The sequence below is a fragment of the Aquarana catesbeiana genome, linkage group LG08 (genome assembly GCF_042186555.1).
Source record: "Aquarana catesbeiana isolate 2022-GZ linkage group LG08, ASM4218655v1, whole genome shotgun sequence".
NCBI lineage: Eukaryota > Metazoa > Chordata > Amphibia > Anura > Ranidae > Aquarana > Aquarana catesbeiana.
The window spans coordinates 164,157,312-164,295,595 of record NC_133331.1 but is presented as its reverse complement, the minus strand read 5'-3'; the positions used below and the strand labels follow the sequence as shown (position 1 = coordinate 164,295,595).

Sequence of the window (138,284 nt, the reverse complement as noted above, 5' to 3'; positions counted from 1 at the left end):
TAGGATCAGACTGGTCTCAGATATAGTAGAGGCGGATTTCTTCCACATCTTCTGGACTTGTCCTGTTATAGCACCCTATTGGGCGACAATTGTCTCTATCATCAGTGAGGCATCTCAGACTCCATTCAACCCCTCCCCGAAAACCTGCCTACTGGGTCTGGTAGAGGACCTCTCCCCCACGACGGCTGGCAGGACTCTTCTTGAATTACTGCTATTCTCTGCCAGAAAAACACCTATGCTCCACTGGAAGAAACCCTCAGCTCCTACCAATGCCTCTTGAAAGTAGCTTGTTAACTGCAACCTGCCACTACATAAAAACACTTCTGCACATAGGAGCTGCCCCCCGCAAATTTTATATTATCTGAACAAAGTGGCTAGAAGATGATACCACAGCGTAGTGTTATATTTCTTTTCCTTTTTCACTCTGGGCAGAGGTTGGGGGGCAGATGTTAGTGATTTTGATGTTTCCTGATATATTGGAGGAGGGGGGGGATCCATGTTGGGTCTATATCTGCTTGAATCTCTGTAGTCTTAGCATGAGCCACGCACACAATTGTATTAAAGTGTTTTGGGGGTTTCTCTCCCCCCCCCTTTCTTTTTTCTTTTCTTCTCTGCACCGTTGGTACAATCTGTACGTTGTCCAGGTGTTCTGTTCCTGCGTGTGATAGACCACCTGTTTCCCCTTGTAACATCGAAAATTCAATAAAACGTTTTCTAAAAAAACACTTGAAAATCAGGTAGCTAAGACAACCTCTCAAAAAAATGAATGGCCCGACTTAGGAGGGCAAATTCTACAGGTCAAGACCCAGAGATTTTCTTACAACTTAAAGGGGTTGTAAACCCTTACATATACCCACTGAAGTGACTAGCCTCACGTGATACACAGAGATGAAACAAACCCTTTATAGCAAGGGGGCATTCTTTGAGGAGAGTGAAATACACATTTTGAAGAGAGGACAACTGACTTTCAAATTGGCATAACAGAGGCCATTTACGTAAAATTGGAACAACCATCACTGACCAGGGGTAGGGCCTTCAACACCATCTGTTTTCCACTTATAATGCTGTTTCATAATCTCTACACTGGAGTGTTGATAACAGTTCATGCCAGTTCAGCAATGTAAATCAAAGGGTTAACATTTTTAAAATAGAAGTATGGACTTTAGAAAAAACATTTATACTCACCTAGGTGAATACAGCATCAATCTGATGCTGCATCTGTCCCCCGCCGGCTCTGCAGTAAGAACTGAGCAATCAAACACCACTGATCACTTAGGTCTCCCCTCCACTCTGAGCAGAGAGCTGTGACTGTCAGTCACCCACTCTCTGCTCTGCCCCTCCAGTGCTCATTTGCGCGCTGGACTGTGGAGGGGACAGGAGTGGCTGGATCAGGCTCTCAGCGGATCTCTGAGAGCCTGAGCCAGGTGTAGGTCCAGGCATTTGGGTGGATCCTGACCATATGGCCGGGATCTATGACCAGATGAGATGGACCAGATGAGTGACATCAGCCAACAGTGGACTTTAGTCTGCTGTTGACTGAAAAATGGGTCACAGGAGTGCAGAACAAACTACAAATAGTTTTGGCCATACTTCTCCTTTAAAACCTTTTTGCCGCCAATGATGGCATTATGTAACTAGTACTGGGTGCTTCCACAATTTTCACATCTATGCTGTCCATAGATAATAACATCTGCCTTTCCATGGTAATTGGATTAAGGTGTTTGTGCTACCTGTCAAACAGTGCATTCAGGCTCGGTTCACATATATGCGAATCGGATGCATTTTGAACCACATCTGATTCATATGACATGTAAACCAGACCAGCTTTCAATGAAGCCGGTTCTCACATATGCAGGACGGTTGGGGTGTGAATTAAAAAAGGTTCCTGTGTCTTTTTTAGTAGGGTTCAGGTGCGATTTTAGTGTCAAATTCGCACCTGAATCCCACCTGAGCTGCTGAAAAGAAACCGCACCGGACTCTGCACCAAAACCGGACCGACGTATATGTGAACCCAGCCTCATAAAGTATTCAGTCCCCCTTCATTTTTTCAATATAGAGAGCTATGTGCTTTTCCAAATCGTGTCGAATCAATTTAATTTACCATAGGTGGACTCCAAACAAGGTGTAGAAATATATTAGCAACGATAAAGAGAAATGGAAGGCACCTGAGCTAAATTTGAAGTGTTGTTGCAAAGGGTTTGAATACTTATACCAATGTGATATTTTTTCCCTTTTTCATACATTTGCAAACATTTCTAAAATTCTGTTTTAACTTTTTCCTTATGAGGTCTAAATGTGGATTCATGAGAAAAAATGAGTTAAAACAACTGTAGTATCAGGCTGCAACATCAAATTGAATAAGTGGTCTGAATACTTTCTGAATGCACTGTAAATGATGGGTTATTTTCCTTCCACTAATTAAAACTGAAGTGGTGGAATGTAATTAACCACTAGATAGTGTAGCTTGTAATTTATCTAAATTAGATATTTTGGGCCTTCTAACATTTCTTGCTTAAGTGCTTTGTCTACTTTTGATGTATGTTAAATTAGGATAAATGTAAATTTCAGATGCTCTTCAACCCAAGTTAGTAGACAGAAGTACGTCCTAAAGATTTAAGCCAGGTACACGCGGGCAGAATGTCAGAAAACAACGGCCGGTTAACAAAAAAAAAAAAAGGCTGACATTTAGGCCATGCTTATATGTCAGGCTGTCCGACAGAAGCCAGCTGTTTGGCCAGCTTCTGTTGGGTGAGCAAGCTGGAAAACCAGCATCCTACAGACTCCCGATTGTGAGTGTGCCTCCCTGTCAGAACACAACAGCCTGCACAAAAATATTTGGGTACCACGTAAACAGAACACTATGTTTGGAGACACATGACCTCACTATAAATGTGTTTAAAATATGGGATACACTATATTGACAAAATTGGGTATACAACTCACCACTAATTGCACTTACTGGAACAAATTTTTTTTGCCCAGGGAAGGGAACACTTTTGGGTGCCAGAATGGGGAATGCACGAGTAAGGGATATTACTAAGCATGGGAAGATTAAAGCACTACTGAAGTTAAAGGAAATAAATGGGTGGAAGATAAGTGATTGGGAATATCTTCAATTATAACACCTGCTAAATACACTACCACAACCAATTAGAAAGAATGGAAAAGAACTTAAACCCATTGGAAAAGCTCTGTGGTGTACAAACTCACCTGAAACGTGATTTGTCCAAAGTGTATGGAATATTGACAGATTTGGAAGGACAAGAGACACCTCCCTACATAGGGAAATGGGAACAAAACTAGAGGATCAACAAGTTGAGAGAATGATAGGAGCATTACATAATTATGCAACAGATATAAACACAATAGAAATGAATTATTAGCTTCTGGTTAGATGGCATCTGACACCTGATAAAATTCATAAATATCCACCAGACAAATCCCCACAGTGTTGGAGGGGATGTGGTCAGAGGGCCACAATGACACATATTTGGTGGGAATGCCCAAAAATTAAAGAATATTGGCAGAAAATCCTGAAATATATAGAAGAGATAACTAGAAAAAAGACAACAAACAGCCTGCAGACGTGTTTATTTCATGACTCAAAAGTTTCAAATAAACAATATGGAAAAACATGAACTCCAATATTGTTGAATGCTGCAAAAGGACTAATTCCAAAGAAGTGGTTAAGCATAGAAAAACCGGATGTAAGGGAATGGTTCGAGAGAATAGAATAGTATAGCAGAATGGAATTCCTATGCAGCAGCGAAAAAGGGCAACCAAGAAGATATAACAGTATTTGGGGAAAATGTTTAAAACCTCGGAGAAATACTTAGAAAAGATGACAGAGGGTGGCAGGACCTGAGTATGGCAATAGCCCGGATATAAGAAGAAAGATCGAGGGCAGATCAAATGAGATGGGGGGGGAAGAGAGATAGATATAAAAAATAGAGTTAGTGAATAAGTCTTTTAAGATTAAATTTAGAAAAATGCAGATAAAATTTTTTTTTTTAAAAAGCGTTGCGAAAATACCACAATGGTGTGAAATCGAGAGAGACAACAAATGAACGTAACGTTGAATAAGTCTCACAATAAATAGTGTATGTTGAAGTGGTTAATAAAAAAATTACAAAACAAAAAAAAAAAGGAACACAAGCTCAGCGGGGGAGATCGCTGTACTAACCTGACAGCGGCTCCGACTGGAGCTGATAGGTTTTTCTCATTCAAGCCGCGAGGTTGAACGAAAGAAAATGAATAGGAATAGTGCTCCATCATTGGTGTCAGTAAGAGAAATATTGCCCCATCGTTGGTATCAATGGGAGGAATAGTGCCCCATCATTGGTGTCAGTGGAAAGAATAGTGCTACATCATTGGTGTCAGTGCCCCATCATTGGTGCCAGTAAGAGGAATATTGCCCCTTCGTTGGTATCAATGGGAGGAATAGTGCCCTATCATTGGTGTCAGTGGAAGGAATAGTGCCCAATCATTGGTGCCAATAGGAGGAATAGGGCCCAATCATTGGTGTCAATGGAAAGAATAGTGCCCCATTATTTGAATTAATGGGAGGTATAGTGCCCCATTATTTGTATTAATGGGACGAGTAGTGCCCCATTATTTGTATACATGGGAGGAATAGAGGCCCCATTGTTAGTATCAGTGGGAGGAATAGTGTGCCATAGTTGGTGTCAGTGGGAAAACCAGTGTACCATTGTTGGTGTCAGTGGCAGGGACCATGCCCCACTGTTGCTGACAGTGGGAGGAATAATGAGGAAAAAAAGAGGCTCCTAGATGGCTGCACACCATAGAAGGCATCTTTATGGATATGAAAAAGTAAAATCCAAATGCAGTCACTTCATGTACAGGGAAAAACAGGAAAAATAGCTAACGTGTTTCACACCCTATTGTGGAGCTTATTTATAGCTGGAATAATGGAATAATGCCCCAAGGGACAGATAAAAGCAAGCAAAGGGCCACATCCGGCTCCTGGGCAGCAGTTTGGAGACCACTGCTCTAGGGTTTTGTAAAACACCAATTTCACACTGGAGGTGTTTTTCAGGCGCTTTAGTGCTAAAAATAGTGCCTGTAAAGTGCCCGAAAAATGCCTCATCTGCAATCCCAGTGTGAAAGCCCAAGTGCTTTCACACTGGGGCGCTACGCTGGCAGGACGTTAAAAAAAGTCCTGCAAACAGCATCTTTGAGGCGCTCCTAAAGCGCCCCTGCCCATTGAAATCGGGCAGCACCTTGACATCGGCACTTTGCGGGCGCTTTTAACCCTTTATTCAGCCACTAGCGGGGGTTAAAAGCGCCCCGTTAGCAGCCCGAAAAGCACCTCTAAAGCGATGGTAAAGCCCCGCTAAAACGGTGCTTTAGCGCCGACGCCCTCGCTCTGTCAGTGTGAAAGTGCCTTAAGTTTACCACACATCGAAACAGATTTGTGAATTCTAACTTTAAAAAAATGCGATTATGCCACAAGTTTTAGAAAATGTATACTGAATTTTTGGTAAGAGGGTTGTGAGAATTGGGGAAAATGGGGTTACCCATTTTTCAAACTAAAAGTAAATCTTCATGCATAATTGTCAGAAATCATCAGTGGGAGCAAACAATACCAGGGAATTAAAAATACCATTGACCGTGCCATAAGGGGATTTTTCTCTACACTGCGATATGCATTGCTAACTGCCTCACTAGCACACATAATTACTTCTATGTATTTTTTTTTTACATTTCTTGCTTGTGATTTAACTTTTGTATTGTCTCAACAATCCATTAGCAACTCTATTAAATGAAAAGCAACTGTGCAAAAATAGATGCATGATATCACAAATTGAAGTGGAAAACCATTTCCACTATAGAGTCACAGGCACATTTTTCTCTGTTAAAATGACCTTCATTGTCCAAAGAATGAACAGAAATTTGTTATTTTGCATTTTACTCTGGGTTAAAGAAATTGCCTGAAATATAGCCATTCTGCAAAGGTTAAATGTCATCAGTTCCATAAGTATGAGTCATTCTCAGTCGTCTGCTACAAAAAGAAAATCTGAAACCCTTTGCTTAACACTTAATTCAATCCCCTAAACATCACAAAAGAGGGCTACTGTTTTAGTCCTTCAGATTCCAAGAGGTTTAAACAGATGCCTGTTTTGATTGCAATGTTTAATATTTTAATCAAGTTCAAATCATTTCAATGACTCATCAATTAAGTATGTTAGGAGAAGTGGCTGTAGGTCATTTATATTGCAGTATTAAAGTTGCGCTTTGGATGGTAAATACAGCTAAATGCACAGCTGAAATACTATATGCAGTATCTCACAAAAGTGCTCTAGAGTGTAACATATGAACGCAAATCACAAGACTACAAATTCTTTAGCAAGTTTACAAAGTCAGTAAATGAATATACAGTATCTCACAAAAGTGAGTACATCCCTCACATTTTTGTAAATATTTTATGTTATCTTTTCATGTGACAACACTGAAGAAATGACACTTTGCTACAATGTAAAGTAGTGAATGTACAGCTTGTATAACAGTATAAATTTGCTGTCCCCTCAAAATAACTCAACACACAGCCATTAATGTCTAAACCTCTGGCAACAAAAGTGAGTACACCTCTAAGTAAAAATGTCCAAATTGGGGCCAAAGTGTCAATATTTTGTGTGGCCACCATTATTTTCCAGCACTCTTGGGCATGGAGTTCACCAGAGCTTCACAGGTTGCCACTGGAGTCCTCTTTCACTCCTCCTTGACGACATCACGGAACTGGTGGATGTTAGAGACCTTGCGCTCCTCCACCTTCCATTTGAGGATGCTTGGCCAGTCCATCACCTTTACCCTCAGCTTCTTTAGCAAGGCAGTGGTTATCTTGGTGCAACTTTAATACTGCAATATAAATGACCTACAGCCACTTCTCCTAACATACTTAATTGATGAGTCATTGAAATGATTGAACTTGATTAAAATATTAAACATTGCAATCAAAACAGGCATCTGTTTAAACCTCTTGGAATCTGAAGGACTAAAACAGGTGTGTTTGGGGTCGTTATCATGTTGGACTACTGCCCTGCGGCCCAGTCTCCGAAGGGAGGGGATCATGCTCTGCTTCAGTATGTCACAGTACATGTTGGCATTCATGGTTCCCTTAATGAACTGTAGCTCCCCAGTGCCGGCAGCACTCATGCTGCCCCAGACCATGACACTCTCACCACCATGCTTGACTGTAGGCAAGACACATTTGTCTTTGTACTCCTCACCTGGTTTCCGCCACACACGCTTGACACCATCTGAACCAAATAAGTTTATCTTGGTCTCATCAGATCCCAGGACATGGCTTCAATAATCCATGTCCTTAGTCTGCTTGTCTTCAGCAAACTGTTTGCATGCTTTCTTGTGCATCATCTTTAGAAGAGGCTTCCTTCTGGGATGACAGCCATGCAGACCAATTTGATGCAGTGTGTGGCGTATGGTCTGAGCACTGACAGGCTGATCCCCCACCCGTTCAACCTTTGCAGCAATGCTGGCAGCACTCATATGTCTATTTCCCAAAGACAACCTCTGGATATGACGCTGAGCATGTGCACTCAACTTCTTTGGTCAACCATGGCGAGGCCTGTTATAAGTGGAACCTCTCCTGTTAAACCGCTGTATGATCTTGGCCACCGTGCTGCAGCTCAGTTTCAGGGTCTTGGCAATCTTCTTATAGCCTAGTCCATCTTTATGTAGAGCAACAATTCTTTTTTTTCAGATCCTCAGAGAGTTCTTTGTCATGAGGTGCCATGTTGAACTTCCAGTGACCAGTATGAGAGATTGAGAGCGATAATACCAAATTTAACACACCTGCTCCCCATTCACACCTGAGACCTTGTAACACTAACGTGTCACATGACACCGGGGAGGGAAAATGGCTAATTGGGCCCAATTTGGACATTTTTACTTGGGGGTGTACTCACTTTTATTGCCAGTGGTTTAGACATCAATGGCTGTGTGTTGCGTTATTTTGAGGGGACCACAAATTTACACTGTTATACAAGCTGTACACTCACTACTTTACATTATAGCAAAGTGTAATTTCTTCAGTGTTGTCACATGAAAAGATAGAATAAAATATTTACAAAAATGTGAGGGGTGTACTCACTTTTGTGAGATACTGTATATTTGTTTACTGACCTTGTAAGCTTGTTAAAGAATTTGTAGTCTTGTGATTTGCGTTCATATGTTACACTCTAGAAACTTTATAAACAAAGGGGGTTATTTACTAAAGGCAAATCCACTTTGCACTACAAGTGCAAACTACAGGTGCAAAGTGCACTTGAAATTGCACTGAAAGTGCACTTGGAAGTGCAGTCGCTGTAAATCTGAGGGGTAGATCTGAAATGAGGGGAAGCTCTGCTGATTTTATCATCCAATCATGTGCATGCTAAAATGCTGTTTTTTATTTTCCTTGCATGTCCCCCTCAGATTTACAGCTGGTTTACTGACCCACAGACTATAGGGGGACCAGAGTGTGGCCAGTGGAAGTAGAAAATGTCAGTGGGAGTAAACATGCCCCATGTATTAGAAGTAGGAATAGTGCCCCATCGTTGGTGTCAGCGGCTGGAATAGTGCACCATTATTGGTGTCAGTGGGGATAACAATATCCCATGGTTTGTGTCAGTGGAAGGAATAATGCTCCATTATTGTTGTCAGTGTGAGGAATAGTACTCCAAGAGCTGGATAAAGGCAAGCAAAGGGCCGTATCTGGCCCCCGGACCACAGCTTGGAGGCCACTGCTTAAGAGCCAGGAGTCTTTATTACCTACTTCTCTTTAGTTTTTTCTTTCTGGACCACCTTCCTGCTATTTTGAGCAAAGTGACACTGATTGCCCAATGAATAGTCTGGGGCCAAAAAGCCAACTTTGGTTGTGGTATTACTGGATTATAAAATAATTATGTCATCTGCCTGGCTGTGCAGTGTGGTAGATGTTTGTAATTCACAAGATCTGACGAACAGAATTGTAAATTCATAAGTGAAAACTGTATACAGTATTTTTTAAACTGTATTTTTAGCAGTTTGCCAAGACTTGCACTTTAGAATGCCTTTTAACCAATGACTATTTTGTTTGGGTTAAGGGTCAATGGTGTTTGTAACTCTGTACGTATATTTATTATATATTGCCTAAAGACATAGTTCACCTTTTGCAAAAATGTAATAAATGCACCCAAATTAATAAAATGTGCATTTAATATTTTTCTGTATTGAAACCTGCAGGGCATTGCAACCAGCTCTGCAGCCATGATTAGTGCATTAGGGGGTGCAATGCAGAGTCCTACATTGTTTACATCCCAGCCCCAGGGTCATATGGAGATTTGTTTACTACAAGTATGGTAATGTCCCTGTATTTGTGCTCCATTGGTATCTGTAAGTCCTTCTGCGGTGTAGATTGGATCTCTGTGTATGGTCGACATGGCTGTGTGGGCTACACTCAGTTAAAATAAATACAGATGACTGCAGGGAGAAGCACCCCACAATTCAGGTAAGTGGAGGGCTGGTCTGAGAATGGGCGTTTGGAAAATGTGACTAATTAATAGCCCTGTAGTTGAGGTCAAGCATTATAAGCTTCCTTTGGCAATATCCTCCCCCCTACTACTATTTTTCTTCATGACAGAAAATGCCCTAAAGTCAGTAGAGCTAATACAGCTGACAGAATATCAGTAGGAAAGGTCATCAGAGAAACATCTACACATCTGTATCATAAAGGTAATGAATAACTTGTAAATCTGGCTTAATCATCCACATCTATGTTAAAATGAATACTTCTAGGCACATGATCTCTTAAATATCCACATGGCACAGCTACAGTATAACTTGTCAATTGCCTGGATTCATAATCCTCTAAAAATAAAATAATAGATTTAGGAGCAGCTATCACTTACTATATCTATACATATTACCCGACTCACTAAATCCCAGTATGAAAAGACCACTCTTATAAACAGGGCCAAGGATAAATCCAAGGAAAAAACCAAGCTTACTTACCAACCAGCCCACAGACAACCAAATCAACCGTCTAACAGTATGAGTTAAAAACGGGTTTAGTCTGCACGCATTTGCCTCCACTGTGGGGTCACTCATTAGTTAGTGATAGGCACTACAGATACCAGGGTGCCTTGGCGAGGCTTTGTAGCTTACGCATGCATTTGCAAATACGTGCAGACTAAACCCGTTTTTAACGCATACTGTTAGGTTGATTCAGTTGTCTGTGGGCTGGTCAGTAAGTAAGCTTGGGCCTGGAGGGTGGGTGAAGCAATACAGGCGCTTCTGGCTAACACCCTCTCTCCACACACTCCCCTGTGGCTCATTCCCACCCTTCCACATTTTTTCACTGTCCCAGACCCACAGGCTTGGAACAAATTTAAAGTTAGTTAACTAGAACACATTGTAGTCAACTCAGACTTGGCCCCTTTTCCTGTTCTCCAGTCCAAATTTAATATACCTGATCATTACTAATTTAGGTACCTACAGGTTGCTCATGCCTTCTGATGTAAATTCTTGGGTCAGCCAGTGTCTCTCTCCTATTCAGAACTAGAATCCACTCTCCGGGTACAGGACTCGGAGAAACCCACCTCTCAGCTCTAGGGCTACTTGACTGTGGCAGCCAGCCCTGAATTGTCTACCCTTCGACAACGATGGCAGGGAGACATTCCAGACCTGGATGATGATGATGATTGGATAGAGATCTTGGAATTTCCCTTTGCTTCCCTGATCTCAGCTAGAGATAGGATGGTCCAATATAAGATTTTGCATAGAGCATATTATACGCTATTCAGACTCCACAAGGTGTTGAATACGTACTCTCTGTTGTGTTGCCCACATCAGACTGGCGACTTCTTCCACATCTTTTGGACCTGTCCAGCTATAAAACAATATTGGCAAGAGGTTCTAGTAGTGATATGTCAGATGACACGGTTATCTGTACCAAATGACGCGAAATACTGTTTACTGGGGTTGGTAGAGCAATTAACAACCACTATGGCAAGAAGAATACTCATTAATCTACTGCTGTTCTCTGCCTGTAAAGCCATTACCATGAACTGAAAGAAAGCGTCTCCTCCTACCATTCTTTGTTGGAAAGGACTGGTAAATGCCAGTTTGCCCTTTTATAAAGCTACATGCGCCAACAGACGGTGCCCTCGTAAATTCCAAAAGATATGGTCATGCTGGCTAAATGATACCTCTACAGCAAGCACAGGAACCAATGATCCACTTAACACAAGGCCTTGACTCTAAGCCCCGACACAGTAAAGATGTTTGTGTCTTCTATGCTCATCAACCAGCTTGAGCCTGGACACACCTAAGTTGAACCCACTCTCCTCTCTTTGGGTTGTAGATTAGGAGGTTATCTGTTTTTTTTTTTTTTTTGTTTTGTTTTTTCTATTCTATGTATGTTGTATGACTGAGACCTGCTGGTTTTGCCCTTGCAATGGCTAATGTTGTATGTGTTACCTACCAAGAAAACCAATAAAAAAAGATAAAGAAAAAAAGAATGAAAGGTGGGAGAAAAGAATGTGGAAGGAGAGAAAAGGGAATGGGAAGGAAGGTATAAAAGATGCCCCACTACCGCATGAACTCTTGGTTAGGTGAATAAGTACTACAGAGAGAGCTGGGTGATCGTATGTGTTCCACGGGTCCCAAATCTTGAGGAATACTGTGTGGCTGTTGGTGAGGATACTAGTCAATTATTCATTAATAACAAAAACATCAAGTTAGGTTTCAACCTCGGAAATACAAGTGAACTGCTTTTTCCTATGTCTGGTAATTGTCAGTTTGGCAGCTTGGAGAACAAAGTGTGCCAGTTAAAATTGTCTATTGGCGATGTCCAGGGGTTTGAAATGTAAAAGAGCTAGCCCATGATCTCTATGAAGTTTGATCCCAAATAACTTATGTACTTTAGAAGTGCAAACACTAGTCTAAAAACGGCTATGCATTGGGGGTGTCCACATGTATAAGAGAATCACCTGCTATTTGGCAACCTCTAATACAGAACCCCATGTGTCAAGGGAATATATGGGTGAGTCTAGAAGGCACCAGGTACCACCTAATTGAAACTTTATATGCTGACTCGAGGATATTGATATTAATTGGTACAATTGGCAGAAGTATTCCAAGTATCATGCCATTGTTTTTCTGATTAAATGGCTTTGAACTTTTCCCATTTTGCTACATAGGCATGCATAGTAGGAGAAGGCAGTGAGTTAAGGTGAAAAGAAACTGAAGTGCAGGAAAGCTCTTTATCACGGATTCAGTCAGCTTTTTTATGTATCTTCTTTTCTACAGCAACCTATCTGGCTGCTATGGGTTACAGTACTTTGTCACAAAGCTTTCTAATGTTAAAAGAGAAGTTTGTGTTTGTTTTGTTTTAGAAATCATACTTACCTAGGTGTCTGTCGTTGTCGTTCCCCCCCAGCTCTAAGACCCACTGGAGAACTGGACTGTGGAGGGAGCGGGTGCGGCTGGCTCGGCGATTTTTCCCCAGCCTGGGCAGGCTCTGTGATATCAGCCGACAGCGGGCCTAAGAAAAATGGGTCAGAGGTAGGGATGAGCTGGATGTTGCGAGATCGCAGTGCATTGCTGTATGATGATTGGCCAAAGCATGCACCTGGCCTGTATGCTTTGGCCAATCACAGCGCGCTCTGCTAAGAGAGCCATCATTTGCCAAAGGCAGGGTGCCTTTGGCCAATCATGGTTTAGGGGCACTAAGTCCACGCCCCACAATATATAAGGCTGCTTACATGGCAGCCGTGTGTAGTGTTGTTGGCGTGGACAGAGAGATAGCTTGATTTAGATAAAGCAGGCAGGTTATTCAGTTAGTGGTAGTGTATTTGATATATACAGTGGGGACAGAAAGTATTCAGACCCCCTTAAACGGTTCCCGACCGGCTCCTGTACATTTACGTCGGCAGAATGGCGCGGCTGCGCAAAGTAACGTACCCGTACGTTACTTTGAATTTGCCGCCGTGTGCGTTGTAAAACAGCATCTCCCCATTCTGCCTAGTGACAAGTGTCACTCAATCTCTGCTCCCTGTCATCGGAGCAGAGATCAGTGACGTCACACACCAGCCCATCCCCCTGACAGTTAGAAATCACTTCCCTAGGACACACTTAACCCCTCCCCGCCCCCTAGTGGTTAACCCCTTCACTGCCAGTGTCATTTATACAGGAATCAATGCATTTTTTAAGCACTGATGGCTGTATAAATGACAATGGTCCCAAAAATGTGTCAAAAATGTCCGACATGTCCGCCATAACGTCGCAGTCACAATAAAAATCGCTGATCGCCGCCATTACTAGTAAAAAAAAAAAATACTAATAAAAATGCCATAAAACTATCCCCTATTTTGTAAACGCTACAACTTTTGCGCAAACAAATCAATAAACGCTTATTGCGATTTTTTTTTACCAAAAATATGTAGAAGAATACGGTTCGGCCTAAACTGAGGAAAAAAAATGTTTTTTTATATATTTTTTGGGGATAATTATTATAGCAAAATGTAAAAAATAATGCGTTTTTTTCAAAATTGTCACTCTTATTTTGTTTATGGCAAAAAAATAAAAATCGCAGAGATGATCAAATACCACCAAAAGAAAGCTCTATTTGTGGGAAAAAAAGGATGTCAATTTTGTTTCAGAGCCACGTCGCACGACCGCGCAATTGTCAGTTAAAGCAACGCAGTGCCGAATCGCAAAAAGTGTTCTGGTCAGGAAGGGGGTAAATCCTTCCGGGGCTGAAGTGGTTAAATTTTTAAATTTTTGTTATATTGCAGCCATTTGCTAAAATCATTTAAGTTCATTTTTATTCCTCATTAATGTACACACAGCACCCCATATTGACAGAAAAACACAGAATTCTTGACATTTTTGCAGATTTATTAAAAAAGAAAAACTGAAATATCACATGGTCCTAAGTATTCAGACCCTTTGCTTGGTATTTAATAGAAGCACCCTTTTGATCTAATACAGCCATGAGTCTTTTTGGGAGAGATGCAACAGGTTTTTCACACCTGGATTGGGGGATCCTCTGCCATTCCTCCTTGCAGATCTTCTCCAGTTCTGTCAGGTTGGATGGTAAACGTTGGTGGACAGCCATTTTTAGGTCTCTCAGGGATGCTCAATTGGGTTTAAATCAGGGCTCTGGCTGGGACATTCAAGAACAGTAACAGAGTTGTTGTGAAGCCACTCCTTCGTTATTTTAGCTGTATGCTTAGGGTCATTGTCTTTTTAGTCTGAGGTCCTGAGCACTCTGGAGAAGGTTTTTGTCCAGGATATCCCTGTACTTGGCCACATTCATCTTTCCCTCGATTGCAACCAGTCGTCCTGTCCCTGCAGCTGAAAAACACCCCCACAGCATGAGGCTGCCACCACCATGCTTCACTGTTGGGACTGTATTGGACAGGTGATGAGCAGTGCCTGGTTTTCTCCACACATAACGCTTAGAATTAAGGCCAAAAAGTTCTATCTTGGTCTCATCAGACCAGAGAATCTTATTTCTCACCATGTTGCAGTCCTTCAGGTGTTTTTTAGCAAACTCCATGCGGGCTTTCATGTGTCTTGCACTGAGGAGAGGCTTCTGTCGGGCCACTCTGCCATAAAGCCCAGACTGGTGGAGGGCTGCAGTGATAGTTGACTTTCTCCCATCTCCCGACTACATCTCTGGAGCTCAGCCACAGTGATCTTTGGGTTCTTCTTTACCTCTCTCACCAAGGCTCTTCTCCCTCAATAGCTCAGTTTGGTCGGATGGCCAACTCTAGGAAGGGTTCTGGTCATCCCAAACGTCTTCCATTTAAGCATTATTGAGGCCACTGTGCTCTTAGGAACCTTAAGTGCAGTAGACATTTTTTTGTAACCTTGGCCAGATCTGTGCCTTGCCACAATTCTGTCTCTGAGCTCTTCAGGTAGTTCCTTTGACCTCATGATTCTCATTTGCTCTGACATGCACTGTGAGCTGTAAGGTCTTATATAGACAGGTGTGTGGCTTTCCTAATCAAGTCCAATCAGTATAATCAAACACAGCTGGACTCAAATGAAGGTGTAGAACCATCTCAAGGATGATCAGAAGAAATGGACAGCACCTGAGTTAAATATATGAGTGTCACAGCAAAGGGTCTGAATACTTAGGACCATGTGATATTTCAGTTTTTCTTTTTTAATAAATCTGTAAAAATGTCAACAATTCAGTTTTTCTGACAATATGGGGTGCTGTGTGTACATTAATGAGGAAAAAAAATGAACTTAAATGGTTTTAGCAAATGGCTGCAATATAACAAAGAGTGAAACATTTAAGGGGGTCTGAATACTTTCCGTCCACACTGTATATACAATCAATGTATGTATGTGTGTATAATATATATATATATATATATATATATATATATATATATATATATATATACTCTGCATTTAGCATAGACTATATATTCAGTGTTTATTCAATATTCAGTCAGTGCAGGCAGTGTATTAATATATGTAGAGCTGGTAGATTTTTAATCTACCGCTGATAGGTAAATCTTGTGGGTTATTTGTTAGGTGAAGTTAGATTTGCCTCTGTTCCAGCTTGGCTGAGTTGCGTGTAGTTCCACACTGTGCCGGTGGGTGTCGTTGTCACCATGGGCTGGTGTTGGAAACGCAACGTGTTGAAGCGTATGAGTGCTCCTCTGTCCCGGAGACAACTCGGTGGAGGTGGTCCTCTGAGTTGCATTCTGGGAGAGGGTATTTATGAGACAGACGCCATGTTTAGGCGTTCGTTTTCAGCCACCTGCTGGCCCTCCTGGCCGACAGGTATGCGTTAAGAGTACCACCGTTCCGGAGGCCCACGTTGCTGTGGCGTGTGGGTGGGCCCAGAAGCCTGTCTGGGGCCTACCACAGCAGCAGAGGAATGGTCCTGAGCTGTCTATCCTGAGTGAAGAAGCTGGACAACCGAGGAGATCCCAGGGGAGTACCCGTCATGGAAGGATCATGTGTAGTGCTGGTCTGGAGAGGGGCCTGGTGACTCGGTTGGAGGATGTATCCTGAAGTAATCTTACTGCATAGTACTGCCGGGTTGGCTTAAAGGTTCAAGTACTGTGTCTGACATTCATCGCAAACAATACATCCTGTGGCAGAGGATCGTACAGGTTTTATTCCAAACAAGTCTGTGGCAGAGACTTTTGTTTGTGCTGCGTACTGGCTGTTAGGCAAGTGAGAGAGGCCTATCCAGGCGGGCAAAGATTGAATTCCACAAGGGGAGTGCATTCAACTACAAGTGTTCAATTCCAAAGAATGTTCTAAAGAATACTAAGGAAAGGTATTTGAGCTTCCCTGCAACTTTCCTTCTGCCTCTTTCCTGCTACTTCCTGTATTACTTGTTCATTAAAGCATTGGAAAATATACTCAAGTATTTGGTGCTTATATCGTCCAGAGGTAAACTCAACGGGACCCTAGACCCGGTGCCGGTGAAACAGAGGTATTGAGAGTGAAGGTAACAGCAAACCAGCAGCTCCACCGAGAGTTAGTGCTACATGTGGGGGCGTCGTCCGGGATTTGTTGGACATCAGTTCTCGCAACCTGCAGAAGTGTTTCACTGGGAGTTTATGGTGAGAGCTGGACTTTGTCAATTTCTCAGGAGAAGAAGAGGTTAAAAGTTGCAGGACTTTATTTCTGACTGCGTAGGCGGCGGGTGCCAGTGAAAGCCCGGGAGCTACGTGATCAGAGGAACAAGTGGGAGGAGCCTAGTCTATTTGATACAGCGTGGGACGCGTGTGTGTGTGTGTTGGCGCCAGGGAAGAAGAGAGGCCTCGTGATCGTGCTGAGAAGATCAGAGTGTGGCCATGTCTTTTTCGGTGAGCCTAAGATGTTCACTACCAGCACCGCTGCGGGTGCTATGCTGACCGGAACCTTGCTTACAGATACCGGCATTCGTCTGAAACCGCAGGGGAGGTTTGTTCTTTATACAGTTGGAGATATTGAAGGACTGGGCATGCTTTGCCACAAGTGTGAAGGACTGGTCATACATCTCCGTCCATTTGTTAGCTGCTCGCAATGTGGAGAATATTTGTTTCTGGTGGAGCAACCTACCATGTCGCCCCGTGCTTATCGTATGGACTGGGCTGCAGATATCGCCACAGTAGAAGCTGCTACTACTGCTGGAAAAGAACGGCAGGCCGTGATTTCGCCTGTTGTCACCGAAAGTGTTCCTGAGAGAGATACTGCGGTAACGGACTCATCAGTGGACATTACCTTGATTTCCATGTCCACTACGCCTATCCCTGTTGTACCTGTCCAGAGGAAGGTGGGATATGTAAAGGCTTCCCGCGGCCGTGGTCGAGACCTACCCCAGAGACTGCCCGAACCGGAGAAGTCCACGTCAGGAATGGATGAGAGTTCACAGGAGAATGTATCTGGGACTTTGTGTAAATATTTGCCGGCAGAAGAGTTGAGAGATTCGGAGATAGATTCCATGTCGGATCTCTCCGGTGATGATGATTTATTTGAGACAATGTCACAAGAACTGTTATGGGCTCAGGGTGAACACGTTACTTCTGCCTTGACTTTCTCAGAGTGGACAGCCCTGAATCCTGGGAGAACATCACCTTTTGTGGAGCCACACAGTACTGTCGGGGAGACATTGCCTAAATTTACTACTTTGTTGCCAACACCCGTCGGGGTCTATGGTGAGCAAGTCATTGAACTCTTGTGTGCCCCCTGGTTTGGGGAAAAATAGATAGTTACCCAAACTTGAACGTTTACAGAGAATGCTTAACAAGCGTGTGGCCAGGGAATATGGTTTGGAGTTCCCATATGTTACCCAGGACATTATGCAAGAGATTGAAGCCAACCGGGAGCTGTGGTACAGTGAAGCTGTTTGGGACTATTTGTCTGTGCCTAAGCCTTTCCGGAAAACTGGATATTCTGTCGCTATGGATGAATGCTTCAGTGGATGTTTCCTACACTGGAACTATGGTCGGCACATTTATGCTGACAAAGTGGTCATTTGCAGACCAGGAAAAGATGATGTGGTGTACTTTATCACTACAATGGATAAACAAGGAAAATCACTGACATTGCCAGATCCTCGGTTCTACTGGTGATTATGGATAAAGAACTGTGGGGTATGTAGATAGACAGTGTCAGTGTTCAGAGATCTTCGAGGTCAAGATTTGGTGTTCAGCTCTGTGTTTCCAAATCCAAGGCTCGTTTTTTCGCTAGCTGGACTTCTTTCATTTAAAGATATGACATAGAAATAAACGTGCCGCGCTAACCAAAAAAAGGAAAAAAATGAAGATATAAAAAATAAATCAGTGATTTGAAAGTAACTATAAATAATGTTACTCAACACAATACACGCCTGCGAGGTGTAAAAAAGTGTCCAAAGTGAATACACTAAGTGTAGGAATGTCCAGAGGCAATATTTGAGCTCAACACACTAGAGCCAAAAGAACACAGTTAATAAGTGTGCATGGAAGGAGTCTTCTCAGACAGGGGAGGTGCTTGGACACAAGATGTTGACTGAAGACTGGATTACACAGCAATCAGAGGCAAAACGTCATAAACTTCTAGAGTTAAATACTCTTACCAGATCCTGTGAGACATATCTGCCATTCGGCAGTACGTCTATCAGAGCTTGTGGAGATGGCCTCCCATGTACTCTCCCCAGAGGTTCTCCCTACGGTCACGTTCTCCAATGGGTGAAGTTAACCTTGGGTCGCGGTCACCGATAGCCAGGACAATTGCCGGTGGGGGTTGTCAGCTTGCTCACACACTCTCCGATTCCAGGCAGGTTCAAGGGGTCAACAAAAACCCATCATGGATATATTCATGGAGGAAAAAGAAAGAAAGGGGCTCCACATGGCGTAGGTCAAAAAAAAATTTCAAAGGGATTTATTGAATAAAAACTTTACAAATTAAAAATTAAAAAGTGATCACTGGATAAAAGACAATGGAAATGTGGGAAGCTAAAACGCCCTACGCGTTTCAACTAAAAAGCCTTCAAATGGGGCATAAAACAGCATCCTCACATTGCCCATATATATAAACTGTAAACCCCATGCCAAATAATTAGGTCCGCCCCCATCATGGCGGGACCGGAAGTGGAGGGTTTGGTGTTAGAAACACTAGAAACTGGCTTCAACAGAAATTATTCCCATGTAAACTAGCACACCACACCAGGCCCAGAGTGTACCATAGTTCTGGGGTTAAACCGAGGTGTCTACAATAAGGGGGGGTCTTAAATGTCAAATAACCAACTCGGCTTGCGTTCCAAGCCTCACACTGACAGCGGAACTTGCGTTCCACGTGTCTCAAACACGTGACCGGGGAGGAAAACAGCCGGCAAACACTGCGCCGCTGCAGTCTCCCGCGGTCATCATGCGTACCAGGCCTCGGACGTGAGGAAGGGGAACCAGCCCACAACCAATGCGCCGCTGGCATCTCCCTCAAGGAGCATGCGCTCCAAGCCTCTGAGTGGGGAGGGGCGGACGGCCGCTCAAAGCCAGACTCATCCGTGATCGGGGCCGGCCGGACCAATCACAGATACGCTGGATGACTAGCCGCTCCCCCTCCTGTCATTACTACGCTACCTAGGCTATACAATGCGCACTACCCTGGCAACGGCCGAAGCCAGTGCCAGGATAACGTAACTGCATGGGGAAAGTTCAATTACAGCCCCTTAATCATAACCACAGATGTGACCAGATAAAAGGGCCCAATAAGTACCCACATTCAGGTTAAACCCAGCGTGGTAGGTGGATGTAAGAGAGGGGGGAAAGAATTCCCTGCAGTACAATCTGGTATACATATAAACTCACCCAACAATATACCTGAACTAATCCCTACAGCTCAGACGCAGTGATACATGCTCAGGCCCCCACGATGAGGACCCAGCAATATCACCTGTCAAACTGTCCCAAGGGGACCCAAAGTCCCAAGGTTAGAAAGGTTATGGTATAATTAACATAATGTATCATAAATTAACTGATGGTGAAATCCACAGGCGGCAATCTCCTTCCCTAGGATCCGGAAAACTGAATATTAAGGAAATCAACTTAACCAACATGCCAAGTCGATCACCTAGACAGACTCGGGTAGGATGTCATAAAGGGGGAAAATTAAAGATATGAGAATGCCAGACATAGGATTATATTAAATGGCACCCCATATCAACATACACTAAACCCGGGTGTCCTAGTCTATTATGATAAACATCTACTCTGTCCAGCATGAATGAACCCAGATAGAGGCAGAATATCAGAACCTAATATAATGTAACTTGACGTAATGGGACAAAATCCCAAAAATATTCATAAACTCCAAAAGGGAAAAGAGAAAGGGGGAAAAAGACACATAAAGTATGAATATTATCAAAAAAACAGAAACACTCATAGCAGCATCACAGAGACTACATAAGGTGAGAGGTGTGTTGTGGTTCGAGAGCTAAGAATACCCCACACGCATGGTTAATGAAACTATTGATGTCCCACTCGACATTCATACCGTGCGGCGAGAAGCACCTGAGCTCATAAATCCAGTAAGTTTCGAGCCGCGACACACCCCTCAAACGAGATTCACCCCTCCAATGGGGAACAAATTTGTCTATAATGACAAAGGAGGTACCTGTGGGGTCCCTATTGTGACTTTCTAGGTAATGACGGGGAACACTGTGCTTAATACAGCCCTTCTTCATTTTAGCAATATGTTCATTGACCCTAATAGAGAAAGTTCTGGTAGTGCGCCTGACATATTGTCTAACACATGGGCATGTGATAAGATAAATAACATGTCGGGTAGCACATGTGGTGAAGTGTTTCATACTGTACTCTCTGGATGTAACCGTGGAATGGAAAGTCGTTGTTTTACGTCTCCCACTTATATTATGTAGACACACGTTGCACTTTCTACACGGGAAATATCCTTTACAGTCTTGAAAAAAAGACACGGACTGGGGGGTCTATAACATTGGGGGCAATTTCCCCCTGGACCGAACGTGCACCCCGAAAGATAATACTAGCCCGGTCCGGTAAAACAGGACCTAGAACTCGGTAATTTTTCAAAACCTTCCCGTGCCTCTCCAAAATCTTTTTGACTTCTTTATATTGAGTGGAAAATACAGTAAAGAACGACCATTTATATGGGTTATCGCCCTGTATTTTGGGGCGATCATTCAAAAGTGAATCCCTGTTCACTTCCCCAACTTCCCTGATGGTAATATCGAGATCGGATGGTCTATATCCCTTTTCTATAAATCTTTCTCTAAGAGTTTTTTGACTGTGACTGGAAATCCTCAGTATTACTGCAATTACGCCGTAACCGGAGGAACTGTCCCTTAGGGACCGATTTCAGCCACTGCCGATGATGGCAGCTGTCTGTCGGGATATACCCGTTACGATCCGTGGGCTTAAAGAAAGTTTTAAGAATCAGTTGTCTATTGACTATGGGCACTTCAAGATCCAGGAAGTGTATGGTCTTAAAACTTGAGAGATGTTTCTATCATTGATGTTCAAAAATTCCATGTATTTTTCAAGCGACTTAAGGTCACCCTTCCATAGGAAGAGGATGTCGTCTATATACCTGGCCCACAGAACCAACTGAGGTGGCCTGCAGGAATAGACGACATCCTCCTCCCATAAGGCCATGAAAAGGTTGGCCAAACTGGGGGCATATTTAGCCCCCATGGCCACACCCTTAATCTGGGAGTAATAAGTACCCTGGAACCAAAAATAATTATGTTCTGTTGCGAACCTGAGGAGCTCCATAACATAATTGTGGTGGATAAGAGGAAGGCCAGAGTCCCTGGAAAGGAATAAGTTAACAGCCGCTAGACCTTGGTCTAACGGAATGGACATGTACAATGCGGAAACATCCGCAGTAGCCAAAAGTAGGCCGTCTTGGTATTCCACTTGTTCTAACAGATTGATCGCAGCCCTTGTGTCCTTTAAATACGAAGGCATCTGCTTGACCAGGGGCTGGAGGTAAAAATCAATATACCTTCCGATTCGTGAAGTAACTAAATCTATCCCACTTACAATGAGATGACCAGGGGGATTAGTGGGGTTCTTATGCGCTTTCGGAAGGTAATAGATGACCGGTATCCGTGGTGCTGTAGGTACAAGAAAACCTCTCTCTTTCTGATTGAGTATATTGAGGGAAAAACCCTCATCTATGAGGGCCATAAGGGCTCATTTATAATCCTTCGTGGGATCCTTAGGAAGGATGCTATAAGTAGTACGGTCATCTAATAGGCGTTTCATTTCAGTAATATAGTCATCCTTGTCCAGGACCACTATCCCGCCGCCTTTGTCGGCCGGGCGGATGACCAGATTGATTCTGTCACAAAGAGAATCAATGCCTGCCCTAATGGCAGGATCTAGGTAGGTGTGTTTATCAGGGATTTTCTCTAAATCGTGTAAAACTAGATCTTTGAAAACATTGACAGAGTGGGATTTGTTATTAGGGGTATTGAAAAGTGATGGATTTGAGAGACCAGAGTGTCTGGTATCACTCTGTCTCGTAATTATGGGATTCGCTGCAGGTTGGGATAAAAAGTGCCTTTGTATGTTTAACTTGCGGATGTATTTGTGTACATCCACAAATGTAGAGAATTTATTTAGCTTTTTGGGGGGGACGTATTTAAGTCCCTTATCTAAGACATACTTTTCATGGTCGGTAAGACTGACCTTGCTCAAATGATATATGCCAGCACCTAGTGTGACCTTTTTCTTTTTCCTCCATTGTAGTCGCCACCCTCCTCTGCATCCTCTCTTGGTCTTGGACTTCGAGGGGGGTGGTTGTGTCCTGGTTTGTGAAAACCCGGGGTTTGAGAAGGACCAGAGAGGTTATACGGGTATGACATTCTGTTATATTCATCATTCCCCCTGTCATCATGATAGGCGTAATCGTACTGTGCATCCCGAGACTGTCCATCCCGGAGGGCAGCGAAACGGTTACTAACATGGACAGGGGTACCATAACCATAGTTGGGGTGGTCAGTTCCGGTATTAAATTTTGGGTCATACTGGCCTTGATATGGGCCTCTACCTGTATTTTCCCCGTTGCCCCTACCTCTGCCATTTGGTTGTTTACCCCTCCGACCCGAGGGGTACCCACCACGATAAGACACCGGGTGTAACCTCCAGGGCCCGAGGGATGTCTCCCACGGCTCATGTCTCTAGGGGACTGGTGCCTTTGTAACCCGGGCCTGAGGGCAGAGAGATTGGGCCCAGGTTCGGTTGGTCTACCGGACCTGGGGGGGGTCATAAGTTAACCTCCTATCAGGGTGGCGAACAGTTTGTTCAACGTTCTCAGTAGATATGCTGGTAGACCCAGAATCAACTCCCTGTGCTATCTTTTTCTGCCATCCAAAAACTAAACGATTTTTGTAGTCAGAAACATCTCTGTTGTACTTTTTTGTTTCTTGTTCCGTCGGTCCTTCTCCTCCTTTTCTAGAAGGGTTCTAAGGTTAGTGGAATGGGAAGTGTATTCAGGCAATCCATTGGATGGGAGGAGCTTATCCTTGAGGTCTCTAATTTCCAAATCCAGTGCAGTAAGTCTACTGCGCTTCCTCTCCACCAAGAAGCCAATCAGCTTGATACCTGCTTCGTTAAAATAACGGGCTTGAAAATTTAATGACCACTGAACTTCATCTACAGTGGGACATTGCGTTTTTAGAGCAGTATATTAAAGAAAAAATGGTCCGGAGGGGTTTACGGTGGGATGTGTTTCCCCAACAGGGAGACTCAGACTTGGAACCGTGGTTTCGTTATTTTAACGAAGCAGGTATCAAGCTGATTGGCTTCTTGGTGGAGAGGAAGCGCAGTAGACTTACTGCACTGGATTTGGAAATTAGAGACCTCAAGGATAAGCTCCTCCCATCCAATGGATTGCCTGAATACACTTCCCATTCCACTAACCTTAGAACCCTTCTAGAAAAGGAGGAGAAGGACCAACGGAACAAGAAACAAAAAAGTACAACAGAGATGTTTCAGACGGCAAAAATGGTTTAGTTTTTGGATGGCAGAAAAAAGATAGCACAGGGAGTTGATTCTGGGTCTACCAGCATATCTACTGAGAACGTTGAACAAACTGTTCGCCACCCTGATAGGAGGTTGGCTTATGACCCCCCCCCTAGGTCCGGTAGACCAACCGAACCTGGGCCCAATCTTTCTGCCCCCAGGCCCGGGTTACAAAGGCACCAGTCCCCTAGAGACATGAGCCATGGGAGACATCCCTCGGGCCCTGGAGGTTACACCCCGGTGACTTATCGTGGTGAGTACCCCTCGGGTCGGAGGGGTAAACAACCAAATGGCAGAGGTAGGGGCAATGGGGAAAATAGAGGTAGAGGCCCGTATCAAGGCCAGTATGACCCAAAATTTAATACCAGAACTGACCACCCCAACTATGGTTATGGTTATGGTACCCCTGTCCATGTTAGTAACCGTTTCGCTGCCCTCCGGGATGGACAGTCTCGGGATGCACAGTACGATTACGCCTATCATGATGACAGGGGGAATGATGAATATAACAGAATGTCATACCCGTATAACCTCTCTGGTCCTTCTCAAACCCCGGGTTTTCACAAACCAGGACACAACCACCCCCCTCGAAGTCCAAGACCAAGAGAGGATGCAGAGGAGGGTGGCGACTACAATGGAGGAAAAAGAAAAAGGTCACACTAGGTGCTGGCATATATCATTTGAGCAAGGTCAGTCTTACCGACCATGAAAAGTATGTCTTAGATAAGGGACTTAAATACGTCCCCCCCAAAAAGCTAAATAAATTCTCTACATTTGTGGATGTACACAAATACATCCGCAAGTTAAACATACAAAGGCACTTTTTATCCCAACCTGCAGCGAATCCCATAATTACGAGACAGAGTGATACCAGACACTCTGGTCTCTCAAATCCATCACTTTTCAATACCCCTAATAACAAATCCCACTCTGTCAATGTTTTCAAAGATCTAGTTTTACACGATTTAGAGAAAATCCCTGATAAACACACCTACCTAGATCCTGCCATTAGGGCAGGCATTGATTCTCTTTGTGACAGAAACAATATGGTCATCCGCCCGGCCGACAAAGGCGGCGGGATAGTGGTCCTGGACAAGGATGACTATATTACTGAAATGAAATGCCTATTAGATGACCGTACTACTTATAGCATCCTTCCTAAGGATCCCACGAAGGATTATAAACGAGCCCTTACGGCCCTCATAGATGAGGGTTTTTTCCTCAATATACTCAATCAGAAAGAGAGAGATTTTCTTGTACCTACAGCACCATGGATACCGGCCATCTATTACCTTCCGAAAGTGCATAAGAACCCCACTAATCCCCCCGGTCGTCCCATTGTAAGTGGGATAGATTCGGTTACTTCACGAATCGGAAGGTATATTGATTTTTACCTCCAGCCCCTGGTCAAGCAGATGCCTTCGTATTTAAAGGACACAAGGGCTGCAATCAATCTTTTAGAACAAGTGGAATACCAAGACGGCCTACTTTTGGCTACTACGGATGTTTCCGCATTGTACATGTCCATTCTGTTAGACCAAGGTCTAGCGGCTGTTAACTTATTCCTTTCCAGGGACTCTGGCCTTCCTCTTATCCACCGCAATTATGTTATGGAGCTCCTCAGGTTCGCAACAGAACATAATTATTTTTGGTTCCAGGGTACTTATTACTCCCAGATTAAGGGTGTGGCCATGGGGGCTAAATATGCCCCCAGTTTGGCCAACCTTTTCATGGCTTTATGGGAGGAGGATGTCGTCTATACCTGCAGGCCACCTCAGTTGGTTCTGTGGGCCAGGTATATAGACGACATCCTCCTCCTATGGAAGGGTGACCTTAAGTCGCTTGAAAAATACATGGAATTTTTGAACATCAATGATAGAAATATCTCTCTGTGCTTTGAGGCAAGTTTTAAGACCATACACTTCCTGGATTTTGAAGTGTCCATAGTCAATAGACAACTGATTCTTAAAACTTTCTTTAAGCCAACGGATCGTAACGGGTATATCCCGACAGACAGCTGCCATCATCAGCAGTGGCTGAAATCGGTCCCTAAGGGACAGTTCCTCCAGTTACGGCGTAATTGCAGTAATACTGAGGATTTCCAGTCACAGTCCCAAACTCTTAGAGAAAGATTTATAGAAAAGGGATATAGACCATCCGATCTCGATAATACTATCAGGGAAGTTGGGGAAGTGAACAGGGATTCACTTTTGAATGATCGCCCCAAAATACAGGGCGATAACCCATATAAATGGTCGTTCTTTACTGTATTTTCCACTCAATATAAAGAAGTCAAAAAGATTTTGGAGAGGCACTGGAAGGTTTTGAAAAATGACCGAGTTCTAGGTCCTGTTTTACCGGACCGGGCTAGTATTATCTTTCGGGGTGCACGTTCGGTCCAGGGGGAAATTGCCCCCAATGTTATAGACCCTCCCCAGTCCGTGTCTTTTTTTCAAGACTGTAAAGGATACTTCCCGTGTAGAAAGTGCAACGTGTGTCTACATAATATAAGTGGGAGACGTAAAAAAATGACTTTCCATTCCATGGTTACATCCAGAGAGTACAGTATGAAACACTTCACCACATGTGCTACCCGACATGTTGTTTATCTTATCACATGCCCATGTGGTAGGTAATATGTCGGGCGCACTACCAGAACTTTCTCTATTAGGGTCAATGAACATATTGCTAAAATTAAGAAGGGCTGTATTAAGCACAGTGTTCCCCGTCATTACCTAGAAAGTCACAATAGGGACCCCACAGGTACCTCCTTTGTCATTATAGACAAATTCGTTCCCCATTGGAGGGGTGAATCTCGTTTGAGGGGTGTGTCGCGGCTCGAAACTTACTGGATTTATGAGCTCAGGTGCTTCTCGCCGCACAGTATGAATGTTGAGTGGGACATCAATAGTTTCATTAACCGTGCGTGAGGAGTATTCTTAGCTCTCGAGCCACGACACACCTCTCACCTTATGTAGTCTCTGTGATGCTGCTATGAGTGTTTCTGTTTTTTTGATAATATTCATACTTTATGTGTCTTTTTCCCACTTTCCCTTTTCCCTTTTGGAGTTTATGAATATTTTTGGGATTTTGTCCCATTACGTCAAGTTACATTATATTAGGTTCTGATATTCAGCCTCTATCTGGGTTCATTCATGCCGGACAGAGTAGATGTTTATCATAATAGACTAGGACACCCGGGTTTAGTGTATGTTGATATGGGGTGCCATTTAATATACTCCTATGTCTGGCATTCTCATATCTTTAATTTTCCCCCTTTATGACATCCTACCCGAGTCTGTCTAGGTGATCGACTTGGCATGTTGGTTAAGTTGATTTCCTTAATATTCAGTTTTCCGGATCCTAGGGAAGGAGATTGCCGCCTGTGGATTTCACCATCAGTTAATTTATGATACATTATGTTAATTATACCATAACCTTTTTAACCTTGGGACTTTGGGTCCCCTTGGGACAGTTTGACAGGTGATATTGCTAGGTCCTCATCGTGGGGGCCTGAGCATGTATCACTGCATCTGAGCTGTAGGGATTAGTTCAGGTATATTGTTGGGTGAGTTCATATGTATACCAGGTTGTACTGCAGGGAATTCTTTCCCCCTCTCTTACATCCACCTACCACGCTGGGTTTAACCTGAATGTGGGTACTTATTGGGCCCTTTTATCTGGTCACATCTGTGGTTATGATTAAGGGGCTGTAATTGAACTTTCCCCATGCAGTTACGTTATCCTGGCACTGGCTTCGGCCGTTGCCAGGGTAGTGCGCATTGTATAGCCTAGGTAGCGTAGTAATGACAGGAGGGGGAGCGGCTAGTCATCCAGCGTATCTGTGATTGGTCCGGCCGGCCCCGATCACGGATGAGTCTGGCTTTGAGCAGCCGTCCACCCCTCCCCACTCAAAGGCTTGGAGCGCATGCTCCTTGAGGGAGATGCCAGCGGCGCATTGGTTGTGGGCTGGTTCCCCTTCCTCACTCACGTCCGAGGCCTGGTACACACGCCCCACATGATAACCGCGGGAGACTGCAGCTGCGCAGTGTTCGCCAGCTGTTTTCCTCCCCGGTCACGTGTTTGAGACACGTGGAACGCAAGTCCCGCTGTCAGTGTGAGGCTTGGAACGCAAGCCGAGTTGGTTATTTGACATTTAAGACCCCCCCTTATTGTAGACATCTCGGTTTAACCCACGAACTATGGTACACATTCCCACATTGCCATTGTCTTTTATCCAGTGATCACTTTTTAATTTTTAATTTGTAAGGTTTTTATTCAATAAATCCCTTTGAAAAAATTTTTTGACCTACGCCATGTGGAGCCCCTTTCTTTCTTTTTCCTCCATGAATATATCCATGATGGGTTGTTGTTGACCCCTTGAACCTGCCTGGAATCGGAGAGTGTGTGAGTGAGCTGACAACCCCCACCGGCGATTGTCCTGGCTATCGGTGACCGCGACCCAAGGTTAACTTCACCCATTGGAGATCGTGACCGTAGGGAGAACCTCTGGGGAGAGTACATGGGAGGCCATCTCCACAAGCTCTGATAGACGTACTGCCGTATGGCAGATATGTCCCACAGGATCTGGTAAGAGTATTTAACTCTAGAAGTTTATGACGTTTTGCCTCTGATTGCTGTGTAATCCAGTCTTCAGTCAACATCTTGTGTCCAAGCACCTCCCCTGTCTGAGAAGACTCCTTCCATGCACACTTATTAACTGTGTTCTTTTGGCTCTAGTGTGTTGAGCTCAAATATTGCCTCTGGACATTCCTACACTTAGTGTATTCACTTTGGACACTTTTTTACACCTCACAGGCGTGTATTGTGTTGAGTAACATTATTTATAGTTACTTTCAAATCACTGATTTATTTTTTTATATCTTCATTTTTTTCCTTTTTTTGGTTAGCGCTGCACGTTTATTTCTATGTATTTAATGTAACTTGGTTTGTTTGTGTGCTAGCTGCTATACATCACATTGTTCACATATTTTTATTTTGATCAGCGCAGCTTCTCATTTATATCACAAAGATATGACATACCTAAATATATATAGGGATGGACTCCTCAAGTTATTCTAGTTGGTTCCTTAGTGGGAACATAGGAAAGATTATAGGAAGAGAGTTTCATTTTTTAAAGCGGGGTTCCACCCAAATTTTGAACATTATCTCTATGCATTCTCTTCCTTGCCTAGATGCTGACATGCTGTGTAAAAAAATTTAAATCGCCGTAATTACCTTTTTTTTTCTAATCTTCTTAGCACTTCCTGGTTTTCCTCCCATGGGAGTAGGCGTGTTTCTAGCCTCTCCCAGACCTCCCACAGTCCCCTGGGAGCTAGTCTCAGGCTTCCCAGCATGCATTGTGCAACAGCGTCATCACAACATCTCGGTGAATGCTGGGAGCACAGCATTCACTGCATCCAGGAAATACATGCTTGTGGGCTTCAAATGCCCACAATGAAGATGGAAACCGCCTTCAGTGAATTTTATAAGTTATTCTTTACAACGAAATCGGACACAGGCGGACGTATTACACAGAACATGTGAGTAGATAATCATGAGAAGAAAAGTTTGTGAATGAACTCCAAAAAAAAAAAACGATAGATAGGTGGCCCCCCGCTTTAAGAATGAGACTTTGCTCCTAAAACTGTATATATCTTGTGTGTGTTTAACTTTGTTTTTTTTTCAGGAGCAAGTGGACCTGCTATCAAGCTGTTAGGCTTTTCAGCTAGATAGATAGTGGGGTTGCAACAGTATTAATGTGGTTTTGTTTATGGATGTGAACATATTGTTTAAAAGAAAAATGTTGAAATTGTAATATCTCTCTACTGTCTTCTTCTCTTCTTTACTTTAATCCAAGTTTAAGCTCAAATACCTGCTCTCAGGGTTGGGAGTTAGTATTATATTTTTTTGACAGACGTTGAGGACAACGTCTATTGTAGTGGGGGGAGTATGTAGCGCTGGTAGATTTTTAATCTACCGCTGATAGATAAATCTTGTGGGTTACTTGTTAGGTGAAGTTAGATTTGCCTCTGTTCCAGCTTGGCTGAGTTGCGTGTAGTTCCACACTGTGCCGGTCGGTGTCATTGTCACCATGGGCTGGTGTTGGAAAGGCAACGTGTTGAAGCGTATGAGTGCTTCTCTGTCCCGGAGACAACTCGGTGGAGGTGGTCCTCCGAGTTGCATTCTGGGAGAGGGTATTTATGGAACAGGGGTTCGTTTTCAGCCACCTGCTGGCCCTCCTGGCCGACAGGTATGCGTTAAGAGTACCACCTCGTGGTCCTCCGTTCCGGAGGCCCACGTCGCTGTGGCGTGTGGGTGGGCCCAGAAGCCTGTCTGGGGCCTACCACAGCAGCAGAAGAATGGTCCTGAGCTGTCTATCCTGAGTGAAGAAGCTGGACAACCGAGGAGATCCCAGGGGAGGACCCGTCATGGAAGGATCATGTGTAGTGCTGGTCTGGAGAGGGGCCTGGTGACTCGGTTGGAGGACGTATCCTGAAGTAATCTTACTGCATAGTACTACGGGGTTGGCTTAAGGGTGCAAGTACTGTGTCTGACATTCATCGCAAACCAATACATCCTGTGGCAGAGGATTGTACGGGTTTTATTCCAAACAAGTCTATGGCAGAGACTTTTGTTCGTGCTGCGTTCTGGCTGCTAGGCAAGTGAGAGAGGCCTATCCAGGCAGGCAAAGATTGAATTCCACAAGGGGAGTGCATTCAACTACAAGTGTTCAATTCCAAAGAATGTTCTAAAGAATACTAAGGAAAGGTATTTGAGCTTCCCTGCAACTTTCCTTCTGCCTCTTTCCTGCTACTTCCTTTATTACTATTATTGGTGCTTATATCGTCCAGAGGTAAACTCAACGGGACTCTAGACCCGGTGCCGGTGAAACAGAGGTATCGAGAGTGAAGGTAACAGCCCGCTTTAAACCAGCAGCTCCACCGAGAGTTAATGCTACATATGGGGGCGTCGTCCGGGATTTGTTGGCCATCAGTTCTCGCAACCTGGAGAAGTGTTTCACCGGGAGTTTATGGTGAGAGCTGGACTTTGTCAATTTTTCAGGAGAAGAAGAGGTTAAAAGTTGCAGGACTTTATTTCTGACTGCGAAGGCGGCGGGCGCCAGTGAAAGCCCGGGAGCTACGTGATCAGAGGAACAAGTGGGAGGAGCCTAGCCTACTTGATACCGCGTGGGACGCGTGTGTGTGTGTTGGCGCCAGAGAAGAAGAGAGGCCTCGTGATCGTGCTGAGAAGATCAGAGTGTGGCCATGTCTTTTTCGGTGATGCAACCAACTGTGGGGCCTAAGATGTTCACTACCAGCACCGTTGTGGGTGCTATGCTGACTGGAACCTTGCTTACAGATACCGGCATTCGTCTGAAACTGCAGGGGAGGTTTGTTCTTTATACAGTTGGAGATATAGTTATATATATAGATATATAGTTAGTGCTACATATATATATATATATATATATATACAGTTTTATGTATATATACAGTATCTCACAAAAGTGAGTACACCCCTCACATTTTTGTAGATATTTTATTATATCTTTTCATGTGACAACACTGAGAAAATGGCACTTTGCTACAATGTAAAGTAGCGAGTGTACAGCTTGTATAACAGTGTAAATTTGCTGTCCCCTCAAAATAACTCAACACACAGCCATTAATGTCTAAACCGCTGGCAACAAAAGTGAGTTCACCCCTGAGTTAAAATGTACAAATTGGGCCCAAAGTGTCAATATTTTGTGTGGCCACCATTATTTTCCACCACTGCCTTAACCCTCTTGGGCATGGAGTTCACCAGATCTTCACAGGTTGCCACTGGAGTCCTCTTCCACTCCTCCATGATGACATCACAGAGTTGGTGGATGTTAGAGACCTTGCGCTCCTCCGTCTTCCATTTGAGGATGCCCCACAGATGCTCAATAGGGTTTAGGTCTGGAGACATGCTTGGCCAGTCCATCACCTTTACCCTCAGCTTCTTTAGCAAGGCAGTGGTTGTCTTGGAGGTGTGTTTGGGGTCGTTATTATGTTGGAATACTGCTCTGCGGCCCAGTCTCCGAAGGGAGGGGATCGTGCTCTGCTTCAGTATGTCATTACATGTTGGCATTCATGGTTCCCTCAATGAACTGTAGCTCCCCAGTGACGGAAGCACTCATGCAGCCCCAGACCATGACACTCCCACCACCATGCTTGACTGTAGGCAAGACACACTTGTCTTTGTACTCCTCACCTGGTTTCTGCCACACACGCTTGACCCCATCTGAACCAAATAAGTTTATCTTGGTCTCATCGGATCACAGGACATGGTTCCAGTAATCCATGTCCTTAGTCTGCTTGTCTTCAGAAAAATGCTTATGGGCTTTCTTGTGCATCATCTTTGGAAGAGGCTTCCTTCTGGGATGACAGCCAAGCAGACCAATTTGATGAAGTTTGCGGCGTATGGTCTGAGCACTGACAGGCAGACCCCCCACCCCTTCAAACTCTGCTGCAATGCTGGCAGCACTTATACGTCTAATTCCCAAAGACAACCTCTGGATATGATGCTGAGCACTCAACTTTGGTCAACCATGGTAAAGCCTGTGCTGAATGGAACCTGTCCTGTTAAACCGCTGTATGGTCTTGGCTGCCGTGCTGCAGCTCAGTTTCAGGGTTTTGGCAATCTTCTTATAGCCTAGGCCATCTTTATGTAGAGCAACAATTATTTTTTTCAGATCCTTAGAGAGTTCTTTGCCATGAGGTGCCATGTTGAACTTCCAGTGGCCAGTATGAGAAAGTAAGAGCGATAACACCAAATTTAACACACCTGCTCCCCATTCACACCTGAGACCTTGTAACACTAACGAGTCACATGACACCGGGGAGGAAAAATGGCTAATTGGGCCCATTTTGGACATTTTCACTTAGAATGTGTAATCACTTTTGTTGCCAGCGTTTTAGACATTAATGGCTTTGTGTTGAGTTATTTTAAGGGGACAGCAAATTTACACTGTTATACAAGCTGTACACTCACTACTTTACATTGTAGCAAAGCGTCATTTCTTCAGTGTTGTCACATGAAAAGTTATAATAAAATATTTATAAAAATGTGAGGGGTGTACTCACTTTTGTGAGATACTGTATATATATATATATATATATATATATATATATATATATGTATATATATATACTCTGCATCCAGTGTAGCCTATATCTACAGTGCATGCGGTGGTGTACTGTTTCTAATACACTTCAGGCGGTGTACACAGTATCTAATACAGTGTGTACAGTTTCTACTACACTTCTGGTGGTGTATACAATATAAAATACAGTGCAGCCGTTGTACAGTTTCTAATACAGTGCAGGCGGTGTACACAGTATCTAATGCAGTGTTTACCGTTTCTACTACTTTTCTGGTGGTGTACACAGTATCTAATACAGTGTGTACATTTTCTACTACACTTCTGGTGGTGTACACAGTACACAATGTAGTGCAGCTATCGTACAGTTTCTAATATAGTGCAGGCAGTGTACATAGTATCAAATACAGTGTGTACAGTTTCTACTACCTTTCTGGTGGTGTACACAGTATCTAATACAGTGTGTACAGTTTCTACTACACTTCTGGTAGTGTACACAATACAGTGCAGCTTTAGTACAGTTTCCAATACAGCGCAGGCAGTGTACACAGTATCTAATACAGTGTGTACAGTTTCTACTACACTTCTGGTGGTGTACACAGTACACAATACAGTGCAGCTGTAATACAGTTTCTAATAAAGTTCAGGCGGTGTACACAGTATCTAATACAGTGTGTACAGTTTCTACTACACTTCTGGTGATGTACACAGCACACAATACAGTGCAGCTGTAATACAGTTTCTAATACAGTGCAGGCGGTGTACGCAGTATCTAATACAGTGTGTACAGTTTCTACTACACTTCTGGTGGTGTACACAGTATCTAATACAGTATAGTGTGGTGTTGCAAAACAAAAAATACATCATGTCCGGAAGGCCACCAAGGAGAGGCAGACACTCATAGGCCACTAAAAGAGGGCAAGCAGCCTCTGGGTCTTCAGTCAACAATGGTGGTCGTTGACATGGTGCATCCTCTGCAGGTGGCCGTGGGGCACGCTTGTCCTTTTTTTCTGCTGATTGCCGTGTTATTGAGCCAGAACATGCAGAAAAGTTGGTGTAGTGGATAACAAAGCCTTCCTCATCCTCCTCATCCTCTGTCACCCAGGCTCAGAGTAGTTTGCCTTCCAACGCAGCTGCCAAAGCAGCCTATTCCACCTGCTCCTTGTCCACAGTCACTCCTTCCATAGCCCCACCATCATGCACAGAGGAATCCCCAGAATTATTCGACCGCAGTGTCAGGTACATGCTGCTGGAGGATGCGCAGCGATTTAAAGGCTCTGATGTTGGTTCCCAGGTTGAGGAAGGGAGCAACATGAGCCTAGAGAGAGGGGGTGCCACAGAAGGAGAAGAAACCGGCAGTCATGTTCCCTTAGCTGCAGCATACTGCCAAGTTTGCTCCAGTGACAAGGAAGGAGGGGATGATGAAGTCACTGACTGTACTTGGGTGCCTGAGAGGAGGAGGAGGCATAACTCCGAGGCAGGATGTCCTCTAGGGGGCAGCTTAAGGGCAGTCACCCTACTGCATCACACCACAGAGCTCCGCAGGTGCAGGGCACTGCTGACACCGTACTGACCTTTAAAAGTTCCTTGGTGTTGGCCTTTTTCGACTCGTGGGCTGTTTGCAACCTATGTCTGAAGCGGATCAAGGGTGGCCAGAACAGCAGCCGCTTGGGCACCACATGCTTGACCAGACATATGACGACCTGCCATGCAGTCCATTGGCAACAAAACTTGAAAGACCCACATCAAAGAAAAAGGCGGACTTCTCCTTGCTCCTCATCTGGGATCTCCAACCCTACTATACCTCCAGTCCTCTCAAAAACCCTAGAGGAATGAAGGTATAGCAATAGGTGTCCCAAGTGCTTGCAGCCAATCTACTAGCAGTACACCACCATCTGATTTTAGCAGGCAAATTTCCCTACTCCAGTTGCTGAACTGTAAAAAGAAATACGGTCCCAGCCATCCACATGCTCAGCGTCTAAATGCTAGCTTGGCCAAATTGCTAGCACTGCAACTGCTGCCTTTTCAGCTTTTGTGAATTTGTGGAATGTGCTGCACCTCAGTGGCAGGTTCCAAAATGCCATTTCTTTTCACGGAAGGCCATTCCGGCTCTCTACCGGCTTGTGGAAGGCAATGTTTTGGCCCCGTTGGACAGGGCAGTCAGCAGTAAGGTTCATATTACCACTGACTCATGGTCCAGCAGGCATGGGCAGGGACGTTACCTTTTCTTCACAGTGCACTGGGTAACTCTGCTGGCAGCTGGGAAGGATGCAGCACAGGGTTCAGTGTTGTTGGAGCTTCTTCCACCACTACGCCTCCAAAATGCTAGTGGTTATTCTGCCACAGCTCTCTCCTCCACCCCTCCTCTTCTTCTTCCTCTATGGCCTCTTCTGCAGATTTGTCCTCTGAACCAGCGGTGCTCCGTAAGCATTCAAGGGGCTACGCAAGTAGTCAGGCTAAAAGATGCCAGGCAGTGCTTGAGTTGGTCTGCCTAGGGGACAGGAGCCACACTGGGGCAGAGATTCTGTCAATTCTGCAGGGGCAGGCTCAGAGGTGGTTGACACCATGCCAGCTTCAGCCAGGAATGGTTGTATGCGTTAATGGCACCAACCTTCTGTCTGCCCTCCGACAGGGACACTTGACCCAAGTTCCACGTTTGGCACACATCCTGAATTTGGTGGTGCAGCGGTTCTTGAGCAGGTACCCAGGATTTCAGGATCTCCTGAGGCAGGTCAGAAAAGTCTGTGGTCATTTCCACCGGTCATACAATGCCAGTGTTCGGCTGGCTGACATTCAAAGGGAATGCAACCTGCCCACCAACCACCTCATTTGTGACATGCCCACCAGGTGGAACTCAGCGTTGGCAATGCTGCAGTGGCTGCACACACAGCAGAGGGCCATCAATGAGTACCTGTGCGAGTATGGCACTAGGACAGGGTAAGGGGAGCTTGGCTTCTTTTTGCCACGCTAGTGGCTACTGATCAAGGATGCATGCACTGTCCTGTCAACATCTGAGGAGGCCACAAGGATGGTGAGTAGCAACAATGCATGCATCAGTGACACTGTCCCTCTAGTCTTCCTGTTGGAGCATGCACTTTGTGGAATAATGGACAGGGCACTTGAGGCAGAACAGCAGGAGGAAGAGGAGGACTTCCTTACCTCTTAAGGCCCCCTTTATCCAGATAGCATTCCTGCAGGCCCGCCAAACACACAGCAAGAAGAAGAGGAGGAGGAGGATTGTGTCAGTATGGATGTAGAGGATAACATTCAGCAGCAGTCTTTAGAGGATGGTTTTCAGTCCCCAGAAACCCAAGGAGTTGTACGTGGCTGGGAGGAGGTAGTTACGGATCATGTGATTCCTTCAGGGCTGGCCTCAGCCCTTCCTTCTCTGAGCTAGCCACTCAGCTATCGGCTAATTGCCAGCTCCCATCTCTCTCCACAGTTACCCAGCTGTTTTTGATTCTGCTCGTCAGTCCTGCCTACTTAAAGCTGTCCGCTCAATTGATCTCTGCCTTCGCCTTTGTCAACATCACAGAGACTTTCTCCTGCGTTCCTGTTGAAGACTTGCTCGGCTGACGTTGCTTCTGGCTCCTTATCCTGCTTGCTGTACTACTACGTTTATCTCTTGTTCTCTGACATATGCTTGGCAGACTACCCGATTCGGTTACTGAATCCTGGCTTGTTTTGACTACGCTTACTCTGTTTACCTTCTTATTATTATTATTATTAAACAAGTGTGATTTAACTATACTTCTCAGTCTGATTCATGGTTCCTGATAGATCCTTAGTGACCCAGGGGACTCAGAATCAAATGCCTCTGCAAACTTAGGCTGCATGGCCTCCCTGTTCCTGCAAAGCCTGCAAAAGGACCCAAGGATTCGTGGTATCAAGGAAAGAGATCATTACTGGCTGGCAACCCTTCTTGATCCACGTTACAAGGGTAAGGTTGCAGAACTCATCCTGCCTTCGCAGAGGGAGCAGAGGATGAAACATCTTCAAGAGGCCTTGAAGAAAGGTTTGTGCAACGCATTTCCAGACCCTGGGAGGTTACAATTTCCTGGTGCTGGACAACGTGTTGCTGAGGCTTCGTTCAGTCAGAGGAGGAGCGGTGGAGAAGGTGGCGGGCGACGGATGCCTTTAAACAATTTTTCAGTTCTCAGTGCCAAGTTCTAATATTTTACAGCAGGGCCCATTCCTGTGCCCAGTAAGAGTATCTTTGAGGGGTTACAGTGTTGTGGCACCATCACCCAAGGCCCAATTTTTCTGCCCCTGTTTAACAGGCGCATATAATTACAAGTTTTGATATAATATTTCAATGCAGGGCCCGTTCCTGCGCCCAACAAGAGTAACTGTGAGGGCTTACAGTGCTGTGGCAGCACCACCGCCCAAGGCCCAATTTTCTGAAGAGTATATAGGGCAGGCCGTATAGTATATATACTGCTGTTCAGAGTATATAGTGCCTGGGGGACCCCCATGCCATTTTTTTTTTTAAATGTGGGTGGGTTCCCCTTAATATCCATACCAGACCTGAAGGGCCTGGTTTGGATTTTGGGGGTGACATCCATGCCATTTTTTTGGTATTTTTGGTATTTTTATCTATATTGCCAGGATCCAACAATACAGCCGCGAGCAGTTTTAAATTACATTTTTTCCTTTAGAAATGTTATTTTGCTGTGGAAACTTTATAAACATGGGAAAAGATGCGCTACTTTACAGGCATACTAAGGACACCCCCCAGACACAATATTTAAAGGAATATTTCATTTTTATTGTTTCACTTTAAGCATTATTAAAATTACTGCTCCCGAATAAAACGTCCGTTTTTAAAACTTTTTTTTACATTGATACATGTCCCCTGGGGCAGGACCTGGGCCCCCAAACACTTTTTATGCCAATAAATTGCATATAAGCCTTTTAAAATTAGCATTTTGATTTTTCACATGTCCCATAGACTTTAACGGTGTTCGCGTGTTCAAACAAATGTTTTGCCTGTTTGCATTGTTCTGCTGCGAACCAAACCGGGAGGAGTGTTCGACTCATCCCTAGTCAAAGGAGTGCAGAACAAACTGCACTCCTTTGATCCACAGGAGAAGTACAGCCAAAGAAGCTTTAGCTGTACTTCACCTTTTAAGTGTTCTTTCAACAATTACTATAAACTGCAAAGCTGGTTTGTTTGTCTGTGTTTACAATGGCAAACTAACCAACAATTTCCATCTAGCCCAACTGCTATACTATTGCGGTGGTATGCTGTTTTTATGTAATTTGTACGCCATACAATGCCCAGTGTCAAACATGAGCATTGGGGAATAGGCTTATAAAGGGAAACTATCATTTGTTTTTTATCACTTTTTTTCTGAACTTTAGTTTATAAACTGTTGTATTTATTTTTTATAACATCTTAATTTTTACAAGTAATAATGCATTACAAAATGCTTTAATGATACAGTGTTTGTAAAGCATTCAGGAATTTCTAATGAAGCCCAGCACTAGCTCTACACATGACTGCTTCTGTGTATAGAAAATTCAGAATGTAGCCAGAGAAAGTGGGGATTCTTCACCTGACTTATTCAGCTGTTTGTGTAATTTGTTATCCTACAGATGTGTTTACAAAACAGATTCTATCAGTGTTAGGCATTGCTATGGTCCAGGGCCAAGACACATGATGTCATCCAGCAAGATCCTGATTCAGGGCAGACAGCATGCAAGGCTGCCCCCAGCATTAAGGAGATACGCATCCAAACCTGCTCCACTTCCCACCCTCTGCCATGCTGCTGGAGCCATAATGTTGGGTACTGATTGCAAGATGGGGGCCTCTCGGGTACAGGAGGGGAGGGGACTGATTGGAGGATGAGGCATTTCATGTCTTTGTAGAGGACACCGTGTTATGCAGTGGAATAGCATCTTTACGGGATGTCTTCAACTTACAAGCCAACCTCAATGCATTGTTTAATTGGGCAACTATGTAGCAATTGAGTTTTAATGTTGCTAAATGTATGTAAGTTATGCACTTGGGGGCTAAGAATATGCATGCATCATACATGCTTGGGGGAGTATAAATGGAGGAGTCAATGGTGGAGAAGGATCTGGGGGTTTTGGTAGATCATAAGCTTAATAATAGCATGCAATGCCAAGCTGTGGTTTCCAAAGCGAACAAAGTAGATTTTATCTCCAAATACAGATAGGTTTCTTAATAGTATGAGCTGGGAAAATGTGGAATAAACGCCCTCAAGAGCTGGTTCAGTCCAGCTCAGTAGATTACTTTAAAAAAGGTCTGAATTATTTCCTAAATGTACATAACATAACTGAATACTAATATTTATAGGTAAAGTTGATCCAGGGAATATCCGATTGCCTTTTGGGGATCAGGAAGGAATTTTTTCCCCTGCTGGAGCAAATTGGATTATGCTTTGCTGGGGGTTTTTTGCCTTCCTCTGGCTCAACTGTGGTTATAGGATTGTATATGTTTTTTAATTTTCTTTTTTTTCCCCATTTATTGGTTGAACCAGATAAACTTGTGTCTTTTTTTCAATTAGATTAGAGATGCGATGAGAGGATTCTGTGATGGACGGACCACCGATGTGAAGGGGGCTTCTAACATGAAAAGTAGAACTAAAAGCAAAATTGTTTTCTTATTTTTGATAGAGTAAGGGAGGATTATAGCCCCTGTCAGTTTTTTTGCCATTTGTGCCCCAGTGAGGAGACACTTCCTGTCCCATAGCCAAAATAGGAAGTGAGAGGAAATCCCTGCAAATTAAGTAAATCCCTTGAGGCCCCCAGATCCGCAGAACCAGTGTCCCCACTGGAAGATTTCCCCTCTTACTTTTCTGGGGACAACCCAAACTTTGGGATTTTCTTTTACTCTTACCATCAATAGTAAACAGCACAAACAGGATGGGTAAATCTCCCTAACAGGGGGGCACAGACAGCAATACATACCTAATAGATGTTCTAAACCATCTCCATTCTGTCCAAAAAAAAGTTCTATTGATTGTAAGTAGCATTTACATTTTTTACAGGCTGTGATGCCTTGAGATTTTGCGTACTTTTTAAGGAGCAGTGACTGAAAAAAGTTTGAGAACTGCTGTTATTTAAAAAACTGATTCCTAGGTGGCTGTATTGCCTCATACTCGCTGGCTACAAATTGTAAATATTACATTTAATTTTGCATTATTGATATATGATTCCAATATAGGATATGGGCGGAAAAAAAAGACTCCTTGTTCCTGCCCTGATGAACACTGCGATACAGTAAAAGCCACTACTAACAAAAATACCATAGAAAGAGGATCTATTATTTTAAATCAAGGTACTCAGTCCTCATCTAATTTTACTATGCAAACACCCCTGTAACAATGAAACAGAGGAATGCTTTTACAGTTCTGTAGGAGAAAAAATGCTGTCACGCCTAGTTACATTTTAGTTAATTTGCTTCAGTGTAGTTTTATCCTTGTGAATTGATTGATTTGTATTATGAATGAACAATTACATTTTCAAGACAAGTTTTCAGGGGTTTGGTACCCCATTCTTCACAGTCCAAGCAAAATGTTAAGAATAAAATAAATCAGCAAAGGCAAGAATCTTATCCCTGTGCAGGTTGCTGAGAACTTTGTACCCTGTCATGGCACAATGTGAGTGCAATTTTAAACCACCTACTAAGAAAACAATCCTATAAATCCTACTCGCAGTGTCAGCTGTTACAATTTCTGAATGGATGACATGGATTCAGATGGTTTAGAATGAAAATCACAACAGTGAGATGCAGACCAGGTCATGATGGATGGAGGAGGCTGAACGTAAGAAGCCTGTGAATAGACAAATTGCACCTAACAGCAGACATTGTTTCCAAACTTAACAATACTCACTCTTATCGTCTCTCCTTTTTTGCTTGTATACTAAAATACTTTGTTGTCCCCATAGCAAGCCAGGTCAAATGGAAAAAATGGTTTAATTCCCTTTCTTTATGTCTTATACCCCGTGCACACCATCCATAAATCGGACGACAGATCGTCCATTTTTTTTTTTTGCATGCTAGTCGTATATCGAAGCTGAAGAGTTTACTAAAGTAACAAATATTCTCGTAGAACAGAATAAAAAATCGTAAGTGATGTCATATGTTGTAGTGTATTTGTATTGTATTTTCGGACGACAACTGTACTGATTAAATGAAAATCGTACGATCTGGTATTGTAAGAGACAAATTTTAGTGTTTGTCCATTCGGATAATATCGGATGAACTGTCGTGATTGGCTCTCAAAAGTTCTGTACTAACGATCCGATTATCGTACGATCGTGTAGATAGCAGTATTTTTCGTCCGATTTTCGGATCGTGTGTACGAGCTATTAGACAGAGATGTATATGAACAATGCAGTATTAATAAAAAAGGAGCAGAGTGTTTTCTTTTATATCAGCCCAGCTGTAAATGAATGGCATCATGGAATGTGAAACTTCCCATGCCAGAGATAATTAAAATAGTCAAAGACGTGCATTTGCCAGGCTGTGTGGTATGAGACTGTCGGAAAATACAATGACAAAACAGCTGGATAAATGCCAATCTATAATTTGATATAGTAGCACATAGCTTTACTAAGTATATGGATTGTCACTAGTTCACTAATCCTTACTGATTGGGACTCTTGTAAAAGAAGAGGGTGGAGAAGACAGATTGGAATACAAGGGTGGGTCAGAAGAAAGAGGTGGTTGCCTAAGAACTATAGTAGCTGTGTGGGTGGAACTGAGATCCTGGTACACTCTCACACACTCTGCTAGCCTGCACTTGCATATCACCTCTCTGGATAATGCTTCCAACTCTCTGCAAGGACCAGCATTGACTAAAGGCGCTAATTGTACAAGGTCCCTCCATCAAACAGCAGCCGAAGAATAAGGGGTGCTGCAGGACTTCAATGAAGAGCAGACAGCCGTTCCTGACAGGGGGAAGTGTCAAAAGAGAAATCAGCTACATCCCATTGCTGAGCAACAATGAAACCTCTGCACTTGCATGGAGTGCTCATCCTTGTGTGCAGCTGTTGTATGTTCGGAGATTTCCAGGTGAGAATACATGACACAGCTCTGTTTCTTATTAATAAGTCACAGGATGTTTAGTATTTATCAGTGTCAGACTTTGCTCTGCTAATCACCATACTGCTTATCCAAGACTGTACACCCTATTTGCTTTTGTAAATAATATAGTAAAAAAAAAACAAACAGTAGGTTTTTTTTATTTCTTTACACAGAAAATCATGAATCAAGATTCTGCTGCAGCAGTATGCTCTTGGGTTTTTGATCTGATGTGGTAGTCAGCAACACTGCAGTAGCAGCAGAGCTATAAGAGTGGAAAGGCCGTTACATATATATCTAGACTATTTAGTATAGACATTCATCCTGGGCAAACAATATATCTATCTATATTGAGAACAAGAAGGAGAGATCCTAAGAGTGGAGCACAATGATGATGGTATAATAGAAATAAAATAAGTAGAGCCAGTACACATACACAGTTGTTTAATACACCCATTTGAAAATTCCGATATTTTTTTTTTTTTGCTTGTTCCTTGCTCAGGGCATCATCAGGAGCACATTTGTCATTGACGGAGATGAACAGGCCCAGGGTTGGGTTAGCTATGGAATCTGAAAATTTCTCAGTCTTGTCATTCCAATTCTTTTATCTCTCCATCTTTCCATGTAATGCACTAGGCTAAATGAACATTGCACTGCCAGTGTATATACTATACATGCATGGTCATTCTTTTAGAACAACCTTGAAAAGAAAAAAATGATATATACATGTCCAAAAAGAAAGACGAGCTTGGCTAAATGGGTGTGGTTTTGCCTTTTGTATGGATATTGGTAAGAAATTCAGTAGTGTGATTTACCTGTCCTGAATGTTTGAATGAAAGATGTAGAGATATGTGTTAATGTAAAATCAATCAAATAATTTTATTGCATGCAATTTTCTTTTTAAATTAAAAGCAAATTCACTGCAAAATTAGATGGAAGGGCCCTACCTTCCGCCACCTTTTAAATAACCACAGAATCCTGTTTCCTTATCCTGCTTTTGTTTCAGGCTGTTTTAAGAGTAAAGACATGCTGCAAGTTGACTAGGTTGTAAGGCAAGGATCAGGATAACTGACAAGAGCCTTTGGACTCACGCACACAGGGCATAAAAAATCCCCTATTACAGGTGTTTGACTCAACTCTATGTTTGCCTATGTGGCCATGCACACATAGGCATTCACAAGCGTATTAGAAGATAAACATTTAGAGGCTGAAAAACCATAATTTGTGCTTTTTGGAGAGGAGCTTTTGAGCAGAAAAAATGCTTGATGCCCATAAAAGCCTGTAAATGTGCCTAATATTCCAGCCAGTGGAATGAATAAGTGCCCAAATGCTTAACATGCCTAAGCGCATCTAAATGCACCTAAACGCATGTTCAAAATGCGGCTTTAGATGCGTTTTTTAATCTGCTTTTTTTTGTGCCAGGAGCAAAGTAGTCCAGGGTAGGAAAAAAACATGCTGTGTGTATGAGGCCTTTAGAAAATGAATTGGCAATAGAATCTTTTATGTTTCTTTCCTCCTTATTCCACTTGAAGGCTTGCCACAGTACCAGATTTCAGCCATAATTTGTGCTGCCATAATACAAACAGGATACAAGGATTGTCATTTAAGCAAATTGTATCAAAGCACATAAGTATAGAACATGTTAGTAATGTGAAATGTAAGCGGTATGAGGTTTATTGGTACTCACAAGCTGTTTCACTGAAATACTAAAATTAAGCATCATAAGAGAAGATTTTATGAAAACAAGAATAGTATTATTAGGGTCACCATGAATGGGTAATGAGATCTGCCAATTGTATTCATTACAGGTACTTGTATAGCACCATCAATTTACGCAGCACTTTTATAATATACATTCACATCAGTCCCTGCCCTCAAGGAGCTTACAATCTAAGCTGCCTTACTCACATTCATACATACACATACTAAGGCCAATTTAGACAGGAGCCAATTAACCTACCAGTATGTCTTTGGAGTGTGGGAGGAAACCGGATTAGCCGGAGGAAACCCGCACAGGCAGAACACGCAAACTCCAGGCAAGTAGTGCCATGGTTGGGATTCGAACCATTAACCCTAGTGCTGCTAGGTGGAAGTGCTACTGTGCTGCCCTTTTTTTTAATAAAGTGATCAATTCAAATTTCACCGTCAGCCAAAGACTGTTAGAGATTTCTCACCCTCTGGAGAATCTGCTCACCTAACCCTTTTACTGGCATTAATCACAACATGTCTCCTATACTAAGCAAAAGTTAAAACAATGCTCGAGTCAGTTACATTGTTTTTCAATGATTCAGGCTAATAGACAGGCTGCCTTTTTATGATATTCTATGATCATTTTAAGAACAAATTATGTTTCCATGTCTTAAAAGCTTACCAAGAAGGGCTAATTGGAAAACAGACAGAAAAACAAGAAGTTGCCCATAAGGACCAACTATATTTAATCTTTTATTGACTGGAAAATGAGACAAAGAATGTGATTAGTTACTATGGTTAACTTCTCACTTTTCTTTTATATGTAGCTCCTTAAATCTCCATATAAATGGTGCCCGTTTAATGGACATAAAGTCTTGCTTTTAAACAAGGATGATTTTTTCTTATTCAATGGAAGGACTTGCAAAGGATATACAACTATGCAGTTCATTAGTGACTGTCCACAGATTAAGAGAGCAGAATAGGCTACATATATGACTATTTAAAACATGCTATATCCCCTATTAGTAGTCACTGGTTTTATGGGTTGTTATATTTATAGAGTTCCTTGTGTAATCTAAACATGTACAATTCGAACCTTGACTGGCGTAACTTGTGCCTGGATTTCTATTTTGCGCTGTCTCCAGTCCAAGGTTAGTGTATACAGTGTTTATAGACATAACTGTAGCATACCTCACATAGAGGAAAGAAAGTACATGATAACGGATGAGGACGTTTAGTTTACAGAGAAAAAAAAGAGTGTACTAGAATGACCCTACTCTCTTGTGGCAGACTTTGCATCTTACAGGAAGGCCAGCGGTGTTATTTCTGAACTGACCGCTCTTTAGAGGATCGTAAGAAGGTTGTCATGTGGCTCTTTTCTGTCAAGCTTTCAAAGTTTAAATCTTCCCAAAGTGGAAGACCATGGACACTAAAGCCATTGTAAAACCAAGCAAGGGGCTATCACTCCTGCTTTTTATGTGTTTTGTAACCTAGATGAAATAAAGAATTTAGCAGGAAAAGTGTTTGACGTTGACCCATAAATGAAATGGCCAGTTTATGTAGACTCTGACTCTGGTGTTAGACAGAATTACCAAAGGGTCTCTGCAGGACCAATTTTTGACCCCTCAGTTCCCATCCAGCACCCATCTGACCTACATCTAGTATAAATGTGCCCCAAGACACAAAGGGTCCTTGTGTAGTTGCACAGTCTGCAAAAATGGTATGTACAGCCCTAAATCCATTACTTTATGAGCCTGGAGATCAAGTTTGAATACATCATTTTTTTTGAGCCAGGTTTAAATACATAATTTTTTGAGCAAAGTTTGAATACATCCATTTTTGAGCCAAGTGGCATTTTCAGTCTTTAAAAGGTTTTGCTTTCCTACATGAATTTAAGGTTCCCCTTTGGGACCAATTGACTCTGATCATTCACAGAGTTGATTGAGCTACTGGTGTGGGGGAAGCATGGAGTACACTTAGACATGTATGCCTGGGGCAGGAAAATACCGGGGTGCTGTTGGCACAAGAAATGCAAGCAGACACTGTATTGCCTACCCCTTACATTTTCCACTTGCTAAGCTCAAGTATACAGCGAATGAGCAGTTACTTGCCACAAAAGAGGTTTGACTGAGTGCCTGGTACTTACAAGGTAATGGGGGAATGACAATCCACTGCTGATCAAGAAGACTATTGACTTTTGGGAAAAAAAAGCATTGAGGTGCAATATTAACAGGGGTCTACAAACGTTCTAAAGAAAGGGACAGTTTATTGTCTTTCAGTCGTTAGGAGGGCCGGACTGTGGCCAGCGGGAGTGTAAACTTATCTGGCATCAGTGGAAGAAAACATTACCACATTTGGTATTATGGGGAGGAATAGTGCCCCATCATTGGTATCATTGGGAGGGATAGTGCCCCATTGTTGTTTTCAGTGGGAGAAATGGTACCCCATTGATGTTAGTTGGCAAAATAGTGTCTCGAATCAGTGGCAGGAATAGTGCCCCAAGGGCCGAATAAAGGCAAGTAAAGGGCCACAGTTTGGAATCCATTGTTATACAGCATACGCATGTTTAGGAATATCATTTTGCGTTGTGTGCCCTCTCTGTCCCAAACCATACTTACTTTATGCCTGAAAGAGTGTCAAGTCGTTCACCTGACTGTATTTTAGGCTAGCCATAAATGGTTTGATTGCCCCATTCATGCTAAACAGCAAGAATGGAGGAACCTCCTCTGCCAGCTTTTGTATTCAAGCAGCCACAACACCTGGGCTGCCTGAATACCTAAAGAGTGACTGCATTTGATACAATGCATTCCCTCTTCGGCTGATAGTTGTTCACCTAGCTCAATTGATTATAAATGAGATAAACAAAGTTTGGGGGAGGGGGTGATGAAATTATTTTTTTTGTTTTTTTTTAGCTATTTACCTGTTTTGGTAGCCTTTTTATACTTTTTACCACAATCCTCTTTGGAGCCATGTTCATTCCTCTGTTTTATCTGTTCTTGCAAGCCATCTTATAAAATGATTAGCCACACAAGGAATCTATGTATACAGAAAATAATTATTATTTTTAGTGCCTTAGTATCTCAAGACTTATCCTTGTCTGACAGGTACTGCAATGATTTTGTACCATTAACCCATTTAGTTTTAAAGTGAAACTAAACTCGCCAACCTAATGTTTTCCCAAAACAATTACATTCCAAGGCATGCCATGATAACTGTCATAGCTGCTTGTGCTCTCAACTAAATTGTAAAACCATCAAATGGCGGGTGTCATAATTGATCTCACAGCACCATGGCAACTGCATACCCAATGGAGGGTAAGATGGCAGTTTCCTTGGCTGTAAAGGATAAAATGGAAAATTGTATCAAATACTTACCATAATTTTCCTTTCCTGATGCCAAACCATGGCAGCATACTAGTGATAGAGCTCTGCCTCTTGACCACTCCCTCAAGACCAGGAAATAGCATAAATAAAGGCGTAGTTAGCCGCCACACCATTCTTTGTAACAAGCCGTATACCAAAACGTAATGTACAAGGGTAGGTCCGTATGCTGCCACGGTTTGGCATCAGGAAAGGAAAATTACGGTAAGTATTTGATACAATTTTCCTTTTTCCTGATGCCAACATGGCAGCATACTAGTGATAAATAACTAACTGCTAGGGTGGGTACTGCTTAAACAATGTTAGTTTATTTACAATGTAAGAGAAGATTGGATTGTTCTCCCAAAATCTACAGAAGATAAGGCACCCGGATCTACTCTATAATGCCTTAGAAAGGTATTTTGCAAAGACCATGAAGCTGCTCTGCAGATGGTCTCCATAGACACATTTGAAAGGGCCACCTACGAGGCTGCCCTGGTAGAGTGTGCAGTCACCGTTGCAGAAAGTTCACACCCTCTTGCCCCGTACGCTCTGCGAATAAGCTTGACGATCCAGCTCGCCAAGGTCCTTGAGGTAGCCTCCTTTCCTTTGTGTTTTTCTGCTGGAATTTGGTACCCTTCCATTCGCCACCTGAACCTCTGGTTTGGCTGCTCCAGCCGCTTGATAGACTCTTTTTAAGTCTAAATCTGTCCTCCTGTCTATTGCGTCCTTAAAGTTGGCTGAATCCTCCATTGGGAGGGTAACATTTTTGGCCAGCCTGACCACTGCTGCATCCACCACCGGAGGGGAGTCAAGTGAGGCTATATCTGCCTCCTGCAGGGGATATAACTTATGCAGTCTGTTAAAAGAGAACCTTTTTTCGGGGTTCTGCCACTCTAGCCTAATGACGCCCTTAATCTCCTCCATGAAAGGAAAAAAGGATTGCCGTTTTTGGAGTAACGGAAAATAGGTATTCGTCTTCTTGGGGGCCTCCTCCTCCCATCTAATGGCCTGCTTGATTGCCTGGATATATGGCTCCACCAGGGAAAAGCTAAACCCGAGCTGTTCTGGATTACTCTCCGAATAGGAGGAAGTGCTGGCTTCCGCCTGCTGCACCGACTCTGCAGAGACAGTGCTGAAATGAGGAGCGCTACCTGCAGAAGTCCCTGGTTGATCCTCTACCAGGGCTTCCTGACTAGCACCACTAATGGGCTATCTGGCTGGGATAATGGAGGTGACTTCCGAGATGGAGTCTCGCACCGCCTTCTTCAGTAAGGTTGACACTTGTGCAGTCTCCTGCTTTCTATCCACAGCAAACTCTTCTAGTCAGCCCTTGCACACTAGCTTGTTGGGCATTGGGGCTGTTCCACAGGCCCAGCAGATCTTTTTATTAGGGTGCTGGTATTGCTCAGGAGAAGAGGAGGCGTGCCGCCTCTTTTTTTACTTCTTTTTGGAATGGGAGCGGTGCCTGTGGCTGCGCTCTCCTGAGGAATCTTTTTCTTCTCTGGCTCTAGATCTTCGAGAATGTGAGCGTGCGGGGCTAAAAACATATCAAAGCGAACCGCAATAAGAAGGCACTTTTTTTTTTTTTTTGCAAAAACCTGAAAACATATCCAAAACGGTGGTCCCCTACCTTGGTCATTGAGGGTCTTGTATAAGCGGTGACTCACTCATGGCTGAAAGCCAGGTGGGGCAGTCAGCTGAAACAGGAAAGGCAGGAAGAGAAGACAGTTATTTAGGAAGTATTTTTGGGGTAAGGAAAAACAAATTTACTCCATAAAAAAAGTAAAGAGAAGCCCCCCCCCCCCCCCAAAATAAAAAATGTTTATTTTTTTTAAAGGTGTAGTATCTGTAGTACAACAGGGGGGGAGCTCAAACATCAAATGCCTGTAGGCGAGGATCTTAGCAGAGAACTCCAACTGACAGAAGAGGCTATGTGTCTGCCCGCCATTCAGGGCAACACAAGCATATCAATAGAGCAGAGGGCCAGCAGAGAATCTCCTGAATGACCACAACATACAGGGATATAAATGTAATACTGACATATAATTACACACTTGGGTTGGACTCGTGTCTTTTTTCAACCTCACCTACTATGTAACCTTGGGAAGACCTGCCCTATACGTCCGAATGGTGCGAATGCAGGGTCAGCTCCTGGGACCAAAGAAGGGAGAGAAGGAGAAAAAAGAGGTAAGAAAAACATGAACAAAGGAAAGGAAAAGCAACCCTTAATGAAACAGAAGGCCAATAAAAATTAATAATTGGCAGCTTTCATTTTTAGTGAGGAAACACTGCAGGGACCCCTTCAAGACCCACAGAAGGGACTCCTTAGACTATAGTGCATTTAGCAGCCTGAGCCTGGGACCTCGTACTGGGAGAGGCTCAACCCAGCCGGATGCTGCACGGAGGCAGAAGGGGGGGACATAACACTGCTTACTTCATCACTGGTGTGTTAAGGTATGAGGAAAAAAAAGAAGAATGGGGTGGTGGCTAACTACGCCTTTATTTATGCTATTCACTAGTCCTGAGGGAGTGGTCAAGAGGCAGAGCTCTATCACTAGTATGCTGCCATGTTGGCATCACGAAAATGGTTTAGTTCCACTTTAAATAATTGCCAGGTCCTCGACCCCAGATTATCCTCCACTTGTATGCAAGCTGCATAGGCCAGTCTCAAGCATACCTCCTTGAGCAGCTTTGCACTAACATATTTTTAAACTCAGGAGGATAGTAGCATTAAAAGCTATATTGGTACAAATGTGACTGTGATCTGTGAGGTGAAGCCATGTGAATATTTGAATCCAGTTTTTTTAGTTTGTGGCATAAGGATAACAAAATTTTATGCTGGCAGTAGTGCAATGTGACTGTCCAAGTCTAATGAAGTGTGAATGGGCTCTACATGGTCCAGCTTGATTTCTTAATTTAGCACCAGTGTTTATAAATTCCATTTCTAACACCATAGTTTCCAGACAGCAATATCTGGGGCAAGAACTAGAAAGCATTCCTTTTATTCAGTTCTATGTGTTGCAGCAACACATATCCCGTAATGCATAAAACAGTCTGGTGGTTGAAGTGCCATTAATTTCAAATAGTACTGCCACACACTGGACTTAGTTTTGTGCCCTACATTTATTTTAAAGGGCACCCCATCAGCATTTGCTGCCTAATAATTAAGAATGGCACCACAACGCTTATGAGCCTTTAACACACCATAACATAGAGATGTGATGCATCTGTGCTTGCTCTATTTAAAAAAAAAACTCTGCAGGTCTGTTCTGCAATGTGGTACATTGGCCTGCCTTATCACAACACATGTAAAATTGGAAACTAGGTGACGAATCGGCCCTTAAAGCTGTTGTAAACCCAGCTTTGTTATTTTTACTTATTATAGGCTTACCTGTAGGGAAAATTAATATCTCCTAAACGTGCGCCGTTTAGGACAGCCATTCTCAACATTTTTAACACAGAGGAACCCTTGAAATTACTTTCCAGTGTCAGGGAACCCTACTAAAAATTACCATATCTACATCTCATGACTCACATCGACTGAGCCCGCAATCCCGGAAGAAAGGATAGGAGAAGATGTCAGCCCTCGGAGTGGTAAGCAGGCGCCACTGGAAGGGGCTCGTTCGTTTCTTTTTTTGTTTTCTTTTCTTCTGTCTATGTTGCTGTTAGGCCTCATTTGAGACCCATACAGCATGAATGAGATATTTATTTATGCAGCTGGTGCAACCTGGAGCTGTGGCCAGGCAGCTTATGTACCGCAAGTGAATGCAAAGGCAGTGGATATACAGCCCTTGAACGCAGACAGTGCACATTCAGGCTGAGCCCCTGCCTGCTTGTCAAATCAGGACATGCTGCTGTATGTGTCTGTACAGCCACCGGGTCTGCATTGTCTTATATAGGCTGCAGTGGCATAAACAAACACCTTTTGACGCTGTACATAAATGTGCTTTGACACCTGTGTCAATGAGGCTTTAGACCCTTTTTACACTGAGGGGCTTTACAGGCGCTATAGAGCTAAAAATAGCGCCTGTAAAGCGCCTCTCCTTTCACTCCAACGTGAAAGCTCGAGGGCTTTTACACTGGAGTGGTGAGCTGGCAGGACATCAAAAAAGTCCTGCTAGCAGCTTCTTTGAGGCGCTTTAAAGCTAAAGCGCCGCTGCCCATTGAAATCAATGGGCAGCGGCGCTTTGCCGGCAGTTTGAACCCTTTTTCGTCTGCTAGTGAGGGTTAAAAGCGCCCCGCTAGCGCCCGAAAAGCACTGCTAAAACACTGGTAAAGCAACGCTAAAAATAGTGGCGCTTTACCGCCGACGCCCGGGCGCTGTGAGTGTGAAAGCGCCCTTAGAGGGATTTCCCCTCACATCTGGTCCTGCGGACAACCTTTTTCCTAACAGGAAGTGGTTGTAAAGGCATAAGGTTTTTTTATCTTAATGCATTCTGTGCATTAAAATAAAAAGCCTTCTGTGTGCAGCAGCCCCTCTAATACTTACCTGAGCTCCCTCTCGATCCAGCGTGTTTTCACAAGAGATTTGGCTGTCCGGGACTCTCCCTCCTCATTGGCTGAGATGGCAGTGAAGCGCCATTGGCTATCAATCAAAGTCAATGAGGAGAGAGAGGGCGGGGCCGGGCTGCGGTTCCGTGTCTGAATGGACACAGGGAGCTGCGGCTTGGCTCGGGTGGCACCATAGCAACCTTCTTGCTGTGGGGGCACTCAACAGGAGGGAGGGGCCAGTAGAGCCAAAGAGGGACCCGAGAAAAGGAGAATCTGGGCTGATCTTTGTAAATCCATTGCACAGAGCAGGAAAGTATAACATGTTTGTTATTTTTAACATAAAAAACAAAAAAATAGACTTTAGTATCACTTTAAGGAATCTCTACATCACATCCTCCAGTGGCTACAGATACACTGTAAAGTGCATCTTTACTTGAGGCTGGGTTCACACTAGTGCGAATTGGATGTGGGTTCCGCGCATCTAATTCGCAATAGCAGGAGATTGTGAACGGCTCTCTTTGGAGCCGGTTCACATACCTTGGCTGCGGCTCTGGTGCTAATTTGCACTGGGTCCTATGCGTCTTTTGGTCCGTTTCAGGTCCAAATTCAGCCAAAAATTCGGGCTGAAATCAGACCTGAAACAGTGAATGGGGACGCACCGGACCCCTGCTGGAAGCCGCATGTGGCTTAGATGTGAACCCAGCCTTAGGCTTTACTTATCTCATAGCTGACAGGAATGCAAGGCTTGTTCTTTAAGGCCCAGAACAGAAACAAAAATTCTATTCCTGTGGAGAGGATATCTACACACAGGTTATCCCTAATGAAAACACTGGAAGTAAACGTGGTCCCAGTATACAATCAACAGAAACTGTACTTTACATCGGCAGCTATTTTTCACTTTTTGTATGAAATGTCATCTGTGCCAAAAACACTCCCAACAAAAATGCAGAGCACAACATTGCAGGTCCACAGACAGGTCCGCAGTCAGTTGCTAGCAGCATTTTTATACGCAGCACCTTGTCTGATTGCAGCATGCTGTCCCTGAGCTGCGTCCAAAAAGTAACCCCAGATCTGCTGGACCGATTAGCCTTTTCCCCTAATAGGCACATGTATATTGCATATCAGGCTACCAGTCATTTAGCGTACTGTGCAACAACTTTCTGTGTGTTTAACCCTAGTGCCTGCAATCCTGGACAGTTGGCTCTGAGCGTTTTGCAAAAGTCTGCAACATATTTTCCTTAAAGTAAACCTTCCTGTACAGAAATATGGAGGCTGCCATTGCTTACCTGCTTGAAAAATGCTAGTTGTCCAGCTGAAGTGCTGGCCTACAGACTTCAGTACATGGAGCCAGTGGGGTTGAAGGTAAATAGGGGTTGAAGGCTAAAGGTAAATATACTGTTCACATTGAAAGGGAAGTTTCGCTTTGCAAAGGTATGTTCTTCAGAGCTTAGCGCATGAGGGAAAGCACTTCTGACTTCTATCATCCAATTAGTGCAAGCAAAACTGTTTTTTTATTTTTATTTTCCTTGGATGTGATTGGGTATTTTTTTCAAGTGTAATTTCACCACATGCACTAAGCGCTATGGAGTTCCCTTGCAAAGTCAACAGCCACTTCGCCTTTAGTAAATTAACCCCACTGACCCAGAACAAGCATGCCTAGAATGCCAAAGGGAAGTTCTTATCTGTAGATTAGTTCTTGGTCAAAGTATTGAAGCAAGACAGCCAGGCAACCATCATTTGTAGAACAGGAAGTCAGCAATGGTAGCCTTCATGCTCCCTTTAAAGCTTAACTTCAGGGAAAGTAAAAATACTCCTTTGCAGTGGGCTGCACCCACACTGCAAGGGTTAAATCTTATTTAGGTTTAGAGGTACAAGAAAAGCAGTTTTACTTACCTTATTCTTTGCTTATACAGACACCTCCACGCTATAAGACAGGTCCTTACAGCCCCAGCAGTCAGAGGCCCTCTGATGTAATCATGTCCAATGGAGAGCCCATAGCCTGGCATTGGATGTGAGGATGCTGAGGAACAGTCCACTGCTGGCATGTAGGGGAATTCCAACAGCTGCGTAAGTGAAGAACTGGGTAAGTAAAACAGCTTTTCTTATTCCTCCTAGGCCTAAACGAGCGCTTAACCTTTGCAGTGCAGGGGCAGCCCCACTGCAAGGAAGCATTTTTATTTTCTCTAGCGTTGGGCTTTAAACACATGGGTTTTATAGTGTTGCAGTGTTGAGCCTTGAAGGGCAGAGAGAATCAGACAAATCTAATGTAGCCAGGTGGTAGACTACAGAAACATTATCCTCTTTACAGTCCGTTTTACTTTCACTTTCTCATGTTCTGCTGGATGTGTGTTGCACTATGCCCCCCAGTCAGCAGGGGGTGAGCTAAAGCCAGGAAAGCCTATGGACATCTATTCAGAATGCTGAGGTTCATGAGAATTGAAGTCTGGGGCAGCAGCCATAGAATGAGACTCATGGACCCTTTACACTACAATTCCCAGAATATACCAAAGCATAGTGGGAGTGGTAGAATAACTTTTTTACTGGACTGCACAAACAACTTCTTCCTCTTGGCACCGAGGGAGTCCATGTGAGCCAGCAGGGACAAGAGCTTGAGGCCTGGGAATGGAGACACCTGGCATAGAGTCGCATGGGCCACAGCAATCACATCTGCACCATTGCTGCAGGGAGACCGGAGCCTACTCTCAACTTCTTCTTCCCACTGCTGATCATGAGAGGCATTCTGTGGAGAGGCAGTGGGAACCCCCTTTCACAGCGACAGTTCACAGCGCACCACAGGGACTGGTGAGAGGGCTCACTGTTAATTGTTGACATTGCTTGCAGGGACTAAGCCGCTAGAGGCAGCAGGTCATTGATCATACTGTACCTATACTGCACCCATACCACACCTATAATGCACCTATACTGATACTGAGTGCTGCTTTACCAAGAATGTTTTTAAGTGTACCAATGCTTCCTAAAAGGCCCAACTATAGTTGGCAGAAGAACAACATACAGGACTGACCCCCCCACCACCCTCTCAACTTAGCCATCCTAGTCCGTTATTTATTTGGTGAGTACCTCTGCCCGGTGAGCCTAGGCCTAGCATAGTCACCAGTAAGGCATCTTGGCAGTATCGTCTCCTTGGCAGTATCGTCTCCTAATTAGGCCACATTATGGTCCATTGCTGCCCTCCGCTGACCTTATACTGTTTACATTGATCTGGTGCAAAGTGTCATCTTATGTCTAGTGCTACTGATTTCATTTATGTCAAATTGTGTCCTTACTATTGCCAATCCATTTCTATGCTTTCTTTTGTTATTATCTACCCTGTTTTCCCGAAAATAAGACCTAGCATGATTGTCGGTGATGGCTGCAATATAAGCCCTACCCCCAAATAAGCCCTACCCTGTTTCCCCAAAAATAAGCCCTACCCTGAAAATAAGACCTACAAGGACTTTAACTAGAGCTAATATGGGGGGTAAGGCTTATATTGCAGCCATCACCGACAATCACGCTAGGTCTTATTTTCGGGGAAACAGGGTATATTGTGTGACAATACATTAAGGCTTGCCTTTACTAATTTATTTAGTGCCTGTTTATTGATATATTAGCATTATTGGGTATCTGGTATTTCCTTCTGTGATTTTTTGTGATAATGCATGCTTTCTGTATTCAACCTGATGTGTCGGAGGGGCTGAAGTTCTTGAACAGGTCAAGGCAAAGAATGGAGAACCCATTCTATCCAGTGGCTCCTGTGGGGGTAGTGCTACACTAATAGTAAACATGTCCCATAATGTGGAAGATTTACCAAAACTGGTGCACACAGGATCTGACGCAGCTGTGCATAGTAGCCAATCAGTGTCCAGGTTTTATTGTCAAAGCTTAATTGAACAAGCTGTAGTTAGAAGCTGATTGGTTACTATGCACAGCTGCACCAGATACTGTGTGTTTGAGTTTTAGTAAATCCCTCCCAGTGTGTCTCATTGCGCCTGTTTTGCATTGCCTTGCGGTGGATCATGGATGGATATTACACAACTGATTAAACAGCAGTATTGTGGTTTCAGCCCATACTACTTTACACCAGGGCAGGCTGTGGTTTCAGGATCTTTAAGCTAAATATTGAATGCATTTTTATTTTTTAGCCACAAGTGATATTGATTTGATATGCTAATATACTTTTGGGTTCCATTAGTTTCTGCAGGCTGTGATTGTTAAAGGAAAACTGTACTGGAATACATAGGCTGCCATAATGATTTCCTTTTGAATATGTTTGCCTCCTGGCTGTCTCTGACTCCATTGCCTCCCAAGTCACTCATCTGGGACAAGCATGATAAAAAAGCCAGAACTAATCTGAATACTACTTTTACATCAGTGGTTTAGAAGCTGTTCAACCTACTGATTCATCATGGCGGCCATCCACTAGCATTTCCAGGAGGAGAGTTCAGCTCAGCAAATGGCAACTTCCATTCTACCCCAGTCGAAGGTTCTTTTAAAGAGACTGCTAGAGAAAAAAGAAACACTGAAGGTTTAATGTTCAGAAAACTAGAGGTAACTGCTCATACCTGCAGCAGCCTCCAAGATCTGGTAGCTAATATCAGAACTTCCCTTCTCCTACATACTCCTATTGGCCTATCATTATATTGTGTTGCCTCGCTGGCCGTAAGGAATGTACAGGAGACAGAATAGAGCAGGCAAGCAGCACTATTAGCAAAATATGTTTTCCCTGTTAGAACAGCTTTAAACCTGATAAAACACTTGACAACCTGATTGTACAATCTCCTTTAGATCTACTAATAACTATTTATTGCATGACTAGTTGCAAATTAATTTGGGTTGTTTAGTGACATCATGTTACACAATTTTGATAAATCTAAAGGAGTTTGTACAATCGGATTGTAACATCCATTTAAAGTAAAACTATACTCACCTTCTCTCCAGCGCTGTGATCACCTGGAGCTCCCCTCCAGCTGCCGCCATCTTTGACTGGATCAGCTTCTGGGTACCGATTGCCAGCTATTTTCATTGGCACAGCCGTGATAATGGCTCTCCTGTGCGTGAGAGTTCATTCATCCTGGCATTGCCGAAATTTGTACAATGAACTACTTGTGTACAGGCAGGTAATGGAACCTTAGTGCAGTAGAGACATAGGGGTTTATTTACTAAAGCCAGAGCGTGCAAAATCAAGTTTACTTCTACATAGAAACCAATCAGCTTCCAGGTTTTATTACCAAAGCTTAATTGAACAAGCCGAGGTTAGAAGTTAGAAAATAAACCCCATAGTATGGCACTTCTGCATTTTAATCCTGCCTGTTTGCCAAATGTTGACTTCTTACTTAAAGTTCCACTTTAATAAGACTTTGCAGATCAATGTGGTTTGCAGGACAGTCACTGACCCATGTAAACTAAATTGCTGCAGAAAAGTTAATATGTCCAGAAATAGTAACTCTCTTTTACTAGCTTCTATTTTCTGTTTGCAAATTCCTAGGATATCGTAACTTCCCTGCAAGCACAGAAGCACCTGCTAAAAACAGGTAAGGACTTGACTGAACCCTGCATCACTACTAAGGCTACAATTTCACAACTCTCCTTATCTAACAAGATTGAAACAGCTGTGTTACACATAGCCCTACAAGCTGAACGCCAGTCAAAAATAAACACCCTTTAACCCATTTGAGTATTCAATAAAAATTATTGATGGTGTTCTTTGTATTGAACTAGTGTTCCTGAATATGCTTAACCTCCTCTAGTCCCTTGGACTGCAGTACTCAGGCTTGGAGAGGGAAAGACAGCAGTCTCGGCCAATTAGGCTTGATTACATTGTGTGGTACAGTAATTTTACCTTTGTTAACATTCATAAGGGTGGAGAAAGCAGAAAGATGGCTTTATCAGTGTTCTGCGGCTATTCATTTTGATCCAACGGGCTGAAGTAGGCCCATGAACAGTCTGTGTTGCTTACTTACATTGGAGAAAAGTAATATGACCAGGACATTAGGGCTCATTCTCACGTGTGGCAGCCCTTACCACCCCTCTGACAAGTTATTTGCAGTGGATCTCTTTTTAGAGGCGATTTGTTACTTTCATACTGCCTGTTTTAGCCGTAAAAAGGCCTAACTACTGGTTGCAGTACGCCCTCATTAACTTTAATTGATTGCTTTGACAGTGGTATTGCTCACCTGCTATTCATTGGAGAAAGATGAAACTGTCAGCTTGTGTGGTGAATAATTGCATCTGGAGAAAATGTCTTCTATTCACAAAAACACAAGCTGACAATAGCACATAGTGGCAATTATACTTGTCTGAGACAGCCTGGTATAATGCTTGGCTTGTGTTGTCAGATTGTGTTTTTGTGAATGAAAGCCCTTTTCTCCAGCTGCAATCATTCACCACACAAGCTGATAGTTTAAACCTTCTCCAATGAATTGCAGGCTGCGGTGTAAACTTGGGAGAGGAGATGAGGAGACACAGTACTGCACAATGGAGAGGGGGCAGGACTCAGTGCTGGCTGTAATTACCCCCATGGGAGTGCCCATATTTTTAGGCTTCGTGGGAGTGGAGCTACAGCCAGCAAGGCCAAAAAAAAAGATTTATTTTATTTAACTTCTCGGTTTTTAATAGGGACATTATGTGATAGATCTGCTTTTAAGTGAAGCTGTGCTTTGCCCATGCAGAGCAAAGAAACCACTTTTGTAGCACCCCCTACTGCAAGGGTCTCAAAATGGTGGCCCTCCAGCTGTTGCAGAACTACAATTCCCATGAGGCATTGCAAGGCTAACAGTTACAAGCATGACTCCCATAGATAGAGGCATGATGGGACTTGTAGTTTCACAAAAGCTGGAGGGCCACCAGTTTGAAACCCCTGCTCTAGTGTGTGCTAGAGGTAGGATAGTTTTTTTTTTTAGTGTAGGGTTAGTAAAGGTAAATCTAGTTATCTCAGGGCTAAGCCTGAGCTGTGAATTTGGGTCACGGTTCAGTGAGACAGGGCTAGATGACTCACCCTGACAGCTCCTCTGGTGCCTCCCCCTGGTCTAGAAGGTTTTAGAAACTTCTAGAGCTAGTGGGTGGAGGTTAGGAGGAGCTGCCTGGAATATTTATTAGGGCCTTGGTCAATCCGCAGTAAAGAGCTGGCGAGGGGGGGGGCTTACCTCATAAATAGGCATGAGCCATGCCAGCAGGGGCAGTCGGGTGGAAGATGGAGATTTAGTGCTGAGGAGGCTGGCGGTGACCCTCGGGTACTCCCTAGTCAGGGGGGGTGACCTTGGGCTCGGGCTCGGGTGCTGGAAGGATCCTGCCACAACACACGGAGGAAGGGAGGAAGCCCTTTCTAGAGGCATGGGAGCAAAAGAAAGGACAGTATGAGTAGAGCAGCACTACTGGGGACTTACAAGGGGGGAGACTGCCACATGTAGCCAGTTTTTCCTATAGACAGTGAAGTGCCAAGTCTTCATCCCTTCCCTGGGAGATCTCCTGCACAGTCAGCCGGGTGGGCTGGTGTCAGTCAGTCTGGAGGACTGTGGAGGAAAGTTAGCCTGGAGGGATAGTGAAAGGGACAGCTGCAGCCAGGTGGGTTGGCAGTGCCTGAAGAGGTGGTACTGGGACCAGTAGCCACAGGAGGGAAAGTATAAACTGATCACTTTATTCTGCTACACAACAAGGGGCATCAGGTTCCTGCCTGAAAAGGGCCATTGTTAAATCTGACTGTACCTGTCAGATCCACTAACAGTCATCTAGCTGGAGCCAGCAAGCAAGTGAAGTGCAGAAGGAGTGTCAAGGAGACTGCATATAGGATGATGTCCTTGAGTTGTTGCTACGGTTTTGTTGAAGTCAAGTGGGCATCCCATAATCTCCCATCTTTATCAAAGTTATTAACCCTCAATAAATGAAACAAAACAAAATCACAGACTGTTCTCTGTCTCTGGAGTGCCTGTGAAAATTCGGTGTGCCTGGCTGTGCAGGGTGGGGGATCCCAGTTCATCTGTGGCTCTTAAGGAGGTGGGCTACACTTAACTTCCACCCTCTCCAACTGTGCATGCTGACCTTCTTTTAATTTCCTCAAACTTTCACATTCCACCCAACCATCAGGTGTGAAGAGAGGAAGCCTTGTGTAAGCTCTGTGTGACTTAATTGACTGCCTGAATACTGAATGATCAATCAGTAAGCAACATCTCTGTCATGTGAAGTCAGTCGTATGCCCCCAGTATCTGGCATTGGTGAGGTCAGCAGTTACGTGAACCATGCAAGAGGCAAATTACAGGTTAATTTAAAGTAAGTATGTCATGAGAGAAATGCAAGGCTACCATTGCTGACCATAGTACTTCCTAAGTCACAGATCTGAATACACTTCAGGAAAGTCGGGAATTCTTTTCTGCATTCTTGATCTTGGCCCTTACTTTGAGAATTAAAACAATATGGAGAATACTATTGCTGATCCCTGTTTGAACATGATTGTTGCCTAGCTACATCTGGTTTTATTTATTTAAAAGCTGACCTGAATAATCATGTAAATCAGGAAAATTGGAATCCTTAATACTTTTTTATTGGCTTTTTTTTTTTAGAAATATACAAAGTTCTAAAGCCATTGCATCAACATGACAGCCAGGGAACTAGTATTTTCAGCCAATGGCAGCCTCTTTGTTTCTCCCATGACTGGTCTTCTTTACTTTACTTAACTATATTGCTAAACCAGACAATACTGGAATACCAAGCATTATTGTTCTGAAATCCACTAATATCTCCCCCTTATGTTAGGGAGATGAGGGGTGGGGTGGACTGACAACAGAGCCTGTGATTTCAGTGCATCAGATACAGCGCTGTCAGCTCACTACAGAAATTTAGGAGCTCAGAGGATTTCCGGCATGATTAACAGGTATTTTTCTGTACTTGCAAGCATTTCCACAACATGGAGAAATGTACATGTTGAAAATGTGTACTGTATGTAAGATATGAAAAACTATCAGCCACACTCCAAACTTAGCTCCTCTTGCTGCATATATTGATTGTCAGCAAAGTGACTGAAAACAACACGATTTCTCCTGTAAACCAATCTGTCCTTCTATAGGAGGACTACGATTTCTACCACAGTCCTTCCACAGTATTCCATGGATTTAGACCTTGGCGATATTTTACTGCACATAACTTACCTTAACCTACATTTACAAATCAGTCTTTGCTGGGAATGACTATGAAACGCTTGTTTTTTCTCCTAAACGAGAAGTCTAGCCAAAGCTTGTTTGGCTGGACTTCTCCTGTGGGTCACAGGAGTGCAGTTCGTTCTGCACTCCTGTGACCCATTTTCAGCCGACGTCACAGAGCCGGTCCAGGCTTGGGAAAGATCGCGACCATATGGTCGGGATCTGCCTACATGCCTGGACCAGCACACGGCTCAGCCTCTGAGCGAGCCGCTGAGAGCCGCTGAGAGCCTGAGTCGGCCGCTCCCGTGGAGGGGGCAGAGCAGACAGCGATGACTGACAGCCACCAGCTCTCTGCTCAGGGAGCCCTGAGAACTGAGCAATTGGCTGTATTTGATGCTGCATCCACCTAGGTAAGTATGATTCTAAAATAAAAAACATTCTCATACTTCTCTTTTAAGGTTACAAACCAGATGAATAGGAAATCTCTTTTCTTCAAAAGTGGATCTTGGTACCATTACTTGGGCTTCTGATGACTTATTCATGGCACACTTAATTACCTAAACCCTTTTCTCTGCCACACTGTTCTGCAGAGCATTTCATACCTAAATGTCTTTCTCCTCCTTTACAGGGCTTCACATGTGCCCTATATAGATGACTGTTCCAAAGCTCTCTCTTTTCGGACCTTCAAACCTCTCTCCATTCTCAGCATCTTATGCCCAAGCCTTGACTCCTTTTCCAAAGGAACTTGCAAAACACAGCTTCAGTGTATCCCTCCCAGACACAACCGCTGTATGTCTCTAGCTAAGGGGGACCAAAGACCCCATAATCATTTAATTACTTAATTTCTCAATTATTAACTGTTTTGGACATTTGACATTATTATCATTCTCTGTGATTTATAAATTATCTAAATGAATCCCCTGTAATGTCTTTACAGATTGGTAAACAAAATAAAAATAATTCTTGCTGTTTTCAGGTTACAACCTCTGCTCTGATGGTGTAGCTTCTCTGGGACACTACAATGGCACAATTTCTGTGACAGAGTCTGGTGCAGACTGTCTGAACTGGTCTGAGTTTCCTGATTACATGCAGCAGTACCCTAGCCGAGGATTGGGGAACCATAACTACTGCAGGAACCCTGAAGGAGGAAGGACACCATGGTGTTTTTATCGGCAACCCTCGGGAATCATAAGCTGGGCACATTGTGACTGCAGCCATGGTACTGGATATCTGAAATATATGCATTCTAGAATAGCTGATGAGAATTATCTATATAGAGAGAGACCAGAGAATTCAAGGCTGAAATCGATATTTGCACATTTTTTATGGGACATATTGTATGCTATTTTTTTTTAGAAAAGCTTTATTACATGTCATACTAACTCTGGCATGATCCATTATTTTCAGTTGAAGAAAGCTGAAAACAAAAATGTTCTTCATAGTGTTAACTTTTTTTTTTCAAGATTTTGTCTTTTACCCACTTTTTCACCAATCTGTCTACTATTCACTATTTTTTTAAACTGCAAAGTTTTTCTTTGGTGCTTCCCAATCAAACATATACTTAGGCTGGCCATACATTATCCAATTTTCTTGTAAAAATGTTTTCCTTTAGCTTTACCAAAACCATATAATATGAGGTCAAACCTAAACACTTTAAATTTTTATGCATTCAAGTAGGTCCTTGCCTTACATAGTTGAAGGTAAATCTAAAGGATCCACTTATCCTCTTCTATGAGTGCTTCGATACATATTCCTTTTACCAGATTGCAGCTGAGGATACTTTTTTTATATATTGCTGATTTTAATGTGAAAATAAAAATGTAGTTTTATGGATTGTGTTTGTTTTTGATCTTTGTTGTGACACTTTAAAATCCCCCTTTTCTCGCTATACCCCTTTAGGGGAAGTTTCTACATTTCTGTGTAAATCTAAAGGAAATTGAATAAGAAAATTGTATAATGTATGGCCAGCTTAAAAGAAAACTATATGTGACATTTGCAACATTTGACTGCTTTATTGTAATGACCCTGACACAAGTGTGATATCTGAGTCTACCAAGCCTAAGAACACTTTGTCTGACAAAATGTATGTTTTGCTTGAATTATGTTTTAACTACACCTGACAAACGGATAAATTATTCCAAATAGGTGCCATTCGCCTGTTGGGGGACCAGCCTAATAAGAGTGGTGGATTTCAGCTGTATTTACATGGGGTTTGGGGATCAGTATGTGCAGACCATTGGACCGATTGGGATGCAAGTGTGGTGTGCAGACAGCTTGGAATCAGGTTAGTCTGAGCTAATTCTGACACAAGATACAGTGGTGTAAGGAACTGTGGTGTAACAACCAAGCTTAATGTGATAAGTCATTGTCAATACATTCAAGGTTCTGTGATCCGTTAAATACTTAAAATATACTGCTATTAATCTGATATTTCAAACTTTACATTCCCCTTCAGAAGCATTTGTTTGCCCCATTCAGGGCAATGTTGAAATGGATTTAGTGTTGTAAAACTGTTACTGAAATAAGCCTTTTCCAACTGAGCCCACACATTCAGGTTGCCTAAAAAATAAATTTATTAAGTAGATCCAGTGCCCTTAAAGCAGCCCCCACTGGATCTGCAGGGATTCCATGGGTAAGTAGTGGTCTCTCTGCAGCTGTCCAACACAATCTCTCCAATAAGAAGGGGGTTTGACTTTTCTAACAAGCGGGTGTGTTGGACTCCTAAAAAAAAGACCACATCTCTCCCACAGAGATCCTTATCTGCAGATTACTGGCAGGGTACAGGCTGTTTTGGGGGAGCTGGAGCTGGTTTATAAACAAAACAAACAGTAACTTTGCATACTTTTGGTTTTGATGAAGCCTGTATGGATTTACATAATTTAAGTCATTTTTGCACTGAGGCACTTTACAGGCGTTTTATCGCTAAAAATAGTGCCTGCAAAGCGCCTGTAAAGAGCCTCTCCTGTCACTCCTGTGTGAAAGCCTATGAACTTGCCACATCTTACCACTGAGATTTTTGCACATTCCTCCTTGCAAAACTGCTCCAGCTCCTTCAAGTTGGATGGTTTGCGCTTGTGAACAGCAATCTTTAAGTCTGACCACAGATTTTCTATTGGATTGAGGTCTGGGCTTTGACTAGGCCATTCCAACACATTTACATGTTTCCCCTTAAACCATTCAAGTGTTGCTTTAGCAGTGTGTTTGGGGTCATTGTCCTGCTGGAAGGTGAACCTCCGTCCTAGCCTCAAATCATACACAGAGTGGTACAGGTTTTGCTCAAGAATATCCCTGTATTTAGCACCATCCATCTCTCCCTCAACTCTGACCAGTTTCCCAGTCCCGACTACTGAAAAACATCCCCACAGCATAATGCTGCCACCACCATGTTTCACTGTGGGGATGGTGTTCTTTGGGTGATGTGATGTGTTGGGTTTACACCAGACATAGCTTTTTCTTTGATGGCCAAAAAGTTCAATTTTAGTCTCATCAGACCAGAGCACCTTCCTCCATACATTTTGGGAGTCTCCCACATGCCTTTTCGCAAACTCAAACGTGCCATTTTATTTTTTGCTGAAAGCAATGGCTTTCTTCTGGCCACTCTGCCATAAAGCCCAACTCTATGGAGCGTACGGCTTATTGTCGTCCTATGTACAGATACTCCAGTCTCTGCTGTGGAACTCTGCAGCTCCTCCAGGGTTACCTTAGGTCTCTGTGCTGCCTTTCTGATTAATGCCCTCCTTGTCCAGTCCGTGAGTTTTGGTGTGCGGCCGTCTCATGGCAGGTTTGCTGTTGTGCCATGTTCTTTCCATTTGGTTATGATAGATTTGATGGTACTCCTAGGGATCATCAAATATTTGGATATTTTTTTTTATAACCTAACCCTGACTTGTACTTCTAAAAAACATTGTCCCTTAATTGTTTGAAGAGTTCCTTGGTCTTCATGGCAGTGTTTGGTTAGTGGTGCCTCTTGCTTAGGCGTTGCAGCCTCTGGGGCCTTTCAAAAAGGCGTGTATATGTAATGACAGATCATGTGACACTTAGATTGCACACAGGTGGACATCATTTCTCTAATTATGTGGCTTCTAAATGTAATTGGTTGCACCAGAGCTTTTTATGGGCTTCATAACAAAGGGGGTAAATACATACGCACATGCCAATTATCCATTTTTTATTTCTGAAAAATAGTTTTATGTATATATTTTTCTAATTTTACTTCACCAACTTTGACTATTGTGTTCTGATCCATCACATATAATTCAGATTAAAAAAACATTGAACTAAAAGCTGTAATGTAACAAAATATGTAAAAAGCCAAGGGGGTGAATACTTTTGCAAGGCACTGTATATAGAAAAAGTTGTAGATCTTTGCATTCAGCTCATGATAAATAGGGGCAAACACAAAAGAGTTGTGTTTTATAATTTTGCTCAGTGTATGTATTTTCTATCCTTAGTGTTAAATATACATATTCACTTTTATCTTGTCATCAGTGAAATTGGCATAGGCAGAAAGATCTCAGACTATGGATTGTGGAATACCCCTGTACATCTAAAGTCTGCTAATTGTCGAGGGGATGAAAATGCCTTACTACACTGTAGCTACAGCCAGGGCAAGGACTGCAGACACAGGATGGTAGCAGCAGTTACATGCTCTCCTCCTCAAGGTAATTCTTCAATGCTAGCTTATAATCAAAATCAACCTGCTGGTATTCATATGACTATGTAAAAGCATTTGACCAAAAGAGCATTCTAGTCTCAGAAACCTTCCCACTCATAAACTTTTATTTTTCCTTCTCTGAAGAGCAGGTTTAAAGCCGCCCCTCCGATTGGTGGGAGGAAAGGACCACTTTGAGGGGCGCGTTGAAGTGTTTTTCGGCAGCCGGTGGGGAACAATCTGTGATGATCGGTGGGATGAAAAAGATGCTGAAGTTATCTGCCGGCAGCTGGGATTTATGTAAGTCCCACCATTTTCTGCTAGACATAGGACCACTCTATTTATAGGATCAGTAAACCTACAAGATAAAGTTACTTTAATAAAAAAAAGCAATTATTAATAGTTTCACATATCAATATAAAAGTTTCATTATCTATCCAGAATATGAGTTATTTAAAATAATGTAACAGTTTTTTTGCTCTGTGTTAGCTGACATGTGAAGAAAAAGTTAGCTTTCAAGACTGCTGAGTATGTTGTTTTTTTAGATGAATCAATGAGCAGTGACGGCATCAGGAGGGTGCTTGGGTCTGCTGACCATACAATACTTACACAATCAACTTTAGATTTACCAAAACGATGTAATATGAGCACCTGCCTAAGCTTAACCAATCCATTTATATTCAGTCAGGCATCTGAACCGTGACTGCTCTTACAAAGTCATATGACTGGATTTGGCTGCTCTTAAAGCTACAAATATCATCAACTATACCTAAGAAAACACAAGCTAAAGTAAACTGGGGTTTGGAATTTGAGATTTATAATGCTATCTATGTAATTCAGCTTTGTTGCCATATTTTTGGGTTTCCTGCATCTCTAACCTTCCCTCCTAAAATTTATTCTGATATAAAACTACAAAGTGACTGGCAACCAACTGATGAACCCCACCATACATCAAAGATCCAGCCCTGCAAGTGGGTGCATTGCGCACAGGAGAGTAAATACTGGGGCATTCAGAGACCTCTCACAAATGCATCCATATTTTTTTTTCACTGACACTTGTCACAAGAAATACATGGAGTCTTCCTTTTCCTACAACCATTTTTTTTTTGCATTAAATGTCATATCTCATGGGCATCGTTGTTTTTTTCGATCCCTTTCTTGTGCTCTTGAATAAATGCCCTGTAAAAATTACTAATGTGCCATTTAGGCTCCAGCAGCAAACATTAATAGCAGCCAAACACCGGTAAAGCTCTAGACCAGGGGTGTCCAACCTGCGGCTCATGGGCTGCATGCGGACCAGGATGGCTATAAATATGGCCCAACACAAATTCATAAAACTTACTTACAAATGTTGATTTTTTGGGGTGGGAATTTTTTGTAAAAAATGCTTTATACTTAGCAAACACATGCCGCCAAAGAAAAATTTGACAGTTGACAGTATCTCTCTACTGGAATTTTATAAGTTTTATCTTCCCTAAGAAAAAAATCCCACTCTTCACAATCGCACCTAATTCATGTCATTAGTTTTCGGCAGTACCTATATTTGTGAGCAACTATTTTCAAGGATTGAAGCACACGAAAGGCAAAATTAGAACCAAAATATCTGATGAGCACCTTGGGAATTCATTGAGAATTGCTACTATATTCATGGAACCAGTTATTGATGTGTTAGTTTATCAAAAAACATTGTCAAATATCCCACTAGTTTTGTGTTTCCCTCCTTTACTTTTATCATAAAAAATGTTACAAAAAAAAAATAAAGTTTTATTACTCAGATAGGTACTTTATCTATATAAATGATTGTTAACTTGTGATCTGCCTGACTGTTTCTGCTCATTAGCTATCCTTATTGTAATGCTGCGTACACACGATCAGAAATTTGGCCAGCAAAAGACCGATATGAGCGTTTGGTCGGAAAATGCGACCGTGTGTATGCTCCATCGGACTTTTGCTGGCCGAATTCCAGCCAGCAAAAGATTGAGAGCAGGTTCTCTATTTTTCGGTCGGAAATAGTTCCTATGCGAAAATGCGATCTTCTGTAGCAATTCCGACGCGCAAAATTCTTACGCATGCTCGGAAGCATTGAACTTCATTTTCTCGGCTCGTCGTAGTGTTGTAGGTCACCATGTTCTTGACGGTCGAAAGTTCAGCGAACTTTTGTGTGACCGCGTGTATGCAAGGCAAGCTTGAGCGGAATCCTGTCGGAAAAGCCATCATATCCTTTTCCGACCAAAATCCCGATCGTGTGCACGCGGCATTAGTGTATTTTATGTGTGGCCCAAGACAGTGTGGCCCAGGAAAGTCAAAAGGTTGGACATCCCTGCTCTAGACCGTGCCTCACTGAAGCCAAAAAACAGTATTACGCAAACTATGATCCATGAGGAGATTGAAACTACTTTAGCAAATATGATTACTAAATATACCAAGGTATTGCAGATATAAGTAGATAAATATCTACTGCCAGGCTTTGATAGAACTCTACGTGAACCTTAAAGCGTGATTCTGTCCCTGAAAAAAATCATTTAAAAGTCAGCAGCTACAAACACTGTATCTGCTGACTTTAAATAAGTACTTACCTGTCCTGGGTGCCCGCGATGTCGGCCACCTGAGGCCGACCCGTCTCTCGGCTCTTGGGTCACGGCACCGCCATCCTAAGTAAGGGAAACAGGCAGTGGAGCCTTGTGGCTTCACTGCCAGTTTCCTACTGAGCACGCACGAGCGGCGCGGTGCTCTGTGAATGGCCCTGTGGTGTTCTGGGAACACACACAGTTCCCAGAAGACAACGGGGCCGCTCACCGAGGAGCAGAACATGCCGCGGAATAGGAAGAGGCAGATTAGGAAGACTGCCTAGCAACAAGGGTTTAGGTAAGTTTAAAAAATTTTTTTTCAAATTTTTTTTTTAGGATTTTTGGTGAATTTTTTTTTTCAGGGTGGCCCTCCACTTTAAAGATCTATTCTCCCATACCAAAACAGGCTGAGGCTGCACCACTAAACATTCAGAGTAGGTTTTCCGTTACCATGCTCACCACTCTCCACTGTGCCAAAGCTCCTAAAGAAATTCTTAAATGTGGATTCCCGAAGATTCCAAACGGGCAAATAATTCTGGGGGTTCTTCTAATTTAAGCTCCGAAGTAGTCTTTATTTCTGGCTATGTTGACTGTTTTTTACTCTGGCTATGATGTTAATGATGGTTTTCTATGTAGCTTGTAACATTTCTACCATTGATCCCTTCAATGGCCACTGAACATTTGTACAACTATGAGCTTTACTTTTTCAAACACTTGTTTTCTGAACAGATCTCACACTGGAACCTTTTTCATATACTTCTTTTGCAATATTTTGTTCTTCCAAATCCTTGTTTTCACTTGAGCCATATACACTTAATAAGCAGTGCTCCATTCTGTTGTATCTTATTAGAAGCTGCACTGTTTTTGGCAAGCATTCTAATGCTTGCCAATTGATTTCATAGTAAAATAGTCAGAACTAAAAATACATCTATTTTTTCCTGTTTTACCAAATGTTATTGCTTGCTTCATATATCATTATGTAGGGCAGGGGTAGACAACCTTAGAGAGGTGGAGATCTACCTGAACAACACGGAAGAAGTCAAAGATCACCGGGCACAGTGTCGCCTCCTCACACCTGATTTAAATGTCTATCTGCAGGACTACTATGTCACAAATGCCAGCATTGCATGGCAATCATGGGTTTAAATCAGGTGTTGAGAAGGCAATATATCGCCTCCTCACCACCTAGCAACACACACTCGGAACGCTTTTCAGAGGAGCAGTACTTGTAAAGTTAGGGGTGGTAAAACAGCATGATATAATAGAAATATATGGCTAAGCGCAGGAAAGCTGTAGGTACACTGCACTGCACCCACAGTGTGGGTAAACCGCAACACATCAGTGTTAAAGCAGCCCTATACTATTATGCCCAGTGTATTGCTTCACACTGACCTGAAGATCTCTTCTTTCCTGCCGCTGGCACCTCTCTGGAGACCGCTAACTGGGATAAGATGCGGAGTGCAGTTGGTATTACTCCACGTGGGACAGGAGCCAGCACTACAGAGGATGCATGCGTCTCTTCTTCCTTTCTACAGATGTAACTTTACAAGTAGTCCCTCTGCATTGCACTCTGCTTGATGTTCTGGGATGGAGGGTCAGCAAGCCCAGACCGAGATCTACCAGTCACCTGTCCATGATCTACTGGTAGATCACGATCTACAGGTTGCTGACCCCGATGTAGGGCAAGAGATTTTATTCATGTATAGTATGTTTTTCATATTGTTTTCATAATATATTTATATATTACAGGGGAAAGCCAAAAGCCTGGGTGTGGGCGCACTATGGACAAGGCTCCGGTCCTATATTACTTGATGAAGTGGAGTGTCTAGGAAATGAAACCTCATTAGACCTTTGTAAGAAGAATGAGTGGGAACATCACAACTGTGACCATATTGAAGATGCTGGAGTTTCTTGTAACCCATATGTAGGTAGGTTGAGATTTAAAGAAAAGTGTGATGCTTCAGTTTTTTTTTTTTTTAGGTGTGACTGCACCTTTGATGCAATAACACTTCATTGTAGCTTCCGCTACCTCCAGCCCCAGACCACTGAGTAAAGACTATTCACAGAAAGGAGTGCGTAGGCACAGGCATGGCTCAGATGATTTTAACAATAGACTGTGTAGCTTTGTTGGCAGATTTGGGAAAGATGAATAAAAGACTGGCATGAGGGCAGAGGGTGGGGATGAATCTACAATGTAAGTGTAACTGCACTAAGCCTACCTGCATGAAGCTTCAGTCTTTAATCCAGATGTTACTGCAGCATACCAGCAAACCCCAATACCTTTTGCTGCAATCTGGTGTGCCTAGATTCCCAAGGACACCTACAGCAGGCTCCTTGCTGAATCTCAAGCTTTGAAATATAAAAACATCCGTTTTAAAGAGTTTCTCACAACCACCAGAAAAAAAAAAATCTGCATTGGAAATATGAATGCGATTGATGATAAATGAGAGAGAGAGAGTGAGAATGTAACAAAGTGAAGCCCTCTGGGCACATTTGTGAGGAGATATCTGGATCCTAGCTACAAAAAACTCAAAATAGGGTAAATGCAGTAGACTTTGTAACTTGACAAGATTAGCAGTTTACAGATTTTTACTTGTTACCTAAAATTGCTGTTCCATATTTCCCATCTTCCCCCACGCTATACCCAGGATTCTCCCATTCCTGCCACACTCTCCCATTTTGTCATCCCTAGTATTTGCAATCAGCGAATACACTCTCTCCACCCCTCATCTCCCTTTTCCCAAAGCTGGCCATCCACAGTTTTTTTTTTTTTTTTTGTCTGGCCAGCTAGCATTTGCTGCTGTCAGAATATAATTATTAACTGCAGCAGCTGATCGACAGAAAATGTTTCAACATAAGTTAAACAATTCCATCGAGCAGGGGTGCCCAGGAGCCCACACACTGATTGAAATTCAGCTATTCCAGCAGGGACCAGCTAAGTTTTGATCAGTGTATGGCCAGCTTTAGGCTAACCAGACAGATTTTGAAAAAAAAACCTGTAGGATAAAGGCATAATGAGCTAACAATCAAATGAAGAAAAAGTGGCGGCACTACCAGCGTACAAATTGTAGTTTATTAGAAATCCTTTAAAAACAAGGACACATCTTGCACACACACCTCCTGTGGCTTCAGCAAACGCGTTTCACACACCTGTGCTTAGTTAATGCAATGACTCCGGACCAAGGCTGGCACCCGGCAATTGTTACAGCAGGAGAGATCTCATACAACACCTGGAGTGGTGCAATCTTTGTGATATACTTTGTCTGCATAATGAGATAGTATTCATCACATTTTTTTACTTTATTACTATCACAAGGTGGCTAACAAGCCCTTTGAGAGCTCTAGAGCCGCCCGACCACTTTTATCAGAAAGTTCTTCGCCAGTTCTTAAAGCCAGTACCAGGCTCACAGCTTCAGCAGCAACTGTAAGCTTAATTTCACCACTTTTCTATCATTCCATGAATAAACGTAGCATGACAGATAAGTGGCTAAAGCTAAACTTCAGTTTTCTGCTTCTCAAATAGTTTGATTGGACCAAGCTGGTCCAATCAAACTATTACCTTCACTAACAGACGTGTCCACTGTGAGCACTGTATAAACTTTATACAGCATTGACCACATACAGTATACAGCGCTGTGTTCTGGCTGCGGCAGGGGGACGTCTTATCTTCTCCACAGCAAGCTGGAGTTCAGCTTTAATCCACTTTGGCACATACTTTTACATTACATACACTATATTGTCAAAAGTATTAGGACGCCTGCCTTTACACGCACATGAACTTTAATGGCATCCTAGTCTTAGTCCGTAGGGTTCAATATTGCGTTGGCCCACGCTTTGCAGCTATAACAGCTTCAACTCTTCTGGGAAGGCTGTCCACAAGGTTTAGGAGTGTGTCTATGGGAATGTTTTTGACCATTCTTCCAGAAGTGCATTTGTGAGGTCAGGCACTGATGTTGGACAAAAAGGCCTGGCTCGCAGTCTTCACTCTAATACTCATCTCAAAGGTGTTCTGTCGGATTGAGTTCAAGACTCCGTGCAGGTCAGTCAAGTTCCTCCACTCCAAACTCACTCATCCATGTCTTTATGGACCTTGCTTTGTGCACTGGTGTACAGTCATGTTGGAACAGGAAGGAACCATCCCCAAACTGTTCCCACGAAGTTGGGAGCATGAAATTGTCCAAATGTCTTGGTATGCTGACGCCTTAAAAGTTTCCTTCACTGGAACTAAGGGGCCAAGCCCAACCCCTGAAAAACAACCCCACGCCATAATACCCCCTCCACCAAATTATTTAGGCCACCATTGGAATGAATTAGAACGGAGACTGCAAGCCAGGCCTTCTCATCCAACATCAGTGCCTGACCTCACAAATGTGCTTCTGGAAGGATGGTCAAACATTCCCATAGACACACTCCTAAACCTTGTGGATGGCCTTCCCAGAAGAGTTGAAGCTGCAAAGGGTGGGCCAACTCAATATTGAACCCTACGGACTAAGACTGGGATGCCATTAAAGTTCATGTACGTGTGCAGGTGTCCCAATACTGTTGACAATACAGTGTGTGTGTGTATATGTGTATATGTGTATATATATATATATATATATATATATATATATATGGTTTGCTTTTCTTTTTTAGAAGAGAAAGAGAGACATCATTTTATAACAAAGTATGTAAGCAAAGGCCCCAGCCATGCTCCCAGTTATTCTGACCATAAATATGAATATACTGTGTACTATGTGCTTTTGTTCACCCCTCTTTTCCTGTATACTGGGGTTTAAAAAAAAAAGCAATAATAATACAATAATAGAAGTTGGATAAAAGGTTTACTGCAGTATACATTTGTGCTAGTTAAAGCGGAGTTCCACCCAAAAGTGGAAGCTCCGCTTATCTGTCTGGAAACATCGGCTGGTGTGCCGACATGCTGGATTCCAGGACAGGTAAGCATCCTATTATTAAAAGTCAGCAGCTACAGTATGTGTAGCTGCTGACTTTTCATTTTTTTGTGCGGGAGTGGAACTTCGCTTTAAGTAGTACATTCTATACATCAGAACAAAAAGATGATCAACTGAGAAGGAAAGCGCGGCAAAGGGATTTAGTTTTAAAAGAGGGACAGTCTGTCCAAATCAGGAACAGTTTGCAGCTATGGAAACTGCACACAAAATGAGTGTGAGATCTGTATTATAATAGAGGTACTGGAACTGCATAGAAAAAACACAGTGGGGGTTATTTACTAAAGGAAAATCCACTTTGCACTGCAAGTGCACTTGGAAGTAAAGTCGCTGTAGATCCGAGGGGGACATGCAAGGAAAAAAAAAAAACAGCATTTTAGCTTGCACATGATTGGATGATAAAATCAGCAGAGCTTCCCCTCATTTCAGATCTACCACTTAGATATAGAGTGACTGCACTTTCAAGTGCACTTGCAGTGCAAAGTGGATATGCCTTTCGTAAATAACCCCCAGTGTCATTTAATGTAATGGCATAAATGTACACTGATCGGCCATAACTTTCTAACCACTGACAGGTTAAGTGAATCACATTGATTATCTTGTTACCATATATCATGCGTATTGTGAGCAGTTTGACATGCACTTAAATGATCTAATCTAGCCCACATGTTTTTAGGTTATAATATATATATTTTTTTAGACGGTGCACTGAGATTGACTGGAGGGAAAGGACCTGCTGAAGGAAGGTTGGAAGTATTTTATAAGGGAGACTGGGGTACAGTGTGTGATGATGGATGGACTGAACTCAATGCCCAGGTGGTCTGCAGGCAGCTTGGTTACAGGTACTTAATACATGTCGTCAATAATACAGCTGTAGAGACAATTAAGCTTAGCAAATATATACTGTATAATACAGTGCATATGTGCAACAGGTATGGGTGCATGTTTGTGTGTGTAATATGTACTTTAAATATAAATTGTCATATGTTTGCTGAAGAATGGGGAAGAGCATAATAATATTTCTTGCACACCCAGCAATGTAATCTTTTATTTTAATGAGTTATTTTCCCTGCAGTGGTCCTTCTAGCTTGGCATCAAAGCTGGAGTATGGAGCTGGAGAAGGGCTGATCCTTCTGGATGATGTGTCTTGCACAGGCAAAGAGCGCACTCTAGTGGACTGTACACGTAGTAGCTGGGGCCAGCACGACTGCTCCCACTCTGAGGATGTGGGAGTACAATGCTCCAATGACACCAACGACATCATTGAAATATTGCCAACAGGTAGTATTCTACATAACTTATCAGAGAGATTAAAGTTTAATTATTTTGGATAAAATAGACTTGAAAAATCTATTTATGGCCAGGGCCCAGCCTCTACATTTTGTGTCTTTTACTAATTCATCAAGCTCTGTACTTGTTGAATTGCTACTTTCACATATCAGATCATTCTGACTTACATTTCTGCATTTTTGTTAAATCTCACTGCAAAGCTTCTAAAAGATTAATGATCAACATGGCAAATCACAATTGCATACCATCTTGATATCTATCTATCTATCTATCTATCTATCTATCTATCTATCTATCTATCTATCATCTATCATTCCTGTATAAATTATCTATCTATTGTCTTTATCTAACCATCCAATAACTTTATTTAATTTCAGATGGGTAGTCAATGAATCTCTTTAATATTATTAATGGTTTTAGGGCCTCCAATTCGTTTGATGGATGGGGAGAGCACCAAGGAAGGCAGAGTGGAGATATTCCTCAATGGAGATTGGGGCAGTGTGTGTGATGATGGCTGGACAGACAAGGATGCGGTGGTAGTCTGCCGGCAGCTTGGCCACAGGTGATTGGCTTGCTATGAACCATTTAGGGTGAAAACCAGACCCTTCAGGAAATGTGATGCTCTTGTAGAGTAAGGTACTGTATAGCAGAAGTTTCTTTTTTCAGGGACATCACAGCCTTGCCATAGTAGTCATGAGGACAAAAAGTTAAAATGTCCCTAAAAGAGACACTGATAGTAATAAAACAACATGGACTAAAAGCTCTAACCTTTCCTTAATTAAAAAAATGGCTGGATTTTCATTTTAAATGTCAGCGCTGTTTATTTTTTTAATAAGATCTCTAATACAATTATATTTAATGACATCACTTACTTGTATTTTTATCTATTTAATACTTTCCTTTCCTTATCTAGTTTAATATTGTATAATTTAACAGCATGTGCAATGTTATTTAGTGGTTTTATCTGACAATGACAAAAAAACATAATGACAGAAGTGTATAGGCAACATATAGGGCTCTGGAAGAAACAGAATATTTTTCTCAGTTTATTGGCATTTAAAACCTAATCATCTGACATGAGTTCGCATGGGGCACTTGAAACATCTGTGCAGACACATCATTCCTCTCAATGCCAGAAAACCACAACTGTGCTGATAGATGCACAATATATACAGTATGTGTCTGCAGTCTGCATTTTCTTGCAATGATAAACATAGACAAATAATATACTATATAATATAAGAAATCAGAAAAAAATATATATCTCATAAAGACTGTGTTCTTCATAATAAACATAAAAACTAAAAATATAGGTGTAAAGGTTCGTCAGTCACCATGACATGAACAGTATTAAAATAACAAATATATGACCAGTAAAAAAACACACACAGGCTCTTCTAGTTCAATGTGACCTGTACTATCCTTGTATTTTCTTATTTCTGCCGCCAGCAGTGTCTGTGTTCTTTTGTTTCTTCCAATAAAAATGTAATGACAAATAAAAAAAAAGCACACACAGATGTATAAAAAACTATGGGGCTGATTAACTAAAGACAATTTTTCCATCAGCTTAGTGAATGAGGTAAAGCTTTGCTGACTTCCATCATTCAATCATGTGCAAGCAAAAATACTGTTTTTTTTTTTTTTTTCCCTCGCATGTGATTGGGTATTCTTTGCAAAGTGTCACTAAGCTCTGGGGAAAATTCCCTTGCAAAGTGAAACTTCCCTTGCAAATTGAACAGCCTATTTTGCCTTTAGCAGGTCAACCCATATATTTCTTCAATTAACATGTGACCACCATGGCGACTGACAAAACTTTACACCAATATTTCTACATCTAGTTTCTTATTGTACAGCCCCCTTTAAACTTACCAAAGCTATGTACCGTGATAGTGTCACTTCTGTCATGCACAATGGTTGTTGGCATAGGATGTTCCCTGGGTAAAATACCATGCTAATGTCCAAAGTAATAATTAGAGCAGCCAGCACAGCAAAGGAGAAATTTGTGTTTTAGAAAAATGGAAAAGTATGTGCAGCACTAATCAGGTTAAGAATAAATGTATTGCTACAAAATAACTTGAATAATAAATCCAGTGTAAACCAAACAGTGTACAATCAATGTATTTTATATAATCCGTGTGTCTGTGTTAGATGTTGGATACAAACATATATAGACAATTTCATAAATGATATATATCCTCATATTATCACAACCTTATGTGAGCATAGGTTTAAAAAAGGATAGCCTTCAAACTAGATGAGTCCTAATGCCAACAGTAAAAATCACCACTGTAAAGGGTTCAATCACCACTGATTATGAGGGGGCTTACCGGAATGTGTGGACCCAGTTAAGCTTATGCCTAGTGGGTCCACACAGGCGGGAGGTGTATATACACCAATAGGGATGGAATCTACACACCACTTCCTCCTTGCTATTGTAAGGAATAATCAGCTTCCACCATTCCTTCCACAACTTAATACAAGGCGACTATATAGGACTTGCAACATCAAAGTGAAGGTGGGGACGTCTTCTCTATACCACTCAATCAGTGTATCCAAAAAGAGACAAAACAACTCCGCATAGTGTAAAACCATAAGATGAACATATTTATTTTTCAGAACACTCACATTTCCATGGATAAAAAAAGCACTTATACGATAATCTTTGTTTGACAGCTTGTGGAAAGCAATGGCACCAACTGGGCTCGGACCAACACGTTTCGTCTTACACAGACATCATTTGGGGTATGAGGCTGTCATGGTCATTGCTTTTTTTTTAAAGAATATGATTCCCAAAATAGGTTGGTGCTCTGATTTGGGGGTCATATTCTTTAAAAAAAAAAATTGGGATTACTATATTGAATATTTGTTTTTTCACATTTGAGCTGGACTTTTTTGCACTTTTATTTTTTTTTTTTTTTCCATTTTCATATAATATATTATGGATGAAGGCTATCCTTTTTTAAACCTATGATCACATAAGATTGTAATAATTTGAGGATATATATCATTTATGATATTGTCTATATATGTTTGTATTCAACATCTAACACGGACAGACGGATTATATAAAATAAATTGATTGTACACTGTTTGGTTCACACTGGATTTATTATTCAAGTTATTTTGTAGCAATACATTTTTTCTTAACCTGATTAGCGCTGCACATACTTTTCCACTCCTTTTGTTTTGTACCTGTCCATAAAATGGTATGACTTGGATAAAGGGTGTAACCCCATCCAACTCCAGTTTATGTACTATATTGGCTAATCTACAGCAAAAATAACAGGATTCGAGCTTGGCAAGTGACAAGAGTGTAATGTAAAAACAATGAAATAAACTGCCTAAACAGTAATTCACACATCTCGGTTAACCTTTAGCATTACACTGAGAGTGCATTCACAATTTGCCTACATCACCCCTTTATGTGGAATATCTGAAGCTCACTATAGGATAGGATCGCTTGTTGGATTGCTCCCTGCTGTGGAGTCGCCTCTATAATTGGAGGCCACAGATGGTGTATGTTTGTTTTAGCTATCTAGTACACTGTAGGGTTGATTTGCTAAACCTCGAGAGTGCAAAATCTGGTGCAGTTCTGCATAGAAAAACCAATCAGCTTCCAGGTTTTTTGTCAAAGCATAATTGAACATTGAATTGAAGTTAGAATCTGATTGGCTACCATGCACAGCTAGTAAATCAACCTCAGAGGTATTCTTCTTGCAAAAATGGTGCTGCTTCATGAGGTAGACAGAGCAACTGATGTCTGTTGTTTCAAGAGCAAAAAGAGCTTATATATATATATATATATATATATATATATATATATATATATATATATATATACATATATATTTTTTTATATTTAGGGGTCCTGCCAAAGCCAGGACAATGGCTTACTTTGGTGAAGGACAAGGCCCAATTCACCTGGATAACGTAGACTGCAATGGCACAGAGAACACACTGGCAGAATGCAGGAAGCAGGACAGTGGGATCCACAACTGCTGGCACAGCGAAGATGCTGGTGTTATATGCGATTATGCAGAGAAGAAAAGCATTGGACTGAAAGGTATAGAATTTGTCATTACACTACTGAGATCCATAGGACAAGTGCCATACATTCTGCTGGTTAATGTCTGCAACTGGCTCAAATTCCTAGAACTGATCTGAATTAAGTGAGGACTAGAAAACTCAATCCCTGAAATTCATAAAGACTGGCGCAGAGGGATTTTGTGAAAGTGTCTCTCGTGCATTGTAAAAGTGGTGCTAAATGCGCCAAATTCATGTACCCGTCTAGAACTTGTAATTGAATTTCGCTCATACTGCGCCACTTTTAGAATGGTGTTTTTGATGCGGTTCCCACTCATTTCAATGGTGAGGAGCGTTTTTGGTGCATTTTTTTTAAACTCCCTAAACATGCTCCAAAAATGCGGCAAGTAGTATTTATTACACCATAACAGAAGCGCACCACCCCAGTGTGAACACATTTAGTATTTCACAAAAGTGAGTACACCCCTCACATTTTCATAAATATTTTATTCTATCTTTTCATGTGACAACACTGAAGAAATGACACTTTGCTACAATGTAAAGTAGTGAGTGTACAACTTCTATAACAAAATAACTCAACACACAGCGATTAATGTCTAAACCTCTGGCAACAAAAGTGAGTACACCCCTAAGTGAAAATGTCCAAATTGGGCCCAATTACCATTTTCCCTCCCCGGTGTCATGTGACTCGTTAGTGTTACAAGGTTTCAGGTGTGAATGGGGAGCAGGTATGTTAAATTTGGTGTTATCTCTCTCACTCTCTCATACTGGTCACTGTAAGTTCAACATGGCACCTCATGACAAAGAACTCTCTGAGGATCTGAAAAAAAAGAATTGTTGCTCTACATAAAGATGGCCTAGGCTATAAGAAGATTGCCAAGACCCTGAAACTGAGCTGCAGCACTGTGGCCAAGACCATACAGAGGTTTAACAGGACAGGTTCCACTCAGAACAGGCCTCACCATGGTCGACCAAAGATGTTGAAGCTCTGGTGAACTCCATGCCCAAGAGGGTTAAGGCAGTTCTGGAAAATAATGGTGGCCATACAAAATATTGACACTTTGGGCCCAATTTGGACATTTTCCCTTAGTGGTGTACTCACTTTTGTTGCCAGTGGTTTAGCCATTAATGGCTGTGTGTTGAGTTATTTTGAGGGGACAGCAAATTTACACTGTTATACAAGCTGTACATTCACTACTTTACATTGTAGCAAAGTGTCATTTCTCCAGTGTAGTCACATGAAAAGATATAATAAAATATTTACAAAAATGTGAGGGGTGTACTCACTTTTGTGAGCTACTGTACATAGATTTTAAAGGGAATCATTTTTCTTGAGCTTATCAGATGCTTTTTTAAGGGGCTTCAAAATCTCTTCAGTGTGAAAGCAGCCTTACATTTGGTGCATTCAGTGCGAAACAATGTAAAAGTGGCACATTCTAGAACTACCTAAATTTGGTGCATGAGTTGCTGTCAGAAACAAAAGTATTGCAAATCCATCCTTTATGAATTTGCCGCAATACATTACCAAGAGGGATTAATGCCAGAAAAATGTACAGTACAGTATATCCTAAACCACAGGGATACTTCCAACATAGGTGACATATCGGGGCCTATTTTTTGAAAATTTACTGGATGAATGGGACAAGCATTTCACACATCCTTAGCAATTTCTGAGCTTATCGTCTTTAAAGTGGAGTTCCGTCCGCTCCTTTAAAAATGTAAAGTCAGCAGCTACACATACTGTAGCTGCTGACTTTTAACATTAGGACACTTACCTGTCCTGGAATCCAGTGATGTCGGCACCGCAGCTGATGTTTCCATCGGCTGGTTGGGTGCTGCTGCCACCATTGCGAGTAAGGGGACCTGATAGTGTAGCTTTTCAGCTTCACAGCCGGGTCCCTACTGCGCATGTGCGAACCCCGGCAGAAGGGGGGGGTGGAGGAGGGGGGGGGGACTGAGCTGCTGATGTAATTCACCCTGGTCCAGTCTCCCAGAAGTGGGGACAGGGTACCTGTAAAAGAAACAGGTACCCGCTCCCCCCTCCCCCCGAAAGGTGCCAAATGTGGCACCGGAGGTGGGGGGGGATCAGATAAGCCGAAGTTCCACTTTTGGGTGAACCCTGCTTTAATACAGTAATTGCCTCATTGTCAGCTCCATCTAGTGGCTGTAATGCAGCATTTTTCCTGAAGTAGCTCAAACAGAAACATACTGCATTATGGCCACTTGACAGAGTTGACAATCTTAGAAAATCATCTTATTAAGCAACTTTTTCAAGGAAGGGAGAATGCTGTCACATTTGTCCAACGATTTATATAAATAAATAGACCGCATAATGATTTGTGAACAGGGCTCAACGAGTATTGCACTTGAAATATATTGAATCGGTTAGGCTCGGTTCGCACAGCTGCGACATGGGATGTGACACCCCAAGTCGCATGACATGTCAAATGCAATGTTTCCCTATAAGAGCCGTCTTAACACACAAGTCACTCTCCAACTTTAGAAAAGGTTCCTGCGCTACATTGGTCCAACTTTGGTGCGCTTTCAGCCCTTGTACAGGCTCCTAAATAGCATCCAAGTCAGATCAAGTCAGAAGGAAGTCGCAGGGCAATGTCGCAGACAAAATCATATGACTTTGCCATCTCAGCAGTGTGATTCAAGCCTTAAACACGTGCTAACAGTACATCACAATTCATCAATCCCAGAAAAAAGTCTAAGTGCTTGTCTTTTAATGTGTTAGGTATTCAAAGACTATAATGTGAAGTCTTCAATTGCATTGGACATACTTAAGGTACGGGCATAAAGCTGTAGGGCTTGTCTGCAGAAGCCAGACATTGCATCCTTGATCCACTGATGACAGTTGCAATGCTTTCCAGGCTCCTGCAGGAAAAATATAAATGCACATTTATTTCCTGCAAAAAAAGCAGTACAATAAAGTGCTTAGTTTAAACTCAAACACATAATTTCTATAATATATCAGTAAAATATACAAAAAATCTGATAAAGAGTCTCAGTGCTAATAAAGAAATATTTCTAAAAAGCAGTCTCTTTTATACTTTATAGGGTAGCAATACTCTGGTCAAATAACTTCCACCAAAGTGACTGATTCCACTCCAAACTAAGTGCTAGTGTCATCCCACTGCACTTGTGAACATTTCAGGTAGTCAGCAAACCTCCCAGATTGTATTAACCCATTGTCAATAAAAATCTTTAGAGTTTAGGTTAGCATTGTATTTAATTATTTATCCATTTTTACTAATATCATACAGATATTCATGCAATAGCTTCGATTTATTATATTTATTTATCTATGGTGCAGTCTATACATTTTTTTTTGTCATAACCAGACTTGCAATGCTGAAGGGTCCAAAATGTCATTACTTCCATCACAAATGAAAATAAAAAAACATTCCCTAGTAAACTGTTAACACTCTAATGCCGCGTACACACGATCGCACATTCCGACAACAAAATCCATGTTTTTTTTCCGATGGATGTTGGCTCAAACTTGTCTTGCATACACACGGTCACACAGATCTTGTCGGAAATTCCGAACATCAAGAACGCGGTGATGTACAACACGTACGACGGCACTAGAAAAGGGAAGTTCAATAGCCAGTGCGCCACCCTTTGGGCTCCTTCTGCTAATCTCGTGTTTATCTCGTGTTAGTAGAAGTTTGGTGAGAGACGATTGGCGCTTTTCAGCCTCGTGCTTTTCCGATCGTTACTGCGCTTCAGTTTGTGCTTGTGGGTTCGTATCTGGTTTTCAGTGCGTGTAGTCAGTTCGCATTTTTTTTCAGTGTGTATTATTATAGTACATATTTGATAATCAGTGCATTCTTGCAGGGGCTTGGTGTTGGGGTTCTTACTTTGACCCAAGCCCAATCCATGAACAGGGCGGGGAGGAGTTCATGGACGAAGAATTGGTTACTCCAGCGTGACCAATTCTCTCATATGCCTTTGTTGCGAGAGATCCGTGAGAATAATCCAGATGGTTTCAGGAATTATCTCCGAATGACAGACCCCATTTTTCACCGTTTTTTGACTTTGCTGTCCCCTTATATTAGCAGGCAGGACACCTGCATGCAGCAAGCCATCACTCCCGAGCAGAGGCTATTCGCAACGTTGCAGTACTTGTCGACGGGGAGAAGTCTGCAGGACAGAAAGTTCTCGACAGGCATCCCCCCCCAGGCTCTGGGGATCATTATTCCAGAGACATGTTCTGCCATCATTCAGGTCCTGCAGAAGGACTATATTAGGGTAAGTTTTCTCCTTTAACATCACATTCTATGTATTTAATGTTTGCTAATGTATTGTATTTCTTTCATCATTTCCTAATTACCATGATTGTAATATGCTGTGAATGTCCCCTTTGTTCTCATGCATGCTTGAATTTTTTTAACTTCCTTTTTTGTCCTTCATGCATATTTGCCTTCACTAACCTCCCCAGCATGCTATCCTGGGACCATACACACCTAGCCTAGTAGCTTAACAATGTATTTTGTCAGCTCCATAGTAGTGCTTTACTCTAAACACCCCCTAAAATGTGTACAAATGTTATTTGTGTCCTTAAATTCATGTAGAGTGCCAGGGGCTTTTTTTTGGGTCCCAAAATCATTTGGAACCCTCCCTCCCCCCCCCCCCCAACTGCTAAGTCAACCAATACCAATCCTCTATCTGCTGACTTTGCCAAACCCATACACACTATACCCTGTTTCCCCGAAAATAAGACCTAGCGTGATTGTCGGTGATGGCTGCAATATAAGCCCTACCCCCCAAATAAGCCCTAGTTAAAGTCTTTGTAGGTCTTATTTTCAGGGTAGGGGTTATTTTCAGGGAAACAGGGCAGGGCTTATTTGGGGGGTAGAGCTTATATTGCAGCCATCACTGACAATCACGCTAGGTCTTATTTTCGGGGAAACAGGGTACCTACCCCTTTTGTGGTCAGATTTCTGTATAAATTCACCAAAGCATGTAGTGAAAGGGCCTGCCAGAATACTTTCAAATGGTACTGTTTAAAGTTTTGTTCTCCTATTATCTTGATAGGTAATTGCAGAATGTAAAAAAGTTCTTCAATTTGTACAGTGTATTTATATTTGTATTATGACACTTCTTACCTGTCCAGTGGGCTGCCAATAGTGTAAGTAAGGAGGGGCTGGCCAAACTAAAACACATTATTTATGCATTAATCTCTCAATGAAGTGGAGAGGGTTATCTGTCCAAAACATACCCCCCCTCATTTTTTTACAATGGGCCATCAGAGGGGGTGAGTAGTCTGATAAGTGGACCTTATACTTTTGTCTTTAAAAACTCCTTAAAATAAATGTTATACTGATGTTGGCCAAGAATGTTTGTGTGTAATCTGCTTGCAATGTCTATGTGCAAAATTACTAAGTTCTTTTTTCTTGTTTGACTCCACAGTTTCCTTCAACGCCACAGGAATGGCAGACTGTGGCATCCCAATTTGCCCAGTGGTGGGACTTTCCCAACTGCGGAGGGGCAATTGATGGGAACCACGTCCACATAGTCCCACCCCCCAACTCGGGGTCATACTATTACAACTATAAGGGGTTTAATAGTATTGTGATGTTGGCGTTGGTGTCGGCAACATATGAGTTTATCTATGTGGACGTGGGGAAGAATGGCCAGATGGTGGAGTCATTGCCCAGACAGAGTTCTACCCACGGCTCCAGAATGGTGGCTTGGGATTGCCACCTGATGAAGAGAATGTGGAAGGACTCCCATTTGTCTTTGTCACTGATGAAGCGTTTGGGCTGGGTGATCACCTGATGTGGTTGTTCCGGATGAGGACCCTCACCCAGGACCAGAGGGTTTTCAACTAACGGCTGGCCAGAGCCAGAAGAGTGGTTAAGAACACTTTCGGGATAATGGCCAGACGGTTCCGCCTATTCTTTATGGCAATCAACATGGTGGAATATAAACTTAACCATATAATCCTTGCATGCTGCATTCTCTACAACTATTTAAGGAAAAATTCAATTAACTATGTTGCCTCAGTGGGGCCTGAGGCCGGACTTAACGAACAAACCCTGACAGCGCTTGAAGCTGGCCGTCCTGGGTTGCCCCCCCAAAGCGCCCGCGAGGTCCGTATCAAATATATGGAGTACTTTGCGGGTAGGGGGGCCATTGATATGGCAGAAAATCTTTCATAAACATTTTAAAAATAAATTTTTTGAGTTAAACTGAAATAAAATTTCCTTTGATTTACTGCTTGTGTTTCTTTTAGCTGTCTCCTAGGTTCTACAATGGGCTTTTTTTTTTGGGCATTTTCTTCAATAGTGCAAACATAATTTATTTGATACATGAGGTGACAATCTCTTCTTCAAGGAACTATTATTATGTTGTGGGTCTGCTACACACACATCTTGTTTTTTTTGTTTTTTTTTTAATGTATGTAATGCATTACTGTTAAAAATATACATCATTTTCAGCACCATGAATGAATTTTGGTGAGTCACGAAAATGTCATGATTGTGGCAAATTATAAAGCACTGTGGGAGTTATTTACTAAAGAAAAATCCACTTTGCACTCCAAGTGCACCGCAAAAGTGCACTTGAAACTGCAATGAAAGTGCACTTCTAGTGCAAAGTGGAGTTGCCTTTAGTAAATGACCCCCATTTCAGTGTAAACACCAACTTAGTCCCTAAAATGATATTGAGCATTGAAAGAAGAAGCCACACATTGTTGAGTAGCAAACTTTTTACTCTGCGCACATACACATGTGTGTTAGAAAATGTTTTTTTAACAAGCCAACATATTTTAGTAATAACGTTGTTTTTGACAGTACAAATAGCCTTTTTTTGTGTTAAAACAGACATTGTTTAAAACCATAAAACAATACACAACTCAGGAACTTACAAAGTTCAACTTTGACAAACTGAAGGCAATATCAGACATTAGTCTGTCCAAACTGTGTTGATATTGCCTTCATCAGATGGGGTGATGTCACCCCTGTGAAAGCCAAATTTTGAAGATGCACACAAATTGAGAGTCAAAATGGGGATTTCCCTCCTGATCCCATGACTAATGTCAACATGTGCTAGCTCCCATCATGGGGGATCAATGGACGTGTTTTGAGGGTGCAACCCCTTCCTCTCATCTACTTAGTTGCGAGGAAGGGGTTGCACCCCCAAAACGCGTACCTTGATATCCCGTGATGGCAGATAGCACATGTTGACACACTGTGTGCATCTTCAAAATTTGGCTTTCTAAAAAAATTTAAAAATGTGTGAAAACAATAAAAATACAAACAAACTTGAAGAATTTTGGGGTGTTTAAGATTCTGCCTAAAACATCAATGATGTTTTTGAGTCTTTTTTTCACATCATTGATGTCTTCCTTGATCTTCTGTAAATCACGATTGCACACCATGATCTCCCCGATGAGGATGTGGGCACTTGTACTTGTGAAATGAGATTCTTCTTCCACAACATCCACATCACCCAAAATAAAAAAAAAACACACCATGTATTACAAATATGCAGGCATCCATCTATTACCTGACGCTGTGGTCTCAGACACTCACCTGTTGTGGTCACTATTTCGCCCACTTCATAAATCTTTCCTTCCTCCACATCTTCTGGTTGTGGTGTGGGGATTTGCTTTTCTTTAGGAGGTGGGGGGTCCTTGGTGTCCTCAGATGTCCCGAGTCTTTTCTCTCCTATGTGAATAAAAAAAGGTATACTTAGCACACAGATATTTGAGGCCAGAAATAGTAATATGAAACATTGCTTGGAAGTGTCGTACAATTGTCTTTTTTGGCAGAGTTCCAAGCTGGAGACATTATTTCCCTTTATAAAGCTGGAATACTTGCCTTTTTTGTACAATTTTCACACATGGAGACACCCCTGGTATCCACTGAAGCACCTGTGTGGGACACCCTAAAAAGTTTGTTCTGGTGTTCCACACTAGTGCTCCTGCATCCAGATGTGTAAACAGCTGCTGAGTGTCCTCTCCTTACACTGAATCAAGTTTGCATTTCATTCTAGTACAAACCCATCTAGACAACAATGTCATAAACTTATTTTAATACAAATATGTCAGAACAAATGTAGTTAACCTGGATCTGCCAAAAACATTGTATTAGTGAGTGAACGAACAATGTTTACTACGAACGATTACTGTGCCCGCAAACCTGAAACTTCCCATTTTAAACTGTACAACAGTAAAAAGGACATGGAGCAGCATGCAAGTACTAATAATAATAGGAACACACAACAAATACTTACTTTTTTGAAGAACTCTCTTGATCTTTCTGTACTGATCCAGTACTTAATTTCAGGTCTGACCAGCATTTCCTCAATTGATCCTTGGATCGTCGTACCCCAAAATTCCTGTGCAGACTGCTCACAACTTTATCCATGATCTTGGCCTTTCTGAGATTTGGGTTTGGGTAAGGTCCATGCTTCCCATTATAGTCGGCCCTCTTCAAGATGTCCACCATCTCCACCATCTCTATAAAGGACATATTTGAGGCCTTAAATCTCCTCCAGGATCGGGATGTTCGTGGCTCTGGCCTTTCGTCGTTGCTGCTGCTACTGTCTGCATGCACTAGCTCTTTCTCCGCCATGTGCTCTCCCACTGCGCTGAAAGACAAGGGGCGGGGAATAGACTAGAAAGAACGTCAAGGGCGGGCGGAGTTTCACGCGTGTGCAGTGTATATAAAGCGTAACACGCGTGCGTTGTATGCACGATCTGCGAGCGGAGGAAGGAGTACTGGAAGCGCCGATCGTTCTAGCGAAGGTACAAGTTTAACTTGGTGCATCAGTGGCCTATACTGCCTCTAGATTGAGGCCTATATTGAGACAAGATTAGGAGAGTTTAGCCTGACATTAGGGTTTGTCTTGTGTTGTGTCTTGCGGAGAAAATGGATGGCTTCAATGATCACAACTTCCTCCCCATATTCATAGACAAGTATAGGGAGCTGCCCTGTCTGTGGCAGGTGAAACATCTACAATATAATCATAAACAAAAAAGGCAGGCAGCGCTGGAGAAACTGCTTGAGTTGGTGAAGCCGCAACCACCCCTATTTGAAGGCAAATATTGGTGGGCTGAGGAGCACTTATAATAGGGAGCGCCATAAGGTCCAGGATTGCATGAGCTCAGGAGCAGCCGCAGATGCCATTTATGTTCCCAGGCTGTGGTACTATGAGAGACTTTGTTCTCTGTCAGACCAGACTGAAGGCAATCACTCTCAACCCTACCTTCCACTCTTTCTTCCACGCTTCCTTCCACCCCAGCTGAGGCTTCCAACATCCAACCTGGGCCTTCCAACAAGGAAAAAGTGGAGGAGCCCAGCTTGAGCCAGATATAGCATTGTTCTACAGATTTCTTGTCGTAAAATTAATGATGTTAACTAGATGCTATTATTGATCATTAATTGCTGATTTAATAAAGTGTTTTACATATCAATAGACAGTAGTGGCCAAAAATGTTTGGGGCAAGAATGAAAAATGCTGGGGTCAGAATGATAGTCTTTTCTATTTGTTAACATTCAATTTGCAACAGTCATGAGCTGAAAATTGTGTGTGATTGATGAATAAAAAAAGAAAACTATGTCCCTTTTTCATACACAGGAAAGCCTCAGCCAGGAGGAGGGCATGGAATGTGGCAGCCAGGGGGAGATTGTGGAATGTGGTAGCCGAGAGGTGGCGGGGGAAAGTGGCAGCCAGGAGGTGGTGGGGGTAAGTGGTAGCCAGGAGGTGGCCCGGCCAAGTAGCCTGACCCAGTCCCAGGTCCCTCTCCTCCACCTTCCAATCAAAAGGCCCAGGAAGGGGAGTAACATGGAGGAGGCAGCGATTAGGCTTATTCAGGAGGCTAATGCTGCCCTCAGAACCATCCCCACTCTTCAAGAGTCCTTTGCCTCCATGGCTGCATGCAAAATGCAGGAAATGGAGGAGGGTCAACGCCTCATCTGTGAGGAAATGATGTATGTGTTCCTAAATAAGGGGTTGAGGGGCGAACTCACAAACAAAACACACCTGATAGTTGGACCATCCTCCTCCTCCTGCCACAACTCCAAAACCACAGCCTTCAAGCAAGTCTGGAAGGAAGAGTGGAAGGAAGACAAGAGTGTGATGGCCTGGGTTCAGTCTGGTCTGACAAAAGACGCAGGCTGTTGTATGACCACAGCCTGGGGACATATATGTCATCTGCTGCTGTTCCTGATCTCTTGTAGTCTGGGACCGGATTGTGCTCACTATTATATGGACTCCTCATGCCACCAATTTTGGCTGTAAAATAGTTGATGTGTGCCCTGGGGTACAAAGGCTTCGTCAATTTCACAATTTTCTCCAGTGTTGCCTTTCTCTTTATTTTATTATGACCCATAATATATGGCTATTTTGGATTCACAAATACTTGCCTATGTGTTTTACTAAAAAAGGACAGTTTGTTTGTGAGTAGGCAGGTACATTTCTTAAATACAATGTCAAATTAACAAGGGACACCAACACCATCCAACCTCCTTGAGGTTAGATAATATTAGTGTTGTGGTAACTTGACACAAAACGAAAAACAATATTATGAAGAGCAATAAAAAAAAAAAAGCAGGGGACCTTGATAAAAAAAACACTATAAACAAAAATTAAAAACATTATTATGGAGATCTGACGAAAAAAAAAAACATATTCTGGAGATCACGAGAAATAATAAAGAAATATTTTTTTCAGAACTCTGTGTGAATATCAGCAGCAAAACAATTTCATTATTCTAGCATTATTAAGAAGAAGAGAATGCGCTGCATTAAAAGATTTAAAAATTTGCAGCGTGACGAATGTGCTATCTCCATTACGAACGCTAGTTTTACCAGACCGAGTGCTTCCGTCTCATATATGATAGAGAGCATGCGTGAAACTTTGTGCGTCGGAATTGTGTACACACGATCGGAATTTACGAGAACGAATTTTGTTATGGGAAAATTTGAGATCCAGATCTCAAATTTTGTTTGTCGGAAATTCTGACGAAAAATGTCTGATCGAGCCTATACACTGTCGGAATTTCCGACAACAAGCTCCCATCGAACATTACCCATCGGTAAATCCAATCGTTAGTATGCTGCATAATGCCACGTACACACGGTCAGATTTTCCGACAACAAATGTTCCATGGAGCTTGTTGTCGGAAATTCCAACCGTGTGTAGGCTCCATCGGACATTTTCCATTGGAATTTCCAACAAACCAAATTTGAGATCTGGATCTCAAATTTCCCGACAACAAAATCCGTTCTTGTAAATTCCGATCGTGTGTACACAATTCTGACGCACAAAGTTCCACGCATGCTCTGAATCAATTACGAGACGGAAGTGCTCGGTCTAGTAAAACCAGCATTCGTAATGGAGATAGCACATTCGTCACGCTGCAAATTTTAAATTCTTTTAATGCAGCGTATTCTCTTCTTCTTTATAATGCTAGAATAATGAAATTGTTTTGCTACTGATATTCACACAGAGTTCTGACAACCTGATTTCTTTATTATTTCTCGTGATCTCATGAATAATTTTTTTTTTTTTTTTATCCAGATCTCCTTTTTTTTTTTTTATAGTGATCTCCATAATTTTTTCTTTCGTTTTGTGTCAATTTACCACAACACCATTATTATCTTGTATTTTTTAACCTTAAGGAGATAGGTGTTGGTGTCCCCTCTTAATTTGACATTGTATTTTTGAAATGTACCTGCCTACTCACAAACTGTCCTTTTTGAAGTAAAATACATAGGCAAGTTTTTGTGAAAAATAAATAGCCATTTATTATGGGTCATAACAAAATAAAGAGGAAGGCAACGCTGGAGAAACTGGTGAAATTTGCGAAGCCTTTGTACCCCAGGGCACACATCAATTATTTTACAGTCAAAATTGTTGGCCTGAGGAGTCCTTATAATAGTAAGCACAATCGAGTCCAGGACTACAAGAGATCAGGAACAGCAGCAGATGACATATCTGTCCCCAGGCTGTGGTCTTACAACAGCCTGCATCTTTTCTCAGACCAGACTGAACCCAGGCCATCACTTTCTTGTCTTCCTTCCACGATTCCTTCCACACTTGCTTCCAGGCTGTGGCTCTGCTGTTGTAGTTGTGGACAGATTGAGTTAGAGAGTTCCAGAGAATGGGAGAGGCTCTGGGAAAGTCCTGGAGATGAGCATGGGAGGAGGAGACAAGGGAGCTTGAGAGCAGGTGGTCTTTGGAGGAGCAGAGAGGATGGTTTGGATGCAGTGGCGTCTCCAGCTTTCATATTTGGGAAGGCAGGGACAAAAGTAGGGGGGCAAGTGCCCGCTCACCAGTCCTGCGACCAAGGCCAAAGGGTGATGTCCTAGCAGATGGTTCTTCAGGTGGCCAGCGTGGCCACCTTGCAACTGGAATGCCTCTTGTCCTCAAACGCCTGGAGATGCACCAGGTGGGATGCCCATCCTGACCGACTCTGGAACCAAGGCAGGATGGTCGCCCCAGAGTGTAACGGCAGCCCCTGTCGTCCTGTCTGTACTTCTCCTTCCTCGTGGTGGACTGACCTTTCTCCCAGGGCAGCCTCTGCTGTGTCAATCCCCTCTGGTCAGAGAGCATGCTCGGCTTTGTAGTTCCCTGTCCCATAAAAGGCTATGGGGCCATTCTGGTTGGGAACTACATGTGGGGATCAGCAGAGCAGCTCGGACGGATCTGCCCCGTGTGAAAGGGGCCGAACAGGGACATGACCACAAGAGCCAGGGTACATGAGACCTGTGCCCCTCAATGCAGCCTGATCAGTGCCCATCAGCTCAGCCTTACCTGTGTCCATCAATGCAGCCTGATCAGTGCCCATCAGCTCAGTCTCGCCATTGCCCATCAGCGCAGTCTCGCCAGTGCCCATCAGTGCAGTCTCGCCAGTGCCCATCAGCACAGCCTCGCTATTGCCCATCAATGCAGCCTCACTAGTGCCCATCAATGCAGCCTGATCAGTGCCCATCAATGCAGCCTTACCTGTGCCCATCAGCGCAACCTGCGCCAGTGTCCATCAGCACAGCCTTGCCAGTGCCCATCAGCACAACCTCACCAGTGCCCATCAGAGCAACCTTACCTGTGCCCATCAATGCAGCCGGGTCAGTGCCCATCAATGCAGCCTGGTCAGAGCCCATCAATGCATCCTCACCAGTGCCCATCAATGCAGCCTCACCAGTGCCCATCAATGCAACCTGATCAGTGCCCATCAACTCAGACTTACCTGTGCCCATCAATGCAGCCTGATCAGTGCCCATCAGTGCAGCCTTGCCAGTACCCATCAGCTCAGCCTCACCAATACCGATACTTGCAGCCTCACTAGTGCCCATCAATGCAGCCTTACCTGTGCTTATCAGCACAACCTTCGCCAGTGTCCATCAGCACAGCCTTGCCAGTGCCCATCAGAGCAGCCTTGCCAGTGCCATCAGAGCAGCCTTGCCAGTGCCCATCAGTGCAGCCTCGCCAGTGCCCACCAGCACAGTCTCTCCAGTACCCATCAGTGCAGCCTTGTCAGTGCCCATCAGCTCAGCCTCACCAATGCTCATCAAATGCAGCCTCATCAGTGCCCATCAGTGCTGCCTTGCCACTATCCCATCAGCACTGCCTTGCCAGTGCCCACCAACGCCGCCTTGCCAGTGTCCATCAGCTCAGCCTTACTAATGCCCATTAATGCAGCCTCACCAATGCCCATCAATGCAGCCTCACCAGTGCCCATCAGCGCAGCCTTGCCAGTACCCATCAGCTCAGCCTCACCAGTGCCCATCAGCGCAGCCTTGCCAGTGCATGCCATGGGGAGAGGAGAGCCGCTGCCTGCCGGTTTACATAGTGGGGATCTTACGCTTCCCGGCGTGGCCGCAGTGTCCACTAAGTCCTACCTCCTGGTCCTGGCTTTGGACCAGTGTGATATTCTATCAAAGGACCCTGACCAGGAGGCGGGACTTCTTCTGTCAGTCGGCTGCACAGGGTAGTCCCACCCCATATAGCCCCAAGTTCCTAGCCAACCCCAGGCCTTGGGACTCTGGATTAATAATTGAAAATCACCAACACCAGACCCAGGGCTTTTTGGGGGCCACATCAGGGCTATAGCCCTGGTCAGCCCCCACCTCCCGACGCCACAGCACACAAGTACCTGCAGGCTGCAGCACTCCCTTCCTGCCACCAGACCAGAGAAGAGGAGAAGGTGGGTGGAGCTAAGCACTCAGCGCAGAAGAAGAGGTAGTTAAATCCTCCTCCACTGTGAATGCTGAGGCCTCCTCGGCCTCAATCTGTCTGTGTGCCTGACGTCACTGGTTTCTAGGCGGCAGGCACCTAGCAAACAATTCAGAATCAGGCAATATAGCTGATAGGGCACAATTTACACAAAAAAGGGCATTTTAATTGGAGGGGCACATGGGGGGCACAGTATAATGTTGGGGGGCATGACCCCCTCTGGCCCCCCTCTAGTGATGCCGCTGTTTGGGTGATATTTGGAGACAAGATTGGTGATGTAGCTTGGGGCAGGGTTGTGAATGGCTTTGTAAGGTGTTGTTAGTATTTTGAATTTAATTCGCTGGGCAATCGGAAGCCAGTGTAGAGATTGGCGGAGAGGGGTGGCAGACACTGAGCGGTTGGTAAGGTAGAAAAGTCTGGCAGCAGCATTCATGATAGGCTAAAGATGGCCTATGGAGAGGTAGGCCTATGAGAAGGGAGTTGCAATAGTCAAGGCAAGAGATAAGAAAGTGAATGAGTAGCTCTGTAGTTTCAGTAATTAAAAAGGGGTGAATTTTAGCCACATTCTGGTCCCACTGGAATGATTTCCATTTCATGCAGGAATACCGTTATCATGTCATGGCATAATCTGAGATTATTACTGGAATTTGATCAGATATCCATACCCAGATAGCAAGGACAACTTGCCACAAATTTGTGGCAGTGTTGAATTGTAAGTATGTTAACTTACTGCACATTTTCACTGGCAAGTTGAACACTTGCAGAGCACTTGAATTACAAGTTCTAGTTGACACTTTTCTAATTTTAGCAAATTTGCATGGCAAGTCTATGCAAGAGCAAAGTTGCAGTGGTGAGTCTACAGTAAGAGCTCTGCAAGTCTATAGCATAAAAATTCAGCCACAGTGACCCCTGTGGTGGGATGACTATTGCACAACATAACTGAACCAGAACTTGCAGCAGACTTGCAGAATGTTTGCAAAGAAAGTTTATCTGGAGTCATGCAATGCAGACTTTCTGCAATTGTGCAACAAACTTGTGAAGCCTAGCAAGTCTAGCAATAGGTTAGCAAGTCATTTTCAAACTTGCAGCACAATTGCTTGCTATCTGGGTAGGAATTCTTGATCTATAATGCATATTAGCTGACTGGCCCTGAGGTGAGGGAGGATAAGAGAGCATTCTACCTCATGCCCTGTGGACAGCGAAGTCTCATTTAGCTTTGAGAAGGTAGGGGGAAGAAGGAGGGAGAAGCAGGGGAGTGCCTTTCCACACTAGACTATGGGGCTGCGTGTTTATTGATGCAAACAATGTAGGAAGACACAACTCTAGTACCTGCATCAGTGGTGGCCCATAATGCGGGGCACCGGACGCATTGATTCCAATGGGTTTTTTTTTTTTTAAGCACGTGATTAGAGCCATAGGTGACTGACCAACCGACCCACCAGGGGGAGGGGGCTGTGTGTTCATTGTTTGCCGCCCCCCCCCAAAAAAGGATATACCACCAGCTGCCACAGACCTGCATTAAATGTGACTCTATAGTACACTGCAAGAGAACCTGGAACCTGGAGTAGCGGTCATGGCACCAGCTTCTACTTTATTTTAAACAGTGAAGTCCTAATAACATAACTCATCAAAATGTAACATTATCTGAAAAAATGTGTACAAGTTCTACCTAGACAGAGTTGGAATATTTTACTTTGTATTAACATGCTGTGTGGGTTCATTAAACAAAATATATATATTTTTATATATATATATATATATATATATACATGTGTATATATATATATATATATACATATATATATATATATATATATATATATATATATATACATACATATATATATATATATATATATATATACATATATATATATATATATATATATACATACATATATATATATATATATATATATATATATATATATATACATATATATATATATATATATACATATATATATATATATATATATATATATATATATATATATATATATATATATATATAATTTTCCTCGATATAGCACAATTGTAATTTTTTTTTTTTAATTTTTGATATCACAAACATTATCATTCTCACATCACAGATCAGTTGTGTATGGTAGTAAAACTGGACTGTTGCATGCCTTAGAATCATAAAAATGTTACATTCTAGGTAGAAAAAAAATAGGAAAGTAATGAGGAGTGATTTATTCAAATTTCTTTTTATCACTTAGATGCAGAATCTGCCCTGTGTGGTATTAGTCTGGTGACTCGACGAAAGAAGAGAATTGTTGGTGGAACCAAATCAGTCAGGTATGTATGAATAGTAATGTACCTGATTATATTATTTGTTAAAGGATAAGGAAATACCATTCTCTCACTCCTCTTGACATCCCTGTCTACTGCCAAAGCGACTGTGTATAAAATCAGTACATGTTAATGTTAAATCACTTCTGCCTAGAACACAATTCGTTCAGGATTAGCACCAAACATGGTAAAATGTGAGGAGACAGTAAGATGCTGGCAAAATGAAAATGTGCCAACGGAGTATCATTTTAATTGAAAACATAACACTTCTCAACATGTTTGTATTACAGGATAATAAATAAAGGATTCTTTTATTGCCCAGCTTTAGCTATAGCTTTGGACATTGCACAGTTGTTTTCAGTTGTCTTGACATGCTGTGTACTGTATGTCTTCTCTCCTTTTATGGACTGGATTCTAGCAGCTCAGAAGCAAAAAAGTCAAGTATACCAATAGACTTCAACAGTTTCCTTTGCCAATATTTACAAAAACCTCTGCCAAGTATAAGCTTATAATTAAGTTTCTGGTGCATAATCAGTCCTATATATAAAATGGCAGGCTGTCTCCAATGTTACTCCCGCTATTGAGAATCACTATCTTGCCTTTTGCCCAGCACAGAGTAGGTGAAGGCAGGCTGCCCTTTCTCTGGTAGCCATATATTACTGTTCTTTGCATATGTCAGTGGCCACCGAAAGTGGTTAAAGATGGAGGTGATGGCATAGCTGTTGACTTTTGACATAGTAAAGTCAACATGTGCATACTGTTAACACTCTTATGCCCCGTACACACGGTCGGATTTTCCGATGGAAAATGTACGATCGGAGTGTGTTGTCGGAAATTCCGACCGTGTGTGGGCTCCATCGGACATTTTCCATCGGATTTTCCGACACACAAAGTTGGAGAGCAGGAGATAAAATTTTCCGACAACAAAATCCGTTGTCAGAAATTCCGATCGTGTGTACACAAATCCGACGGACAAAGTGCCACGCATGCTCAGAATAAATAAAGAGATGAAAGCTATTGGCCACTGTCCCGTTTATAGTCCCGACGTACGTGTTTTACGTCACCGCGTTTAGAACGATTGGATTTTCCGACAACTTTGTGTGACCGTGTGTATGCAAGACAAGTTTGAGCCAACATCCGTCGGAAAAAATCCTAGGATTTTGTTGCCGGAATGTCCGAACAAAGTCCGACCGTGTGTACGGGGCATTACTGTTGTGAGTTGCCACTTTGTTGTTTAATAAAGCCAGTAATTTTATGCTACACTTAGAAGGCGCTGCCTCTCTTCTCATCTGTAAGAAACGTAAAACATACGGTATTTGGATGCTTTTAATTTTCCAAAAACACCCAGTTGACAGTTTTTAGGATGTAGTATATTGGGTAAACCTAGCACCATGGAAATAAAGGAATCAACTTCTGACCAGAATGTTTGGACTATTGCACAGGACCAAAAGCAATGCATGAGGTCAGCAGAGTCCCCACAGCCCCTAAAATAATCAGATGTTGGCGTACGCCCATTTTATACAGCTTAACAGGTGTCAGATGACTATGATGAAATATTTTCAACTGGATTATTCTATACCTAGAAGAGATCAGAGTTTTTGTAGGCACTACTGAACTCAGACCAGTCAGAATCAGTAAGTTGTATATCTAGAGAGAACCAGCAGGCTTGGGCAGTAGCGAATCTGGGGTTAGAGTCTGCCATCAGAGTGGAGTAATATTGTAAGATCAACTTAAGGGAATCATTTTAGCATTAATATTCGCCTCCATTAATGTTTTAGTGGGTTAGGTGCGTTGGTATAGCGCACCCCTGCTGTTATTTCTATATTACTATTAATATAAGTTACAATAAAAAGGGCAGTAGAGTCATTTAAACTTTGTGTTGTGATTTCTTCCTATAGGGGGGTTTGGCCATGGCAAGCTTCTCTTAGACTTAAAGGATTTCACACAGAAACTCGTTTACTATGTGGAGCAACACTGATCAGCAGTTGCTGGGCCTTAACAGCTGCTCACTGCTTTAAAAGGTTAGTAGAAAGCAGGAGACCCACAGACACAACACAAAATATACCTTCAACCTGGGCACTCCAGCTGTGGTGAAACTACAAATCTCATCATGCCTCTGCCTCTAGGAGTCATGCCTGTGATTGTCAGGGTCTTACGATGTCTCATGGGACTTGTACTTTCAAAACAGCTGGAGGAGCCGAGGTTGCCTACCCCTGATCTAATACAAAGGCAAAGTACTTCTGATACAAAAAACATCTGATGTTTCTCGGTTTTGAGAACAGCCTGCATTTGTTTCACACAGTTCAAAAGCTAAAGGATACCCTGCCTAATGGGAACTTTATGAGTGGCCCATATTGGAATGTTAAACAACAGGATTGCCAGTTATCTGAAATAACTTCTAAATTACTTGACATATCCTCTAGCACTCAACCACAGGAAAACCACAAGTGCCTGCCGAGAAACCACCAATAGATTTTTGGTTTTGTTCCCTTTGTTCTTCAAGGTTCCCCATCTATGAATAGTTTTAGAATTGGCCACCAAACACACCTGTCCAGCCTCATTTAGGTCTGTTGATATTGGAAAATTTAATACTTACCTTTCCGTAATTTTCCTTTCCTGGTGCCTACCCATAGCAGCATACCAATGGTTGGTTGCTCCGCCCCCTATCAACCCACAGGACCACTTTAACTCTATAAAAAAGAGTTGTTCCCCTCAGCCAGTATTCTTGTAACTAGACCTCAGAACATTAAGGATTATTGAAGGGAGGGTGTATGCTGCCATGGGGAGGCACCAGGAAAGAAAAATTACGGAAAGGTAAGTATTCAATTTTCCGTTTTCCTGGTGCCTCCATGGCAGCATACCAATGGTAAATAACTCGCTTACAGGGAGGGTACTGCAATAAGAAATGTATTGAAAACTACAGTACAGATAACTGCAAGACCTTTCCCCAAACTCTCGGAAAGTAAGAACCGCTGGGTCTACACTATAGTGAGACATGAAAGGGTTGAAGGACGACCAACTACTGGCCGCTCGGCAAATTGTCTCAGGGGAGATTCACGCCAAGGCTGCCCAGGAGGAGGCTATTCCACGCGTTGACCGCATCTGGAACTGGAAGATCACTATCCTGATATGCTCTTTGGATTAACCTCATGATCCAGCTCGCCAAGGTCGTCTTGGACACTGCCATTCCCTATTTAACACCCTTTGGGATGATAAATAGCCATTGATCTTTGTTGCACTGTTGTGTCAAATTTAAATAGTGCTTTAGGGACCTCGCTATATCCAACTTGTGCAGCCTTGAGGAGGCTGGGTTCTCCCCGAATGTTGGAAGAACCCATTCCTGGTTAAGATGGTAAACTGAAGGCACTTTAGGAATTAATTGATGAATAGGCTGCAAAACCACCCTGTCTGGGAAAAAGGTGATGTAGGGTTCCTGTGATCCTAGTGTTTGGATCTCCAACACTCTGTGACCCGAAGTGATGGCGATCAGGAAGACCGCCTTCAAGGAAATATCCTCTAAGGTGCATTCTTCTGTGGGAGGAAAAGGAGGATTTGAAAGGACATTAAGTACAATAGTTAAGTCCCACTTGGTGTATAGCATTTTCCTGGGAGGTCGCAATCTTAGGACTGTCTTCAAAAAGCGTTCTACAAGAGGATTTAGTGCCCACCGTGTCTCTGTTAAAGCTGAAAGGGCTGAGACCTGAACCTTAAGTGTGTTCATACCTAAGTCCAAGTCACGCTGTAAAAAGAGAAGTATATTCTGGACTCTGGGATTCAGGGGATCGAAATGGTTAGTCTCTGCTAGTTCTGTAAACTTTCTCCAAACTCTATAATAGGTGACATTAGTAGATGATTTTTTTGCCTGTAGTAGTGTTTGGATAACACTATGAGAGCATCCTAACTCGCCCAACCTCTTCAGCTCAACTTCCAGGCCCTCAAATCTAGAATCTCCGGGTGCGGGTGACAGAAATTGTCCTGAGACAGAAGGTTGTCCATGCGTGGAAGGGGAAGCAGTTTACACAGGGCCATACTGACTAGGAGCGTGAACCACTGCCTTTTGGGCCAATATGGGATCACTGCCAAAACTGTGACTTTCTCTGTTGTTGGACGTTGGAGAAACCTCAGTATCAGAGTGGTTGGAGGAAATGCATATCCCCTCTGAAAGTTCCATGGCTGGACTAGGGCATCCACCCCTGCTGACCTCAGAGACGGGAATCTCGAAAAGAATAGAGGCATCTTCTCATTGAGCGGGGAGGCAAAGCGGTCTATTTGGCGAGTGCCCTATTGCTGGCATATCTAGAGAAAGACCCTCGGATTCAGAGATCATTCGTTGTTGTCGCTGAATGATCTTGAAAGACGATCGCCATCCATGCTGCCCTTAGCTCTAAGGTGTTTAACACTACTCCTGCTGAATCGAATATCCATCTCCCTTGTACCAACTGGTCTTGATAGTGTGCTCCCCACCCTAACTGACTTGCGCCTGACGTCAGAAAAGTCCACGAGATGGGTCCAAGGGAACAGTGAACCAGAAGGTTGGATGACCTTGTCCACCACCAGAGTCTTGCGGGTGTAACCAATATCCTCTGATCCAGGTGATTCTTCCTCCACTGTGACAGAAAGCCCAGCTGGAACCCCCCTAGATGCCACCTGGCCCATTTCACCATGGGATTCATGAAGAGAGGGACCCTAGTTGGCTCAGACAGTCTGATGCTGACATGGAATGGCTCGCCAGTGCTCTTTTTACTTTCCCTATCAATATAGGAATCTTTTCTGATGGGAGTGAAACTGCTTTCTGTGGAGTGTTGAAGAATGCTCCCACATACTGTATATAGTATATCTTGTTGCAGATCTGACTATAGTGTCTATAATGGGTATCTAGATCACAAGATACCCATTCTAGACAAGCAGATACTTCCCTTGTTCGATAAAACACCCTCAGCTTACTGATTGGGCAGTGATGGAGCAGAAATACACTGATAAGCAAGTTCAGTGTGTTAGACTGACAGCATTGTGAACTGTAGCACTGTCGCACTGTCTAATTGGCTCTATCCTGGCACATTCTTTCCAAAAATCAGGCGTGCATTGCAGGGGATTACAGGAAGCTGGTATAAGGACAAATTTAAAGTTGAACTCCAGGAATCTTAAAAGTTTTCCACTGGGCCTCCCCCATGCTCCAGTGGCCTAAGGTCAAGATGTCATCAAGATCGATGCAGGGCACCAGGGTATAGTCTACTACTCTCCCCTAGACTAAGGTGTTCGTTTATGAAGCAGTGAAATCTATTCACTGCTTCATTCTCCGGCATTCACAGAGGAGATCTTTCTCCTCTGTATGCCAGTTTATGAAGCAGAGTAGATCGCTTCACCTTTGGAGGAGTGAAGTGATCTACAAACGCTTCCAACAGTGGAGAATGGCCCCTGAGACTGGAATCTCGTGAGACTTTACGAGATTACAGTACCAGAAATTCACCGAAACACTGAGATGTCAGTTTATTAAGCAGTGTTAAATTATCAATGCTCGGTACACTGACAGATGGCGTGGTTAATGTTAATAAAATAACGAGTCTCCCTACATTATATATATATATGTATACACACACACACATTATATATACATGTATATACACACAATTATATATATATATATATATATATATATATATATATATATATATATATATATATATATATACACATAAATATGATAGGGGGACAACATAGTTAAAGTGTTGGGGAGTCTGAACGAGGTAGAAGGAAGTTAAAAATCTTCCACCTTCCCCCTCAGATCCCCCGGGATTCCCTCTTCACTCCCGGATTCTCCACTTCCGAGCTGGTGAATCTGGGAGGGTGAATTCTGACACAGATCGCCAGGGAAGCGCTGAGATTGCAGCTTAATAAACTGGCCGTTTCTGTGTCAGTCAATGAGGATTTTCGGTGTGTGGAGATCTTCTGCGGGAGAACATGTTCAAACACTTCTCCCCCGATTATCTCTGTTTCATAAACTGTTTATGGGCTGTAATCAGGGGCGATCCTGGGGATCACCGCTGTTCACTGCTTCACAAACAGACACCTAAACCAGCAGTTAACCTTTGCTGTGAAGGCTCAAATTTAGCAGATTTCCCAGAGTTGGGCATTGAGTACTAATACTAATCGCATATAATGATATCTAATGAATATTTAACTGCATCTTTTGATGTTTTATGTCTATCTGGAGTTCATTTTAAATCAATTAAAATGTAACAATTTTATTTAAAGAACAGCATAAGGCAGAAAACTGGATACATTTGTAAATATGCTCTATTAACACACATTTTAAGAGACACTGTTACTCTACCCATTCAGGACTATCTGTCAATATCTTCTGATAGCCCACCCCAGCAAGATATACTGACTAAAAGGCAATCTCTAGGTCTGAACACGGTCATGTAATTGGAAGAAATGACATCATCCACCCAAGTAAGCTCTGATACCCTCCGAAACCAGAGCTTACTCAAGGTGGACTCCTGCATCACGAAAGTGGGCAGGAGGTGACTTGATGTACAGGAGCGATCATAGAACACTTTCTGACTTTCTGACTAGCTATGTTCATCAGGCACACAGTCAATGAAGGTATGTGTGTATTCTGTTATGGGTTTATGATTTCTTTGTTAATCCCTCAGGTTTGGAGAGAAGCCACACCGATATTCTCTCAGAGTAGGAGATTACCATACTGGTGTCGAGGATGACTTTGAAAGAGAACTTCCTGTACAGAGGATTGCTGTACACAAGAAATATCATTCTGGCAGCAATGACAATGATATTGCATTGGTGAGAGTGCAGGGAAAGGAACACCAGTGTCTGGCCTTCAGTGAACATGTGCTGCCCATCTGTCTGCCTGAGAGGAAGGAGAAGGCAGCTTATCAGAAGACATGCTTCATCTCTGGATGGGGGGACACAGGTAAATAGGTCTTAATGTCAAAGCAGAACTTAAATTAAGCAACTGAACACACAGTTGGAATACATATATGTAAACTGATTTACCTGCCATTATATTTTTAGTCTCAAGCCTAGTACACACGATCAGAAAATCGTACAAAAAATACTGCTTCACACACCTCTTACACACTGCATGGTCAGCAGGGTGACAACATTATTTCCTTCTGAAGCTTTCTGTAACACCTGTCTGCTTACTAAAATAGGATTGCAATCAGACCAGGACAGATCACTTTAATGCTACATACACACAACCAGTTTTGCCGTCGGAATAAACTCCGAAGGTTTCTCAGACGGAATTCCATTCAAGCGGTCTTGCCTACACACAGTCAAACCAAAGTCTGACCAAAGTCCGACCGTCCAGAACGCGGTGACGTACAACACGTACGACGGGACTAGAAAAAGGAAGTGCAATAGCCAGTAGCCAATAGCTTCCGTCTCATACTTGCTTCAGAGCATGCGTCGTTTTTGGTCCGTCGGAACAGCATACAGATGAGCAGTTTTCCCGATAGGAATTGGTTCAGTCGGAAATATTTAGAACATGTTCCATTTCTAGGTCCGTCAGAATTTTTGAAAAAAAAAGTCCGATGAGGCCTACACACGATCGGAATAGATGATGAAAAGCTTTCGTCTGACTTTTTCTGTCGGACATTCCGCTCGTGTGTACGTGGCTTTACAGTGATCTATTGCTTCAGGGGGAGACAAGACAAAGATGCTTCAGCTATACTGTAGTATCCAGATTCACAGGAAGTGCTGTGATGTCACATCACTGGCTCTCTTAACACAATGCAGAAGCAATGATCCGCATTGTGCCCACAGCTACAGAGCACTCTTTTGGTGTGGTCTGTAGCAGAATCAGCCTGGATCCCAGCTGTCACTTGGCAGCTGACAGTTCCAGCATTAGGCCGGCCATACACCGAAAATTTCTCTTGTGTACTACAGGTTGCAGGTAGGGTTGCCACCTTTTCGTCAAGCCAAACCCAAACTCTTTAGTGTCGCACTGCAATTTTTTTTAGTATACACTACAGGATTGTAAAAGACCTGGGGCATTGTTGGGTGCCCCAAGGAGAGTAGTAATGTGGCACACTATGCTACTGCTCTCTTAAACTAACCCATTTAATTGAATATAGTGAGGAAGCGATATATAACACCTCCTTACTGCCTGTCAAATGCCTTCTAAAGAGCAATCCAAATTTGGATTGCTCTTCAGAGGGCACCACAAGTGTAAATGAGCCCTAAGTCTGTTCAGCCATTCCAGTATTTTCTGTCAATTCAGCAGGGAACTGGGGACAGGGACAGGAACAGGACTATTAATATTTACTTCAAGACACTGCTGAGTAACCTCATGGTCTCCAACAATTACAAAAAAAAACTTCTCTGGGCCCCATCTGCTTAGCTGGGGGCTGGGGGAAGGAACCGGACTATTTAAGCTACTTTCACATCGGTGATTAGGGCTGGTGCGACTTGAAGCAACAGTTCCTGCTGCGGCTTTCAGCAGCTAGGTGTGGCTGCTGGCCCTCTTTACCATAATGGCAAGTGGCCGGTGGCCACAGCTGTTGGCAACTCTCTGCATAGCCAGTGATTAATTGCAGTGATCGCTGCTGGAAGAACACAAAGTGCGTCGGGCAGCAATAACCACAGGTAATCACTGGCCATGCAGAGAGCCACTAATAGCTGTGGCTGCTGGCGAACTGTCATTATAGTGAAGAGAGCCTGTGGCCGCAAATACCCGCTAATGGCCGCAACAGGAATCTCTGATACCTGCCACTACTATTCACGACAGCCCTAATCGCCAACGTGAATGTAGCCTTGATATTTATGGGGCACCAGCTGTTAGTGCTTTGCCTTCCTTGTACAGTTTATTTGCTAATGTACAGCACATTACTGAAGGAGAACATCAAAAATAGGACAGGAAGGAAAAGAAGCTGGAGTTGTGCTTTAAAGTGAACCTGACATTCCTTAAAAGTTTCTATTCTATTTTCTATTCTATGGTAACAAAGGATGCTGAAGTTGTTCAGGCATCTTAGCAGGACTAGTTAATGATTATTGGGCAGTAGTGGAGTAACCCTTATACAGCGGTTCCGACAAATAAATCAGAATCCCGACCTAAACTTCTATATCAATCCGCTGGCGTATGTAAAAAAAAAGCAGAAGGCAGTGGTCAATGGCCCATACACAGTCACAGGCAGCCCCTGTGCACATCAGTCTTGTCCATCCTGCCTTCTTGCCCCAGGTTCACATCCTCACAGATGCAGAAAGGCAACCCCTGAGTTTTTTGTCTATCGTTAACCCCCCCCCCCCCTTTATGGGAGGTGGGGAATCATTGAGATCTTGATGGCAGGGTCAGGAGCCAATGCATGCTTCCCTCCTTCCTCCAGGCTCCTAAGGTTACAAAGGATGCTAACATTGTTCAGGCAGCTTACCAGGAGTAGTTGGCAGCAGCGGAGTAATCTTTATGCAGCGGTCCTGATGTCCACTTCTATATCAATCTGCCTGGGCATGTAATTGCCAGGAACCGCAGCACAAGGATTACTCCACCTGTGTCTGAAAATCATCAGATAGTCCCGGCGGAGTAATCCTTGTGCTGCGGTTCCTGGCAATTACATGCCCCGGTGGATTGATATAGACAGGGGGCTGGGACTTTATTTAATTGTCGGGAGCCGCTGCACAACAATTACTCCGCTGCAGCGCGATGAACATTAACTAGTTCCATTCCTTCCTCAGCGGCACCCTGCTGCTGCCCAATAAGCACTTGTTCTGTTCCTTCCCCCGACCCCCAGCTGCCACAGTCTTGTCTGAATCATGTGTCTGGGTTTCAAGCAGACTGAAACCCGGACAAATGATTCAAAACCCAGACTGTCCGGGTGAATCCCGGACAGGTGGCAACCCTAGTTGCAGGAAAGAAATTTATTCTATTCCCCCATTAATAAAGACAGTGTTGATGTGGGACTCCCTCCTGCTGGGCCATTGTCTTCTTCCGGTGGGGGGGGGGGGGGGGGTAAGCTGTCCACGCTGGGAGAAGACAATGATTATTGTTAGCAGCTATAGCAGCCACTAGTGAAAAACGCAAGAGAATCCGGCAGGCTGGTTGTACCCAAGTTGATCGATCAGTCAACTTGGTACATTCAGCCTGCCCATTAATGGTTCAAATATCAACCGGTGCCTGCTGAACCAGCTGAGACTCGAACCGTGCATGGCCGTTCTTAAACCCCATTGGCACCTACAGGAGCTGCTGATTTCTGATGCTGTTTGAAATGGTGTAAAGAAAATAAGCCTATGCAAAAAAAAAAAAAAAACTAATTTTATTAAAGCGTTTGTTAACCCGAAAAAAAAAATGGATCCTGCTCCTTTAAAGCATTTCATACAGCACGGTGCTTGTGCTGTGTATTTTGGAAACCTGTAACACCTAAAAAACCTGGTTGATCCTGCCAGTTTCTCCCCTCCTCCCCTCTGTAAACTGAGCACGGTGTATCATGGCTGCTGAGCCTGACACCGTAGTCAGAATATGTGCATCCGTCATCCACAGCCTGCTGTCTATGTCTGTGCCTCCTCTGTCCCTAACCCCCCCCCCCCCCATGTCACCTAGTGACACTGCCGCCAGATCCCCCTGCTGCTGCAGGAATAACAAATGTACCTGTATACTATCCGTTCTGTCTCTTAATGCAGTGCCCTTCTGCCTCTGCGTTTTATTAAAAAAATCCGTCCCGTATTTCACGGTGGCTCCCGGCAATCAGATGACCGGCCGTGTCTCCTCTGCCCTCTCCTCCTCGCGTCCTGCTGACGTCAGCGGCCCCTCCTGCTGCTTCTGTCAGACGGGACAGAGAGGAGACATGGCCGGTTACATGAGCGCCGGGAGCCGCCGTGAAATACGGTAAAGGTGGAATTTTTAGAATAAAACTCAGAGACAGAGGGGCACTGCATTAAGAGACAGAACGGATTGTGTGAACTTGTGAAAGTGGGTTAACAACCACTTTAAAGGGTAAACAGATATTGCAGTTTTTGGTTCATGCTAGTGAGTCCTTCCATTTGATACCATTTGATTTAGTTTATGACACCCTACAGACACAATCGATGAGATCTCTGCACTTACATTTCTTGATCTGAATACCTACTGTAGCCTCTATGTTATGTTCTGTAGAATACAGCGGGAGTAGTTGCAACACAAAAAGATTAGATGGGAGCACCCAAAATCTTCCAGAAGGATAGTCTGGACAATCAGGAATTTTGGCAGGGAGTATCCAAAAAATAAATAAACCCAGGACTGACTCAACCTTTAAAGTGGATGTAAACCCAAAATGTTTTTTTTTTTATATATATATCATACTGTAGAGTATAAGATTTCTTATCATTTGAGCCCAGTCTTGCTACACAGAGTTAATCCATCTCTGAGCAATCCTCTTTTATTGCTCAGTGAGATAAATCTTGACAAACTGAGAAAAACTTTGTCAAATCCCCCCCTTGCTGTGAGTGACAGGTGATTTACATCTCGTGCACTAGCCTAAGACATGCATTATTTTTTAATTCCCACCCACTCCTTTCTTCAGCAGCTCTGCAAGGATTGGCTGTTCTACACCTCAGCATGATTTGGCATGCTGAAGTCATGTGGTTACTTTCCTGTCTTTTCACTGGATGTTAGAGATCATAGCAGAAGTTCAGTGTAAGAAATACACAGGAGAAAAATGCATATTGACAAGGGGAGTGTAGAGGTGGGCAGGGAGTCTACTGACATCACAACTCCACCCACCGAGCTCCAGACAACAGACCCACCCACAGAATCTGCAGTTTTTCGGGTCTCATAACAGACAGAGGGGAGACATTTGACAGGTAAAGATACATGCAGGAGGCATGTATATCCTTATAGATAACCCCTATGGCAGTAGTTTAGAAAGGATGACATTGGGTTTACATCCACTTTAATTCTAGATAAACTTTCACATTCGCATTTCATTTTGCATTTCACAAATGTTGCCTAAATAATTTTCTTGTTTTATATCTTTTCAGCCTAACCAGATTTGTCATTTTCTTACCACAGGAACATCCTACTCCAAGACCCTTCTTCAAGGTGCCATTCCAATACTTCCCAAGGAGTCCTGTGTTTTACGCTACAAGGGAAAATTTACAAATCGTATGATCTGTGCTGGAGATCTATCCGAAGACAATCGAGTAGACAGCTGCCAGGGGGACAGTGGAGGTCCACTCATGTGCCAAAACTCAAATGGTCATTGGGTCATTGTAGGGATAACATCCTGGGGTTATGGGTGTGGACGAAAGGGCTATCCTGGAGTGTACACGAAGGTAAGCAGGTTCACTCCCTGGATCAGAAGGGTTACAAAACTGAAATGAATAAAGGACAATTTTTATTTATTGTGATCAGTGCAATCCATGTTAGATACTCAGAAATTCATCATGAGTCTCATCATAGAGCAATACTTGTCCGCAACATGCCTTAAATTTCATTTGTGGGTCTTTACTATGTAAAAAGACAAAGCTGTGAAATGTCTTCCATGTTGTGCCTATGTTGTAAGAATGTATGACTTCTCTTCTTGCTTTATGATTGAACAAATTAGTACGTGAACTGTTCAGTAAACAGACAAAGAAACGCTATTCCAGGGTCTTTCAGGTCAATGGGCATTTCATGTGCCATAAAAGTCAGGCGGTACCAGAGCATTGTCTTTAGCAGTTTGATGTACTAGGTGGGAAACTTTTTTTTAAAAAGTTATAAATGTGAACAAACCTAAGACTTTACCTCTGCCCTAACATTTAGCTATGCTTAAAGTAATTGTAAAGGGAAAAAATTGTTTTTAAAGTAACAAACATGTCATATTTACCTGCTATGCGCAATGGTTTTGCACAAAGCAGCCTCGATCCTCATCTTCTAAAGGTGCCACACTGGCACTCTTGGCTCCTCCCCCCTGCTTAGTTTCTCAATAGGCCGCTTTCTATGGGGGGAACTCATGTTGGGTCTGTCCTGAGACGCACTGTGTGTGTCCATTTACACACATACAGCGGCTTGGCCACACCCCCTCCTTATTGGCCCCTGCCTCTGAACCAGTGAGGAGAGAGCAGTCATGCAGCTCTCAGGCACAGCGCTGGATTGAGATCAGACTCAGGTAAGCATAAGGGGGCCTGGGAGGGGCCTTTGGAGTTCCTTTCAAAATGTTTCTTTTTACCTTAATGCACTGAATGAAAAAAAACCTTCTGCCTTTAGAATCACTTTAACCCAAACATGTTACAAGCTCTACAACTATCTAGGATTTTCACATGGCTTTCTGAATCATAAAAAGCAAACAAGCTATCGCATGTCTGTACATACTATATGTACATCTGTCAAGTTTACCCTTTATATGTTAAAAATGGATATGGCTCCCAATTAGTGTCCTTAACAAAAAAAGTTAACTCCACTTGCCCAGGCAGTATTTATTACAATCCTGAACAGGGCATTAGTACATGAACATAAATGTATACATATTTTTTATTTTACAGATTAGGAATGTGGTCCAATTACTGTGTTCAAAATACTTTAGATTGGTTTTTGTTTTCTCTCATTATGAATTTATATGTTTTACTCACGCCCTTGCCCCAAGATCACCTTTAGCCCAAGTTGAAATACTGAGCCATTATCCTAAGATTAAAGTTTGTCTCAGTACTACCTTCTGATAAACAATGTTGCTTGCCACTGGTACAGAGTTTGTGTAACATTTGAACAAGACTGTGTAAAATTTTTGCATTGTAATTTAAAGTGTTACTAAACCCAGGACTCTGCATTCACTATATCTGGTCTCTCACAGTACACAGAACATGGAAATGCAATTATTGTAGATATAAACTGCTAAATACTGTCACGTACCTGGTTGGTGAGCCTGACGTGCAGAGGAAGGCCTCTTGTACAGCTCCGGCTTGAGGGCCACTGGTGGTGAGACAGTAACCGCTAGAGCATGGTGAGGTAAAAGGGCCTATGACCAGCCCAGTGGTCTGCGCTGGTAGTAGCCAATGATTCATATAAGGGAAACCAGGAGCAGGTGACAACAGTCAGATGAGGCAGTGGGCAGATGTAACAGCAGGGCGGCTGGATGCAGGCAGACTGGTTCAGGGCTTGCCTGGTGATAGACTGTGGATCCACAGCAGGAGGCAGGAGCCTGAAGATGACGAGCTGGACTGAAGGAGCTGTAGCAGGCTGGAAGAGCTGGAAGCAGGGTCAGACCGGCCGAGTCAGTAACGGGCGGGCAGATCAGGCATAGATGGCAGACAGAAAAATAGTCAGGTCACAACTCACAAGCAATGTGAGTTGCAACTCCAGAAGGATCAAACAGGAGCAGCAGGCAGAAGCAGAATTCAGGGTCAAGCCAGGGGTCAGGGCAGGTAGCAGACAGGAATAGTTGGGAACAAGCTGGGGCAAGATTAAAGGTCAAACACAGGAATCAGGAACCGTAGACCAAACAGCAATTAGCCAGTGCAGAAGCTCTGTTTAAATAGGTTGTTTGGCACCAACATTGTGGTGACAGGCGCGCGTTCACAAATGCGTGTTCAGGTTCACAAATGCATATGCGCACGTCTGTGCACAACTGCTTGGCCCATTCTTGGCCAGCGCATATGCGTGCGCCTAGAAACTGCATTTGCACTGTGCCGAAGCCTCTCCTGACAAATACCTTTTCTCAGCAGTATATAGCAGTCTTGTGACTTCTATCAGTGTAGGCTGAGCACTGGTTAAAGCTTGTAGGAGGAGTTTTTATTTTCCTCTGACCTAAGAGGCTGCAGGACCCCTGACCCTCTGTCTGAACAGTGCTGATTGGCCCTGTGGCGAACACATGCACCCTCCCAAAAAAAAAAAAAAAAAAACCTCTCTTGAAATACACACTAAACTGAGCATGTGCAGAGTGCACCCAAGGCTCTGTACTATCAGGAGATGGATTGGAGACTGTGGAATAAAGAGAGGATCAAAAAAGACAGGATCAAATAGCTTTTTTACACAATGTGCAGGATTACCCCCTTAGGTTCCACAGTGAGTATAATAAGCATGCTTTACTGCATAAGCAGACTGATTTTACTGTTGTGGGTTTAGTAACACCTTAAACCTGAACTGCACTACAAGGGTCAATTGTTTGTTTAGTCTCGGGGTGAATGAATAAAGATGTATCACTTACCTTACTCTTGGCTCTGGAAGGCTTCCTCAATCTATATGACCGGTCCCTTGCAGCGCCCCCTCTAAGCAGCTTTGGGCCATGGTTGTATGCTCACCTCCTCATGTACAAATTCAAGTTAATAGCCCTGAACTGCGCGTGATAAAACAGAGGGTTCACCCAATGTCTGGAGCTTGCTGTCAGCTCTAGAGCCTTTCGGAGCCAGGAATAGGGTAAATAATGCACCTTATCCATGGACTCCTAAACTAAAGGAGCATTTAACCTCTCCAATGCAGGGAAAGGCTTATTGCAAGCATAGAGTTTGTCTCATTCCAGGAGTTCAGCTTTAAGCTTTGACAAAGGTTATTCATTTTTGTATTTCTCTTTCAAGTACTTAAAGATGGGACGTGAATCAATAGACCACCCGGATAAAGCATAAGTTGTTGCCAACATTCCTAATAGATAGACACAAACAAAAGTACCCCCGGTACTAATGGGACTTCAAAGGCAACTAGTAAAGACACAGAGTAGTATAAAATGTCAAAATTTAATGATACAAAGATAAAAGGTGTATACATCCAATAGAAGCACATATAAACAAAAAACAGGTCACTATGCTGACTGTTGTTGCATTTGTGGTCTTGTCTTCCATGTACCCAACGTGTTTTGAGACAGCGTAGGCCCCTTCATCAGGGGCGTATGTGCATATAAGATCACAAAAGATATTACATTCTAAAAGAGAGCATTACCATTGATCAGAACATATGACAGAGAAAGAAATGTTATACATTGGGAGTAGTGAGAACAGATATAAACATACCAACAGAATGATCAGCAGCGAATCAATAAAAAGCAGATTATTGCTGTGCCGGAATTGAGAGAGTCCCACAGGCTCCCTAAAGGGGTGGGGGAAGGAAAAAGCCTATGGCCCCCAAGACTCCACACAAGGGCCCCTTTTAGACCTGCAGCTGTGGTAGAAGATGGTATAATATATCACAGCTTGAGGCAGTTGTCATCAGGCGGTCTGCAAATAGGAGGGGAAGGACAATCAATTAGGTGATAAGCCTAAGGTTTTGGAACTAAACAGGTATAGACTTCAAAGGAGGACATATCTTAGGGCCACAAAGGTGCCATAGTGTCCTTCAAAAATGAGGTAGCAACAGACCAGAGCCATACAGATGGTCTCTAAATCATATGTAGAGATTGTTGTCATTTGTACATACCTTCCTAGAGACATATAGCAAGAAAATCTATAGAGGGATCATGGCAGCAGCACCCAGTCATGTCGGGCTCGCTGTCTTAAATACATCCCTGGACGTCAGCGTCAGTGCGTCATGTATGACTTGTCTGCATGCGGCCGATAGGATGAATTAGCGCATGTGCACTGCAGTCAAGGAGGGATGCCTCGGAAAGTTAATGCACGACGCCTGCCCATAGTGACACGGAGCATCATGCACAGGCGATCCACGGACGCACATCGAAGCGCCCCCCAAGCGGGAGGGCCAAGCAGCCACAGGTCCTGCAACTCGGGCAGGGATGGTGAATCCCTCTCCCCTGGGCCGCAATATAGCTGCCCGCATAAGCAGGAGTCAAAAAGGGCCACATTCCCCAGTGAAGCACTCCCACTAGTAGAGCAATAATATGCAGCATACCCTCTGAATATAACAATACATTGTGGTAAGAGCATGTATCCCTAAGGATACCACCATACAGATTAAAATATAGTAGGAGGATTTATATAGCACACAGGTAAGTATATTTTAAACCCATAAAACAGACATGACATGATCAGCCCATCACTGACAACCATAAGGGGAGGGGGAAAAAAGGAGGAAGGAGGAATAAGAACCCCCAATGATTCTACCCATAGAGAAACTAGCATGGCCCTCTTTATTTTTTTTCGCACCCTGTGGCGAGTATGAAAACTTCTAACCCAGAACTCCCTCTGGGTAGACATGTAATTAACTGCCACCAGGGTAAGTTTCCACTGATCTAATTTCTAATTCTGGACCGGGTTCATCTCAGTGCTGGGGGGGGGATTGGAACGAACTCTTATTACAACGCAAAGCTCGTTGGATTGCAGACCTTGGGGCGACCTATCCCCCGGGTTTAAATGAACAGCTGAGTTATCAACCCTTCCTGAAAGGTTTCTCCTCAGGAGGGTGCAAAAAAAAAATAAAGATGGCCATGCTAGTTTCTCTATGGGTAGAATTATTGGGGGTTCTTATTCGTCCTTCCTCTTTTTTCCCCCTTCCCCTTATGGTTGTCAGTGATGGGCTGATCATGGCATGTCTGTTTTATAGGTTTAAAATATACTTACCTGTGTGCTATATAAATCCTCCTACTATATATGAATCTGTATGGTGGTATCTTTAGGGATACATTCTCTTACTGCAATGTATTGTTATATTCAGAGGCTATGTTTTATGCTGTATATTATTGCTCAGTCGGTGGGAGTGCTCCACTGGGGAATGTGGCCCTTTTTGACTCCCGCCCGGCACGCATCGGCCTCCTGCTTACGTGGGTAGTTATATTGGGGTCCAGGGGGGACGGCTGCCCGAGTTGCAGGACCTGTGGCCCTCCCGCTTCGGGGTGCTTTGTTGTGCATCGATGGATCACCTATGCATGATGCTCCCCCGTGTCACTATAGGTGGGCGCCATGCATTGACGTTCCGAGGGATCCCTCCTTGACTGCAGTGCGCATGCGCCCGACATGACTGGGTGCTGTTGCGACAATCCCACTATAGATTGTCTTGCTATATGTCTCTAGGAAAGTATGTACAAATGACAACAATCTCTACATATGATTTAGGGGCTATCTGGTCTATCGCTACCTAATTTTTGGAGGACACTATGGCATCTTTGTGGTCCTATGATATGTCCTTCTTTGAAGTCAATGCTTGTTTTGTCCCAATACCTTAGGATTATCAGCTAATTGATTGCTCTTTCCCTCCTATTTGCAGACTGCCTGATGACAACTACCTCAAGCTGTGATATATTATATCATCTTCTACCGTGGCTGCAGGTCTAAAAGGGGTCCTTGTGTGGAGTCTTGGGAGCCATAGGCTTTTTCCTTCCCTCACCCCCTAGGGGGCCTGTGGGACTCTCTCAATTCCAGCACAGCAATAATCTGATTTTTACTTTATTATTAATTCGCTGCTGATCATTCTGTTGGTATGTTTATATCTGTTCTCATTACTCCCAATGTATAGCGTTTCTTTCTCTGTCATATGTTCTGATCAATGTTAATGCTCTCTTTTGAATGTAATATCTTTTGTGCTCTTATATGCACATACGCCCCTGATGAAGGGGCCTACGCTGTCCTGAAACGCGTTGGGTACATGGAAGAAAAGACCACAAATGCAACAACAGTCAGCGTAGTGACCTGTTTTTTGTTTATTTGTGCTTTTATTGGTGATGTATACACCTTTTATCTTTGTATCATTAAATTTTGACGTTTTATACTACTCTGTGTCTTTACTAGTTGCCCTTAAAGGGGTACTTTTGTTTGTGTCTAAAGATGGGATGTGGGCTAAACTCTGCTTGTCAGTTCCTAAAAAGAGAGTGCGGTACTATGGAAGAGAAAACTTCAGCAGGCATTGTATTACCACAATAACATTTCCTTGTTTTTAAAATATGAAATGACAGTGGGAGTGAAAATTCAGGCTCACTTCTGCAAGGAAACCGATTAGCGTCCAGGTTTTATTGCCAAAGCTTAATTGAACAAGCTGAGGTTAGAAGCTGAGTTTCTATGCAGAAATTAGCCTGATTTGTCAGTCGTCTTGATACCAAATGGAAATAACTATTGTGAATCTTTTAATGTGACAAAAATCTCATAACCAAAGTTGCTAGAAATGTCACTGTATTATTTTTTATCATAAAAACTGTGTTTATTTCTCTTCTATTAAATAAGGCATTTCTGCATGCCTCATCAAGAACCTTTTTATTTATGAGCTTGATTGGGGTTCTCTGAGGACAGCTGATTTTAAGAATAGTTCTATTGAAATGACGAAATGTGGGCTCAGAATATACCAGGGTTACAGTAGGCTTACGCAGCTGAGTATGAAGTCATCTTGACCTCATTTGAGGCAGTCAAGTACTGTATGTCATTATCCATAAATACTTGAGATAACAAATAAAATGATGGGACCGTATCTACAAAGCAAAAGCAACTAATAATCTGGGGGTCCTGGAACCACAGGGAGTAAGAAATTCCATTACTGACCAACTGTATACACTTTATAAAGATATAGTGAATATAACATTTTGAAAAATGTACATACTTTTTTGCCTCTTAAAAAAAAAGCTAATGTTACTATTAGCTTTAAAAACATAGTTTTTTTCTTAGTTATTAGGGGACCTTGAGTTTTTGCTCTTGGGCCCTATTATTTACAGCGAAATATAACTTTTAAAGTAAACCAGTGGCCCAAACTATGAGCACTACAACATTGTCCGAACAAGCAGTAAAAGAACATTACAGGCTTGGTCCACCTTTGGGACCATGGTTCATGTTGCACCCATATAGTAAGACCCATAGCTTAACATGAAACATTCCCCAATCTCTGCCCCCCAATCACCCCCCCCCCCCCCCCCCCCCGTCCTCTGCTTGCACAGCCATGTAATCCATTTGCAGATCTGTTGTAAATGGGAAAACTACAAGTCTTATCTGCTAAGGGGGCAGAGGGACTTAGATCACACTGACACAAGTGATTGGTACTGCAATTGTAGTCTAGTATTTACTTCTTCTAGCCCCATAACAGAAGATCCATATTGACCTGGGGCTGTGATTTAAACAATGCAGGAGCCTGTGCATTGCCATGGTTGCCAGGAGCCTGTGCATGGTTGTTGCCATGCTCTTCAAGCTTCTGTGCAAAATTCTAAAAAATGCCCCTTCTTTTATTTTATTAATGTGGGTGCATTTATTAAACTTTGGGAAAAGGTGGACTATGTCTTTGAGGCATCATATGCCTTCAAAATTCACAATAGACACTGAAATCTCAGCTATTTTTTATGGAGATCAGCTCTTGGCTGTCTTCCACCCCTCTGTGATGTAAACACACAGCATTTGTTTCTAAGCTGTTGGAAGCCAACCTAACCTGAACTCAGAGCCTGAGACTACTGCTGGACTCCACCTTCATGGTTGTGATATCATCAGCCTCAGCAGACTTAGATCTGTCACTTAAGCAAGGATCTTCAAACTACGGCCCTCCAGCTGTTGTGGAACTGTACTTCCCATGAGGCATTGTAAAACTCTGACATTCACAGACATGACTAGGCATGATGGCAATTGTAGTTCCCGAACAAATGGAGGGCCATCCTTTGAAGAACCCTGCTCTATAGCATCCCCTCCTAGTCTCCTCATAGCTTCATAAAAGGTTATGTGGATAGATGAAGCGAGTGGTGGAGGAGCTGGACCAGCACAGAAAATATTTTGACTCTGCCAGAAGTGGAAAAGGATATGAAATGCTGGGATGGAGGTAGCTGTGCAAGCCAATTGACTTTTACTTGAGCAGTCAAATATTCTTGCAAGTTCAAAGGCACATTGCAAGTAAATAAGTTATTTATGGAAAGAGGAAAAAAAAACACTGCAAGTGAGCATTTAAAATACTTGATTTTCCTATGCTTTTACCTGCACTTCTGTGGTTTGGTAATAGGGTCTCTTTAATGTAGATTGGTTCTACACATTTAGGGCATAATAACAAGGTTGATAAGGAACACTTGCCTACTTTGCATGCTTTGCCCTCCTGGCCCATTCATGTACTGGACCCCCAAACCACCCCACCACCACCACCTACATCATCAATTTGCTTTGTAAGTTGCAAACTAACATTGTAGTATATATAGGCATCGTGACACACCCCATGTGAGAAATGCCCAAGCCAGGCAGTTGGCCATGCAGACAGTGTGGTGTGATGGAGGGGAGAATCACCAAATCCTCCATATCTGGAAGTGACAGGTTATTCTCTGGCAAGTAAACAGGGTAGCTGGGGAGAAAGTGGAAGGTAAGTATAGGCCCCTTACCCTCTCCTGCTGTAAACCAAACCTATTACTTTGCCCCGAGCAGGCCATGGACAGGTTTACTTTAAGCAGACACCATATACACTTAAACACATCCAGTTTCCATTAACTGATGATTGTAAAGTCTCTTTAAAAAAAAAGAGGTTACAAACATGTTATGTTCACCTGCTCTGTGCAATACTTTTGTACAGAGCAGCCTCGATCCTTCACTTCTGGTGTCCCATGCCAACGATTCTGGCTCCTCCCTCACTTACTATGGAGGCACTCATGAGGGCTCGATCCTGAGCTGCATTGTGTGCAGCTATTGACACACACAGTGCTGCTCTGCCCCGCTCCCTCATTATCGAATTTAATTGACAGCAACAAGAGCCAATGGCTCCCGCTACTCTTACTGAATCCAGTGAGGAGAGAGAGCAGTGCCGCTGCTCTTGGAAACAGCAGCGGATCAAGATTCTGGCTCAGGTAAGTATTTAGGGAGGGCAGGGGAGGAGCTGTACCTAAAAGGTTTTTTTACCTTACTGCAGAGAATGCACTAATGTAAAAAAAACTTTAGCCTTAACAACCACTTTAATGTTTTGAATTTTGTAAATATTAACTTGAATTTCTAGCTTGCTTGTACAGAGCTGCAAAACAAATGTGTATTAAGGATTGTCATGTTTTCTTTATTATCACATAGTGGATCAACTGCAAGTTTATGTCTGCTAAATAAGTGCAATTATGTCATTTTTTCAGAGGATCTCGTGCTCATGCAATTAAAGATATCAGAAACTTCCTAAAGTCTTCTGTGTTTTATTAAATAAAATGTTTCAATGTTTAAAGGGTATCTAAAACCAAAAACAACAGTTCCTAGATATAGTGGCTGCATTGGTTTTCTGTTTTCCCTTTACTTTCATCTGGTAATCCTGCCAGTAACACATTTATTTTCTTATGGTGGCAACGCTTACTGCACTGTATCTATGAAAGAGCGGAGTTGTCGGCCTAGACTTCTCTTCTGATATGGGCTACAAACATCGTCCTCTCTCCACATTCCCATTACATACAGGGGAGTTGTTATGTATCTCACATACGATAGCTGGGAAGGCTGATTTTATTGTTTTAGGTTTTAGTTCAGTCCACAGGAAATTATCAGGATACAAATTTTCTTGCAGGATCAACAAGAAATGTTATATTTTACCAATGAATGGGGGGGGGGGGTACTATTTGTATAAAGTGGAGGTTATATTGTGCCCACTCACACCAGTGAAAGGGGGGGGGGGTTAATATTGTACCCACCAACACCTATGATGGGAGGTCAATATTCTACCCTATAACACCATTGAAGGAAGGTTGTTATTGTACCCACTGACTCCATTGAAGGAGGGTTGTTATTGTACCCACTGACTCCATTTTTTTTTTCTTTCTTCATAGAATAAACATATTAGAAGCATTGCAGGGATTATTGGCTGTGTGGACGCTGAAACATTCATACAGCAATTTTTTTTTAATAAATACACCTCAAAGTATTATTTTGTTTTATTTCTACTTAAATGATTCTTTAGGTTTATATGTGTGAGACTCTCACTATTAGTAAAGGTAGTAAGGTGCATTTTGTGGGTTCAAGAACTGCAAACTGTGTATAGTGTTTATTATAAGTAAGCTCAGACTCTATTTGACATACTCCTTTGAGACATGCCCAAACAGTATAATGTAACCAGGCCCATTTTTCACAGGGGCGCATTGCACACGTCATCTTTTTAAATATGCAGCTTTCATTAAATGAATACCTATTGAACCTGCCATGAAGGACCACCTTACTAGGGGGTGTCAACTGTCTCCCAATTGTGCTCCTGCCATGTCATCCTTGCATACTCACATGCACCCCTGGTAGAGAAATCTGGTCCATAGTAATGATGCGCAGAATATTTTAAAGCTAGTGCATGTAGACAGGAAGTGGCTAAAAGTAAGAGTTCTGAAGCAATTGAAGCAGAGGGCACGTTTGTACAGCACACCAGGGTGCTTTACAAATGTGCTGGCACAGGCCATACAATGCAATGTCATCCAGTTATGGTTTAGTTGAATGTTAATTACTGGTAGTTGAGAGAGGGCTCTGAATAGAGTTGGGCCGAACACCCCCGGTTCGGTTTGCGCCAGAACACTCGAACATTGCAAAAGTTCGGACCCGAACCGTGAACCCTATTAAAGTCTATGGGACCCGAACTTGAAAAATCGAAAGTGTCCATTTTGAAGGCTTATATGCAAGTTATTGTCCATTAAAAGTATATTGGGGTCCAGATACTGCCCTGTATCAATGCAAATTTTTTTAAAAAAGATTGTTTTTAACCACTTGCCTACTGGGCACTTAAATCCCCTTCCTGCCCAGGCCAATTTTCAGCGTTCAGCACTGTTGAACTTTGAATGACAATTGCACGGTCATGCTACACTGTACCCAAATTAAAATTTTATTTTAATTATTATTATTGAATTTTTGGTTCATTATACCCCCTACAGATATACTACACATGCATCTACCCCTGATGAAGCAAGCATGGTCTTGCGAAATGCATTGGTATAATTTTTTTCTGCCTGTGTACTTTGCAATTTACATTTTATCTCATGCTACATGTGCTTTCTTTTAGTGGTATTTAATCACTACTGGGATTTTAATTTTTTGCTAAACAAACAAAAAAAGACCAAACAGTTTTCTTAGTATGTTATAAAATTTTGCAAACGGGTAATTTTTCTCCTTCATTGTTGTGTGCTGATGAGGCTGCACTGATGGGCACTGATAGGCACTAATAAGGCGGCACCGATGTGCACTGATGGGCTCTGATGAAGCTGCACTGATGGGCATTGATAGGTGGCACTGATGGGTGGCACTGAAGGGCACTGATGGGTAACACTGATAGGTGGCATTGATGGGCACTGCTAGGAGACACTGATAGGCATCGATGATGAGGCACTGATTGGCAGCACTGATCGGCACTGATAGGTGGCACTGGTGGGCACTGGTAGGTGGCACTGATAGGCAGCACTTATTTTCACTGGTAGTTGGCACTAGTGGGCACAGATGAGGCGGCAGTGGCTCTAGCTGTTTTTTTTCTCCTCACGCTGTCAGCATAAGGAAAAAAAATAGCCGATTACCAGCTCTGTTTACATCACGTGATCAGCTGTTATTGGCTGATAGCTGATCACGTGGTAAGGGGTCGGGATTGGCCCCTTACTCCGATCTATGATCAGCCGAGTCTCATAGACTCGCTGCTCACATGTGGTCCAGCAAGCATGGTCAAGGATGATATACTGTATTTCATTCACAGCACACTGGGTAACTCTGTTTGCAAGTAGGAAGGATGCAGGACAGGGCTCAGTGCTGGAGCTTGTTTCGCCGCCACATCTCCATACAGCTGGTGATGTTGCGAGATCTGTAAGCTCCACTCCTTTTCCTCCTCCATACCCTCCTCTGCTGAATTGTCCTATGAACCACAAGTACCCCCTTAGCGTTCAATAGACAAAAAGAAAAAGGTGTGGTATCACATGCAAAGCACCTCCATTCCAATATATGCAACAAAAAACAGGAAATCACCCTGGGACTTTAAATGAGGTGAATGCGGTTAGCAAACACTTGACAGAGCAAATGCAGCTTTAAAATTTATTAAAATTGTCATGCAAACATAAACAACATGAGTACATGCAGTAAAAAATGTCATTATACATTTCATGGTATGAAATGTAAATTGCAAAGTACACAGGCAGAAAAAGTATCCCAACACGTTTCGCAAGACCATGCTCGCTTTATCAGGGGTAGATGCGTGTGTCGTACATCTGTAGGGGGCATAATGTACCAAATAAGTATCAACACAGAGATGGTATTGTGACAATTAGTCAAGAGGGTCCAAAATGCATGGCCCTATACTCACCGAAGACTGGATCAGACTACCAAATGCTGAACACCCAGAGGCAGTAGTAATGAGCGTCCGGCTCGGGAGCTGAGGAGGCAGAGGAACAATTTTAATACATTTTGAGACTAAATTTACCCTGTCAATTGTTTGCTAACCTCATTCACCTCATTTAAAGTCCCGGGGTGATTTTCTGTTTTTTTGTTCCTAAGGCCTCACGTACATTGCTGCTGCTAAACGGACGTTTAGGAGCAGTTGGGCATTTTGGGCATTTTTTTCAACTGCCACTGAACTCTCCTCTATGTTATCTTATCGGTACACAGGGTCGTTTACAGCCGTTTCTATGTAGTTGAGTTTAGAGGCTTTTTTTGGAACGCAAAAAAAATAGATTCAGAAGCTGAGCTTAGAGGCATTTTAAGACCTGTGTTCCTGCTGGAGCATACTCTGCATGGCATTATGGACAGGGCACTCGAGGCAGAGCAGTGGGTGGAAGAGAAGGAATTCCTTTCCTCTCAAGGCCTGCTTTATGCAGACACCATTCTTGCGATGCCACAGAACAAACAAGAGGAGAGGGAAGAGGAGGAGGATTCTGGCAGTTTTGAGGCAATTGAAGCAGAGGAAGACAGAGGCGCACCTGCACACAAGCACTGGCACACCAGTGTGTGTAAAAAGGACTTGTATTGGCGCGCACAGGTGTGCGCCAATGCGCGCACACAGGTGCGCACCAATGCGCGCAGGCAGGCGCGCACCAATGCGCGCAGGCAGGCGCGCGCCGGTGCGCACGCTCAGGTGCACGCGCACACGTGCACGTCTTGGCGCCAAATAGTTTATTTAAGCTGAACACTGACAGATGAGCATTGCTGAGTGGTCTTTCAGCTAGTACCTGTTACCTGAATCTGATCTGTTCCTGTGTTTGACCCGGCTTGTACCTGAGACCCCTCTTGGACTTCTGCCTGCCTTCCTGTGACCCCGGCTTGTGTTTTGACCTTGTCCCTGCTTCATGCTCCTGTACCGTGCCGCCCAACTGTGTACCGAACCTGGCCTGTATCCCGTCTTTGATCCTGTCTCACGTTCTAGTACCTGCTCTGCTCGGCTGTTGATGACCTCCTGGCTTATGTACTGACCATGACTCAACCTGCTGTTCCAGCAACACGGAGTTCCAGTCCTCGGTGCCCGTCCGGTAATCTGCAGCTATCGAGCTCTTGCCAAGACCCGTCCTGAGCCACCTGCTACAACGGCCCTCGTGCCACTCTGTGTCTTTCACTCCCTGTCATCTCTATCAGGGGTGCTAGACAGGCTGACATTTGTCAAAAATGAAAAAAAAAAAAACACCAGCCGTTTGGGTACCACATGCTTGATAAGGCATTTAACCTCCCATCACTCAGCCAGTTGGCAAGAGCACCTGAAAGCCACACAAAAGGGGGTAGGCACAGGAAACCCCCTCCAAAAAAACTGCAACAAACAAAAAAAAGGAGTATACAGCACTAAATATTATGTAATGCTGTGTTAAACACTGCAATATACTAACACTATACTCACACTACACTGACACACTATGCTGACACACTATACTCACACTACACTATACTCACACTACACTCACGCTACACTAACACTACACTGACACTCTACACTCAGAGTCACAATAACACACTAACTCACTAGTAGCAAAAAATGCCCTGCTCTATCTATCTCCATTCCAACAACACACTACAAAAGGTCCTTGTGGGAAGGAACCTTTTATAGTGTGGGGTGGGACTATGAGCACTGAGCCATGATTGGGCAAAGTCATCATGTCTTTGTCCATCATGGCTCTGACTGTCTGTTTGCCCTGATTGCCCTGATTGAGCAAAGCCTTGCACCTGACCAGCTTCAGCCAATTAGGGCCCTAGATGCGCTGTGCAGCATGCAGTGCATTGTGGGGCTCTCCACTGGTGAACATCCTGCTCAACGTCCCGCAAATTTGGGTGTTCGCCGAACAGGCGATGTTCGAGCCGAACTTTTGCTCGGCTCAAACTGTTTGCCCAACTCTAGCTCTGAACTGATTTTATTTTGCATTTCACTTTGAGACAAGTAGAGCTCAGCCTTTCTGCTCGGTGTTTTAGTTTTTCATCCAAGTGGATCTGAGAGCAAAGAGAACTGCTTATTTTTCTCTCACCCTGCCATTCAAGGACTGCAAGAAGCTGATACCAAGTTAAATTCAAGTACACTGTGCAGATGGTGCCTGTCCCCCTGCCCAGATGCTTCTTTCTTGAACTCTGCAGCCTGTTTATTTAGTTTGGAGTGGCCGGAGACCATGACTTGCCATAGCTAAACTGCAACAGTCTAAGCGGATGGGAGGGCTGGGTATATCTGACGTACAACAAAATTATGGAGCAGTTGCACTACAGCGAGTTCTTAACTGGAGGTGTTACGCTTCCTCTAAGCTTTGGGTCCCCCTTGAAAAAACGATAGCAGGCCGAAATTTGTCTTACGCACCGTAGGTCTCTCTGAACAATTGAGGTCTTTCTGTTTGGGTTTCACAATTCACTGTTCATGCCCTCAAAATTAGCATTCTCAACACTGGCACCAGTAGGGGGCTTCCCATAATTTCCCCCCGGTGAGAAGCTGTCCGGGTTTTTTGGACCCTGGGTGAGTGACAGGGATATTAGCTTATCCAGTTTTATGGAGAATGATACCCTGGCACCTCTTGCTACCCTTAGGGAGCGATTTGTCAGTTTCCCTTTTGTCTTTTTGAGGTATCGGCAGCTCCGTAACTTTTTTGTACATAGCCCAGATCAGGTCTACCCCCACAAATGTTTTTAGCGCCTATGGGCTGCCAAGGACCCCATTCCCCATATGATTTCAGTCCTCTATAAGCTGCTTACCTCAGTTATCCCTAGCCCTAAACTGCTTTACATCAGAGAATGGGAATGTGACCTCCAGTGCAAGTTTACTGATGAGCAACTGCACCATCTGTATCTCTTGACACACTCCAGTTCAGTGGATACCTAGACACAAGAAAATACCTACAAGTTGTTGACGAGGTGGTATAGTGTGCATACAACCCTCGCCAGGATTTACCTATCCGTTTCCGACCTGTGTTGGAGGGGATGTGCCTGAAGAGGCACATGTCACCATATTTGGTGGGATTGCCCTCTGCTATCGACATTCTGGACCACTGTCCATAAACACATAGCGGAAAGCCTTGACATTGATCTCCCCATCTTGACGAAGCACTTTCTTCTCCACATCCCTACCATCCCTTTTTCCCATTATAAACGTAGTGTTTTCCCCCACCTTCTCAATGCTAAAAAAATGTCTTTCCAAAATACCTGTCCATTGGAAGAGCTTGTATGTTCCAAGTGAACAGGACTGGATAGGGAAGGTGGCTGAGATTATGGAAGCGGGGGAGTGGATTGCTACTTGCAAGGGTACTCTGGAGTATTTTGACTCTATCTGGGCCCCATTGAGCAACCATGTGCCTGGGTTGGTCCCAGTTTCCAGTTTCCTTTAGTTTGGACATTGCCCTGTTGACTCTAGCAGATCTTACGTTTCAACAACTTGTGCAGGTGCACCAGCAATCTTAACTTCATATTATTTTTCTCCTTTTTCTTTTTAATCAGCCCGTTAACCAGGCGTGACTGACAAATTTTGGCACTTCAGTGATATTTAGTGCCCTACATGTTTAAAATGTATTTTGAATATTATTTTATGTGGTGTTTTCTTTTTCTTTCTTTATTTCATTCATTTATGGCCAGATGCTACATGTCCTCTTCAACTTTGTTTGAGTTGGAGGTCATTCTCACTCATGGAAAGTCTACTCTTTAAATTGTCTGGTGGTTGGGGTGAGACCCCTTCAGGCTCACACTTGGTTGTGTGCTCCATTGGCAAACTTTTGACAACATCTAAGGGCCAGTGGTCGCTGCTCATGCAGGGTGCATGGGTGCCGTCCCCGCCATCTATGCATCTGGTCCCTAATCTACATGCTGGGCGCTGGACGCATGGATTTCAATGTTTTTTTGTTTTTTTTAAGCACATGATAAGACCCTGAGGCTCTAATTGGCTTAAAAAAAGGTGGGCTCGGGGTGTGCGATCACTGCATTCCTGGCCGTCTCCTGCATGGGTGGTTGGGGGTTGGTGTTAGTTTGCCCCCCCCCCCACTAATACATTACGCACCGTCCACCACTGCTAAGGGCTATTGTTTGCACTAATTGTGTTTTTTTTGTTGTCTTTATTTTCTGTTCAAAATGTTTCAAATCAGCTGCCCATGTTGGTCTGCTCTTGTTCCCTCGATGCTTAAAGGGATTGCCCCCTTCGACCGAAAGTCTGGCACATGGGAAGACCTGCAGCTGTTGCACTATTGATGTTTAGGATACCTGTCATTATGGATGCTGACTTTTTTTTTCCTACTTTATTTCTTGCAATGCTTAACAATGTACAATAAAGATTGCATAAAAAATTCAAATACACTACTTACACTCAAAAAAAATTATTTATTAATGAATAGAGAACTGCTCAAATTTGTGTTTTTATCTGTCACTTTTAAGAAGCACTGTAGCCCTAGCCTTACTGTAATTAGACCATGACCGCCATACCTCTACACTGCGTAAAAGTTCATGCATTCAAGTTGGAAGTTTCAGGTTTACTAACACCAGTATTCAATTATAAATGAATCATTATTGAATGACAAATCTGCATTGCAAATATGCCATAGATGAGCTGGGGTATTCACTAATTCTGCAAAACTGGACTAATCCATGGTTAGGCAAGCTATTCAACTATTTTCTTTTACCACTTACACTTTGTGTTTATATTGTATTTAGTATCTGTGTAACACTTGCAAAATGTTGAAGTCTTTTAAAAGACAGAAAAAAGCAAACAAGTTTGTAGATTAATTTATGTAAGCTCAGGTTTTGAACATGGCATTCACCTATACCTATTATCTATAGGTATCATAGCCCAGCATATGTGGAGGGTTGACTTCTGTGTAATATCATTTTTAGTACAGCCCTCTGAGTCATTGGGGCAGTAATTTGGATTTTCAGTTGAATTTACCGACCTCAGTTTAAAAACCCTACTTTCATAAGGCAATACTAGACTAATTTTCTAGTAGATGTCCAGAGTCAACCTAAACCTATCCTTGCTCTAAAAATGTATACAGTTGGGCAAGGGTACAGAACTATAATACATAGGAACTAACTGTATTCCAAAGAAAGGCTTTCTAAAAAATGTTTACATATTCATCAAGAATTTTCACTTATGGTGGCCATACACATTTGGATAAGTGATTGATTTATGTCCCAATCGATCTTTCTCTACTTATTTGATCGATATGCTACACACAGGGAAGTGGATTTTAATCAGTAGGATATGATTGTACGTTATTGATCGCATCTCTGTTTCCACCATATAAACTCATAATCTGGTCAATTAAGATACAGTCGAATCCATAAACAAAGTATCTCAATGCGCCCGATTGATGCAAAATGATCAATATATTTCCACCCTGGCTGATCAACTCAGTTTGATTGAATCCAATCTAAATTGAGTCTAAATCGATTGGAAGTGACGTTATGGCAATTTGTTTGCAGTTTTAATTGTTATGAATGAGTCACACACCAACTGGCTATAAAATCAAAGCCTGTGTGCCCACAGTTAAAGGGTAACTGAGGATAAAGGTACCATTAGAGTCAGAATCCCTCCAAAACCTGGACCGGTTGTGTGATGTCAGCCGACAGCAGCCATTAGCCCTTGGCTTAATCTGGGACATCTGAGTGCAGAACTAAGTGCACTCCTGTAACCCACAGAAGAAGTAAGACCAAAAGAGCTTTGGCCCTACTTCTCATGTAAAGAAGGAGTATCACTTTGCACTTTACAGTATTCAATTCCTGATGAAAAAAAATACATGTACTGTGTCCCATCTTCCTAGCTGCCCTGTAAGACTGGCTGTGATGTCTGACAGGGTGCCCCCATTGGACGAGGTGAAGAGTGTGACATCAGAGCCCTGCCTCTATACCTAGTTCCTGTAACTGTGTAAAAAATATACCATGCTTGTAATTATTCTTTAAAATGTTTTGAAACCATACACGTTTTAATCTGACCATGCAAACTCTGTACAATCGACGTTGGATCTACCAAAACTATGTAATATGAGGGCCTACCTAAACTTTCCAATCAATTTGTGGCCAATCAGGCAGGCCCTTTCACTACATACAAATTGGTAGATCTAAAGTAGATTGTACAATCAAATTATAACACATGCGGTGAGGGTCAGGTGTATTATCAGAATAAGACCATGGAGAGATTTAATGGAGTATTTCAGTAACAGAGGCGCTGACCTGTCCCCACTCTATTCAGAATTAAATAAAAGGTTTGGCCTAGAGATATACTTTACAGTAGCATACACTGTTCAGGCAGAGCATAGGCATTCATTAGTTGACTATTGTGCATGTCCGCACCACTCACCTCCCATGTTCCAGCATTGCATATACCGCATGCACTGCAGCTGTGTGCACTTGCAGGTTTTAGTTGGAATGTTGCAGTCTAAGCCAATTGGCAAGGCTTTCACCCATGGCCAGTCAATGCAGCACTCTGCTTTCAGTTGCGATCAATCAGCACAGCTTTCCCTTCCTTAAAGCCTATTTGAACTACGCTCGTTAAAGCTAGCTAGTTAACCCTCACCTGTACCCTATTCTGACTTCTGTGCTCTGACCTCTAGCTTGTATCCTGGTTATTTTTGTCTGCTACCTGACCTGCCTTTTAAATTGTAAACTGACTATCAATATGTCCTGACCCCTGGCTTGTATCATGGTTATCTATGTCCACTGCCAGCCTTTACTTCTGGCTGGTATTCTGCTTTTATATGCCTGCTGACTGTCCTGTATGCTGGTTATCTGTATTTGCTGCCTACCCTGACGTTTGTATCCTAGTTATCCATTTCTGCTGCCTGCCTGACTTCTGGCTTGTATCCACATTATCCATGTCCAGTGCCTGTCCCTTACCTCTGGATTATATCCTGACTATTCCTATCCACTACCTGCTCTGATTTCTAGCTTATATTCTGCTTATCTGTGTCTGCTGCCTGCTTGACCTTTGGCTTTTATCCTGGTTATATTTGTCTGCTGCTTGCTCCGACCTCTGGTTTGTATCCAATTTACCCATATCTGCTAACTGTCCTGACCTCTGACTTGTATCTCGGATACCAGTGTCTGCTGCCTGCCCTGACCTCTGTTTGTATCTTCATTGTTCATGTTTGTTTTCTGCCCTGAGCTCTGATTTATATACTGGTTATCCATGTTTGTTGCATGCCCTAACCTTTGGCTTGTGTCCTGGGTATCCGTGTCCACTACCTGCCCTGACCTCTTGCTTGTATCCTGCTTATCTATGTCTGCTGCCTGCCCTGTATACTGGTTATCTGTATCTACTGCCTGCTCTGACCTCTGGCTTGTATCCTAGTTTTCCATGACCACTGCCTTCCTTGACCTTTGGTTTCTATCCTGGTTATCCATATCCACTGTCTGCCCTGACCTCTGGCTTGTATCTGTTTTTGTCATGTCTGTTGCCTGACCTGACCTCTGACTTGTAAACTGGTTAGCCATATTTGTTATCTGCCCTGACATCTGGCTTTTATCGTGGTTATCCATGTCGACTGCCTGACTTTACCTCTGGCTTGTATTCTGCTTTTCTATGTCTGCTGCTTTCCTGTTGTCATGCTCAGGGGTCAGGCTTGAAGACCAGCTGCTATAGCAGTAGTGGGGCTACCACTGATCAGTAGGATAGGTACACATTCAGCCACCCTGGTGGATGACACAGGCTCTCCTAAGTGGAGTCTAAGTACTAACTGATGATTACCAGAGCTCCTGATGGTGGAGATGGACTTTGCTGCTTGTTAGTACCAGGTTGCAGTCATCAGGATCGCCCCTATGTACATGTACATCGCTCTAAAGCAGTTTCTCTTACCCTGCTGCTCCAAAAAGCCTCTATCCCAGGTGGAGGGCGCAAGCCCTGTATGCAAACAAATACTTAGAAGAAAAGAAGGCTGGACAGCCGCACTCCTATGCAATTTCTTTATTCAAGTGCCGGATACAAAGGTGAACTACAGGTATCATGTTTCACACCGAGGTCGGGTGCTTACTCATAGCTCAAAAAACTGGTGTCTACAGACAGGTATATATAGACACAAGTACATAGATAATTACATGAGGTGAAGGTTATCAATTGACGTCCTAATTAGCAATCAATTGATTAATTAAACAAGTGTCAGAAAAAAAAGTGTAGGTGTATTTAGCACAATTATTTAATATAAATTAAATTGATAAAATAAGGTTTAATTATCAAAGGAATTTTAGCATTTAAAGGAATTTTAGCATTTAAATCATTTAAAGGAATTTTATCATTTAGATTGCACATTTTATTGCTAAAACCTCACAACTTTCTCTAATGCCCCGTACACACGAACGGATTTTCCGTCGGAAAAAACTTGGATGGTTTTTCTGATGGAATTCCGCTCAAGCTTGCCTTGCATACACACGGTCACACAAAAGTTCTCTGAAATTTCGACCGTCAAGAACGCGGTGACATACAACACTATGACGAACCGAGAAAATTAAGTTCAATGCTTCCGAGCATGTGTTACCGAGAATTGTTTCCGAGCATGCGTAGGAATTTTGCGCGTCGGAATTTGTACAGACGATTGCATTTTTGGATAGGAACTTTTCCCGACCGGAAAATAGAGAACATGCTCCCAATCTTTTGCTGGCTGGAATTCCTCCAGCAAAGGACCAATGGAGCATACACACGGTCGAATTTTCCGACAAAAAGCTCTCATCGGAGTTTTGCTGGTGGAATTTTCGATCGTGTGTACGCGGCATAAGATTATTTGTTATATGTCCTGACCTCTGGCTTGTATCGTGGTTATCCATGTCCACTGCCTGAATTTGCCTCTGGCTTGTATTTAGCTTTTCTATGTCTGCTGCTTTCCTGTTGTCATGCTCAGGGGTCAGGCTTGAAGACCAGTTGCTATAGCAGTAGTGGTGCTACTACCGACCAGCAGGATAGGTACACAGGCAGTCACCCTGGTGGATGACACAGGCTCACAGGGTCTAAGAACTAACCGATGATTACCAGAGCTCCTGATGGTGGAGATGGACTTTGCTGCGTGTTAGTACCAGGTTGCGGTCATCAGGATCTCCCTACCAGAAGGTGAGCAAGCCGGGGGTCCAGTAGCGGATAAGCAGGTAAGGATCAAACACAAGCGTAGTCAGTAAACAAGCCAAAGATCAGTAATGAGTAATTGCAAGTTGGGATTAGGCAGAAGCATAGTCGAGGAACAAGCCAGGGGTCGATAACGATGTAACAATGTAATCCCGAGTGTGGCTCGGGGTTACCGCTAATGGTGCTGAAATTTAACCCTGAGCCACACTCGGGAAAACCGCCAGGGAGGCTACGGGGGCAAATCTTCCAGGGCTGAAGTGGTTAATTTTATCTGCAAAAGTCCCTCATCTGCATAGGAAGTTTTTGGTAAAGGTCACCCTTTAGAGTATATCTAAAGGCAAAACTTTTGGGAACCGCGATTCTGCCCGTGATTGAAAAATGCTCTGCTAAAATGACAAATCGCACGTGAATTTCAGATGCCATTTATTTTAATGGCATCTAGAAACGCAGTTCAGTTCTGCCACGATAAATCGTGCTGCAATCGCGGCAAACCGCATTGCGCAAAGTTTGTCACCTGAAAAGAAGCTCCTGATCCTTTTTTTTGTGCAACAGATCATGGCAGAACTGCACTGCGTTTTTAGGTGCCATTCAAACGAATGGCATCTGAAATTCACATTGTTCGATTTCTCATTTTTAGCAGAGCGTTTTGAAATTGCGGCCAGATAAAAAACGCCCTGGTGTGAACGGAGCCTTATTGATAAAAGCGAAAGTAAAAGAAAATCCCACATTTTGGGTTGTCCCCAAAACAGGAATAGTAGGGATATTTTCCAATGGGGACACTAGTCCTGGATTCCTTTACTTTAGAGGAATTTTCTCTCACTTCCTGCTTTGGTTATGTGACAGAAAATCACCCCAATGGGACATAAATGGCGAATATAAAACCTTAAAGGGGTTATAACTCTCTTATCCAAAATGAATTCAAAAAAAAGTTTTGCCTTCAGTTCTACTTTAAATGTATAATAAAACTGATGCCTAAATGTACAGACATGTGAGTATATTTTCATACCTCCCAACTTTTTGAGATGGGAATGAGGGACACCTATCAGCAAAAGTATGCGGGCATAGGACACACCCCTGGCCACGCCCCCTTAAAGGAGAATTGTACAAAAAATAAAAGATTGGTTAAACCCAAAAGTGCTTTTTTACCCTTTACTATTCCTTTATATTGGATTTGGAATTTACAAATGCAGGAATTTAGAAATCAGATGAGAGGTTTAGTGCTGGAAAACACTTTTTGATAGATAAAAAGTGCATTTAATATACATCTATATAGATCAGACCAAAATGAGGGACAACCAGGAGGAATGAGGGATAGAGGGACATTGCTCCAAATCAGGGACAGTTCGGAGCTATGTATTTTATAGAGCCCTTGCATGTTGCAGAGTGTTCATGGCAAACATCTTTAGAAACACAGATGCAGGCTCCGGGTCCTCCTCGCACCATAGAACAGCAAAGCCACTATAGAGCGGCGCTTCCCATCCTCCTCCACCGCACACTCAGCCCCTCTGTGGTGAAGGAAGCCGGAAGGCGGAGAGCGGAAGCGGAGATCAGCTGATCGAGCTGTCCCCAGGTAGAGCCGGGGAGAGAAAGCCAAGGCAGGCGGGGGAGGGCTGGCCATAGGACGGATGGAGACTCTGACCCGGAGTGCAGTCTGACGAGGCGCCCCGCATAGGGAACAGGAGGAGGCCAGAGGACTCAGCGTACCCGGCCCGGCCACACGGGGGCATTGTGTCCAGTGGGGGGGGGAGCAGTAGTAGCAGTGGGGGGGCTTTTGTTTAGTGAGAAGCAGCTGAGAGATTCCCTGAGGGAGGCCTGGGTTCGCCTTGTGTCACCTCGCCTGGGGTGCTGCTACTGCAGCCTCCTGTGTGCCCAGCTAGGCAAAGGAAACAAAAGAAGAGGAGAACAAAGAGGGCAAGGGAGGAGGAATCCTCATCTGAGGGCTCTGCCATCATCCCTGGCACAGAGCAGACAGTCATCCCCATCCTCTTCTTCTCTAGGCTGGCTGCAGATGCTGGGGGGGTGCAAACAATAATATAGAGATCTATGGACACTAGAGATATCATCTTATGATTTCATGAAGATCCTTCCCACTTTTTCTTTCATTTAGCATCATTGGCCAAGCAGTCCAGATACTTCATAATAACCCTTTTGCATTTTTCTGGACATTTTCTTTTTTTTCCCCCCTTTAACCCATTATTATATAATCATTACAATCAGGGGGGCTCAGGATTTGGTTGTCTCGGACCATGATGGCCCTTGGGCACACAATCCCCGACTCTAGGAAGGGAAGCCTGTCTTCCCCCCTCGTATCCCCCCCCAGGTTATAATAGTTACCCCCCATTTATTGATGCCTGTTTTTGTATTCGCTAGAAAATTGAACAAAGTCACCTAAAGGATCGATCGAGCACAGTATATTTTTTTATGGCGTATCTGGAAAAGCACAAATGTTATAAAGTGTAGGGATTTGCAGAAGCAGCCCCGGATTTTGTGTGGGGGAACTTTTCTCTCCGATATCAAATATGCGAGACTGCTACAGAGGGAAGACTATTTTTGCCAGCGATGTAATAAGGTGTAAGATTCTAGTTATTTTTCCATAAGCTAAAATTACTTTTTCGTGTTTTTTGCCTGGGACGGCCACGGGTGCCTCCTGAAAATCTTTTATCCCTCTGCTCTTCACCTGTTCCCTGTGTAAAGTTCACAAGACGCCTCTTGGTTTACATCCTTGGGTGTGATGGAACTCATGTTCGCAGAGTGGGAGGACGGGGAAAGGTTTTCCTTTGAAGACTCGGACCGGTTCGAGGAGGACTCGTTATGTTCCTTTATCTCGGAGGCAGAAAGTCTCTGTCAGAATTGGAGAGGATGGCGCAAACAATCCGCAGGTCCCAATTCTCCTACTGTGAAAATGAAAGGTGGGTCCTTTGTTCGCGGCCGCCATGTTTTCTTCTTTCATAGGATGTTCACGGCTTGGCTGGAGCAGTATGGCTGATTGTAATTGTGTTTTGTGATTTTATTTATTACAAGTATTTATATAGTGCTGACAATATACGAGGTGTGTCTATTAAATAAGGAGACTGATTAAATAACTCGCCTTTATTTATATGTATTACAAAATTAATGCTTGTCCCCTTCAATACATTCCCCATTTGCACTAATACATTGCTGCAGTCTTGTTTTCCACTGGTTGAAGGCATAGAGAAAATTAATTTCTGTCAGCTTTTTCAACACTTCCGCCGTTTTCTTCTTTACAGCATCAACTGACTCAAAACATGTCCCTTTAAGCACGGATTTAACTTTTGGGAATTCATTCTCATGTCCCTCGCTGAATCTTTTGTGCCATTAAAACACGCGCACGAGACAGGCAGTCATTCCCATAAGCTGTAGTAAGCATTTGAAAACATTCTGTTGGTGTTTTGTGCAATTTTAATAAAAATTTCAAATTGACACGTTCAACTTTTAAACTTTTAGCATTTTTTCATCATACCCAAACTAAATGGCGACTCACATTTAACTGAACATCATAGAGTGCTGCTGCTTGTCATGCAGGTTCAAATATGTTTAAGGTCACCACGCATGCAGTTATAACCCGTTCTCACTGCTTTGTTTACTAGGTGGGATCACAGTCCCATTATTTAATAGACACACCTCGTACACAGCTCTTTACATGTATATCCATATCAGCCCCCTGCCCTCAAGGAGCTTACAATCTAAGGTCCTTATCTCATATACACAAGGCCAGTTTAGCCAGGAACCAATGAACCAACCAGCATGTCTTTGGAGTGGGGGAGAAAACCGGACTACCTGGAGGAAACCAATACAAGCACAGGGACAACATGCAAACTCCAGGCAGATAGAACTCCTGCTGTGACTTCTTATATGTACGAGCTGCACAATTCTGGGGAAAAAAATGAGAATATCGATTTTTTTATTTTTTTTTATTTTTTTATTTTTTTTTAGAATAAAGATCACGATTCTGAAGAACTTTTTTATTTTAAAGATTTGCAACCCCTGAATATAATAAGGTTATCAAATAAGATGGCAATAAAATAAGACAGAATACTCCTTTGTTTCAATCAAATTTTAAAGAAATGTAATGTGTAAAGAAATGAAAATAAGTTGTATTAGTGTAGTGTCTTTTTTTTTTTTTTTTTTATTTAGTACTCGCTGATACCAGTTACCTACCAGAACTTTTTTGTTTAAATTTCAGCTGTCAGCAATGGTACAAAGCATTGAAAAGTTATTTTACAAATTAAATACTTTTTTTTTTTTTTTTTTTTTTTTTTTTTTTTTACATTTTGCTATATATGTTAGAGGTGTAAAATTATTAATGAACAAAGCAATCCAAAAAAAAAAGTTTTAATTATTAATGGTTTATAAAATAGAAGTAAAAAAAAAAATCAGCAGGAAAATAATTAAATGGAGAAGAATACAATGTCAATAAGGCTGATTAGAGTAAAAAAAGGGATAATAAGGGGTTACACAGAGGAACAATTTAATAAAAACAAAAAAAATGTGTTACTTGACAAGGTTGCTTTAAACTGACTTCATTTGCAGACCAAAATTCATCCCTTTTTGATCTGTAAATTAATAAACAGAAGGACAGATCAGAAGATACAATGTTTCTTTTTCTTTTTTGACAGCTATGAGCAGGGGAACTGCTCTGCACTTTTTACATGAATCATGGAAATGCTGGATTAAAGGGGTTGTAAAAGTTTGTTTAAAAAAAATAATAAAATAAAATAACAAACATGTTATACTTGCCTCCTTTGTTCAAGGATTTTGCACAGAGTGGCCCCGATCCTCCTTTTCTGGGGTCCCCCAGTGGTGCTACTGGCTCCTCATCCTTCTTGAGTGCCCCCACATAGAGCTACATTCCATCGGGGCACTCCTGCAGGCACTTTGTACATTGACACAGACAGCAGGACTCGGCCCTGCTCCCCGGCTCCCATGTAGCTAGATTTGATTGACCGCAGCGGGAGCCATTGGCTCCCGCTGCTATGAATCTATCCAATGAGAACTTGAGACAGCGGCTGGAGCTGCTGTGCTTGTCCCTGACGCTGAAATGATCGTGTTCAGGTAAGTAAAAGGGGGACTCTGGGGGGCTGCTGCACTACAGGTTTTTCACCTTAATGCATAGAATGCATTAAGGCGAAAAACCTCGAGGGTTTACAACCCCTTTAAGATTGTGTGGGGGGTCGAATCGAGAGCACGATCTTTTAGTGATTAATCGTGCAGCTCTAGTATATGTCAAAAGGTGATCGATGGATCCAGTACTTGTGTAATTACTGAATGTCCACAGCAAAGAGGAGTATTAGGATGGCGATCCATAAATAATCACACTAAAGATTCGGCAGCTCCAGAATCATGGAAAGTATCCACAAGCAATAGGGAAACGGCAAGGTACATAAATCGAGTGTCGTGAAAGCCGTATATGTAAAGAATATGTTACCCCAACATTTCATATCCCTGATATGTGCCTGCTGTACCATGTAGTTGTATGCAAAAGTATCCTGTTCTCTTCATATTGCTTCCTTTGTGTGAAATCACTTGTGACCCTGCCTGTCCCACTGCTTTCCTATTAAAAACTGACCACACTAAGCATGGTAACACATCTTGGTCAGTTCTCTAGCTACGCTGCTCTTCTCTAATGATCAGACTTGTCCTGACACCCCCATGCACAACCTTTCACTGGGAAGATAAATGTGCTGTTGTTTCTCCCCAGGGTGGATTTGATTTAAATCAAGTCGATTTAAATTGCTAGTAAAAAGACTTGATTTAAATTATCATTTTTTAAGAGCAACTGTCATCTTTGTACCGCAGCGGCTCCTCCTCTGACCTGCTGTTGACTCACCGACATTTCCAGTCCTACTCACTTTAATGGCACAGCTGGTGATGTGGCAGTGACACAATAAGGCGAGGGACGTGGCGGCAGTGGATGCCCGCTAACAGGCGCTGCCATGATGGATCTGAAATGACAGGTGCTCTTTAAATGTAATGGCTTATTCTCACTGGTCTTTAAAAATCTTTAAGATTTGCAAACAAAATGAATGTTTTCTATTTAGAATAATAAGCTGTCAGGTTAGTAAAACAGTGCTATCAGAACCAATTTAATCATACAGTTTGATGTGTACATCGATTTGCAAAACAATGGGAATATGGAATATTCCTGAACCTTGTTTTATCTCATGGTTACTGTGAAATTGTGTGAATGCATCAATGCAGTGCATGTTATCTCAGCTTGCAGAGCTTGGCTTCAGATTGAGTTTACCAAAACTGTAAATATTGCAGAATATACAGCCTCATGCTACATAACTAAGCTTCATTTCGTGCTGATTAAATTAATGTATCTTAAATAGAAAACCTATCTTTAGATAGATTTTTACTCCAAAAGCATTTTATTAAAATAATTTTGATAAAAATAAAAAAATACGATTTTTTTTTTTTTTTTTTGATTAAAAAAAATCATTGATTTTTATCCACCCTGGTTTCTCCTCCTCCAGCTCCCTAAGATCTTTATGCAGCTGAGAACAGAGATTATGTGATCACTTAAAGGGGGGGCAGGGATTTAAAATGTTTTATAGAGCTGCACGATTAATGGCCAAGAATCGTTTTTTTTTCCCATTGCGATCTTGACAAAGAGTTTCCAGATCTTCCCCATCTTTGGTATGCAGAGAATTTTCTCTCTGCTCTCAGCCAAAGTCTGGGCAGTCTGCCAAGTTTTAAAACATTCTATCAGTGGAATGTTAAGTCTAAACATTGTATCAATTTGTCTTTTACATCAAAGGAATAGACTTCTGTATGTAAATTAGGAACGTTTAACCACTTAAACACCAAACCTTTTTCTGACAATTGTTTTCAAGTTAAAATCTTTTTTTTTTTTTTTCTTTTGCTAGAAATTGCTAGACATTACTTAGAACCCCCAAACATTATATATATATATATATATATATATATATATATATATATATATATATATATTTTTAGTAGAGACCCTAGAGAATAAAATGGTGGTTGTTGCAATATTTTGTGCCACACTGTTTGCGCGGCGGTCTTCTAAATGCAATTTTTTTGGAAAAAATTACTTTAATGAATTAAAAAAAAACTAATCAGTAAAGTTAACACAAATTTTTTTTGCATAATGTGAAAGATTTTACTTCGCGAGAATTGTGATCTTTTTATTCTAAGCAAAAAAAATCATGATTCTCATTTTGGCCAGAATCGTGCAGCTCTAATGTTTTATGTGTATACACAAGTGTTTTGCCTTTCATTTCTATTTTTAAACTGAATGGGTTGTTTTACAAAGATGATGGATACATATACTTTAACCGGTTCAATACCGGGCCTTTTCACCCCCTTCCTTCCCAGACCAATTTTTAGTTTTCAGCGCTGTCGCACTTTAAACGACAATTGCGCGGTCATACGACGTTGTACCCAAACAAAATTGACGTCCTTTTTTCCCCACAATTAGAGCTTTCTTTTGGTGGTATTTGATCACCTCTGCGGTTTTTATTTTTTGCGCTATAAACAAAAGAAGAGCGACAATTTTGAAAAAAACACAATATTTTTTACTTTTTGCTATAATAAATATCCCAATTTTAAAAAAAAAACAATTTTTTCCTCAGTTTAGGCCGATACGTATTCTTCTACATATTTTTGGTAAAAAAATTCGCAATAAGCGTATATTGATTGGTTTGCGCAAAAGTTATAGCGTCTATAAAATACGGAATAGATTTATGGCATTTTAAAAAAAAAAAAAAAAATTTATTTATTTATTTTTTTACTAATAATAGCGGCGATCGTGATTTTTTTTTTTTCATGACTGCGACATTATGGCGGACACATCGGACACATTTTTGGGACCATTCACATTTATACAGCGATCAATGCTATAAAATTGCATTGATTACTGTGTAAATGTGACAGGCAGGGAAGGGGTTAACCACTAGGGGGACACAAGGGGTTAAATGTGTTTCCTAGGGAATGCTTCTAACTGTAGGGGGCGGGGACATACAAGGGGAGGAGACCGATCGGTGTTCCTCTATACTGGGAACACAGATCGCTCTCCTCTGAGCTGACAGGACGTGGATCTGTGTGTTTACACACACAGATCCACGGTCCGGCCCGGTTAACGGGCAATAGTGGGTGCCCGGCGGACATCGCGGCCGCCGGGCACACGCACCGGGTCCCGAGCAACGCGGCGGGCGCGCGCCCCCTAGGCGGCCGGGAACCAGAGGCCGTCATATGACGTCCACCCAGGATGGGAGATCCCATCTGTGGACGTCATTTGACTATAGGCGGGTAGGGAAGTGGTTAATAAAGACCCCCCCCATCAGAATACACTGATAAGAAATGTAGCAGCTGATTGAATGCTGGTTTTCTAACAGGACTGATTGACAGAAGTTGGGGGATCAGAATTTGTCTGGTTCCAGCTTAATTTCAATGTGTGTTTACCCAACTTTAGTTTCATCACCGGATCATCAATGTGTACTGTAGTGTACAGCAGTGGTTCTCAACCCTGTCCTCAAGTATCCCCAACAGGACATGTTTTGGGAATTTTTCTTAGATAAAATACCTGTCCAAAATACCAGGCCATTGACTCCGATTTAAAGCACCTGTGAATGATAAAGGAAAACCTGCTAACATGGCCAGGGTTGACAACCACTGGTGTACAGCACTGATAAAATGAACAGCTAGTGCAAATGCAGCAGCCACACATGGGGCACACATCATTAGTGGCAATGGATTTTTTTGTCTAAATAAAGGGGTGTGTGTATATATATATATATATATATATATATATATATATATATATATATATATATATAAAATAATATTCTCCTGGAGTTCAGCTTTAAGGCCTCATTTACAGTTGCAATAACAGCTGTGTTAAAGAGGAAGTAAACCCTGATGGGTTTTACTTCCTCTTTATTTCCCTGCAAAGTATAAGCATAATGGGCTAGTATGAAGAAGCATCCATCTTCACCCCTCTTCCTTGCAGGGCCATGGACTCCGGCTCTGTGACTGGAGCCACGTGACGTCACTCCCACGCATGCACCAGTCACGGCACACGCTGGGGAAAAAAGGCAGGGAGGGCTGTTTCTTCACTGCGCATGCACCGATGACATAATCGGCGCACTACAAGGCAATTATCTCCTTATATAAGCGCTTGCAAAAAGTTAATATTCTACAAAGACAAATGTATAATATGGAACCACTTTGCCTCTACATGTTGATGGGACAAAGGTTCGGCTCATCCTGATAGTG

The 138,284-nt window shown here is 42.8% G+C and overlaps 1 protein-coding gene across 1 annotated transcript; it reads left to right on the top strand.

The window, feature by feature from the left end:
* The first annotated feature begins 41,854 nt into the window (after positions 1-41,854).
* LOC141106149 (neurotrypsin-like) lies at positions 41,855-110,474 on the top strand. The gene is made up of 15 exons (XM_073596671.1): positions 41,855-42,181; positions 57,218-57,263; positions 61,837-62,079; positions 63,006-63,144; positions 65,349-65,521; positions 65,664-65,811; positions 69,828-70,006; positions 73,728-73,869; positions 74,103-74,308; positions 74,738-74,879; positions 78,181-78,380; positions 94,780-94,858; positions 96,751-96,873; positions 101,509-101,786; positions 106,854-110,474. Exons 1-15 carry the CDS (start codon positions 42,113-42,115, stop codon positions 107,162-107,164), a joined length of 2,478 nt encoding a protein of 825 aa, XP_073452772.1. The 5' UTR covers positions 41,855-42,112; the 3' UTR covers positions 107,165-110,474.
* Positions 110,475-138,284: the final 27,810 nt, after the last annotated feature.

Bases quoted from the DNA above. Each gene is read 5' to 3' on its own strand.
- LOC141106149 (XM_073596671.1), top strand. From the start codon at position 42,113: ATGAAACCTCTGCACTTGCATGGAGTGCTCATCCTTGTGTGCAGCTGT. The intron at 57,264-61,836 runs GTAAGGACTTGA...TGCTGTTTTCAG, and splicing joins GAAGCACCTGCTAAAAACAG to GTTACAACCTCTGCTCTGAT. The intron at 101,787-106,853 runs GTAAATAGGTCT...TTCTTACCACAG, and splicing joins CTCTGGATGGGGGGACACAG to GAACATCCTACTCCAAGACC.